General features: G+C 44.8%; 2 protein-coding genes and 1 long non-coding RNA gene across 8 annotated transcripts; 1 reads left to right on the forward strand and 2 right to left on the reverse strand.

Moving 5' to 3' along the window:
* Window positions 1-14,770: 14,770 nt before the first annotated feature.
* On the reverse strand, window positions 14,771-27,249 carry LOC146354555 (uncharacterized). Of its 2 annotated transcripts, none has more exons than XR_014788432.1 (5): window positions 27,164-27,249; window positions 25,520-25,660; window positions 24,549-24,655; window positions 17,447-17,503; window positions 14,771-15,409 (listed from the first exon to the last, which is right to left on the reverse strand). It is a non-coding gene; the product is annotated as an uncharacterized LOC146354555 (long non-coding RNA). The 2 variants fall into 2 exon arrangements; XR_014788433.1 differs by having other exon boundaries at window positions 15,194-15,409; window positions 25,520-25,606.
* Window positions 27,250-29,185: 1,936 nt separating this feature from the next.
* On the reverse strand, window positions 29,186-60,488 carry FAM114A2 (family with sequence similarity 114 member A2). Of its 2 annotated transcripts, none has more exons than XM_084839212.1 (14): window positions 60,296-60,488; window positions 54,996-55,178; window positions 51,296-51,395; window positions 50,787-50,882; window positions 46,546-46,658; window positions 45,138-45,272; window positions 44,801-44,959; window positions 44,202-44,325; window positions 39,242-39,321; window positions 37,586-37,714; window positions 37,238-37,377; window positions 34,810-34,882; window positions 34,013-34,066; window positions 29,186-33,412 (listed from the first exon to the last, which is right to left on the reverse strand). In XM_084839212.1, the coding sequence occupies exons 2-14, from the start codon at window positions 55,068-55,070 to the stop codon at window positions 33,311-33,313; spliced, it is 1,380 nt and encodes a 459-aa protein (XP_084695338.1). In that variant the 5' UTR covers window positions 55,071-55,178; window positions 60,296-60,488; the 3' UTR covers window positions 29,186-33,310. The 2 variants fall into 2 exon arrangements, with proteins under 2 accessions (XP_084695338.1, XP_084695337.1); XM_084839211.1 differs by having other exon boundaries at window positions 54,996-55,204.
* Window positions 60,489-60,575: 87 nt separating this feature from the next.
* Window positions 60,576-76,592, forward strand: MFAP3 (microfibril associated protein 3). Of its 4 annotated transcripts, XM_084839216.1 has the most exons (5): window positions 60,576-60,709; window positions 61,299-61,350; window positions 69,393-69,422; window positions 71,182-71,622; window positions 74,518-76,592. In XM_084839216.1, the coding sequence occupies exons 4-5, from the start codon at window positions 71,340-71,342 to the stop codon at window positions 75,267-75,269; spliced, it is 1,035 nt and encodes a 344-aa protein (XP_084695342.1). In that variant the 5' UTR covers window positions 60,576-60,709; window positions 61,299-61,350; window positions 69,393-69,422; window positions 71,182-71,339; the 3' UTR covers window positions 75,270-76,592. The 4 variants fall into 4 exon arrangements, with proteins under 4 accessions (XP_084695342.1, XP_084695341.1, XP_084695343.1 ...); XM_084839215.1 differs by lacking the exon at window positions 69,393-69,422; XM_084839217.1 differs by lacking the exon at window positions 61,299-61,350.
* The last annotated feature ends 67,587 nt before the right edge of the window (window positions 76,593-144,179 follow it).

Raw genomic sequence — 144,179 nt, forward strand, 5'->3', positions numbered from 1 at the left:
ACCACAGTTCAAAAGCATCTATCTTCCTTCGCTCAGCCTTCCTTATGGTCCAGCTCTCGCAGCCATAGGTTACTACGGGGAATACCATTGCTTGCAGTGTAAGCTTGATTGTGTATGTCTAGAGATGTTTGCAGAAGTCTATATCCCCCTTTTTAAAAACGTTATCTTTTTGTATCCCATTTTAGACACATACACACACACACACAGAGAGAGAGAGAGAGAGAGAGAGAGATCTTAGCTATTCAGGCTGTGCCTGATGTATGATATTCTTGTAATTAAGCTTCTTTGCATGGCGTTTACAGAGCAAACTTAAGGTATCACAGAATCAAGCCTGATGTAAATCAAGTTGCTGTGGGATTTTCTGCCCAGAGCCAGTAATATGTATTACTCCTAATGATAACCTCGGTGTGATAATACTGTTACATAAATATGACTAGATGCATGTAAACAAGGTACCTCTTAATTAATTATTGCAGGGATTGGTTCTCTTGCCTGTGTCTCTTTTTTTTTCTAGTCCATATTTAGTGCCTTATATAACGTAGACATGTGGTTTATATATTGATTCTTTTCTGCAAAGGTTGTATTGTCACCTTGCTCTGGGGGAGAATAAAATATGTTCAAGTGTTATTTGATCTCACTTGCATATTAGGCAATAAGCTATCTTCAGATCCTGGAGGGAATCAGCCCTGTTTCCAAAGCAGGAACTGATATGATTCATAATATGAATGAATCCTACGCACTAACAGTGAACTCATTCTCCTAGTGACAATCTTTCTGTAGTCAAAACAGCACCACCCAGACACAAGAGAGTGATGTCAACAGACTTGTGGGAACCCCAAGGTTTGCAAAAGTACAGAGAAAGCAAGCAAGCAAGCTGGGGGGAACCTCCAGAATAACCCAATGAGAGCATGCTTGGTAGCCACAGAATATTGGCTGACTGTTGGAATAGGGAGAAATGAAATCTGGGGGTGGGGAAATGGGATGTGGTAGACTGGAAGAGGGCGTGGCCGACTAGTGGGCACCCTGAACGGGAGCACTCCGCATTGCAACAGGTCCTACTTGTATTCTGTATAAAGAGGCTTGGGACCGCTCACTTGAATATCAAAAATGTTAAAGAACTTTCACAGTAGGCCTTACGCAGGCCTTTCAAGAACACATGTGGTCATAAAGGGTGGGGAGGGTAGAGCATGGGTAAAAAAATGTTGCTTTATTCTACCCATCGAAAGGGGAGCAGTTTGCAGCATGTGCAATGAATCTGAAGTGGTTTGCTTTGGCATAGTGGTTATGAGCATGAGCAGCGTATGTGGCATTCTTATGGTGCACGGTTACCTCAACTGGGCAGGGAAGATTGCTTGCTGGGAGATGAAATCTGACAGGGAAGGGAGAACAAGAATTGGGAAGCAGACGGAGGGTGTGTGAACCAGGATTTTTAAAAATGGAGAAAAATCTCCCTTGGGATATGGACATGTAATAGGGCATGGACAAGAGGGGCTTTTTTGTTTTAAAGGGGTGAAATAAAAAGGTACATTTCCTGGGAAATAAGCAGATAGCAATCTAGAGTTGACTGTTTCTAGATAGCTGTACTTCCTGGTCCCTGTGCTCATAATACAAGACATCCTGACCCACAGTCACACTCTGTTCAAGCACATGGCTTATGTGGCCATTTGCAGAACCAAGGCAAACTATGCCATCTGCACGAGGTGAGGTGGAGTGAAGTAGACTGCAGGGAACTGGAGAAAAGAGGTACTTGCATTTCAGTCCCAAACAACATCATTGCATTCCCTTGCTCATTCTCACAAGGACCCTGTGTGGGCTGGGTCTTGTATCACTCCTATTTTACCAATGGGGAAGAGTGTCTGAAAACACAGGGACAAAATAGACCTTACTTTAAATGTGTAACTTTCACTTGTGTCTTCTTTTCATTTTTATTATACAGTAGTTGCAAGGGTCCCAATCCAAATCTTAAATGCCACCCTGACCCCCATGCTAGGGTTCTGATCCAGACGGTGACCCTGTGCCTAGTCTAAAAGAAAAAAGAAAAAGAAAAGACATAGCTGCTAGACACACATTTAAAGAAAGTCCAAATATGAGCAGGAAATGGAACCCAGTTCTTCCCAATCCCAATCCATCACTATCCATATTTTGAATGCGAGAAATCCACCACAAACTCCTTCACCTCCGCTGGATCTACACTTACTGCCTTTTTTTGCTTCTAATGAGGTTTCACCGCCCGCCTTTCATACTATTCAGTAGCCGCCTCGAATTGGAACCGGAATTTCCCACTTCTGTGCTCCCGCTTTCAATACCCTAATATCCCGGTATTTCCCCTTAATGTGCTCTGATTTTCCGCCTTCGCTACCATATCCAGTCGTAGTCCCCTCCCCCGCCTGTCCATATGCGGCGGTGTTTGTATTTCCCTCCTGTCCAATCACAGCTCTCGACGGCCCCATGTCTTCTTACGGCTACCAATCGCATAGCTTCCTCCCCCGTTTCCTCAGCAACAAGCGAAGGGGGGGATGTGCGTGTGCTTGTCTGATCTCGGAAGCTAAGCAGGGTTGGTCCTGGTCAGTGCTTAGATGGGAGACCACCTGGGAATCAGGCTTCCTGCACTGAGCAGGGGGTTGTTGTATCCCTTCAAATGAGATTAAGTTTTACCCCCTCCTATCCCCCACTCTCCCCTTCATGGATCACTGCCTTGTTGTGGCGAAGGGGCTTGCGTAACTCAGTGAAGCCATAAGCTATGCCGTGCAGGGCCACCCAAGATGGACAGGTCATGGCAGAGGGTTCTGACAAAATGTGGTCCACTGGAGAAGGAAATGGCAACCCACTCCAGTATTCTTGCCAAGAAAACCCCATGGAACGTATCACAAGGCTAAAAGATATGACGCCGGAAGATGAGCCCCTCAGGTCGGAAGGTGTCCAATATGCTACTGGGGAAGAGCAGAGGGTATTTCCAAGTAGCGCCAGAAAGAGTGAAGCAGCTGGGCCAAACCCGAAAGGACACTCAGCTGTGGATGTGTCTGGCGGTGAAAAGAAAATCCGATGCTGTAAAGAACAATATTGTTTAGGAACCTGGAATGTCAGATCAATGAATCAAGGTAAGCTGGAGGTGGTCAAACATGAGATGGCAAGATTGAACATCGACATCTTGGGAATCAGCGAACTAAAATGGACAGGCATGGGCGAATTTAATTCAGGTGACCATCATATCTACTATTGTGGGCAAGAATCCCTTAGAAGAAATGGAGTAGCACTCATAGTCAACAAAAGGGTGGGAAAAGCAGTACTGGGGTACAATCTTAAAAATGATAGAATGATCTCAGTACGAATCCAAGGCAAACCATTCAACATCACAGTAATTCAAGTCTATGCCCCAACCACTGAGGCCGAAGAAGCTGAGGTTGATCGGTTCTATGAAGACCTACAACACCTTCTAGAACTAACACCAAAAAAAGATGTCCTCTTCATCATAGGGGATTGGAATGCTAAAGTAGGAAGTCAAGAAATCACCGGGATAACAGGCAGGCATGGCCTTGGTGTACAAAATGAAGCAGGACAAAAGCTAATAGAGTTTTGCCAAGAGAACATGCTGATCATAGCAAACACTCTTTTCCAACAGCACAAGAGGCGACTCTACACATGGACGTCACCAGATGGTCAATATCGAAATCAGATTGATTATGTCCTTTGCAGCCAAAGATGGAGAAGCTCCATACAGTCAGTAAAAACAAGACCTGGAGCTGACTGTGGCTCAGATCATGAGCTGCTTCTTGCAAAATTTTGGCTTAAATTGAAGAACGTCGGGAAAACCACTAAACCGTTCAGGTATGACCTCAGTCATATCCCTTCTGAATATACAGTGGAGGTGAGGAATAGATTTCAGGGATTAGACCTGACAGACAGAGTGCCTGAGGAACTATGGACGGAGGTCCGTAACATTGTTCAGGAGGCAGCAACAAAATCCGTCCCAAAGAAAAAGAAATGCAAGAAAGCCAAGTGGCTGTCTGATGAGGCTTTACAAGTAGCTCACGGAAGAAGGGAAGCGAAAAGCAAGGGAGAAAGGGGAAGATATACCCAACTGAATGCAGAGTTCCAGAGAATAGCAAGGAGAGACAAGAAGGCCTTCTTAAATGAACAATGCAAAGAAATCGAGGAAAACAACAGAATGGGAAAGACTAGAGATCTCTTCAAGAAAATTGGAGATCTCAAGGGAACGTTTTGTGCAAAGACGGGCATGATAAAGGACAAAGAAGGCAGGGACCTAACAGAAGCAGATGAGATTAAGAAGAGGTGGCAAGAATACACAGAAGAACTATACAGGAAAGATCTGAATGTCCCTGATAGCCATGATAGTGCGGTCACTGAACTTGAGCCGGACATCCTAGAGAGTGAAGTCAAGTGGGCCTTAGGAAGCATTAGTAACAACAAAGCTAGCGGAGATGACAGTATTCCAGCCGAGCTATTTAAAATCCTAAAAGATGATGCTGTTAAAGTGCTGCATTCAATATGCCAACAAATCTGGAACACTCAACAGTGGCCACAAGACTGGAAAAGGTCAGTTTACATTCCAATTCCAAAGAAGGGCAACGCCAAAGAGTGTTCAAACTACCGCACAATTGCGCTCATTTCACATGCCAGCAAGGTGATGCTCAAAATCCTACAAGCTAGGCTTCAGCAGTATGCGAACCGAGAACTACCGGAAGTACAAGCTGGGTTTCGAAGAGGCAGAGGAACTAGAGATCAAATCGCCAACATTCGCTGCATCATGGAGAAAGCAAGAGAATTCCAGAAAAACGTCTATTTCTGCTTCATTGACTACGCTAAAGCCTTTGATTGTGTGGATCACAACAAACTGTGGCAAATTCTGAAAGTGATGGGAGTACCAGACCACCTTACCCGTCTCCTGAGAAACCTGAAGCAACAGTAAGAACCAGACATGGAACAACCGATTGGTTCAAAATTGGGAAAGGAGTACGACAAGGCTGCATATTGTCACCCTGCTTATTTAACTTATATGCAGAGTACATCATGAGAAATGCCGGGTTGGATGAATCACAGGTCGGAATTAAGATTGCCGGGAGAATTATCAACAACCTCCGATATGCAGATGATACCACCCTAATGGCAGAAAGCGAAGAGGATCTCAAGAGCCTCTTGTTGAGGGTGAAAGAGGAGAGTGCAAAAGCTGGTTTGAAACTCAACATTAAAAAAACTAAGATCATGTCATCTGGCCCTATCATTTCCTGGCATATAGAAGGGGAAGAAATGGAAGCAGTGACAGATTTATTTTCTTGGGCTCCAAGATCACCGCAGACGGTGACTGTAGCCATGAAATTAAAAGACGCTTGCTCCTTGGGAGGAAAGCTATGGCCAACCTAGACAGCATAGTAAGAAGCAGAGACATCACCTTGCCGACAAAGGTCCGTCTAATCAAAGCTATGGTTTTCCCAGTAGTAATGTATGGCTGTGAGAGCTGGACTATAAGGAAGGCTGAGCGCCGAAGAATTGATGCTTTCGAACTGTGGTGCTGGAGAAGACTCTTATGAGTCCCCTGGACTGCAAGGAGGTCAAATCAGTCCATCCTAAAGGAAATCAACCCTGAGTGCTCATTGGAAGGACAGATAATGAAGCTGAAGCTCCAATATTTTGGCCACCTAATGCGAAGAGAAAACTCCCTGGAAAAGACCCTGATGCTGGGAAAGACTGAAGGCAAAAGGAGAAGGGGACGGCAGAGGATGAGATGGCTAGATAGCATCACTGATGCAATGAATATGAACTTGAGCACGCTCCGGGAGAGAGCGCAGGACAGGAAGGCCTGGCGTGCTATGGTCCATGGGGTCCCGAAGAGTCGGACACGACTGAACGACTAAACAACAACATCCCCCACTCTGGAAGTTGTTGTTTTTAATTAAGGTGTTATCCTCACAGAATCGAGGCTTCTCTGCATGTTTTTTTTTTCTAATTGAGGCATGATCTTCAAAGCTGTGAAGCTTCACAATTTTGAAGCTTCCAAGATCATGCCTGAATTAGAAAAAAAACCATCGCGGAGAAGCCCCAATTCTGCGAGGATAACGCCTTAATTAAAAACACACATCCAGAGCGGGGGATAGGAGGGGGTAAAACTTAGTCTCATTTGAAGGGATACAACAACCCCCTGCTCAGTGCAGGAAGCCTGATACCCAGGTGGTCGCCCATCCAACTACTGACCGGGGCTGACCCCGCTTAGCATCCGAGATCAGACAAGCGCGCGCAGGAAAACAGCACAGCGCTCGAGTGTAAACTGAGCTTGCGCATTCGATGAAGCACTGCAACGGGGAAAATGGGTGAGTGTGAATAACCACGTTTTAATGCGAGAGCATTTAACCCGACGGGACACCGAATTCATTGCAATGGCGGGCGCAATGTAGATCGGCCCCTCTTTTGTATTATAAGCTTCATTTATTTCACATACTTCCTGCTCTATTTTTCCATCCTCCCCGCAAAATAATTTTTGATGAGGTCCAAAACCCATACATAATTTTTGCTTTGTTATGAATCAAACAACTACATCTGAATGCCGGTTCACCCATTCATGATTAAGGGAGCAATCCTATGGCCACCAGACACTGTGTAGAGGGCCATAGGATATGCTCTATTCCGGGAACTGACCTCAGAGCCTGTGCTCCGAGGTCGGTTCCTGGAAATCTGACCTCCCCCTTCGTCTCTGCTGCCTCGGAGGCAGCGCGCTCAGAAGACAAACGGGGAGCGACTGAAAAGAGCTTCGGCTATTGGGCGGTATAGAAATAAATAAATAAATAAATAAATAAATAAAAGGGGCCTTCTGGGGGGCCTTCTAGGGCAGGGAGAGAGGAGCTGTGTGTACAACACATCTTATGTGTTGGCCCCCCACCGCTAGCCAGCTGAAAACAGCTGTCTAGCGAAAAAGAGCAAGGCAGGAGAGGTGCGGAGGGAATGATCCCCCCATGCCTCTCCTGCCTTGCTTTGGATAGGCAGTCGCCTCCGAGGTCAGAGGCAGCTGCCTCTCTAGTTAGGATTGTGCCCTAAGATTGCCTCTTCTAATGTGCCGCTCCAGCACAGCTCTGTGACAGGATTCTCACTTTTGCACAGCAAAACAAACGAACAAAAATCAGTAGGCATCATTATTAATCAGGAGCTAAAAGCAAGGTCGTTCAAACACGTTCGGCTGCATGTTTGGCAAGTATGAGAAGGAACCTCACCTGCTTACTGATACATATGCATAGAGTTCCTCCTCACAAGGAGGCAGAGATATCAATTGGCCTACAATCCTTTCTTGTATCGCAAAGCTCTACACTTGTAAGAAGGCATCAGCGGTGTGGTGGTAAAAATAAATAAATGTGACTTTCTTTTTATATCATGTTTTTCAGTACAACGAACATGGACTAAACATAGCCTGAAAAAGCTTAAAGAAAACAATCAGGCCCAATCCAATTTAGTTGGGATGCACTGAGTACAGAACTGCAAAACCTTCAAGCTGGTAGCGGTCAGTTTTTAAGTACAGGTAATCATCATAACAGACCCCGTCGCCACTCCCCCATGGAGGCGAGGCATGGTCAACGTGGACACACCATTTCTAGCAGCTTTCGTCACCAGGAGCAGGACTTTTGTAAAGCTACTGGGTAGTAATTGCCCATTCAAGACCAAGTCGCCCCAACATATTTTGCATTACAACAAAGAACAATAGATAGTTGCTGGGGAATTTCATTTCCCACCCCCACCTCCACCTCAGCTACTGTGAGGATTGCAGCTAAGTTTAGAGGGAACAGGGCAGGCTGAGGGGGCGGGTTGGTGGCAGATGAAGCGGTTTTGTTAGCGTTCCTGCTAATAAAGCAGTGCCAGTCCTGAGATTGCTATGAGCCCTGGCTCTAGTTCACCACTGGAAGGCACAGAGCCCCTTCTCACACTCACCAAGCGTGCAGGGGGCAGAGGGGCGTGGCTGGGGGTGGGGCTAAGCTCATGCGGCCCCATGGCTCCCTCACGTATGCTTTGAATACATATAGGGGGGATGTCTGACCACTGCCGCCAATGTGTCTTCCATGTTGCCTCCTTTCCTTGTCCCCAACAAACCTGGCTCCTAGGACAGGAGCACTGGAAACATAGGCGGTGGTGGAGGGGCATTGCCTCCCCATGGAGTCCCTTATCAAGGGTGATGCGACTGGTTTCCATACTACCACCACCACCCGCCACTACTGCATTCTTTTTTTCTCCATAAGAATGAATGGCAGTCATCTCAAGCAGTAAGTAAAGGTGTGGGAGCTGATTATGTGGCTAAGCAGCTGCCCCCCACCTCCCCTTAGCAAAACGGTGTCTCGCAGCCACCAAGAGCCATGCCAGCCCCTGTCTGTAGAGCTCTGCCGTCAGGCCCGTGTCTTGGTCACGCTACAATGCGGTGGAATGTTGGGAAATGTGTACAATGTGCAGAGATGAATGATAAAAATGCATACAGAGATGAATGATAAAAACGTAGCCAGCCATTGTTTCACCCCTGATCATATAACTGCTGCAATAAAAAAAATACTTAAGCAATGCCAGAAGCTTAACCTATCAAATGGATTTTTATTGTGCATTCATGTGGTTTGCTGTGGGGCAGCGGGGCGGGGAGGGGGGGAGAGAGCTTTATAAAACAGCCACCAGATGGAACATTTAGATAAGCTGCAGCACATTAGTGGGACCAGCAGGGGGCAGTGCTGTCTCAGTTTTATGAATACTGCTTCAATCAGAGGTGCTTAAAGCCATTTTTGGATTAAAAGGTCCTGTGTGCAGAGAAAAGTTTCCCCTTCGTGCAACTCTGTATTCCACAATACCGCAATAACAATCATTAATTACTGTAGACTTTTGCAAAGGCTTGGTGAAGATAGCAACATTTCCATATTCGTTCTTATTGCAACACTGAAATGCTAACAGTGTGCAATCAGTAACAGTGAACATGGCACCCAGAACGCAGGTAGGAAACCTTGGGGAAGGGCCATAGCTGAGCGGTGGAGCACATCTTTTGCTTGCAGACCGTCCCAGGTTCAATCCCTGACATCTCCAGGGCTGGGAAAACTGTCTGAATGTAGACCAGGCTGGGCTTGATGGACCACGGCTCTGACTCACTATAAGCCACGTGAGGCCATGATGTTCACTCAGCAAGGGACACATTGGAATCCATGAATCAAGTGGAATCCAAAGCAAGGCCCAACTCCAACATCCTGCAAATGCCTAACCTAAACACACAGACATATTACTGTATATATGCATATGTAACCCTTGTGTCAGTCAGTGCCCAGGACCGGGTGGAGCATCTATGGCTGATCTATTTTTCCTTCTTCTATATTTGGTTCTGGCTCAAACCTGGACAGTTCTTGCTCAGCTTTGATGGGTTTAAGAGGAGATTAGACAAATTCCTAGAGGATAAGGCTATTGATGACTGCTACACATGATGGATGGCTCTATATTCCCTCTGGTATCCAAGGCAGTACCCCTGCTGGGGAACACAAGGGCGAGGGTGCTCTAACTGTGCTCATGTCCCGCTTGCGGGCTTCCAGTGGGCATCTGGTTGGCCACTATCCTGCAAAGAGAATGTTGGACTGCATGGGCCTTTGGCAGCAAATGCCAGATTCTCTGTGATGGATTCACATAATCACTGGGCCTGAGTTACATGGAAACACTGCCCCATTCAGGATTGAGATTTTTTTTTTTTTTTTTACACACTACCGCAAACTATCCACATTTTCTTTAAGGTCCAAGTCAGAGGTCCTGCTGCCTTCAGAGGTGAAGGAGAAGGCAACCTGAGATGTCCCCTTTTGATAGTGGCACTCTGGCCATGGAATATTCATCCCAGAGACACCTGACTAGCACCTATGTCTTTTTTTTTTAATGTTTATTTCTAGCCACCTTGGAAGCTTCTGCTGAAAGGAGGGTAGAAATATTTTAAATAAACTGTTATAGGAGATACAGATATATGGGAAAGAAGGGAAGAACTCAACACAAGGATGCCATTTTCAGCAGCTATGTTGAATGTCATATTTAATTTTGCCTTTAGGTTGACTAGGTCTTTCAGCACATAAGATTAGTTTCCATTAATGATGCCAAACAGCACAAATGTATACTTTACCGGGACAGCCGTGGGCATCCACTCATAGGGGCAAGCAACTTCCAATGCCGCCCTCCAGATTCAGTCACAATGTCATTCTGAGAGCAGCAACAGGGCCGCTGTGCTGTGCCTGCCTCATGTGTTTCTACTTTCAGTTTCCAGCCACACGGGCAAGGCTCAGGGCAGGACAGCTGGAGTTTTAGGGAAATGCAGATGGGGCTGTGAAATTGATTGTGGCAGCAGTGCAATTCATTAAGGTTTAGAATGGGTTGTGCTACACACACACACACACACAGCTTTAAGAGCACCAGTTTCAGGAGGCCCAGGTAGAACCTCTTCCCATCTCTCTCTTAGTGTTGGCCTTGGAGTTGAGCAGTGTATCATGCAGCTCCACAGAACTTAGGGTTTTCTCATGTATTGTAGAAATAAAGAATCCTCTCGTGAAGGTACTGAATTTATTGCGTGTTGACTGTAGAGCAGAAGGGCCATTACAGGGGTGAAGGGAGTCATGGAAAGAACTGAGGGTTTCAGCTATGGGTGGAAAGACATTGTCTGGACACCAGTTCTACCCAGTGAGAAACAACACAGGGATAGAACTGATATACAAATTTCTCAGAGGCTCTGTCTACCCATCTTGGTAGACCAGGTGCTCAGGCCTTATCGCTGCTATGTCACCAGATGTACCAGAAATGGTAGACCTGTTCTCTGATGCTATTAGGGCTTTTTAAAAATGTGCAACCAGACACAAAATGTACAGTTGGAGGAAAAGTATGCAGTTCCAAAAGAACTTTGCTGTAGTTCAAAACTGAAGCCATGCAAAAGTTGTATTGTTAGCTGATGTAAAAAGTGGCTGATAACAATGTGAATAGAGTGAGTAGTGCAGGCTCCTCTAGAGCTCTAAAACTTGATCAAGCACACTCATTCCCCTTCCGCTGATAAAGACACTCCCCACAGACATCACTGCTACAGAGCTGCCTACCCCAACCTGGTGCCCTTCAGATGCTTTGGGCTTCAACTCCAATCAGCCCCAGCCGGCATGGCCAATGGTCAGGAATACTACAGGTTGCAGTCCAAAGCATCTGAAGGGCCCCAAATTGGGGGAGACTGTTCTAGAGAGTGTGCATCAATGCTTCCAAGATGAAGGAAATAATTCCAGAACGAGTCATGTGAGGTTGTCAATGTTATAAGGCCAGTGAGGCCATAAAATATACATTCCGATATTCCAAGACAGCTGTACTGTGTTTGCGCATCTGGGTTTCTCTCTCGCGCTCTCTTGCTTCTGTGTGTGTGTTTTTATTCTCTCACTCCAAATAAAGTTTTGTTGGAGTTCATGATGCTTCTTGAATATAACACTTTTCTGCATTAGTTCTGTTCAGTTCCTAGGATCTTCTACTAGTCTGTGTAGGCTTCTAGATGTCATGGAATGTGTCACAAAGCAACAAAGAGCACTCACAAGAAAGTGCACAGGTAGTGTGCGCTATGCATGCGAATTACAACCACAAACTTCTGTGAAGCTCTATCCTCCCCTGGAAAAATTTCAGCGGATGCCCATGGACCCTGGACTTAATGAAAATAATGAGCATACTGTGGAAGGAAAGGAGGCAGTCTCCTCTCCAGTTTTAAGGCTGCTGCCTTCATGCTACATACCCTACTAGTCTGCTAAGGGAGTGAGTCCTGAGGTCTCCTAGCAACTGCAAGGCTACTGAGTTCAGAGGGAAGAAGCAGGCTTGTATTAAGGCAGATGACGGCAATTGGGACAGCTCAGAAGATCCATGCACAGGTGGCTGTCAGTTATACCGGCCACGCCCCGAAGTGTTTTCAGATAACAAATGCTGTAATTTGGCCTCATGTAGAGACATAAAATCATAGCTGTTGACCTCATGGACTAGAAAGAACTCATCACAAAGATCAAATGGGATATCACCAATGAATGCCCCCCTCTTCCCCAAGTAATTTGGGGGAAGGGCAGGGTACACATTTAATAAATTAATAGGACAGAGAGATGGATGCAGGGATAAAAGTGGCTAGTATTTTAGTCTAAAAAGAGACACAAAAGCAATCAGAAGAAACTACTTTTGATATACATTTGCATCTCATGACATTAAAAGCACCCCCAAAACATGCTCATCTTCATTATAAAAGAAGGGCAGTTCTGTTTAAAAATACATGGCTAGATCTGCTTAACTTGAATTACAAATTGTCTGACAGAATACATACATACATACATACATATATACATGACAGTGTCACCGCCCTTCAGAAAAAAAACTTCCCCTAAATGGGGATTTTCCCTAAATTTCAGAACTCAGTTGTTGTTAACAATGACTCAGTCTATAGCTACCGGGGCGGGGCGGGGCGGGGCGGGGCGGGGCGGGGGGGGCAGTCATTGCACTAACCATTATAGTTTCCATTAAAAAAGGCATTTAACATTAGCTGAAGACAGCCATCCTGGAGAAAGACCAAAACTGCCTCCCACCACAGCCTCTGATAGATAAAGCTAGAGCATCTATTGTCCTATATCTTGATGCTCCCAGAAAGTATATGGAGAAACAGCTAGGGATGGCGGAGAATTTCTCCCCGAAACTTCGGGGGACCGAGCGCCAACGTGTTCGACCCCCCGAACAAGTTTCGGGGAGAAATCCTCCGCACCCCCCCCCGCACCCCCCCCGGGACGGGACTTACCTTCCCTGAATGTCCCTCCCAGCGGCGGGTCCGGCTGGCGGTTCGTCCGGTGTTCGAGCGGGGCGGGAGCGGCAGCCGGTCTTTCGACCGGCTGCCGCCCCCGCCACTGCAATCAAAGAAAAAAAAAAAAAGTCCCCTGATAGGCTACGTGACGATTCACGTAGCCTATCATGGCTAGATCTGGAAAGTCAGCCGTGATAGGCTACGTGAATCGTCACGTAGCCTATCACGGGTGACTTTAAAAAAAAAAGAAAAAAAAAAGGCACGTACGCCCATAGGGAGCCGCCATTCGCGTTCCTTATTTGGTCGCTGTAGTCTACGTAAATGTTTACATAGACTATGGCGAAAATAAGGGCAACGCTATTAACGCTATTAACCCTATGGGGGCCGCCATTCGCGTACGCGCTTTTTTTTTTTTTTAAGTCACCCGTGATAGGCTACGTGACGATTCACGTAGCCTATCATGGCTGACTTTCCAGATCTAGCCATGATAGGCTACGTGAATCGTCACGTAGCCTATCAGGGGACTTTTTTTTTTTTTTTACTTTCGTGTTCGCGGCCGGGCGAGGCGGGAAGCCTCCTCCCCGGCCTGAATTTCGGCCAGGCGAGGCGGGAAGCTTCCCCCCCCCCGGCCTGAACTTCGCGGGGGGAGCAGCGAAGCGCTCCCCCCCACCGTGAACAAGCTGCGAGAAAAGGTAAGTGACTTTCGTCCACCCCTAGAAACAGCCAAATAAATTGAAACACCAGGACAAAATTAAGGCAAATAAATACTGAGAACCATTCTTGGATATATATATATATATATATATTTTCAACCTGGCCCATGCCTTGTGGCATCCATATATATGTGTGTATATCAACTTTTGGCGAGGACTTCCATTTGAAGTAGCTGCAGTTTGACATTTGCCTGGATTTGGTGCTACAGTCGTCAATACTGTAAAATTGCAGAATTGCATACAAAAAAAGAACAAGGAGGTCTTGATTTCCAACTGCCCTCATTGTAGAAATTTTTGCTGCCCCCGCCCCCAAATGTATTAACCCACATACTTCAACCAACCCACAGTATAGTTAAACTATGGAATTCACTTCCACAAGATGTAGTCATGGCCACCAATTTGGATGGCTTTAAAGGAGGATTCATGGATGAGAAGGCTATCAATGGATACTCATCTGATGGCTATATGCGACCTCCAGGATCAGAGGCAGTTGCTGGGGAACATGGGTGGGAGGATCCTGTTGCACACATGTCCTGCTTGTGGGCTTTCTGTGGGCAGCTGATTGGCTGCTGTGTGCTGGACTAGATGGACCCTTAGGCCCTGCTTCCACAACAATGAAAGGAGAAGGGGGGAGTGGCTCACCCGCATTTTTGTAGGAGCAGCTTTTGGTCCGGGCAGGGCTCCACAACGGTGTACATTGCACCATTCTCAGTGGCTTCACATAATTTACTTCCGGCGGGGGGAGGGTGTTGGAGTGAACCTTATCTGAGTGACAGGGGCTGCTCAACCAATAAGAGAGGCTTCTCCCCTCCCCCCAGACTCCATAAGGAAGGTGTGAAGTACTTACTTCCCCTTGTGTGCAGTTGTAAGACAAGCCTCCCAACAAGCCCCAAGCCTCATTGAACACAATGGGTGCTACTTCTGAGTAGACACACATATGCTTGTGCTGGGAAAGGTGGGGGGGAGAACACAAGGATGGGAAACCAGCCCCCTTTCTAACCAAACTGATACTGCACAGGATCTCTATAACAAAGCTGTGAAGTAGTTACTTCCTAAGGCAATAAACAAAACAATGGAGAATCAGAGCCTCGAGATCATGCTAAACCGCACTTAGGGAATTGGGCTTTGAACTGTGCCATTTCAATTGAGGAGGATCTCTCTAAATACTAATGTGGGCATAGAGAGGGCAAGCCGAATTCAGCAGAATGGGAGTTACTTCTGAGGAGACAGTAATGGGTTATGGGAAAGAGAGCAGTAAACACAAAGACGGAAACCAGCCCCCATTTTAACCTGCAGGATCTCTATTCAGGGAAGAAGCTTCATTGCCCACAATGGGGGTTTCTTCTGAGTAGACACTAATTGGGGAGGGGGCACACAGCAACTATACTGGGGAGAACCCGACCTAAGGAAAAGAGTCAGACTTAAGCAGTCTCAGGAAATCCGGTTTTTCCCTGATAAGTTCCAGTGTGGCTGTTGGATAGCCAGAACTTCATGTATCCCTAATGACCTCCATATGCAGCCAGTTCAGAGTAAATTGCTCGTGGAAACAGGCCCAGGGTCTGATCCAGCATAGCTCTTCTTATGTTCTTATGACATGGCACCATAGACAGGAGAACTCTTTTTAGAAGGTGCGGGACATATCACAACATTTTCTTGCAGGTAATGCTGAACTTAAAGCATCAGTGGAAGAAGCAAGACTGATTGCTTATGAAGAAAAAAAGTAAACAAATACTACGATTTAATGTAAAACAAAATAAAGATACTTTGTTCTGGAAGAACTAAACCCAGACACTCCCCCCCCCCCTCCAAATGCCCTGAAGATGTTCTGATGGAGCTCAGCTGATATTGCTGTGCTAGTTTGCAGGCTGCCCCAGAGTTAATCCTTTTCCTTCTTTTTCTTCTTGTCACCACTGTGAGCCTGTGTGAGGAGGAGAGAAAGACAGAGAATGTGACTGGAGCTGAGGAGCATCTTCTCCTCTCAGTAGGAATACCATATTTCTCCGAAAAGAAAAGAAAAATGGCTTTTGTCTTTTAAAGCAGGAGAACATTCCTCATCAGGTGAAGTTTTTACCATCACTTGTTTTTTTCATAAGCAGAAGCTCTAAGGCAGCCTTCCCCAACATGGTGCCCTCTGGACATTTTGGACTGCAGCTCCCATCGGCTCCAGCCAGCATGCTCAACAAAGAGGGGTGGATGCCCCCCTTGCAATATTCATGTTGTACTACGTCAGAGGGTATCATTAGATGGGGCAGCTTTAGGGAGAGACTGGGATGGACTCTGTTCCTGTCCAGGTAGATTAAGTGAGAAATGGAATGTACTTGAGGGTGGCCGCCTTCCCCGACATGGTGTTCTCCAGATGTTTCGGACTACAATCCCTCACTGGCAGTTGGTGGCCACTGTTGCCAGTGGGGCGGAGCCAAGGGGTCACCGAGGGGCGGGGCCATCTCACAGGGGAAAGGCTTGGTGCACATGTAATGTGACAAATGACGCTCAGGCGCTGGGAGTTCCTTCCTGGTCTGCAGCGGCAGCACACCAGCAGCCGTGTGGTGGAAGAATCCAGTTTTAAAATCTTTACACTGGCTGCCAATTTGTTTCCAAGCAAAATATAAAGTGCTGGTTCCTTCCTTTAAAGCCTGACATGGTCTAGATAGGGATGTACGAATCCCTTACCTGGCTCCACGCAGGGGCATCCGTGGTGGGGGGAGGCGCTCCGTCCCTCCCCCTGGAATCCTGCCTGGCTGGCTCCACTCCGCGGCCAAGCCGCGGAGCTGCTGGCCAGCTCCGGCTGCCCGCAACCGGACTTCCAGCCGCTGGGCAGCCCTGCAGGGGCACAAATGGCAGCTGTCATTGCCGCAGCCATTTGCATCCCTGTATTGAGCTATGATAGGCTACGTAAATATTTACGTAGCCTATCACGGCGGGGGGGGGGAACCCCAGCGTACGCAGATGGCGGTAGCCGCCGCCATTTGCGTACACTGGGGTTCCCCTCCCCCCGCCATGATAGGCTACGTAAATACTTACGTAGGCTATCACAGCCTCCACAGGGACGCAAATGGCGTCCCTGCATTAGCCGTGATAGGCTATGTAAGTATTTACGTAGCCTATCACGGCTATGAAGAGGAAGAAGCGAATGGCGGCCACAGGACAGCCGCCATTCGCAAAGCAGCACGGACGGGAGCAGGTAAGTGCTCCGTTTTGCACACCTTTCGTGGGGTGGGGGCGGCGGGGACTTCGTCCCGCGCGCCTTTCATGGGGTGGGGGCTTCGTTCCACGACGGATTTCGGGGGGCCGAATGAACTGGCATTTGGCCTCACCGAGTTCCGTCACGGAATGCTCTGACATCCCTAGGTCTAGGTCCAAGGTACCTCAGGGAGCGCCTTCTCCCCTCCGTCCCAGTCTGCCATCTAAGGTCCTCTGAGGGCTCTCTGCTGCGGCTGCCTAACGTGAGACCAGCAGCCACATGCAAGAGGACCTTCTCCTTTGCCACTTTCGGTTGTGGAGCGACCTGCCGTTTGAAATGCGCCTGCTGACCTCACTGAAGGTTTTCAAGCAGGCATTAAAGGCTCTGTTATTCCAGCAGCCCTTTCTTTTTTAGAATTCTCACTCCTTTTGCTAACTCTTGTATACTGTTTTTAAGCTGTGATGTTTTCATTGTTGGATTTTGTGTTAAATTTTTAACTTTGTATGCCACCTAGAGTATTTGTATATAGGTGGGTCATAAATTGGATAAATAATAAATAAAATAATAATAATAATAATAAGCCGGTGTGCAGAAGACATATCTTTTCCCTTTAAAGCTTTGGCTAGGGGAGGGGAGGTTGGCTGGGGGTGTGCTCAACACCCTTTCCTCTGATAGGCACCACACCTGCCTGAAAAGAGCAGGTGACCCTAACTACCAGCCAGAAAGAGAACACCTCCCCATCCAACCTACCAAGAACCATCAAACTCATATTACCTTTTCAGAATCACTGTCAGAGCTGCTACTGCTGCTGTCATCATCTTTCCCATCATGCTAGGGAGAAAAAACCAAGAGATGATTCCAGTGATAGCACAGAACATAGAGCTTGCCAGGCCATTTTGGGGGGAAGGTCGGTGGCTCAGTGGTAGAGCACCTGCTTTGCATGCAGAAAGTCCCAAGTTCAATCCCAGGCATCTCCAGGTAGGGCTGGAAAACCTCTTGTCTGAAACCCTGCAGAGCGGCTGCCACTCTGGGCAGACAGTACTGAGCTAGACAGGTCAATGGTCTGACTCGGTAGAAGGCAACATCCTAGGTTCCTGGATCTCAATCTAAAGTAGCCACTACATGCTCACTGAAGCTTTCTTTCCCAGAACTTCCTCTTACTAGTGACCCCTCCACCTGGCAACCAGTTTTCCTATCCCTCTCAAGTTTCTTGTAACCCATCTATCATGTACAGCCAATTGTAAGAGCTTCTCTACACAAAGCTTATATTGTGTGGTCATGATTCCTCAATCACAGTAGTTTGTGGGACATTGTCATCCTCCAGGGCTTCTCCCGTTCTTTACAACCTTCATCGCATTTCTTTTCCCTAACGAGGAAATGGTGAAATGAGAGTGTCATGTAATTGCATAATTCCGCTATACCACAGCGCCATCTAGTGGTTGTATAATGAAACACATAGAAAGGCAGAGAAACACACACACACACCTCGGAAAAAAGCATGCGTAAAGAAGCTGATCTTAATCCTGCAAAGATTCCGGAAGCAAAAGCATCGGTAAAGCTGTGGGATAAAAGCCTCATGTAGAAATGGCCCAAGCCATTCTAGCAGAGACCTGTCGATTTTATTCTTTGTGCACCACTTAGTTAAATTTTAGCACAATAAATATTTTGTCATAATGATCAGGCAAGAAGGATAGGGGGACAACCCCTTGCTTCTTTCATGGCTAGTTCTCTACAGTGGTGTAGCAGAGGGGGAATGTGCAGTGTGAAAGTGTGGTCGGGGGAGGAAGCACAGCTCCATGATTTTTTTCAGAGCGGGAGCAGTGCCGTCATCTCTCAGAACACCAGGGAAATACACTGACCTGGCAAGAATTTTTCCTATGTCATTTTAAAATACACAAAGTTATCTGTTCTTTACATCAAGGTATGTTAGAACATAACAACAGTGGTCCTGCGGTCTGTTGTCAACCATTCAAAATGAACTGCAGCAGCAACATGAAATGGTAGGTGGTGCACTAGATGGCACTTTAACATTGCTCACATTTCTGCCCCACGTGTCTTTCACTGAGTTCAGGGTGGCATACCTGGCTGTGATTACCCCCACTTTAATCTTCATAATAACCCTGTGAGGTAGGCTAGACTCAGACAGTGACTTGCCCATGGCAAGTCAGCCAGTAAACATCATGGCTGGGCAGGACTGTGAATCCACATCTCCCAAGCCCAAGTTCAACACGCTACACCGCTCTTTGCAAGGGGTGATGAACCTCATTCCTGTGGGCCAAATCTGGACTGCCTGAGGTGCCGATCTGTCCTTCAGGAGCTCCCCAGATGGCCATTTCCCCTTCCCTTGGCCTCAGAACCTTTTCCCTGACTACAAATTGTTCAAGTAGTTTCCTGGCTTGTGTGCAGGTTCCCCTCCCCCCATTCTAACAGGTTAAAATGCCTCTCCTAAGGCTTAGTTACCAGCTGTAAGAGCTTCAAGCTAAAATATTCTGGCATTGGGGGGCATTGGGGGGCATTGGGGGGCATTGGGGGGCATTTTGTCTTTGCCTCCCTTTGCCTTTGGCTGCACCCACTACTGGAATGCCCTCCCACTGAGAACTTTTCCAGAATGGCAAGTGGCCTTCAGACTGAAAGAGGTTTGTCACCCCTATTTTAGAGCCGATCTACACTTACGGGGGGTTTTTTTTGCTTCCAATGAGGTTTCACCACCCGTCTTTCATGCTACACAGTACCTGCCTCGAATTGGAACCAGAATTTCCTGCTTCCGTGCTCCTGCTTTCAATACCCTGATATCCCGCTATTTCCCCTTAATGTGCTCCAATTTTCCACCTTCGCTACCGTATCTGGTCGTAGTCCCCTCCCCTGCCTGTCCATATACGGCGGTGTTTGTATTTCCCTCCTGTCCAATCACAGCTCTCAACGGCCCCATGTTGTCTTCCGCCTACTGATCGCATAGCTTCCTCAGCACTCAGTGTTTCCTCAGCAACAAGCAAAGGGCAGGATGCGCGTGCGCTTGTCTGATCTCAGAAGCTAAAATTCAAAAATTCGAAGATTTGAAGCTCCAAATCATCAAATTTTCGAATCTTCAAAGATCATGCCTGAATTAGAAAAAAAAAAACATCGCGGAGAAGCCATGATTCTTTGAAGATAACGCCTTAATTAAAGAAAAAAAATCCAAAGCGGGGGAGAGGAGGGGGTGAAACTTAGTCTCTATTGAAGGGATAGAACAACACCCTGCTCAATGCAGGAAGCCTGATTCCCAGGCGGGCACCCATCCAACTACTGACCAGGACCAACCCTGCTTAGCTTCCAAGATCAGACAAGCGCGCGCACATCCAGCCCTTTGCTTGTCGCTGAGGAAACACTGAATGCTGAGGAAGCTATGTGATCAGTAGCCGGACCAGTAACCACATGAGGCCGTCGAGACCTGTGGGCGTGGAATCAGTGGAAACAGGAAGAGTTTCTGATCCTCCAGTGAGAGCCTCCATCTTTAAGAGCAGGAAAACAGCACAGTGCTCGAGTGTGAACCGAGCTCATGCATTCGATGAAGCACCGCAATGGGGAAAATGGGTGAGTGTGGATAATCATGTTTTAATGTGAGAGCGTTTAACCCGACGGGACACTGAATTCATTACGATGGCAGGCACAATGTAGATCGGCCCTCAGACTCTCCTCGTGGGCGTGGCTATCGGGTCTGCCACGATGAGCTCCCTCCAAAATGTACTATAACCCTTCTGGTTTTCTAACAGATGCTTCTTCCTTCTAGCAGCAGGTTGCTACCCAACCACTTTGGTATCAGCAGGAAGAGAACCTAAGGATCACACAACACATGTGGCAGATTTGGCACATGTTCTCCGATCTGGCTGATAAATGAAGGATAAGAATCACTTGAAATTCTAAATCCCCAGCTGTTTGCCACAGCTTGCATAAAGGAACAGCACTGGCCACACCTTACAGGAGGAGAAAGTTACTGAAACAAGGCAGCTGGGGCTGAATGAGCATCTCACCTTCACACCTTCAGTGCACGTTGACTCACACTATGCTAGTTATATGCCGTGATGTGGGGCCAGGGAAGTGAATTCTGAGACCAACCATGTCATCGCACCCTTATGCTCATTTGGAGGCTCATTCATAATGTGCCCTTTGGAAAGACGTTCCACACCCATGCCTCTGGCTTCCTCTACGTTTCCCAAGAGAGTCTCATTCCACTTCCCTGTTTCATGCCCTGTTCTGTATACATCTTCCTGATTAAAGGTTTTGCTCTAGTTAACCAAGCCAGGCCCAGGTTGACTCATACACAGAACTGGGAGGAAACAGCCAACTGAACTTGGCTGCTTTTTAAAAAGGTTTTCAGAACACAAGTGCTGAATCATGCCCACATAGTAATTGTTCCATGCAATGTCTTGTAGACCCATGGGGTGTGTGACCATCAGCATACATAAATGGGACTCATGATTAGATAAATGAGTACCTCTTCTCCACCCAAACCCTGGTGTGATCCTAACTTATGAGGACTGCTCCTCATCCTCTCTTCAATCATTGCTACCATCTGCTTTTTGGCCAGGCAGAGAGCCAGGGAGCAAGCAGGCAGTGACATCTACTGCTCTTCCTTACCACCACTGTTGCCTGGGCCAGAGTAAGAAGCAGGTGAACAAACAGGATGCAGTGGCGAAGAGGAGGAGCGAGTCCAGGGGGCTCTTGTCAGTGGGCCCCTGCTGAGGGGTGGGCCCTTGGCAGGCGCCCAACCACGCCTACACTTGACTCTGGCTCTGTTTGCACCTTTGGAGCCTTTTCATGAGCCAAGACATTGTTGCATGCCAAAACCCACATTTTTGTGAGCTTTTTGATGCAGCTCAACTCAGGAAAAATGCACACAAAAATGTGGATGTTAGGGGGAAGTGTTCACAAAATGCATGTATTTGTGGGGAGTGGGGAAGGACAAGCAAAACTGTAGTTCAGCAGTGTAAATTACCTGGAAAAATTGTGCACATTTAAAAATGTGCACAAAAATGCATACATTAGGGCAAATGTGCACACAAAGCTGTATGAATGGACTAAAAAAATTATAATTGCAAGCTCATGGGGAAACAGGTCAGAATACATTTGACCTTAAAAATCCAATGATCTTGTTGAGACCGAGGTTCAGAAATCTATCCATTCCTACTATCCACACACTTTCAGTTGCTGTGTGGTCCTACTGTACCTGGCTACTTTAGTACATTCTTTTATGTGACCTGTCTCCTTTGTTTTACTTTCCCCAGTGCCTCAAGCATATTTCATGTCCCCTCAAAAGAGATTATATTGGGTGACATCCAAATGTGTATGTCTGCTGAAAGAATGGCCTTCGCCAGAGGGGTGGGTTCCCTCTCCCCCTATACTCCCAAAATCTGCTCCAGGGAGTTGGACAAGATTTGGGGTGTGTGTGCGGGGGATAAGACAACAGGAAAGCTCTGTTGTGTAAGCAGAAGTTCGCTCGTGCAGTGTTGGATGAAACCCATGGTACATATTGGTCTAACAAAATAATCAGTTTGTCTTGTATGCTCTCTTCCATAGTCAGTATGTTGGGGTTAATGTGAGTTGGCTGGTGAGCGTGCACCAATACTAGCGGTTGTGCGCATTCACATGAAAGCTTAGAGAATGTGGACAAATGAACATGTGGACAATATGCACAAACTTCACATGGAGAATACGACTGGCCAATGTACATGCTGCCTGACAGAACTGGTGCACCTGCACACATTCTCCCACATGACTTGGATGGTGGCGGGCGGAGGTCTGTATCTCACATGGCTTGAAAACATGTAGACAATGTCTGTAAGGGTGGGGCTTCTGGCTATTTTAGGGATGGGAAGATTCCCTACCTTCCAGTCCATGGGGAATCTGCCCGCAGGGGGGAAGGCAATCCTTTCCTCTCCCCAGAATCCTCTTCGGCCGGCTCTGCTCCATGGCGATTCCATGGAGCCACCAGCCAGCTCCAAAGCACCAGCGATATGGCTGCCATGCTGTATCGCTGGCTAAAGGGACTGACTGCGGCCACAAATGGCGTCCAGGATGCCATTTGTGGCCATAAAGGCCTTAGTTTAAGGTAAATGCAGCCATAATGGCTGCATTTAGCTTAAACTAAGACCTTTACGGCCGCAAATGGCGTCCTGGACACCATTTGTGTCCGTGCTTTTCATTCACGCGATAGGCTACGCAAATATTTGCATAGCCTACCATGTGAAAAAACAGGGCCGCAAATGGCAACCTGGATGCCATTTGCAGCTGTAAAGTTCTTAGTTTAAGCTTAGTTTAAGCCATTTGCATCCCTGTTTTACATGATAGGCTAATCAAATATTTGCGTAGCCTATCGCGTGAATGAAAAGTATGGATGCAAATGGCATTTACCTTAAACTAAGGCCTTTACGGCTGCAAATGGCATCCTGGACACCATTTGCATCCGCAGTCAGTCCCTTCAGCCAACGATATGGCATGGCGGCCATATCACTGGAAATCCGGAGCCAGAGGATCCGGCCGAAGAGGATTCCGCAGGGAGGCAGAGGCAAGTGTTCCGTTCTGCCACGGACTCCGGGGGGCCGGATTCTTTAGAAATCCGGTCTCATTGGAGTCTGTGGCGGAATTCTCCGCCATCCCTTGGCTATTTACCCTTCTTTCATGGCCCCTAGTCACGTCCCTCTTGTCCCAAACCTTCACTACCCTTCATGTGCCAATAGATTTCTTCTTTGCCACCCAGACCCACCTTGGCACAGAGGAGTTAAGCCACGCTCTGCTATGAAACATAAGCACATTTCTTAGAGCTTTTCTCCACGAGGCTGTTAATTGGCTGTTAATCCACTGTATCCACTTTTGGTGTCATCATAGAATTGAGATCCAAGCACTATACAAAGAGCGTTTCCTTTCCAGGTTTTCTGCTACTTAACTTCTAGGTGGCACTGTGGCATAGGGGCATAGTGCAAATACACAAGTGCAAAAAGCTTTTTTTTTGCTTTCACATGGAATACCGCATTTTCCCTGCTCTAAAAAACTTGCTGAACGTGCTCTTTAGATACAGAAGCAAAACTGGAGGGTCATGACATCAGCTAAAGAACCCGTAAACAACCATGACTAGGGAATGACAAGTGCACAATAAATGCCTCATGTAGAAATGCCCTTGGTCTGTATCAATAGACTCTTTTTGGTAGAACACAGTCAATCCTTTAAAGCCCAGTGGCAGATGGTATCATTTGAACTCCCACTAAAGGCCATGGTCTCTCCAACAGCAATACCATACAATGGTATTAGCTGCTTTAGACTGAGAAGTAGTCCTGACATCTGAACTGAAGAAATGAGGTTCAGTGTGATGCGGCAAGGATTTAAATGAGTGATTAAAGAGCTCTATGCCACTTAAACAGAAGTTTAATAAGAAAACCATTTATTGTATTGGTTTCTGGATGCTTGTGAATTAGGATATGCAAAAACTGATCATCATCCTGTCTTGGGCATTTGGAAAATTTTTATGCAGGACACACTGCACTGCTGCACTTAATTGCATGACCTGGAAGAACCAACTGTCTCACCAGTGGGAAGAGACTGACAGAAGTCAGTCTCATGGGCTTACTGCTAATGGGTTTACTCCCTTGTAAGTGTGTTTAAGATTGGCAGCAAGTACAATGAGGAACGGGACAGTGATTCTGCAAATTTGACATTCACCTTTGAATGAATACTATTGTCAGTTTTGTTCCTTTGATTGCTATGGTGCTACAGTGCCCTGTTATTAATCTCAGATTGTAGATTTTAAATGGATATTTATTATATTTTATTTTTTAAAAATTGGCTATCTGAGGAAGCCACCTCACCTCGTAGGAAGGGCACTTCTAATTCTCTATCCTCTTCTTACCTTTTTCTCCTTTTTCTTCTTCTTGTCTTTTTTGTCTCTATCTTTATCACCTTTTCCCTTCTCTTTCTCCTCCTTCTTCTCCTTCTCCTTCTCGTCTCTCCCAAACACTAAGAATGGCAACAAGAAGTCAGAAGGCACAGAATTAGAAGCAGGTATACCGTGAGATTTACACAGCAGGGTGGGAGATCTATCAGCTTCACTGGCTTTTCCCAACTAAGCAACCTTTGAAGTTCTATTGCAATGGTGGCCAACCTTTTCTGTCAAGTGTACCACCTAGAATTGCACTGCATGACAGGACTTTTTAGCCAAGACTTGATTTTTGATGGAAGACCATTCTCAAGACCAGATGTTCATTTCTTCCCCTTCCTCACTTGAGATTTAATAGTAGGGTGACAAATACTTAATCTTACTCATATTAAGTATTGAGGACTAGTCTAATGATTAACTTTGTTTCAATCCCAAAGGAATGTAGTATCCTTATTTTGGAAGTGCAGCACCCTCATTTGGGGAGACTAACCTTCTACGAGAAGTAGCATTTATGGCAAATAATTCAGGAAGAATGTACAAACTAGAGTACCAAGAGGAAAACAGGGAGACGATGCTGTTTAATGCACAAGCAATGTGGAATGCAGGAGGATTTATGACTGCAAAGGTGAATGGGAGGTTTGGTATAAAGTAGGACTTTGAGTAACTGAGGAATTCGGTATTGTAACTCCCACTGAATTTCAAGACCATTTCTGCTGTTGAGAGGTATGTGATCAGATGCATGTTTGTTTCAGAATGCCCAGACACCAGGGATACATCCATACACAGTTAGATGTGCATAATGCTGCATAATGCTGCATAGTTAGATGGAAGGAAGTGCAATTTGGTGTTGATGATATGAGAGAAAGAGATTTTCCTATGTCAACATTTTATTTGAAACAAAAAGACTGGGAGGGGGGTGGAGATGCAAAGCAAAAGTGACTTACCTTTTAAGATTGAAGACATCCTTCAGTCGTGACACAGCTCTTGCCAGGAAATTTAGAAGGTGTTGTTACTATTTGGATCTGAGATTCCTGGGCCAATACAATGAAAGTTAGCTGTATGTAAGCAGAAACGGTAGCAGCTACCTGAGGTAGAATGTAGAAAAAGAACGTTCGGCATTATTTTTCTGCACAGAAGATGGAAAGACAGAAGGTTCCTGATGTGATTCCTGAGCCACTGTATTTGGAACAAGATGTCTTCATGGGATTTGCTTTGGGAGGGTAGATCATGAGACTCGCTGATTTCCAAACCCATGCAAAAGAATCTGGTTTTGCCTGTTGTAATTTGGCCTCACCCACCTTCTGCACTATAGCAAACAACACAGGCAGGATTTACAGCTCTGGGCAAGCAAATAACAGAAGGGTGAAGCAGGACCAATTGGCTTTGCTGATTCGGTACCTTAAAAGTAAAAGTTCCGGTTCCACCCCTACCCTTCAAGGCTGAATGAACCAGAAGGCAGCGGCCACCAACAAAACCACTGCAGAGCAAATCAAGCATGTAAAGCAGGCAACGATGCAGCTAGATAATTTTAGACCCTTACAGCTGCTGGCCCTGGCCCACCTTTAGGCAGCCATTTGTATGCCTTCTATTGTGACGCACACAACTCACCTATCTCTTCTCCCCTGCCACCCCTCTCCTATTCCATGCTTTACAACCACTCCTACATTCCTGCTATGCCTGAGCAAACAACAGTTTGCCAACCCTGACCAAACAGAAACAAAATACTCTGAGCCTGTGCAGTTTTGCATTTTAAACTCACTTAACCCATGGCACTGTCGTGACTGCAGCAACAGAACGGAGTTTGCTTCTGCTGGCTTGATGCTAAGCGTATTGACTTGGGAATAAGCCCCATTTGGGGACAGAAAAGAGTAGCATTTTTAAAGTGAAAAAGAATAAAGTTAGTATCTGTAACCGTGTGAATGCCCAGCCAGCCAGCCCTGACTATACAACGCTGTCGGTTTTTTGAAAGAAGAATGATGCTACGGTGAGTAGCGCAGGCCCCCGTGGGCCCCTGCATGCATGCGATGGCTACCCCCCCCCTCCGCCCAATCACCTGCCTATCTCCAGGTTGTCATTTGGAAAACTGTGGGGCCTGGACTTTAGCCCTAGCAGCACCACTGGAAGCTGGGATGGGGAACATGTAGTCCAACAACATCTCGAGGGGCATGACACCCATCATTCATGACCACTGGTTATTCTGGCCAGGGCTGTTGGGAGCTGCAGAACAGCAACATCTGGGGGGCCACACGTTTTCCACCCCTGCCCTAAAGCCAGTGCAAATCCACAATTCCTCCCCTGATGATTTGCCTCATGCAAAGCTGACACCCCCTAACATTGAATCCTCTGGGGGGGCCCCCCCTCTGGTGAAATCTTAATCCATTGCTCAAACAGCACCACTTTCCCCTGCTTAAGTCAAAGCAAAATGTCCAAATCCCAGTCATGTAAATCATATGTAATGCAATTAGCCCAGAATCCCAGGTCCGAGACTATCCTCCAAACTGCCCATCTAGATAAGATAATGTCCTCTACAGACTGTAGTATGTTAAATTCTCTTGAAGGGAAAAAGTGGTAAAGGAAAGCAACCTCACCTGGAGGGGGAAGACACACAAGCGGCCTTCCAAGTGCTCTCTTGACAGAAAGAAATGCCGCTCCTGGCTACTGCCTTGTCAGTTGTGCTGTCTCCTCCCCGGTTACACCCTGGAAGAGAAGAAAAACTGGTTCCATGCAGCACCCGGCTGAAGGAGTGTGCCTTGGGTATGCACAATCCTTGCTCAGGCAGACTTTGTTCCTAAATCCTTACTATCTCTGCCAGGAAGGTCTGGTTCAGAGCAGTTAGGCCAGGGCTGTGTCACAGCTGGGACATCTCTCCCTCTCCTTCTTTCCCCACAGTGGGAACCAAGCCATGGGTGACCAAGGCCTCATGTCAAGATGCACAGTACCCAAGGCTGGCTGAGTTTTGTTGGCACCTGAGGCAGGAAACCCCACAAACGCCTCTCCCTGAGAGTAAAAATATAGGGCAGTATTCGTGGCACCACTCCACTTAAATCATTGACGCAGCGCTACCATAAGCAACTGCTAGCATAATGCCAATAGCATATGCTGGTGCGAGGGGTTTCTCATAAGTAGAGCAGTAGCACTGGATATTGCTCATAATAATACATCAACAATGTACTGCTCTTTCATGACACCCCAAATCAGCTATTTGAGGTGACGTCCTCATTCTGCCTAATGGTAAGTCCAGCCCTTATCTTGACTCAAAATTGGCTCTGTGTTTACCAGGTAATACTTCGTAAGCCACGTGCGAACCACATCATAATGTCCCTTTCTTTTCTTGAGCAGTCACTGGAACAACAAGGCATTGCCTTCTTTCTGTCTCACCCTCTTCACATCTGATCATAGAATCTTAGAATTTGAGATAATTGACTCGAACTGCTCGCTTAATGCAGGGAACTTGCAACTCCAGCAGCCTCCCCCGACTTGGTGCCCTCTACACGTTGTGGACTCCAACATGCAATAGCCCCAGCCACGATGGCCAATGGTCAGGAATGATAGGAGTTGTAGTCTCAAGCATTTGGACAGCACCAGGTTGGAAACAGCCAAACTAAAGCATCTCTGACAGGTGGCCACCCAGCTCAGCTTAAATGCTTCCATCCAAGGAGGAGGTACTCCAACCTTGCATGACAGGTATTTTCAATCCACTAGATAGTAAGGTTCTCTCTCAACCTCCCCCTGACACCTTATTTTATGTAACCCAAATTTAACTTAGTGCTATCTGCAGAACCACATAACCGTGTCATCATTTCTCCCCTCATCCCCCCCTTCTAAACTAACCAACAAATTGCCGGAACAGACATATACTGTGTTGCGAAATTCCAGATCATCAACATTCCCTCAAGCCTTGTACCTTAAGGATTTGCTCTGTGATTTCAGACAATGAACAGTAAGGACTGCTAATGAAAGGACAAAATGCAAATTAGGCTGTGCTAAGTGGTAACCCAGTTTGCATGATTAAAACCACTGTGGCTTATTTAAATTGGTGGTGTGTGCTGGGTGCCATTAGCCTAATTACCTGCCCAGCCGTGGCTTGTCGTGTTGTCCAAACCTGGGCAGAATGGCTTATTTGAAGGGGAAACAACCCTCAAATAACCCATGACCTTGTTTGATCCTGCAAATTGGCTCAGTGTGTGGTGAAGGATTTGGTCCATTACACTCTACATAAAGGCACTAGGAGAGACCCCAGCTTATCCAGAATGTCATGTCTCCTTATCTAAAACTTGATACATTTTTCCTGAAAGGAAAGGCACTATATAGAAGGTTGCTTGGGTTCAGGTCACTGCTGCAAAACAATGGGGGAGGCGAAGGCTGGGATTTATTAAAGCCTATGTTGTGGACTCCGATTCTTTTATGTAATCACAGCATTTTATGATATGTATTGCTTATAATTATAACCCTATGCAATTGAGTGTTGTGGCCTACAGCAGAGATAAACCCAGCATTTATTAAGAACTCCTAGAGGGAACACTAATGCAAACACACCTTTGTATACTGAATTTCACACCTACCTGAACACTCAGAAGACAGCTATAATAAGAGATCCAATAGTCATCTGTCTCATAAAAAGATATTTAATCTGAACAGACACACATTACAGTCGAAGAATTCTTATTTTTTTATGGGGTAACCATGTGTCCCACTTTACAGAGAGGACAGTCCTCTGTCAGAAGGCATCTAATACCTGACTGTTCAGCCCAAATGTGCCTCCAGGCTTTTATTGTGCAATCACCATGCTTCATGCTTGGAACTACATAAGGGGTCCAGATGCCATCGTCTTCTATTTGTAACCCTCGTGTGTTTTCCCACTGCTGCTTCCATCTTTTCTCTTACCAGAAAAAAAAATCCATTAAGGAGTAAAAGATGGAACAGCAGCACAATGCCCTTTGATTGGTCATGCTAGGAGCCCTTTATCTAGAAGTAGCTCATGTTCATTTCAAAGATAAAGAACCATAACAAGGGATGGAAAGCAGGGGCCTTGAAGTTACCCATCAACACTTAGCATCTGGAGAGCAGTCAGAGCAGGGTACGCAGGTCATTTGATCACAGCCTTCCCCACTGTGGTGAGATGTATTGAATTTTATTTAAATTAAAATTATAGTAATTCCTTCCATATTTGCACATATGCAATTTTTATGCTAATCCATATCCTCTCGACCTGATATTTGGCGATGCATTTCCTCTTTTGTGCAAGTACCTCCCCCATCCCTATTCAGGACTAGGACATCGCAAGCATACTGTGAAGAACCCCCAAAGGATCTCTTCTCCACATGGAGTGAATGGAAAAGAAAATGGCAGATGAGTCAATTTAAGTGAAAAATGATGCAGTGGAACAAAAATATATAACCATATATCAAGTCCGATGGTGTCTAAATTGGCTCACTGAACATCAGCTCAGCGTGGTTGGTCAGTTTAAAAGGGCTGATTCAGCATTAGGCATCATTACAAAACGGACTGGAAATAAAAACAGCAATTCTCAGTTTCCATCATATAACTTTATGGCCTGGCCAAATTTAGAATACTCCATACAATCCTGGGCATCCCATTTCAAAATGGCTATGACAGGGACACAAGGGTAGCAAAGATTTTTTAAAAACATGATAAAGTATCATTGCCTATAATCTCTAGTTCAGAAGAGTTTTACTCCATTAGGAAATACGAGGTCTAGAGACATGCCATTGCACATCTATCCTTAGAATTTCTTGAAAACCCAGCAAGGTTCAAAACACTTTGGACACTGGATGTTGCTTGCAGATTTTTCTATTAAAAATTATTTAAACCTCTTATTTAAACTCCTTCCCCCATCCCTTTTTTGTAATTTAACGGTAGGTACAGCTCTCTTGAGTTTTGTTTACAGTGCTAACCATCGTCAATAAGGACTTCTGTAGAAGCCCACATTTTCTAAAAAAACAAATGCTCTGATCATAGAATCAATTTGTGGTGCATATGTATAGTGTCATCTCTCTCTATATGCCTTTATATCAAATGCATTATTGCCTGACTATAATACATAACATTGTTAGGCTGCAATCCTATGGCCCCTGGGAAGGCATCCTAAGAGCCTTAGGATATTGCAGAGGCCCCTGAGGCCTTTGCATTGTGGCAGCTGAAACCTCCACCACCAACCACTCCTCCACCAGTGATAGGGTGGTAGGGAGAAAAAGAGCCATGTCAGGGATGGACTGAGGGATGCCATGAATCCTCCAGATCCAAAGCTCCCTCATTCACACAGCATGCCCACCAAAAGGGGAGAAACTATGCCAGTCCTGGAGCCCGTGTGGTGATTTTCTCTCCGATAAGAATCCATGGGAAGAGGGAGGGAAAGCTGACAAGTGAATGAGGAAAAGGACACCCACCCCCACCCTCACTTTTGCCCTGGCTGGTGCAAACCCAGCAGGACTAAACAGTAGCCATTCCTTTGCAACAAACTCTCCCCCTGCCCAAACTCCATAGCACTCATTCTGCCTATCGGTATTTCTTTGTGGGGAGCAAGCTTAGACCACTGCTGAGAAGGGTGATTAATCTTTTGCTCAACCATCCTGGATTAAGCAGAATTATCCTGCAGACCAAGTGGGTCGAACCTCTTCCAGTCCAAGGGCCAAATTCAGTTTCAGAGAACTCTTGGGGGTGGCATCCCAGCAATGGGCAGAGCCAAAAATACCAGCATATTTTATCTTACAGTTCTTCCTGGCAGTAAGTAAGCCTTAGGTTCAATGTTTTAGAGCAGAAAAAAATGTTTGGCGGTTTCCTGGCTTTTGCACAGCTGGCGGTCGGTGGAAAGGGCATGAAAATGAGGGGAGCCCTGGACGGCTGGATTGGGACCCCAGGAGGGCCAGATTTGACCCACAGGGCTGAGGTTCGACACTCCTGCTACAAACAGCGGGTGGGTAGCCTAGTTGTTAATTGGAAACCTTTTCTTTGTTACATCACTGAACATTTATTCTCATTATATAATATAGTGCAGATTTCACAAATGCCATACATATTCAAAATATAGATTCTTTGCTAGAAAAAGAATCTGTCCAAAAAAGTAGACTATATATCTAAAGCCAACAAAAGAATTTTCATCCTGATGGGGAAGACTGAATGCGTTGTTACCGCATTTTGAGTGTGTTGCTCTAACACAGTTTGCCAGTAAAGAGACTGAGCAGTTACAAGACTTACAAACAAAAGAGTTTGAAGGCTGGAACCAATGCTAAAACATTACAACAAACCCATCCTGATAAAGACAGCTGCAAGTTCACTCTTTATAAAACATGAAAGCTGCAATCTGCCGCCATACAAGCTTTTTTACCCTACTGCTCTAGCATTCGTTTCATTCTCCAGTTGGGTGGAAAAAGCAATGAAGAGATGCACATGATGAAGAGAAGCAGGATTCACCACGACCATGGCAAGTGGCTTGGTTGTGAAAAAAAAAAAAATCATAGTATAATTCCTCCTGAAGAAAATTAAGATCTTAACGACAAGGGGAGAAAAAAAATAAAAACCACAGCTGACCAATAGTGGTACAAGGTAAAAATGTAAAGTAACAATTCCATAAAAAGGAAAAGAGTAATCGTGTCCTGAAAGCTTTGGGGTATGTCCATATGAAGAAGCAAGTCTAAATCTAACAGTCCAGTCACAGATCCCCACATTCCTGAATAGTCCCCTCCACAGAATAGAGCAAGAGTTTTCAACCACTTTGAATAGGGCTAAGAGGAACAAAACACTGCATCCGCTCTGTGCACCTCCCCGATGTTAGCTTCCTATATCAAAGCACTCTAAATTAGTTATTCAAATGGAGCCAAAACTCTTTTGACTGCTTTTCATGAATTGCTAGAGAGCTAGGGCACAGAAAATGTGTTGGCCAAGTTTCCGCTCTATCCACACAAATGTGTCCACAGGAATTTGTTCATGTGGGAAATATTCTCATTTGAAAGGGTTTTGTTTTGTTTTTGAATTCCTAATGTATCTCTAATCACCAAGCTTTCACTGACAGATAGACAAGGCCAGGACAACTGGAATGTCAGGCAGGCCTTTAATTTAATCTTTTTTTAAAAAAAGCACACACTTCCAGTGTATCCCTAGGTATCTCTACTTGGAAGCAAGTCACATTGTGTCTAACAGGGCTTATTCCCATGCAACTGCACATAGGAGTGCAACTTTAGCAATCCCCTGACTGAAATATCTTCCCTTGGATCTCCAGGTCATTGAAGGAAACTCAACAGGAAAATTGTTCCAAGAAACTGTCATGTATCTTCTTTTTGCAGTAACTTCATTCTAGTTTGGTAGATAACTTGAGGTAACCAGTCAAAGTGTATATGGTACATTTAGCTACACAGTTACTAATTCCAATAATTTCTCTAAGCTCTGATTCCATCAGTGCAGCTGTACAACCCCACCCACTTTCTCTTATTCAATAATCTTCTCATCTCAAAGAGTTTGACACCATACTTTCTTACGAAAGCATCAGGAGCAGAAGTTGACCCAGCACAGCAACAAAGCCACCCTACGCTTTGAACTCGCTACGTTGTCTATTTTTATCCTCTTCGCTTTGGCAACTAAGCCATGGCCATTCCGTGTCTTATTACTGGTCAGTGAACAACTAGAAGTCAAAACGTTTCGCTTTATTACATGCTCCTATTGTTTTGAGGAACCAGGGAACTATCATTCAGGTAGACCGCCCTTGTACAGTCAAATTTGATTTATTGCTGTGTTAACTCTGTCCGAGCCTGGATGTGAGAGATCTGCAGAACTGGCAGAAGCAACTGGAGGGCATCTTGGATATAAGAGGCGCTGTTTGAAGCCTATAAACAAGAAGAAGGTCAGTCACACTTTGCATATAGAGTACCTATTAATCCTAGAGGGGTGCATTTGCTCGGCATCTCACAATCAGCCTCCAAATTGATCACTTGAATGGACTAGTGGGACATGATGCAGCAATAAGTGTGTAAGAAGAAGAAATGGAGCACAGCCATATTGCATGCAAGAACCCACATCCCATTTTCACTGAAAGCTGTATCCATCTACCCCTTTGTTTATTTTTTAAACAAATTGTCCAACTTTTTTGTGCAATCCAGAGAAGTACCTTAAAAGTTTGTGAGATTTTGTGCCAAGTTTATAACATTTTAGATCACAACCTCATATAGTCCAAATTATGAAAATTTCTTAACATCCTTTCCTCCAACCAACATGATTGCATCCCAGTATTACTCTTCAGAAATACGTTTTCAATTATGAAATATGAATCAGGTGCTATAGCATCATAACAATAGCCACACCACATCCCTCAGTGTATAATTATCTCTGCACTTGCAGTCACCAGCCAGTCACTTCAGACAAAGTCACAGGCAGTAAAGATCCACTTCCCATCACTACCTAAAATTTGTAAGTCTATTACAACTGACCTCCAAAAATACTCCAGTGATTAAAGGGTTAAGGACATCTGCCTTCTCTTCCACCTATGAATAACAGAAATTTTAGGTTGCATTTTAAAATGGAGCACAAAGATGTCTTGAAAGGAATCTGACCTCCAGTCATAAAACTGATTTAATATAGTTCCATTGATTATAGTTGAGAATCCATCTCATACTTTTTGACCATGGAATTCTGAAGAAGCATTCCATGTCAAGAGCATGCTACATACACACTGGAGTCAGATCCTCAGTTGAGATGGGGGGGGGGGGTTAAAAAAGAAAGAAAATCAGCTGTAACACTGGAATGCCAACTTACATGTGAAAGAGAAAGAAAAGGACAATATGAACCAAAAGACTATTGAGGGAACTACTAGGGAAAAACTGTCTTGAGAATAATACCCATAATACGCAATCAGTGTGAGCTTCTAAAGGAGGTGTGGGGGAAACCTCACCAAGAAGGTACCTCTAAGCAGGTAAAGTGTAAAATGCTCAAGCCTAGTGGTCACTTCCCACAGATATGCCAAACATCAGCCTGCTAAAAAATACTTCTTTCCACTTTTCTGTTTAAATAGAAAACTCCAATAAGGGAAGAGAAAAGTGAAGTATAATATTATATTGATTGCTGAGGCCACAGGGGACCATAGGATGCCCTCCTTTAAAATAAACAAGTAAAAACAGAGCAATACACCAAGTAGCATAAAGGGAAGGCCACCTTTTCAGGTCATTGCAATACACTGCAGTTGTATCGTTGTTTTCACAAAACAAGCCTTTCAAACTTGACATCTTACCCCTGTAGCTGTTAAGCACATAGCAAAGTCTTTAGAAAGAGATGACAGTTCTTTACACAGGACAATAGTCATTCTAAAAAAGAACAAAGCATAGTAAATAAAATTTGTTAGAGAAATTTTCCTCCTTTTTTCAATGCTGTTCAGTAATTATTCATAAAAACAAAAGTGAGTTGTTGTAAAATTTATTTTTCTTTTGGTAAAAAGAAATTAAGGGAACAATCAACTGCAAGTTGACAAAAAGTATGTAAACAAAGGATAGGAATATCTTGAATAATTTGCATGTATTGTGCCCAGGATCACAGCCTTACCTCCCTCAGGGGGTCGACCCAAAGGTCACTTGCCCATCTCATCCACCCACCATTTGGGGTGAGGAGGAAAATAAAAGCCCCCAATGGGGCGAAAACATGTCCATGGCCCCTTTATGGAGCCTTGCGATCCCTCTGGAGCTATGAGCAAGCAGCAGAATGAACCATAGCCCAAGTCATCATGGCAATAGGGCCAAGGCTTCACCTGCAGGAAGTACTGGAAGCCTTATGAGAGACTGGGAAACTCTTGCAAGACTATGTTGGTCGCAGCACCATGTATGGCCAATGTAGATGGGAGGCCAAAGAGACAACAACTTAAGAAAACAAGGCTGGATAAGAGGAGAAAGAACCGGGTGCTTTTTAACACCCTTCCCCCTCATTGTCTGAGGTGAAGGGAAAGAAATCCAGAATGGTCAAAGGGAAAGCCAGGCCACAGTGTCTACACCTTCCCATTGCGCTAGGAGAAGCCCCCAGAGGCTACATACTCGATGAAATAAGTTCAAGATAGGTATTTCACACAGGTACCAATGTTCTCTTTACACACACAAATGGGTTTCTGAAACATTCGCATTTTCAAACTTTCTCCATTCAGGGAACCCCTTCCCCACCAACCGTTGCTCAGCTGCCACAGAAGCTCGGCACGCAGCAGAATATTCTGGGGAATGTTTTAAGGACAAATCTTTGACTCATGTGGCACACCGACTATGCCTCTTGGACCTCACCATTACCACATGTGAACTGAGGGGCAAATCAGACATTAAATGCAGACACATGTAACATTACTCCGTGTCCTTTTTTCATAACTGGAAAAGCTATATAGGTCTTCAGAGGGGCACCTGGGACCTGAAAAATGGCAGTGGCTGCTTGGACACTCCCCTGACCACCAGTCCTCTACTCCAAACTGTCCCCCGCCCTCCCAGGGGTGTTTACTTCTGCGTGGTTTCAATTATGTATTTGAACCCGGGGGGGGGGGGGGTATTGGAAAACCTGTTTCTGGAGGGGTAATCAGGAGCAGAAAAGGAAGTAGTGCTGGGTTTACTCAAGAAGAAAAGCAGTTGGGGTGGGGTGCGCTGGTGGGATTTTAGCAACCCACTCTGCAGATTGGGGGTGCTGAACTCCTTTCGGCCGAAGGGCTGAATTCCATTTTGGAGCAGCTCTCAGGAGGCCACGTTTCAGTGATGGGTAGAGCTGAAGGCAAACGGGGTGGGGCCAAACTACCAAAAATGCCAGCCTATTTTAGCTCAAAGCTCTTACTACCACCAGTAGCTAAGCCTTAGAAGAGGCATTTCAACCTTTCAGAATGGGAGAAAAACCATGCAAAAGCTGGGAAGCTACCAAACAACTGATGATCGGGGGAGAGGCAGGGGAGGACCAGGGGATGGGACAGGGTCATCTGCGGAACCCTGGTACTCCAGATTTGACCCACAGGACTATAAGGAAGGCTGAGCGCCGAAGAATTGATGCTTTCGAACTGTGGTGCTGGAGAAGACTCTGACGAGTCCCCTGGACTGCAAGGAGGTCAAATCAGTCCATCCTAAAGGAAATCAACCCTGAGTGCTCCTTGGAAGGACAGATACCGAAGCTGAAGCTCCAATATTTTGGCCACCTAATGCGAAGAGAAAACTCTCTGGAAAAGACCCTGATGCTGGGAAAGACTGAAGGCAAAAGGAGAAGGGGACGGCAGAGGATGAGATGGCTAGATAGCATCACCGATGCAATGAATATGAACTTGAGCACGCTCCGGGAGAGAGCGCAGGACAGGAAGGCCTGGCGTGCTATGGTCCATGGGGTCACGAAGAGTCGGACACGACTGAACGACTGAACAACAACCTGAGGTTCAACACCACTGCTGTAGATGGAAGTATTAAGCAGCCTGTGTCCAACCCTGCCCCACTGACTCCAACCCGGCCTTCTGCGCCAGATTGTCACCTCCAAGGCTGCATTTGACTGGGTGGGAAAAGGAGAATAGTGATCCATAATTAAGTGTCAGATATAGTATGGTTTAATATGTCCCCAGTTAATTTCAGAATTGGTAAGTGAAATTGCATAGCTGCATCAAAGCCAATAAGAATTATATAATCCTAACTGTACACGACAGAGTAGTCAGGAGTGATCGGTCTTACTGTGAAAGGGCTTTGGCTCGGTCTATAGCCAACACCTCTTCTTTCTGACCATGAAGAACCAATGCTGCAGTTTTGTGGAATACTTCAATGGAATAGGCTGTCAACTCAGCCAGGCTTCTGATTGCAAGTGTGTGAATATCCTGCAGAGGTTAGAAAAGAGATGTCAGTCTACTGGCTAAAAAAAAAAAGAAATCATCATATCAGTTTCCCATCCAATTCCATCCCAAAGGCTTCATGCAGAGATTAACTGCAAGGACAAAGCAATGTACTGCCAATTGCCAGCACAGATTATTTAAGCACATCCACAGTTAGGTTGCATTGCAACTTTCTTTTGGTTACAATTACTACCTCTACTGATTTTTTATCCTCTTGTTCAGCATCGCCTGAGCCTGCTTGCTGGTCTCCTTCGTTCGGCCTTTCCTCTTTTGCAGTTTGCACACTGAGACTTGTGGCCAATTCACGAGCAGAGTTCCTTGCCTGTCCAAGAGGAAGCAGAGAGACATCAGCACAAGACTGAAGTGATAGGGAGGATGCTCCCAGTCATGCGGTATATGGAAGACGTGCAAGTGCATTTGGAATAAAGGATACTGTACCCATTTGGTGAAGAGGACCAGAACTAGAGTCGGAAGCCTGCTGAACTTCACAATGATTTACAAAGAAGGCAGTTTCAGTGTATAAACCATTCTCTTCCCCTAGAGATTTGATCGAAGCCGGAGTGGAAATCTTTCAGAAGCAGTAAGCAGTAAGTAACACCAAGCAAAACCCATGCCCATGAGGACAGGGCAGGCAGGCAACTGTGTCCATATTGTCCCCATAGGACAATGAGGACTCCTCATTATGAAGAAGTAAAGGGGTGCTCTCTTGGGTACCAACCTGCTCCCTCCCCCTCATAACTCCAGCACATCGAAACTCAGGCCTGGTTCTTTTGACACAGCCCCATCACAGATTGTTGGTCATGCTGGAGTGGGATAGAATGTTGGAAAATAAGCTTGTACAACCGGGGCCTGCAATAAAATATTGCAGTGTATAGTGCTGCCTGGTCAGGATTCATGCCACACTATTCCATTACTCATTCCCCCAGTTTGCTGCCACCCTCTCCCAATAATCAGTGGCCAATGAGCACACTCAGTCTTAACTGGGCTGTTTTGGGGTTCCCACCCACTCCAGGGAGGGGGTTCCCTAAAGATGTTTTGTACTTCAGCAAACCTGGGAGTCCAAGGCTGCTGATGTCTCCCTCTCTCATGAGTGGGTGGCGCCGTTTTGGCTACATAACCTGCAGTCACGGCCTGAACACTGGAAATGGGGGGAAATTATTGGTTAGGAAATTGTTTATTTTCATTGGCCAAAGGAAAGCTGATGAGTAGTTGGGTGTCAGGGATTATTTATTCTCTGTGTGCATACACATATATGCACACATGCACTGTGAATTACTGTCGTTTGACCCAATGGGTTGGGCGACAACATTCAATACGTAAATCCCTTAACAACATTTCCCCCTTTAACAGCAAATAACATTATATGCAGTGCAATAAGAACTGGTCCATAAATAAGAGGCTTTTTAATCCTATTTGGAATACAGTGCCACTCAGTTGTTCTGCAAATAACTGCAAGAGAATGTAGGAACAATATTAAACTATTACTTTGAAGCAGAAGAAACCACCTCTAACTGGGGATTGCATTAAGTGTATTTACTAGAGATTGCATGCTTTCAAAATTTTACCATATAAAACCTATGAGGCGATAAGCCAGTATCTACAGACTCTCACTCTTTTGAAGAGCAGCAATAGAACATTAGCACAGAAAAAGCCTGAAGAATTTGCACTGTTAAAAGATAGGTTTACAATACCTGATGTCCCAAAATTTCTCTTGTTTTCATATACCATTAGTAGAGAAGTTCACCTAAAGAATGCCATCCCTCACATTTCAGGGCCTGAAGACACTGCAAGAACAACTCCAAAGACAACCCCAACAGCCAAAAAGAGGACAAAACAAAGGCTTACTCACTTGGGTCAGTTTGGCTGGCTTTGTAGAGACCCGTAGTTGTGAAAAGAGATCTGTTACTTCCTTTAAGAAGTCTTCCTCTTCTGAAAGCAACAGGAGACAGATGTTGAATGCTCTGTGTAATCATGCACCTAAAACCCTGGTCTTACTTCTGCGAATATCACACGAATAGTTGCAGAGCAATCACACACTTGCTTCTTTCTGTTCTTCATAAGAATATAGGAAGCAGCCTTACACTGAACAGTGGTGCAGCTACGGCTGGGCTTCAGAACCAAAGTGCAAGGCACCCCCATTCTCCCTGGCAAATTATGATGGGGCAAAGGCAATTGAGCAACATCAGCACCTTGGCCATCAAGGACATGCTGGGGCCCATCAGGGCAGACAGTGGTCACCATAGGATCCTTCCTTCCTTCCTTCCTTCCTTCCTTCCTTCCTTCCTTCCTTCCTTTTAATTTATAGTCCGGGGATAGCAGCCCAGGCAGTGACAGATGTTCATTTTATTATTTTTACTTAAAAATGCATTATCCTTCCCTACAGCAAAATGGTGCTTATTCCCAGTACACATGTCTAACACTGGAGCAGCAATGCAAGCTCCTTTGCATTCCTGCAGCCATGACGGTTCCGTGATTCAAATGAGTATAAAATGTGAAACTGCACATGGCCAGAGCATTTATTTTCTTTTTAAAAAAAAAATCTGATTTGGATGGCATGCTGTCTTTTTTTTTTTTTTTGCTCTCACATATAAAGAACAGAGAAGCAGTTGTAAAGCATGGAACGCATTGTGAGGGATGCGGGGGAAGGTAAATTTGAATTGTGTCTTCATGACTGAAAACACATGGCTTGTCTAAAAGGGACAAGAAGTCCAGGGTCTAAAGCTACTAAGCTGCTCCACTGATACAGACTATTTGGTCCACCTAGCTCTACTGTCCATACTGGCTGGCAGGATTTCAGGCAGGGTCATTCCCAGGCCTAACTAAAGAAACCAGAGATTGAATCTGGGACCTTTTGCACACAAAGCATGCGCTCTACCAACTGAGCTATGACCCCTGCCATCCCTCGTCCCAGCCGACTTCTGGCTCAGTCCTTACTAGCTCAGACAGCAAAAGAGTGACTTAGGAAGTATGCGGCTCCTGTTGCTACGCCTTGATTTAAAATGGCAGTGACAGCAGGTCAGACGGAAGTGAAGAGAGCATCACTCCCAACTTCTCCAGCGCAGGAGCAGCTTTGGTGGTGGCACTGCTGCCACCTAGCCCTTGGGGAGGTGTGGGGAAAGTATGGGTGTGCGGGTGGCCCGTCCACTACTGGCTGTCGGCACTGGATTGGTTGGCTCACCAAAAGAGCTGCCAAACTCTACTTTGTGGAGACCCTTCAAAACACCGTAGCTAAGAATACTGGAAACAGTAACAAATGTACCATCAGCTTTGAAACAGACAGTGCAAGCTTGGGCCCTTGTTTCACAAGTCTTAGGGGTGATCTGCAAGGTCTGAGAGTCCCTTGGCTCAGGCGGAGTTGGATGTAAGGGGTGGTGGCTGCCTACGTTGCTGGGTTGGCGTTCAGTCTGAGCAACCTTTTGTCCCTGCTTACGCTGCTGGGAGTTAGGGTATCCCCCTTCCTCCCTTCACATAGTGATGTAAAGGTGATCTTTAGAGTGGTGATCTGAAAGTGAGGGAATTACCATCCATCCCCTTGTCATGGCTGGATCACTTCCTATTGAGATTTAGACTCTTCACAGCCTTTCCCCTCTGCAAGGGTGAGGGACCCATTAAAATGGTCTGCCCTTGGAGGCTAATGGATTCCGATGGATTCCAGAGGTAGGGCTGGTGGTCCTGTAGAAGCCCTGGTTACCCTGCTGGGTGCAGAGATGACTAGGGCAGTTGACACGATCACTCTCAAGTGCCCTCTCCCTTTGGGCAGAATATACATCTGAGCTGAGGGCAATGAAGCAACAGGGAAGAAGGGGGGGTGCGGGTAGAAGGAGACTTGTGCTGAGTCCGACCAAACACACGTTAGAGCTCATTAACAAGCCTACTCTGTGGCAGTGAGGGTGGCAAGGAGGGAGTTATTTTCCACCAGCGTTGCATCTTCTCAGTGTCCTCCAGTGGAGCTTCTCCGAGTGGTTCATGGCCTTTTGCAATCTGGGCCAGGGAGAGAGATGGTGGAAAGCTTGGTAGCACACTGTGACGAGTTTGCACGACACTTTGAAGATAAAGATGCTCACATTCTTCATGTCTTGGACACAACAGTTAATGCAGTTCCATTAGTAGAGGTGTACAGAGCATCATTTGGTTCAGTGTTATTGGATGGGTTTCATTTGTTAAGGCTCCAGGATGTGGACAAGGTGCTTGGCTAAATCTGGTCGAACGCCTGTGTGCTTGATCCTTGCCCTTCAGGGCTTATTACATCTAATAAAATAATAAATAATAATAATAGAATAAGGAGGGGAAGTCCAGCTGGGTCCAGGAGGTTGTTAACTCCTCCTTGAGAGAGGGAGTGGTGCTGGCCACTTTAAAGGAGGCAGTTATTAGGCCACTCCTGAAAAAACCTAACTTGGACCCAGAAGATTTAACAACTATAGGCCAGTTACTAATACCGCCTTCCTAGGCAAGGAGCTTGAGCAGGTGATTGCCAGCCAACTCCAAGCACTCTTGAATGAAACCAATTATCTAGATCCATTTCAACTGGGCTTCAGGCCTGGTTTTGGAATGGAAACTGCCTTAGTCACCATGTGGGATGACCTTTGCCAGGAGAGGAACAAGGGACATGCAACCCTGTTGATTCTCTTGGACCTCTCCATGACTTTTTATACTATCAACCATGATATCCTTCTGGACAGGCTATCGGGGCTGGGAGTTGGAGGTACTGCACTGCAGGGTGGTTCCACTCCTACTTGGATGACCAATTCCAGAACGTGGTGCTGGGGTTATTGCTGCTGGGGGATTATTGCTCTTTCTCTTGGCAGTTATTCTATGGGGTGCCACAGGGCTCTATTTTATCACCCATGGTGTTCAACATCTACACAAAAGTGCTGGGGAAGGTTATCTGGAGATATGGACTGAGATATCACCAATACGCAGATGATATCCAGCTTTATGTCTCCTTTTCATCAAATCCAGGTGAGACAGTGGGAGTTCCGAACCAGTGGCTAGATGAGATAACGGACTGTAACGGAGCCAAGAACCTGAGACTCAATCCAGACAAGACAGAGGTACTGTTTAGCGGGTGGTTTGTCTGCCTAGCTAAGTGATGTTCAGCCTGTTCTGGAGAGGGGTGCACTTCCCCTAAAGGATCAGGTTCATAGTTTGGGGGTGCTCTTGGATCCAACATTGTCACTAGAGGCACAGGTGGACTTGGTGGCACGGAGCACCTTTTATCAGCTTAGGATGATATACAAACCATGCCCTTATCTGGACAGAGATAGCCTAGCTACAGTTATCCATGCTCTGATAACCTCTCATCTGGATTACTGCAGTGCACTATACCTGGGGCTGCCTTTGAAAACAGTCTGGAAACTTCAGCTGGTCCAAAACAGGGCAGCGAGATTCTTAACAGGGACTGGCCATTGTAATCATGTTATACCAGTACTTTTCCATCTGCGCTGGCTGGCAATAACACATTTCTACACCCAATTCAAAGTGCTGCTATTAACATTCAAAGCCATAAATGGCTTGGAGTCAGGTTACCTGAAGGATTGTCTCCTCCCATACACACCCACCCAGACCCTAAGATCATCTCCAGTGGTCCTTCTCCGGGAGCCCCCATCAAAGGAAGTGAGGTAGGCTGCTACTAAGAGGGCCTTTTCTATTGTGGCAACCCAGTTGTGCAGCAAGCTTTCCAGAGAGGCTCGCCTGGCGCCTACGTTGTGCTCTTTTCAGTGCCAGGCGAAGACCTTTTTATTTTCCCAGGCATTTCAGTTTTTCAGTTTCTGTTTTAAAACTGGTACTGTATTTTAAATCTTTGTGCTGCTGATAGATTCAAATCAGTTATTATTTTTATTTTTTATACTGTAATGGTAAATTTCATATTGTATTTTTATCAACTTGTATTTTATGGTTTTAATTGTTGTGAACCATCCAGAGAGCTTTGACTATTGCGCAGTATAGAAATGTAACAAATAAAAAATATCTCTTAGTTTTTAACATAAAATCTACCATAGTTGACTTTCTTCCACTGAAGAACTTGGAAGGCTCTTCTTCCTTTCAAGATAGGAATGCTGGATGGGACTCCCTTGTGGAGCTACCCAGTGCTTCTCTGTACAAGTCAGAGAACCCCCTGCTATTGTCCTCACTTTTCCATTCATGGACTGCATCATCATCCATTTAAGCTTAGATAACAGACTCACAGGTACTTCTAGAGACTCACGCAGTGGTCAACAAAGGGAAAGTAACCAAAGAACTGGACAAAGCCATGGGACCCCATGAGATATAGCGGCTGGATTGTTGGGCTTGGGTTAAGGAGACCAGAGCTCAAACTCCTGAGTGAACTCCCAGTTCATGGGTCACGTCAGATGAGTCACTCTCACTGAACCCTAACCTACTTCACAGGGTTGATGTGAAGAAGAAAAAAATAGGATAATACAATGTGCTCTACCCCTAAGCTTCTTGGAGGAAGGGTAGGACACAAATATAACAAAAAATGGAAGTTAAGAATACCAGTGACCAAGATGTTGATGGCATGATAATCTTGCCAAGACCATTCACCTGAAAAAGTCAGAAGTGCACAGAATACTCAATTAATGTCCTGTGCTGCCCTAGACTTCCCACAAAGATTTCAGAGAACCGGCCACTGTCAGAAACGGAATAATGGCTAGATGGACAGTTGATATGACTCACTAGGCCTGCTCTTATGATCAGTCTCCTGTCCTTCATGTGACACTGCAGCATACTTATCGCAGAACAAATTAACTTGCCATTCAATTATTTAGAGGTCTGCTTTTACTTTTTTAAGTTGGAATTCTCATAATTACCTCTCTTCTCATCCTCTTCATCGTCACAAAATTCCGCTAACGAAAATGCTTCTTTGAGCTGTTCCAACTCTGCCTTTATAGTATCTAACTCCTCTCCAGAGAGGGCACTTATAACTGACTTCACCTGATTGAAAGAAAGCCACAGAGAATTGTAAACCCAGTAGCAAAAAGAAATGCTTTGTAATTGATGTGAAAAGTAAGGCAGCAGCACTAATGACAGGCTGACTAGTGAAAGCAATTCTCTCTTTTGAGAAGGGGATCACAGCGTTAGCATGCCCTTTCTCTCTCTCCTCCATGAGGGAATAAGAGTATTAAAGTCGCCATACCTCACAACGTCATTGATTTTTATTTATTTTACTATCAAGGGCCTAGTTGGTCAGAGCAACAAAGACCGAGAAAGCTCTAATTTAAAACGAACTACACAAAGGCAAAAGAAACAGCGGGGAAAGGTAGGAGGTCGTTTTTCCGGCTTTTACCGGTTTTCATTTACTTGTGCTCGTGTGGAATCTATAAAAGGTCTCATCCCCCAGAGTTTATATAGATACCTATGCTTATTCCAATTCAACTGTTAAAAAAAGGAAATTGCTCAAGGCCATTACCTTTGATTCACTCTCTCTGGAAAGCATCTCTAAGGCTTCCAAATGAGAAAGACCCTGAAACTCATCAAAGAGTAGCCCATAATGAGCTTTCTTCTCTGTAGCCATGGAAACCTCAGTAGCTGTCCGCTGTTCTTCTCTCTCCTTTGCCTCTCGCAAGATCTACAAATGGAAAAGCTAACGCATTAGAACTCCTGCATAAAAAAAATAGACAAAGAGAAAGTTCATGTCTGGAATATTTGGCATTCTACTATGAACCATTCTATGGACGGTTCAATTGTTACTGAGAGCCCAGAAGAAACCGTTCTCGTTGTTATGGGAGCTTGAAGGGAACCAGTACCTGAGAAAGTGTGGAATTTCTGTTCATCAGACTTTTTGTTTTCTTAAATCCAGGGTCACCTTCAGCTATTACATTCATAGTCTTCTTACCAATGAATTCTAAGGCGTCCAAGCTTCCAGTAATAACAGTTTTTCCCTAGAAAACAGGTTTGCACATTTTAAGAAAGGGGAGTGGTGATTTGGCCTTGAAGGTATACACTTATTACAGAAACACGAGCACACGCTGGAAGCTCTCAGAGCCAAGTGTTCAAAGTGCAGGATGGGCTTTTATCACTATCTCCAGGAAGTAAGATATAGATAAAGGTTACGAGAAAGAGCACAGCTTTTATTCTAATGGTGGAACAATCCCAAGACTTTTTCAAAAGCATATCATTATATGCTGTAAGAAGCCAATAAACCTGAGTGTACTGTGTTTCTCATTTTGTATTAGGAACATGGCAAGGTCCGAGTTTAGTCTGGTTTCACATCAGAATAGGATAGGTAAAGAATGCTTTCCCAATGAACAGAAAAAGAAGGAGCCACTCCAGGAGAGGGGAATTTCCTGGCTAAAGAGAGTATGCTGGGCTGGGGAAAACCTATTGGGAAAAGAGGCATAAGCTAGTTCTGTGGGGGCCTCACATGTTTGGCCTGCCAAGAAGTACATATGACCGCCCCGCCTTGTTGGCTTTTGGGTAAATTCTAAAGACTCTGCATTTGGTTAATTACAGTATACTGTGCTTTAACTAAGGTTTTATCTGTTGCTGCTACCTCGTTTGTTAGATCTCATTTTTATTTTAATGATTTATGTACTGAATATTGTTTTTCGGATATGACTATGTATTTTGTATTTTAAAGTAAGTTATAATCCAGATCATGAGGGTTGTTATCCTGAGAAGGGTGAAATATATCTGAATACATCCAGAATACATCCTGAAATGCATTTATTAAATAACAACAACAACACTCAAAATACCTGGACATAAAGCTGCATTCTGAACCTGGTTATTACAAAGTTCAACAGCATCACCAACTCTTAGCAAAGTCCACAAACTACTAGACAACATGTCTTTTGCTACTGTATGCACATACTTTCAGGTGCTTTGACTCCACCCCAATTAAACATCAAATCTAGATTGAGGAATTCACAGTTTGGTGCCCAGCATTTAAAACACAGCAGGAAATCCTCTTCTATAAAGGAATGCCATCATACATTTCAAATTTCAGATCTAGACATGTCACATGTTTCTCACTCATAACCCACACCTCAGTTATTAATGGTCAAAAAATAGGACATGGGGCTCCATAGCTGAATGACCACTTGATGAACCATCATGTAGCAACTTCAGTATGAATAGAGAGCAAAACAAAGACTACCCAGGACTCAAAATAAAACAAGTCTGTGTTCACGTATTCCTTTCAGTCTCACTCACTGTGCTCTGAACAGCAGCCGAGATGGTAGAAAACATTCCAAAGGCACCACTAATAGATGAGGGGTTTTCAATTTCTCCTTTGCCATCGTTGCCTTCTTCAAAGTTTTGGCTTTCTGAAATGAAGGGGGCAATGTAATTTAAGTGTTATAAAATGTCAGCTTTCCAACCAAAACTTTCCATTGTAAACAGAAACTGGATGCCATGTGGTTTAAAATGTGCAGCTTAGAGCTATACTCTATAGTGTTCCAAGTTGCCCTGGGAGCTGCTGTTTCAAACAAGTCCAAATCCCCTTTGAGCACATAAATGAGTATTATTTTATTTCTAAGATGTTTTAGTTGCCCTATAGTTAATGCCTCTTGACATACAAATAAAATCCATGTGTCAAACCAAAACATCACAACCAATTAAAAACAATCAGTTAAAACAGTAATGAAAAGTAGAAGAGACTAAAACTGACATCAGAAAAAGATCTGGAAAAATATAATGGAGATAAAACTACTTAAAAATACAACATAGCAGCAGAAACATATTGAGGATTAAAAGGCCTGAGAGTATTCCATTGTTGTTGTTCAGTCGTTCAGTCGTGTCCGACTCTTCGTGACCCCATGGACCATAGCACGCCAGGCCTTCCTGTCCTGCGCTCTCTCCCGGAGTGTGCTCAAGTTCATATTCATTGCATCCGTGATGCTATCTAGCCATCTCATCCTCTGCCGTCCCCTTCTCCTTTGGCCTTCAGTCTTTCCCAGCATCAGGGTCTTTTCCAGGGAGTTTTCTCTTCGCATTAGGTGGCCAAAATATTGGAGCTTCAGCTTCATTATCTGTCCTTCCAATGAGCACTCAGGGTTGATTTCCTTTAGGATGGACTGATTTGACCTCCTTGCAGTCCAGGGGACTCGTAAGAGTCTTCTCCAGCACCACAGTTCGAAAGCATCAATTCTTCGGCGCTCAGCCTTCCTTATAGTCCAGCTCTCACAGCCATACATTACTACTGGGAAAACCATAGCTTTGATTAGACGGACCTTTGTCAGCAAGGTGATGTCTCTGCTTCTTACTATGCTGTCTAGGTTGGCCATAGCTTTCCTCCCAAGGAGCAAGCGTCTTTTAATTTCATGGCTACAGTCACCGTCTGCGGTGATCTTGGAGCCCAAGAAAGTAAAATCTGTCACTGCTTCCATTTCTTCCCCTTCTATATGCCAGGAAGTGATGGGGCCAGATGCCATGATCTTAGTTTTTTTAATGTTGAGTTTCAAACCAGCTTTTGCACTCTCCTCTTTCACCCTCAACAAGAGGCTCTTTAGATCCTCTTCGCTTTCTGCCATTAGGGTGGTATCGTCTGCATATCGGAGGTTGTTGATAATTCTACCAGCAATCTTAATTCCGACCTGTGATTCATCCAACCCGGCATTTCTCATGATGTACTCTGCATATAAGTTAAATAAGCAGGGTGACAATATGCAGCCTTGTCGTACTCCTTTCCCTATTTTGAACCACTCGGTTGTTCCATGTCTGGTTCTGACTGTTGCTTCTTGACCCTCGTACAGGTTTCTCAGGAGACAGGTAAGGTGGTCTGGTACTCCCATCACTTTCAGAATTTGCCACAGTTTGTTGTGATCCACACAATCAAAGGCTTTAGCGTAGTCAATGAAGCAGAAATAGACGTTTTTCTGGAATTCTCTTGCTTTCTCCATGATGCAGCGAATGTTGGCGATTTGATCTCTAGTTCCTCTGCCTCTTCTAAACCCAGCTTGTACTTCTGGTAGTTCTCGGTTCGCATACTGCTGAAGCCTAGCTTGTAGGATTTTGAGCATCACCTTGCTGGCATGTGAAATGAGCGCAATTGTGCGGTAGTTTGAACACTCTTTGGCGTTGCCCTTCTTTGGAATTGGAATGTAAACTGACCTTTTCCAGTCTTGTGGCCACTGTTGAGTGTTCCAGATTTGTTGGCATATTGAATGCAGCACTTTAACAGCATCATCTTTTAGGATTTTAAATAGCTCGGCTGGAATACTGTCATCTCCGCTAGCTTTGTTGTTACTAATGCTTCCTAAGGCCCACTTGACTTCACTCTCTAGGATGTCCGGCTCAAGTTCAGTGACCGCACTATCATGGCTATCAGGGACATTCAGATCTTTCCTGTATAGTTCTTCTGTGTATTCTTGCCACCTCTTCTTAATCTCATCTGCTTCTGTTAGGTCCCTGCCTTCTTTGTCCTTTATCATGCCCGTCTTTGCACAAAACGTTCCCTTGAGATCTCTGATTTTCTTGAAGAGATCTCTAGTCTTTCCCATTCTGTTGTTTTCCTCGATTTCTTTGCATTGTTCATTTAAGAAGGCCTTCTTGTCTCTCCTTGCTATTCTCTGGAACTCTGCATTCAGTTGGGTATATCTTCCCCTTTCTCCCTTGCTTTTCACTTCCCTTCTTTCCTCAGCTACTTGTAATGCCTCATCGGACAGCCACTTTGCTTTCTTGCATTTCTTTTTCTTTGGGATGGATTTCGTTGCTGCCTCCTGAACAATGTTACGGACCTCCGTCCATAGTTCTTCAGGCACTCTGTCTATCAGGTCTAATCCCTTAAATCTATTCCTCACCTCCACTGTATATTCATCAGGGATATGATTTAGGTCATACCTGAACGGTTTAGTGGTTTTCCCGACGTTCTTCAATTTAAGCCAAAATTTTGCAAGAAGCAGCTCATGATCTGAGCCACAGTCAGCTCCAGGTCTTGTTTTTACTGACTGTATGGAGCTTCTCCATCTTTGGCTGCAAAGGACATAATCAATCTGATTTCGATATTGACCATCTGGTGACGTCCATGTGTAGAGTCGCCTCTTGTGCTGTTGGAAAAGAGTGTTTGCTATGATCAACATGTTCTCTCGGCAAAACTCTATTAGCTTTTGTCCTGCTTCATTTTGTACACCAAGGCCATGCCTGCCTGTTATCCCGGTGATTTCTTGACTTCCTACTTTAGCATTCCAATCCCCTATGATGAAGAGGACATCTTTTTTTGGTGTTAGTTCTAGAAGGCGTTGTAGGTCTTCATAGAACCGATCAACCTCAGCTTCTTCGGCCTCAGTGGTTGGGGCATAGACTTGAATTACTGTGATGTTGAATGGTTTGCCTTGGATTCGTACTGAGATCATTCTATCATTTTTAAGATTGTACCCCAGTACTGCTTTTCCCACCCTTTTGTTGACTATGAGTGCTACTCCATTTCTTCTAAGGGATTCTTGCCCACAATAGTAGATATGATGGTCACCTGAATTAAATTCGCCCATGCCTGTCCATTTTAGTTCACTGATTCCCAAGATGTCGATGTTCAATCTTGCCATCTCATGTTTGACCACCTCCAGCTTACTTTGATTCATTGATCTTACATTCCAGGTTCCTAAACAATATTGTTCTTTACAGCATCGGATTTTCTTTTCACCACCAGACACATCCACAGCTGAGTGTCCTTTCGGCTTTGGCCCAGCCGCTTCACTCCTTCTGGCGCTACTTGGAAATACCCTCTGCTCTTCCCCAGTAGCATATTGGACACCTTCCAACCTGAGGGGCTCATCTTCCGGCGTCATCTCTTTTAGCCTTGTGATACGTTCCATGGGGTTTTCCATGGGGTTTTCCATGGAGTATTCCATACCTACTACTGAAAAGGCCTGCTCCTGAGTAGCCACGCACTGTAATCCCCCCACCACACACACACACACTCCCCATTGCAAGGGCACTCAGAGCATTTCCTCCAATAGCTATCTCAGGGCTGGGTAGGAATATAACAGGGCATTTTTCTGGATCCCTTCCACTGTAACCAACTAGTGGCACAGCCAAAAACTCTATAGAGATCTGTATTCTCATCTGTATTGGCACCAATAGCCATTGGCAGCACAGAGCAGAGGCTGTCCATGTGCAGAGACACCCCCTACCCCAAGCCACACAGCAGGAGCCAGTGCGGGTTTCCATGCATGCATGAGCCTCATTGCCGGGTCAGGGCAACAGTGTGTTTTGCAGCGGCCATTCTTCTGGAAGAGCGATGTGTATGAATCTCAGATAAGAGGAGGAGGCAGGAGCAACACTTATGAGAAGACTCACAGTTTCTAAGTAACGCAATGACAGTGGGACGGCCAGCTTCTCTGGCAATATACAACAGATTCCCCCGAGTAAGAAGTAATACTGTTAACACAGCGCCATCCTCCACAGTACCACGGGTGGCCAACTTCAAGTTGCTTTTATCTTTAATAAGAACTGACCTTCCATAGCATCTTTGGTCTCAGAAGAAAATCCACTAGGGCTAGGGATCCCAAGGGACGTCTCTGCTTTCTCAATGACATTTGAGATTCCATGACCTAAAGAAAGCAGGGATATTGCTTTAGTCCTAAGGAAAAATGAATTACTCCACCAAGCAAAAAGAGGCCAAGTCAATACAGTGGAGCTACTTGAGGCTGTATGCTGAATTTGGAAAATGTACAAATAAACCTACAAGCCCAGGCCAGCCATTAGCTTAATATTCATTTTACATAAAATGTCTCTCTCTTTCCCCTCATTTTGTAAGAGTCTGTAAACTGTCTACGTGTGTTTATACCACATTTTTAAACTATTTGTTAATCAGTCCGATACTTTTTCTTTTGTATTTTTCTTAAAGCATTCTGCATTTGTCACTGTTCAGTTTTAAAAGCAAAAAAAGAAGCAATCTTGAGTAGAGAGTTTATTTCATTTGGATTGCAAGATCTATTACATAGATAGGTTTAGCAAGCCTTACCTACAGTAGCCACTGTAGCAGAAGCAGTTGAGAGGAAAGATTTTCCCCAGCTTCCCCAGTACCCCCATCCTGTTTGTAATTCCTCAATGAAACCGGAGGCCTTTTAAGAGAAAAAGAAAAGGAAGTGACTAACCTCTCCGTGACAACCCTGAGATTTGATGCCCTCATTTACTAAAGGGGCAATCCTACATGTGTTTAGACAAAAAAAGTCCTACAACTCCCAGCATTCCCCAACCAGCCACGCTAGGAGTTATAAGACTTCTGTCTGTCTAAACATGCATACGATTGCACCCTAAAACTCAACCACGAGAATCAAGATAGAAATATTTATTTATTTTATTTATTACATTTATATCCCGCCTTTTTTCCTCCAAGGAACTCAAGGTGGCTTACATTATCCTCCTCCTCCTCCATTTTATCCTCACAACAACAACCCTGTGAGGTAGGTTGGGCTGAGAGTATGTGACTGGCCCAAAGTCACCCAATGAGCTTCCATGGACGAGTGGGGACTAGAACCCGGATCTCCCGACTCCCAGTCCAGCACTCTAGCCACCACACCATGCTGGCTCTCAAATAAAAAGAATATATTTCTAATCCTATCTTATAATTGTTTAACGCTATGTTATTCCTATTTATTGCATTTATATCCTGCCTTTTTTCCTCTTGCAAGGAACTATTTTAATATATTATAATATTATACTGCCTTGGGTGCTTAGCATGGAAAGAGTGGATAAAAATTGAAATAATAAATCAAATTATAATATAGGAAATGAAAACCAAAATTATAACATAGGAACCAAACCATACAATCATATTTGTTTACACACAAAAAAGACCGCATATAACCGTCAAATTGATCATTACAGTATGCTATAAGTTAATTCCATTTTCAACTATTCTGTTTGGGTACAGCTCTTCTCTTGTTTCCTTATGTGTCAATTTGCTTAAGAATGCCACATTCCAAATATATCTATACCAGCCAATATACAGTGGGGGTATTGGAGAGTTCTGATATAAAGCAGCACATATTTTTGTAGTTATTAAACTAACAGTCACTACCAAGTAATCACTTGAAACAGTATTCTTTAAATATCCAAAAGAATTGAGAACTATTTTTAAAAATCAAACGGGATTTTGTAACACATTATTTTTTCAGTTATTCCTGAAATCTGATTCAAGAAAGACACAGAGGATGGCTATATAGAAATGATCACTTTAACTGCAACATCAGTAAGACAAAAAATCAAAATAAAACGTATTAAGAACAGATTTGAGCACAAACAAGGTGCTATTTTACCGCTATTCGAAAACATTCGGACTCACAGCTTTGAGTCTCCAGGGAGGACCAAGTGCTATCTCTGGGCAGTATCCAATGGGACACTACACCCCTGCCAATTCAGTTCCACAAGTGGTCCTTTCCTGCCAATTCCATTGTGCTACACTAGTTTCTGGATTAGGACAGGTCAACGGGACTCCCTCATTTGAGCTCCACTGACCTGCCCCATTCCAGAAACAAGCATTTCCACTTGCTCCCAGAGGCACTAAATCTCCACTGTGCAAGCAGTGGGTACCGCTTAGGGAATGGAATCACAGTGTGGGTAGTGCCCCGTTGGATGCTACTGCCTTCTGTGGGGCAGACACAAAGACCGCCTCTTTACAAGCCCTTGCTGTTTGGGTTTTATCACTGACTGTGTGCCACAATTTCTGCCAGACGTTGCTCAAAGTGATATACACAAATTAAAAGCATAACATGGATAGAAGAGTGATGGGCTTAGCAGACAGATAGCAAAGTTAAGACAGTGCACAATGGAACACATTGACCCGGTTCGCATGTAATGGCGGCAAATACTGTTCTGCGGCCATTATGAATGTTCAACCACCAACTGGGCCAATCAGGGGTTGCTATGTGATGTCCGAACCTGGACACTATAGGTTAATTGAGGGTTAAACAACCCACAGTTAACCTACAATTAGTAATTAGGTTAAGATTAACCTATAGTGTCGGGATCTAGATGTCATGTAGCAACCCCTGATTGGAGGTTGAATATTAAAAAAGGCTGTGGAACATGTCCAGCACATGCGGTGGCAAATCATGGGTTAATTATCTCATCATTTGCTGCCCTTGTGTGTGAGCAGGCCCGAAGTGTGCTACCACCAAATGAGGTGAGGTGGTTGGCTGCTAAGACAAGGGCCTTTTCAGTGATGACACCCCAGTTGTGGAATAAGCTTCCCAGAGAGGCTTGCCTGGTGCCTACATTGTGCTCTTTTTGGAGCTAGGTGAAAACCTTATTTCCCCAGGTGGTTTAGTCCTTCAGTTTTGTTTTTTAATGTGCTGTTGTGTTTTTCGATCTTTACACTGCTGCTAGCTTTTACTGTGGTTATATTGTTTTAATCTTCTATAGGTTTTATATTTTATCACATGGCATTTTGGGGGTTTCTCTTTCGTGAACTGCCCAGAGAGCTTTGGCTATTAAGCAGTATAGAAACATAGTAAATAAAAATAAATAAATAAACACACACACTCAAAGGAAGGTAGGTAGAGTAGAGATTTTATGGTGCAGCAACATCAAATGCGAGAAAGCATTTTCAGGCTGCAATCATATACACATACATACACAGAAGTTAGTCACTTCTGTGATACTTCTGAGAAGACATGTACAGGAGTGCACTGTTAAGGTAGGTAGTATCCACATTTTTAAGTCTTTTTAGGTGAAAGCAAGTGCTTTGAAATGCACAAGGAAGATAATGGTGAACCCCTGGAGCACAGATGTACGTATTCTCAGTGTTCCACTTCCAACAGAGTTGGATGAGGGTGTTCTGCACTAGCTGGTATCTTCAGGACCATCTTTAAAACAGCTCCACTTAGAGCATATTGCAGCAACAGTATACATGCTGCATTTTCCAGCTCTTGCTCTTTCTGAGTACAGAAGACAATGTCCATCCAAAATGATGTAGGTCACCGAACAGATTATGCGAGCAGTTCCCATTCAGTGGACTGGATATGTAACTGCTCGTTCAGGCCAGGAAACAAAGCACTGCCCACCCACCATGGTTCAGCTGATGTTTCCTCAAACATGAATGCAGACCGTTCCAAACAAAGAACTGGCCACCTCTGGAGCACAGCCAAAATGAGTTCTGTCCTCTGCCCCAGAAAGAGGGGTTGCCTTGTGAGGGTTCTCACTGAAAAGCAGGATATACGTTTATTAAATAAATAAAATCAACAATGCAATACGCGACAAATGCTAAGTCACTGCTGCTATTCTTTTCAGATTCCTCAGAGTACTCAATTTGTGTTAACCTTTATAGACTTCTAGAGTTCCAAGAAATCAAACAAGCAAGCACTAGCTTCCTTTTTTTTTTTTACATAAGTATCCAGCAGGAGGCAGCAGCCATGCTCTCCACAGCTGTATCCCCACCACGTTTACATGGAGAAAGTTGCCTGGTTTGACTCTTGCTTCTCCACGACTCAAATAGGTCCACGATTAGGAATATTAGTGGTGCATTATATGTTTCCATGTACAGAATAGTTGTACAACACAGATATACCTGGATCTTACAGTTCCATGATGGTATGTCAAATATCGCTACATTTAAAGGGACTTTCTCAGTCTCCAAGCCTTGCTATGAAGGGTACAATGATGAAGGTGTGAACACTGGGAGGTAAGCTACAATGTACTGATGACAGGTTTAGCACAAATACCTGTACATTCTGGCCCAGTGGCTCTGGCGAAATAGTGGGCTCAGTGGTTTTGGCTTCAGGTCTTTTCCGTGTCATAGCCACAGGCTCAGCTTCTACTCCATTAGTCTCAGTTGGTACAGCCTCCTCTGTCTTCTGATCATTTTCTTCGGGTTCACATGTATCTTCTTTCAAGGGTTCACTATCCTTTTGGGACATGACCAGAGCATATCCTAGATTTATTTAAAAAATTGTTAAAATGCAGCCTAAGCCCATATAGTTCCAGGCTTATATCCCTACAGTTCCAAGAATAACTGGGTTTAGAATCGATTAGATAGAGTGCTATTTTAATTAACCTTGGAAACACAAATAGCAGACATTTTAAGACGATATCTAGCCATTATTTTAATTCCCCTGGGAACGTCTCATGGTGTTACTGAGCCCTTCTGAATTCATCACTCCCAACTACCTCTCTATCCACATTTAGCCAGCATGCAGGGCGATAATAATGGTATAACTTTTGCTCAGTGTACACATATATTAATAATCAGAGTGGCTTTGAAATTGATTGCAAAGCAATTAGATAAAGTAACAGCATGTTAATTGTGCATTTATGGCAGATGTGTTTTTATCACAACACAAATAATCTCAAAGGAAACATAAATAAAACCATCCATTATGGCATCCATATGGCAGTGATTCCTGAACTCTGTGATGCAAAAGCCGAAGAGCACCATGAAAAGCCTGGGACCTTAATGTGGTGCCCATGCATACCTCCCTTGGTGGGCACCAGGCTCCCTGCCTGTCCTAAATTTTGTTTTGTTTTTTAATTATTTAACTGAGAAGCCGGCATGCTGCAAAGCGAAAGCACCAGCCTCTAGTGTCATCTTTATTTCCTAGAATGCTATTAGGCCCCAAAGGCACTCTTAGAAAATAAAAATGGTGGGCGGCTGCAGCCTGCACTTTGTTCTTAAGCATGCCCAGCTACGGAGAAAAAAGATAAAGGAAAACTGGGGGTGCCAGCGAGTGAGGTGTGTGTTTTGCCTAGGTTTTTGGTGTGTGTGTGTGGGGGGGGGTTGTTTCTTTGTTTTGGTATGGTGTGCGTGTCCTGGTTTCTTTGGGTGTGGTGTGAGTTTTACCTGGGTTGTATGTGTGTGTGTTTTGCATAGGGGTTTTTTTGGTGTGGGTGTTTCTCTGAGTATCACCAGTTTGCCTTTTATGAAATGGATATATTGTGCTTTGTAAGGGCAAATATGAGATTTGGCATTTGTGACTCAGACTCAGACCCCCCACCTCTGCCTTGTACTCAGTTTCTTGGTCAAGCTACTTATCCCTGAGCCTCCTCAGTACGTTTTCTGTGAAATGGGTGTTGGAGCAAAAACTGATGAGTTCAAAAGAGTGGTTTTGTTTTGGAACTTAGATTCCACCTCTGCCTTGTACTTAGGTTCTTGGGCAAGTTACTTTTCTTTTAGCCTCACCAGTTTGCCTTCTGGTTACTGGGTGTTTTGTGACTGGACACGGCCACCATGGTAGTCATTTTGTGAGACTGCACACAACACTCTAAAAATTCCAAATGCGCCCTCTGGCCCCAAAAGGTTGGGGACTCCTGTGTTAAGCCATGCTGGATGCATCTTCTGGCCCTCACTTTGACCCTGGAGGCCCAGGTACAGCTATGGCTAAAGATGCCTTTGCCCAGTTTAGGCTGCTGCATCAGCTATGCCCATTTTTGGAGAAGGCAGACCTGGCCATGATATATGCCTTAGTTACATCATGGCTGGGCCTCTACAATGCACTGTACATGGGGCTGCCTTTGAAAAGTGCCAGAAGCTTCAGGGAGCAGCAGCCAGTTTAACTGGAGCAGGGTGCAGGAAGCACGACATCCCATTGTTGAAACAACTGCATTGTCTCCCTATTTGTTTCCAGAACCAAGTTAAAGTGCTCATTATGACCTCTAAAGCCCTGTACAGTTTAGGCCCAGAGTATCTGACAGGCTACCTTTTTCCATATGGGACTGCCTGCTTATTAAGATCACCTAAGGAAGCCTTCATATTGGTTCGTTTGTTTGAAATAAGGCTTTGCCTTTTGCTGCATCCAGATTTTAGTTGTTCCTACATAGGGAGGTTTATCTTTCCCCCTCCTGGTTGGCCTTCCACTATTTTTAAATTGTTATATTGTTGGCATCATTACATGAGTTTTCTGGAAGTCTGAACTGGAAAATTTTCCAATGAACATCAGGCTAATTTGCTTAGGGTCGTTTCCATTGGAAAATGTTGTTTGCACTGGAAAATGTTCTGTCTGCATCGGAAAATCCCTAGAGAGTGATCTAATTTAGCATGTTTACTAAATACAAGTAAAATAAACAACGAAGCTAAATAAGTACTCCATGTTAATTTTTTGTCCTATACTCCATAACCTGGAATGTTTGAGGGGAGAAATTAAAGCACGCTTAATGTGATTAAAATGTTTTATTATGCAGACATATTTACTGGAATCCTTGTAAAAAAAATTAAAGACAATAGCATGTTTAAATGAAAGAAAGAAGCAAAGGTACTGAAAACTGTTGATACTTGGTGCCCTCCAGATATGTTGGACTACAACCCCCAACATCCTTCAGCCAGCATGGCTGGCTGGGGATGCTGAGAGCTGTAGTCCAACACATCTGGAGAGCATCAGGTTGGGGAAGGCTGCACTAATTTATTTTAGCCCCAAAGAAATGTGCATGATATGCTGACAACCACTCATCTAGTTCAAGAGAATTCAACTCTTTTCCACCAAGGTTGTTGGGGCACCTCCAGTTTGGCTGTCACTACTTATTAGTTCCATTTCACGCTGAGACAGATATGTATTTTAATGACATATATGTATTCTCGCACATACTTGCTACTAGGGATAATCACCTGAAAAACGTTAGTTACAACTCTGAAACTGCCAGCCTTGCATAGCCTTGTATTTGCAATTGGCATCCTTTCATTGTTTCTCATGAACTTATGAAATGGAAAATTTCCCATGAAAAAATAAAAGACTGGAAAATTTTCTGCCCCACATCACTGACTAGCATGTATTGCTGTTTGTTCCGCCTTTATTGCATTTTATCCTTCTTGTAAGCCACTTTGAACTATATGAGGAAAGGAAGGCTATAAATGTTTTCAATAAATAAAGAGTAAATCTACTACTCTATGACCCTTGGAGCATCAAGGCCCTGTGCAGCTTTGATCCTTCCTTTCCATGCCAGTATGTGAGGAGTAACATCATCCCAAGGGACAGCCACACCAAGATTCCCTGATGTGACCCATGCTACACATGGCAAGCATGGGGGAATGCCAGCATTGCCCACTCACCATCAGAAGCAACACCTAGAAGCAATATTAGTGGTGCTATATTGCCACTGAAGGAAGATGCCAGCTCACTGCTCTGATCAAGACGATGGGCCTGCTCGCATGATCACGGAGGGGAAAATAACCCATGGTGGCTTATTTCCCCTGCCGCACATGCCGGTTGTGTGCTGGGGGGATCTGCATAATTATCTCTGCAAGCATGGCTTGCCATGTTATGTGAAGCTGGCAAGCGTGGCTTGTTGCTGTGGTTAACAAGCTACTCCAGAACCCCACAACAACCACCGTGGCTTATTTCCCCCCTGTGATTGTGCAAACCTGGCCAACGTCTGTGTATCTTTTTGAGTCCTAAGAATGAGGTGTCCCCCAAGTTTATTCCAGAAAAATATCGTGCCTCCAGAATACTAAAGGTCTGGGAAAACCTTAGTCTACAGAAGCACTGTCAATGGACTGAGGCTTTCATGTGGAATTCATTAATGAGATTCCCCCACCACCACACCAGTTTGCATGCTCTATGCTTGAGGACATATCTGTATGGGAAAAGGTGCGGAGGAGAAGGATGCTAACTACAGTTGTCATACAAATGGAGTTCCACTTACTGTGGTTTTGATATGGTGAGTATTGTTGCCATAACCTTTCACACGCACAAGCTTGTGGAACTCTGTTCCAATTGAAATCCACCAGGTCCCATCATTCCAGGCCTTCAAGCAGGTCCGAAAGACTTACCTTTCATCTTAGCCTATAACTGAGCTAGTTTGTTGGGTGTTGTTGCGTAGACAGTGCTGCTATCTGGTTTTGTCACGTTTTGATTTTTTTTAATCATTTTACAATTGTTTTATTGTGTTTTCAGTTTTGAGTTTTGTCAACCACCTTGAGAGGGCTTCCCCCTGAAAGGCGGCCTATAAATCTCTTTAAAATAATAATAAACATTTACTTCATGGTGCCTTTTGCAGCCAGCATTCAGGGATCAGCTTAGAATATACTTTTTTTTCTTCTATTAAAATCTGGGATAACAAATGAACCTGACTGCCCCTCAACTGTCCCTTACTTTTCTTCTGTCTTTCCTTCCAGCACTCCTACCTGGCAGAAAACACCACAGCTATCCCATTTCCCAGACCTTTGCTCTTCCATTGTAATCTCACTTATCCAAGTGATCTTTCAGCCTACGGTTACTGTTTAATGTTATTGCATGGCATCGGTGTGCTGTTCACTGGGGAAAACATTGGAGAGATGCACTCTCGGCTCAGAGAACTTACAGAGAGAAGGTGGAGGGAGAAGAAATTGCCCAATGCATGGGGGGGGGGGGTGAGCTTCTAGTGAAGTGACTATTAAAATACTACTTTTAAAGAAGTATACAACTAGGGTTTCGATAAACTCCAGTACTCTGAATCCAGATCTGTGCCTCCTTTCTTCCCATACTCAATGACTGTACTCCTGGATAAACACCAGTTTAGTTTATCCAGGAGTACAGTCATTGAGTATGGGAAGAAAGGAGACACAGATCTGGATTCAGAGTACTAGAGTTCTGTCCAAGTTTAAATACCAGGCCAAGTTGGGCTACGGCTGCCAACGGACCAACATGCTACTTTCCCCGTAATAAGAAACATCCATTGCGGCTGCGTTTTATAGAGCAGCTTGAGGGCGGCGGGAGGGAGAGACCAAGACCTAAATGCAAGAGCCATCTGGAGATCCGTAAACGGGGGCAGCGACTGACTAGTACCCGCGCTCTCCGCTGCTCCCTCCCATTAGATGCTCAGTCAGTGCCCCAGTTCACAGCCTCCAGAGCAGGGCAGCCTGGGTGGGGCACCGGGGATGCACCTCAACAGAGCGACTGACCATCCTGAAAGGGAGGCTGTAACCCACCCCTTGGCATACATTGTAACTTTGGAGGCGGGGGTGACACGCGCACCCCATGTTCTGAAGATTTTGAGCAACTATCACTGTCCAGAGCAATGAAGCACAAACAGAAAAAGTAGCAGGAGTGTAACTTACATATAAATCAAGTAACTGCACACAGCTCGGGGTCCAGCCGCCCTCCTCTTCTCACCGGCAGGGCGGGCTCCAGCCAGGCCTCCTCCTTCCCACGCCAGCCTCAAGTCACGAAGGGCCACGGCCACGTCTCAGCCGCCGTAAACACGCCCGCCCCCTGCGAGCACAGCTGGCCGTTCCTCCACACCATAGAGACGGCCGGAAAGAGCGGAATCAACCCGGAAGAACGCCCCTGATAGCGGAAGCCGCGTCGCTTCTCCCTTCCCCTCGGCGGGCGCCGCGCATGCGTAAGGGGCCCACCGACGGGCTGGGACGGGAAGAAGGGAGGAAGTCGCCAGTGTGGCTGTCTTCTCTTTAGCGGAGGGGGCTGCCGGGGGGGAGACGGGCTGAGCGACTTAGGAGCAGGACGCCGCCACGGTGAGTCGCCATAGGTGGTGGAGCGACACGAGGGTGCTCGAGAAGGGAGAACGACGTCATGGCGCGCAGTCGTGACGTCATGTCGTGATTACACGCTGTATCCCGCAGGGTGCTACCGTAGATCAGCCTTCCCCGGCCTGGAGCCTTCCAGGTGTGCTCGACTGCTACTCCTGCCATGGCCATGAGCTGGCTAGGAGCGATGAGAGTTCCCGCGCAACACCTCCGGAGGGTACCAGGCTGGGGAAGGTTGTCTTGGGGATGTTGAGAGTGCTCTGCAATGCAATGGAGATTACTCTGCCGAGGTAAACGGGGGGGACATTGCCCCCAGTTTTATGTTGCAGGATGAATATACGCGATAGGCCCCCTTTAGTAGGGTCAGGGGATGGCGCTTGCACAGGCTCAGGGGGCAGTGTGGAGCCACAGTAGGAGGATAGAACTTGATGGGTGAAGGCAGAACCTGATGCCATCTGATGGGCTGGCTAGAGCCTTAGAATCTACGGGGCTAGGGAGGCTCAGATTAAAACCTGCTGGGTCAAGGTGGAGATAGTGGAATTGATTTATTTTAAAACACTTCTATCCCAACTTCTAGAAGTTCTCCTAGGAGGATCTTCCGGATCAAGAGCAGACCCTGCTGGCTCCAGGTGTGTGGGGGTGGGGAGTCTTTGACCAGACACCCATGAAGCTTCACTGGTTTTTCAGGCTGTACTGTTTGGCTCTCCGTCAGAACATGTTTTTACTAGTTGGACTGGCGAAACAACAGCTGCTTGATTATCTCTGTCTGCCATAAATGGAACTAGCTAAGCAGTGCTGTTCTGCTGTCTTGACAAACAAGTTACACTGGGGAAGGGGGATGTATAGCCCAAAGAGTCTTAGTCCTTGGGATTTGTTTTAAACAAAATTTTAGCACAATCGGCATACTGTTGGAAGAGACATAAAAACACTCAGAGTATTTTACATGTACTAGATGCCAGGTTCACCTCTGGCATCTCTGTTTGAATAGTAAATCTTCAGGTGGCAGGGCTAGAAAAGACCCCTCTTTGAACTAGGGTTGCCAAGAACATGTGTTGGCCTTGGAGGGAGCGATCCTATCTGGATCGATGGTCGCCTCCAGTCCTGGGGGTGACCACCTATCCAGTGCAGGGCAGGAGGAGTGGTGAGGAGTGGATGTCCTCCACACTCCCACCACCCTGCTTTCACAGCTGGACAGGTGGCTAGACAGGCTGTCTAACCGCAGGACCTTGGAGCGCTGGAAGGGGCAGCCGGACAACACATAGGAAGTGTCATACCGGCATGTCCAACCTCCTCAGCCTGCCCCCAGGAGCGCCCTGTTTTCTCTGCTCCGGGCTGCTGTCACGAGCGTGGGGCCAGTCCACACTGCCTACGAGGCAGCAGGGGAGGGGTTGGAGGTCGCTTCTCTGGGAACCGACCAATCCTATGGCCATCTAGCCGCTGACTAACAGCCATAGGATTGCACCCTAAATGCTTTAATGAAGCAGAAGCTGAGGCAGTATGGGGCACCATGTTTCCCCTGCTGCAGGTGTGGGAGGGGTTAAGGGGGGAGGAAAGGACCAGGAGATCAGGTAGGAGCAGTCATGCCTATCTCCTCTCCAGTGTTATCACTGTTTTCAGTGCATTTAAAGATAAATGTATATTCTTTTGGTGGCAACCTGGCAATCCTACTCTGAACCCTTGGAGAGTCAAAACAGATAGGCAGAATAAACCAAAACACTATTTCTTGGCAGTCATATGAATCCTTGCTTACCTGTGTTACTCTCATCTTCTCAGTATCATATTCCTGTGATGTGTCATGGTTATAGTAAGGTAGATTAAAATTGTACGATTACTCTTTAGCATTATGTGGTATAATTGGACCAGCGTCTAGCTCATTGTAACTATTTTTATAACTTTACATTTATTAACTTCAGTTGCTATCTGGAAATTGGGGCTTGAGAAGTGTTTAAAATGCTTCCATATAAGCATCGCATTTTTAAATGTCAGTGTTGGATTTGGCTGAAATGTATTACAGGTATGTAGGGTCCACAGCACATTTTAGATTCCCATGCGTAACTGTTTGGGGATTTTTGTCAGGGCTTTTATAAATGAAGGAAGACATTCTCCATGTTACATGCAACTTTATTTCTATAAGATCTATGTTTTATCTAATGAAAACGTAAAGAGAGCCATGCTAGCTCAGATCACGCTAGCATTTTGTGTGCATAGCGGCCAACCAAACGCCTATGAGAAGCCCACAAGTAGGGCAGGAGTCCAACAGCACCCTCCTGCGATGTTTTACAGCAAGCAATATTCAGAGGCATATATAGCCATCATAACTGGTAGCTGTCGATAACTTTATCCTCCATGAATATGTCTAAGCCCCTTTTTAAGCCATCCAGGTTTGTGATCGTCATTGCATCTTGTGGTAGCAAATTCCACAGATTAACTATGTGCTGGGCAAAGAAGTACCTTTTATCTGTCCAGAATCTCCCACCATTCAGTTTCACGGGATGATCATGGGTTCTAGTATTATGGGAGAGGGAGAAAAACGTCTCCCTATCCACTTTCTCCACACCATGCATAATGCTATATATCTCTGTCATGTCTCCCCTTACTTGCTTTTTTTCTAAGCTAAACAGCCCCAAATGTTTGACCTTCGTAGGGAAGCTGGTCCAGTCCTTTGATCATTTTGGCTGCCCTTTTCTGCACATTTTAATAAATGATGAGTGTAGTAAGAATAATAACTTATATATGTTTAGGGAGCAATCCTGTGGCCACTAGACACTGTATAGAGGGTACAGGATTTTTCAGTTTCTGGGAACCAAGGTCAGAGCCAGGGCTCTGAATGCAGTTCCCAGAAACTGCACTCCCTGTCCCCTCATAGCTGGCACACTTCTCTCCACATCTCTGTGCTTGGAAATGGAATGCGGAGATGAGGAGAAGGGGGCGGCCCCGGGGGCAGGGAGGGGAGGAAGCTGCATTATCCAGCTTCCTATGCACCACACGGCCTCCTTCCCTCCCCCAAGCCTTGGCTAGATAGCCAAAATCGTCCATCCAGCCAAGAATCACTTCTGTGCGCTGACCGCCCTGCATTGGATACCCGGCAACCTTCAACTTCAGAGGCTGCCGACTATCTCAATAGGATTATGCCCTAAATTGGTCATAGAACATGAGTATGCATCTTCCTGTTATTATGTGTCAGGGGTCTCAAACCTTTTGGGGTTGCTGGGCAGATTTGGAATGTTGTGAGAGTGTTCTCTGCACTCTTACAAAATGGCCACAGAAAGGGGTTTGTCCATTCATAAAATGGTTGCCAGAGTGGCATGGCCGATCACAGAATACTCATTTATGAGAAGGCAAACTGGTAAGACTAAAAGAAAAGTAACTTGTCCAGAAATCAAACTAGGAGGTGGGATCTGGGTTCCAAAACACAAAACCACAGTTTTGAACCCATCATTTTTTGTTCCAACACTCATTTTGAAGAAGGCAAACTGATGAGGCTCAGGGACAAGTAGCTTGGATGAAAACTGTGTATAAGGCAGAGGTGGGGGGGTCTGAGCCCAAATGCCAAATCACATATTTGCCCACACAAAGCACAACAAAATCTCAATTTCACAAAAGGCAAACTGGTGATACGCAGAGAAACAGTCAGACAAGCACACGCACTCACAAACCAGGCAAAACACACACAAACCAGGCAAAACACACACAAACCAGGCAATATATGTGCACATATGCAAACCAGGCAAAACACACACTGCAGTGCAACAAACCAACCAGCTAATACACACATGCCCCACACAAAAAGGCAAAATGCACAAACAACGTAGCGGAAACACCCCTGCTTGTTCCTCCACCCCTCTCTAGTCCCCCAGGGTGCTTTGCTATTGAGCAGGTGCTTTGCTATTCATAGGAATATTAGGAACAGATCTGATCTGGCAGTAGGAAATTGTGTGCAGAGATAATCATGTTTAAGAGAAATTCCAGCTCTTTAAAAATTTCTGTGTATACTGGAGTTGCTGCAGTGAAACCAATTATAAAGGAAACTTCCAATCGATCAAACACATTACAATATTTATCTCCCGTTCCCTTGGGATCACACTCTAATCTGCTGTACATTTGTTTTTTGCCTCCCCATGGTCTATTTATGCAGTAATATTTTAGACTTCAAAAAAATATACTGAAACTACTGCAGAAATGTGAGCATATGCTTTCTTCTATATTCTGATAGTCCTGATGATCTTGTGCTGCATAAAATTGGGCGTATCTTAACTTTAAAGTATGCAGATCAGAATAAAAGACCTATATTCTACTGCTGGATACATATACTCTGGATTGTGCAGGTATAATCTTGATATTCAATAAAGATTAAATGTGTTGTTTCTGTGTGAATATTCAGTATTAACAGCGTCAGTGGCTTTGTTTTTCTTGGATTTAGGACATCATGTTATTTTATATTCCTTGGGTCTAATTGGCTGCAGCAGCTGTTTTGTATAAATATGATGGCTTTTTTGTAAAAAAAAAATGTAGCATCTCCCCCCCCCCCAAAAAAAAAAAAAATCTAAGCAGTGAAAGATCTTTGCTTAACAGTAATGGGTTTTCATAAAAGAAAATGGGATAAACAATTTAATAGATCAAACACTGAAGGATTAAATGGAAAAAGCCAATGACCCATTGTAACTACTGCTGTGCATTATGCAAGCTCTGTACAATTTACTAGGGAGCATATGCAATTATTGTAGATAATTATCTCAGGCTTTTGAAGGACAATGTAGCTGGATATTTTCCAGTTATAAATATCAGACTTAGATGTTAGTATCACTCCATAAAGGACACCAGAAAAGTTTGATGAACAAATTTCTTAAGTAAAATATAAGCTGGAAGGATAAACCTTTTGAAATGAATGAAAGTACAGGAATTATATTTAATTAAATTGACATGCAAATTGTAGATGCAAATACATTATGTACATACATAAAAATACCCTGATCATAAGAACATAAGAGCTATGCTGGCTCAGACCAAGGGTCCATCTAGTCCAGCATTCTGGTCACACTGTGGCCAACCTGGTGTTGACCAGGAACCCACAAGCAGAACAAGAGTGCAACAGCACCTCCCACTCATGTTCCCAGCAATAGTGTACATAGGCTTACTGCCTCTGGTACTGGAGGTAGCAACATAGCCATCAAGACTAGTAGCTAGTGATAGCTTTTTCCTCCAGGAATTTGTCCAACCCCAGGCGTCTTATGGATCCAAATGGATTCCTGAACGCGCTTGGGGATTCTCTGGGGCATGCCAACGGCCACTCGGTCGAGACCCTGGTGGGTGGCTGGAATGCTGCAATCACTGGGGCATTAGATCGGGTGACTCCGAAACGCCCTCTCCCCCTGAACAGGGCTCGGACTGCACCATGGTTCAATCCGCGGTTACGAGCTCTGAAACAGGAGGTGAGACGGCTAGAGCGCCGGTGGCGGAAGTCTTGCTCCAAAGACGATCAGACACGGGCTAGAGCTGTATCTTCAGCCTATCACGTGGCGGTAAAGGCAGCAAAAAAGGAATATTATGCTGCCTCCATCGCGTCTGCAGAGTGCTGCCCCAGGAGGCTGTTCCAAGTGGTCCGGAGCCTGGTCGGTCCTGTGGCTCCGGAACCACTGGAGCATTCTAAGGCCTCCTGTGAGGCTTTGGCAAGGCACTTTGCAGATAAAATTGATCAGATTAGGTGTGTTACTCTGCACGCTGTGGATACAGTTAGTGAGCAAGAGGCGGCCTGTGGCAAACCGGTTTTGTGGGATCGGTTCCAGCTTCTTCCTCCTGATGAAGTGGACAAGGTGCTTTCATCTGTAAGGCCGACCACCTGCTTACTTGATCCTTGCCCATCTTGGCTCATTATGAGCTGCAGAGAGAGACTGGGTGAGGGGATCAGGGCGGTGGTGAACGCCTCCCTTGAGGAGGGAGTGATGCCATCAGCCCTCAAGGAGGCAGTGATAAGACCGCTCTTAAAGAAGCCCACCTTGGATCCTCAAGTTCTGAACAACTTTCGCCCAGTCTCAAATCTGCCATTTTTGGGCAAGGTGATTGAGCGGGTGGTGGCGGTGCAGTTGAAGGCACATATGGAAGAAACTGATTATCTAGACCCATTTCAGTCGGGCTTCAGGTCTGGGCATGGGACAGAAACGGCCTTGGTCGCCTTGGTGGATGATATGAGGAGGGCTCTGGATAGGGGTGAATGCTCCTTCCTTGTTCTCCTCGACCTCTCAGCGGCTTTTGATACCGTTGACCATGGTATCTTCCTGGACCGCCTGGAGGGGTTGGGCATTGGAGACACTATTGCGGTGGTTCCGGTCCTTCCTCTCCGGCAGGTACCAGAGGGTACCACTGGGAGAGGAGGTTTCGGACCCATGGCCACTTACTTGTGGGGTGCCACAGGGTTCCATCCTCTCCCCAATGCTATTTAACATCTATGTGAAGCCGCTGGGGGCTATCATCAGGAGGTTTGGGATGCAGTGTCATCAATATGCGGATGACATGCAGCTCTACCTCTCATTCAAATCTTCACCAAGGTTCGCCGTAGAATCCCTGTCCAAATGTCTGGAGATGGTGAGTGGCTGGATGGGGAGGAATAAGCTGAAGCTGAACCCTGACAAGACCGAGGTACTTTTGGTGGGAGACAAGAGGAGGCTGGGGGATGTTGACCTGGTGTTGAATGGGGTACGGCTACCCTTGAAAGACCAGGTCTGCAGCCTGGGGGTCATTTTGGACTCCCAGCTGTCCATGGAGGCTCAGGTGTCAGCTGTGAGCCGGACAGCGCTGTATCAACTCCATCTGATACGGCGGCTGCGCCCCTTCCTTCCCGACCATCTGCTCCCATCGGTAGTACATGCCTTGGTCTCCTCTCGTTTAGACTACTGTAATGCGCTCTACGTGGGGTTACCCTTGAAGACGGTTCGGAAACTGCAGCTGGTACAGAACGCGGCGGCTCGCCTGATTAAAGGCAGCCGCCGGCGAGATCACATCACTCCAGTGCTGAAGGAGTTGCACTGGTTACCAGTTGTTTTCCGAGCCAAATTCAAGGTGTTGGTTTTGACCTTTAAAACCCTATATGGTTCTGGCCCAGCCTATCTTAAGGAGTGCCTCCAGCAACACCAGACAGGCCGCTTAACAAGATCAGCCTCAGATGGCCTTCTCTCTGTCCCATCAGCCAGGACAGCTAGACTGGTGGGGACGAGGGAGAGGGCCTTTTCTGTGGTGGCCCCCACTCTGTGGAACTCCCTCCCTAGGAACTCCGCCATGCCCCCTCTTTAATGAGCTTCCGTCGTGCATTAAAAACGTGGTTGTTCAGGCAGGCATTTGGGGTGGGTTAGGGTATTTTAAAAAAAAAATTATGGTAGAATTTTATTGTTTTAAATTGTTTTATGGTATGTTGTACATCGCCCAGAGTGGCTGGGTGACCAGCCAGATGGGCGATTAATAAATTTAATAATAAATAAAATAAAATTAAAAAACCCCTTTTAAAGCCATCCACATTGGTCGCCATTGCTACGTCCTGTGGTAGCCAGTTCCCTAGTTTAACTATGCAGCTGTGTGAAGAAGTACTTCCTTTTATCTGTGCTGAATCTCCCACCAATCCGCTTCATAGGTTCAAGATCTAAATAAAAATATGGAAGGGATGCAAAATTGGAAGGAAAATTGAAGGGGGAAAGGAAACTGTACTTGCTGATTGAAGTTGAAAGGAACCATAAAAAGTTACAAGAAAAGCTCCTAGAATTAGCCTAAAAATTAAGAAAGAATTGGAATAGAGCCTCATCAAGAGGGTAATGTAAGAGAAAAGAGGTGGGTTTTAACAGTGTCTTTAAAAGGGCAAAGAAGATGCCTGACTAGGGTCTAAAGTGATAAGAGTTCACAGTATAAAAAGCTACAAGAGAGAAAGCACATGGACATGAAATAGACCGGGGAGAGAGAAGGTTTAATAAGAACTGCCAAATCCAAAAGCCCTGCTGGGCTCACCTCAGCAGGGTGAAAGGTGGGAGCATCTTTCCCTTTTTTTCTCCTTTCAGTAGCACAGATTTTTTTCTTGGAGCCCTCATGCCCACCCTGGAATAATGGGAGGGAAAATCTTAGCCCACCCCAGGTCTGGTGTCCTTCCCTCCCACCCCCACCACATCCCCTTTTTATCCTCTTCAGGTCAGACTACCAATGGCACAGAAGCAATAGGCAGTGGACCATTCCATGGTGGTTGGGATGAGGCTCTTGGGACACACCTTCCCAGGGACCATAGCATTGCACCCTAAAGGCACATAATTATGAGAGCTGTTATTTCAGCATCTGTTGTGATTAATCAACTCCCCAGCACTGTGTTTTGCATTAGAAATATTAAAATGGATAAACATCAGTAAGTGTTCCTAAATAGAACAATTATTTGCTGCTTTGTTAAAATCAGGTGCCACAAGTTGACATAGAATTAGCTATGCTTAAGACCACATATTTCAGTGGACTTCAGCACTCCTAATGCTGTGTTACACTGTGGCCGGACATTCATTTTGACATTGGTAAAAAGCACTGATGGTAGTTTGAAGCTGATTATACAGCAGGTATCTTTTTCACTCATAAGTAGGACTATTATGTTAGGGTTCTTGGATAACATCCTTGGGGAAATGTTGGAAACTTACCTGATTGCATTTTTATTACATAGGAAACTTCCAGCCCATATCCTTACTCAGAAGTAAGTCCCACTGATTTTCATATGTTTTCTGTTCCATGATAATATTCTTCAAATGGAAGCTTTCAGATGTTGCTGCTGAGGGTGTACTTTTAGCGTTCAAAATGCTTTAGGAGAAGTGTCAAATCCAGAAAGAGCTAAAGTTCTTGGAGAGAGATATACATCAAAAGGGCTTTTAAAAAATCACACTATTAGGCATTTCCATTAAAACAAATTATCTTAATGTAGTTTCAGAGACATATATGTTTTTCAGTGCAGAATTAGTCCATTGTTGGTTTTAAGAGCATTTTGAAGATAAAAGAGAACGCGCTGCTGTGTACTAGATATTTCGTGTCTAAATTACTAGGGGAAATGCAGAAAGGGGGTTAGGTGGGAAGGAAGCAGGCTAGAGAAAGACATAAACGCATAAATGGCTCATTTTAGAGAGGTGGCCTTCTATTTTATATCAGGAAATTGGAGCAAATGCAGTTTTATATATGCAAATAAAATGGATGTGTTTTCAAATACATAGTGAAAACTGAGAATGTAGAAATTGGACATGCAGATAAAATAGTTATAGTTCTTGAAAATAGACGCCTGGAATGCTCTATGTGCAAATTGAGGGCTGATAACCTATGAAAGGTTATTCTCAAGTTATGTTTCATCTCTCTTTCTTCTCTCTACTGAGATACCTCTGTAATTTTTCTGCATGGTTCAGAAGCTTGTTTGGTCTGCCTTCTTCAGTTTTAACCTAATAGAGAAAAAAATCTTTTTGAATGTGACAGACAGTGGAACTACTTATTTTGGTTCAGTTTATAAAGAGGGCCCACTAAAGAAGGAAATAGTCTTTGTAGGATCTGCTGATAGGTCCCATTTCTTTAATGGAAAGTTAACTATGCTCAGCATTGCATTATTCTCACTTCCCGCAATGTTAGCAGTTCAGAGTTACCTACAGAGTTACAATCTCAGCCTCAGCTTTTCTTAGCTGGCCTGGCATATCTTGGACTTGGTGCAAGTACCTAGAGACTAATTCATAGATTCATACATTGCACAGAAGTATGGGAAGAAGTAATGCCAGTGGCTTGTGCTGCTGCTTTTCTTTCCTACACCATGGCTTAGATCCAGAGTTTTAGGGCACAATCCTATGCATGTTTAGACGGAGAAAAGGCCTACAACTCCCAGGATTCCCCAGCCAGCACTGGCTGGGGAACCCTGGGAGTTGTAGGCCTTTTCTCCATCTAATCATGCATAGGATTGTGCAGTTAGTGAGCAGAACTCTTCACAGGATGCTCCTCCTGGAGGAAGAGAGATGGGTGATTTTTACTAATTTCTCCTTCCCCCAGCATTTCCCTGAAAAGCTGGTCCTAAGGGTTTGGGGGGCCCCCATAACAGTGTTGGGAATCTGCAAAAATCACTCCATTCCCCCTCCCCCACTGCCCTTCCTCCAGCAGGAGCTTTCACTGGATGTTGGTCCCTTCTGGATCCAACCTCATAGCATGGAAGTGAGATCAGCAAATCTCACCACTATGAGGCCCACTTGCCACTGTACAACAGAAGAGGGAAGAAGCATGAGATGCTTGCATTCCTTTTCCCATATCTATTGTGCAGGCTAACTCTCAGTTGAGATTATGCTAATACCTGCTTGCCTTAAGCATATTTCAAGTCCAGACCACTGACATCTTATATTTCACTCTGGAATCTGTTTGCTAAGTATTTAAGTTTAAAAACCATAAAGCTTTGCATTGTTAATAACCCTTACTCGTGTTTTTTTTTTAATTTTCAGTTGGATATTCCATTTATTTATTTTAAAATCTTCAGAGTTCTCTGTGATGAATCAATCAAGCTCTTTCATGGTGACTGGCCTAATGCAGACTACTTCACTTCTAACAACTTGCTTCAGCTGTTAAATTCAGTGAGAGAAACACCTTACTTAAAGCTTTCATGAAGCTCAGCTACTGCCTTTTGACTCTGATTCTCAATACTAGTGTTTTTGCACTAGAAAATGTGGCCTCCAACCTGACAACTACATCGGGGTCAAGGTCCCAGCCTCTCAATGCATCACTTCTTCCTATCTTACAAGCCGTGACAAAATCAGCAGTACCTCAAGATATCATAGAGAAGGAGGGAAACTGTGCTTTCATTGAATGTATGCTGAACATTAGCCAGCATGACACCGTCCTTTGGTACAACTCCAAAGGGCATCTGCTGGAGCAAGACAGAGGAGGTAAGAGATACCTGTTTGACTAGGTATCAACATGCCTGGTCCATTGCATAGTGATTGATGAGGTTCTCTTCTGTGGCATGCTTTTTAGGTGACATGAAGAGAAAAGTATTCTCCCCAGATGCTTTATCCCTCTACCCAAAGTTGCACACATTAAAACACAATACAAATGTATTTTAAATTAAAATACTAAGTGTTGACATCAGCAAAAACATGATTCAGTTTAGGATCCCAGTTGTCCATTGGTTAGCGCAAAAGACTGAGGCTAAATGACCTATAGTTTACACAATTGACAATCTAATTACTCTAATTAATTAATTAATTAATTGCCTCTTGCAGCAATTCAGTTAGTTGCTTTAGGACTATAAATCCTTTATATTTTAATCCATGTGCTGATTGCGTGATTTTTCTCAGGGGGCCATGTTCAAACCCAGGTGGACATTTAAACTTAATAGAAGTAAATGAATTAGTGTAGCACTTCACCATGGGTAAGATCATCTGAATGAATGCAGTCCTGAAAAGTTTTGTCAGCATCATACAAACAAGTGACGTGTAAAAGCGTGTTAGAAAAACCCATTGGTTTTTCTGCCACTCCTTCTATCCAATTGAAACATGCTGTGCTTTTTCTTGGGCTGAAAAGAGCATTGCAGAACTTTTTTGAATGCCTTTCCCAGCCCTTTAAAGACTGGCAGAGGTAACCATAATAGCAACATGGTTCTTTTTTTCATTTGTACTGCCCTGTCCTCTGTAGCTTCCTGCTGTCAAAAATGCTCCCCTTTTAAATGGCTTGGGAAAGACAACCAGTGTACCACTGCATTGTTCGGTCCAGCTTAGCGGGAAGAAAAGTTTGCAGCAACAGTGTTCTTTCTTCAGGAAACTGTGTGTGGTGCTAACCCTGATCAAAACAGAGACCTGTCCTAGTTATTTTTACCCCTGTCTTTAAAATTTAAATAGAATTCATGGGAAAAGCAGGACCAAATCTTAAGGTGCTTCCATGATCGAATGCAGCCTTACCCAATGCCTGCTATCCAGATGTTTTGGACTACAGCTCCCACAATTCCTTTTCACTGGTCATGCTGGCTGGGGCTGATGGGATTTGGAGTTAAAAACTTCTAGACGGTACCAGGTTAAGGAAGGCTGATCTGATGTATCTCTTAAGAATCATAGGCATGAAGCTGTTCTGGCTATTACTGAGTTCTGCATGTCGATCTCATGCACACCAATGTTTATGAAAAGGTAGAGGCCCACTGTATGCAGGTGCTGAATTGTTTTGTTCGGTTTTTTTATGGTCCACCAATTTTTTTAAGTACATAACTGTCTGCTCTCATGAGGAATCTAACTGCATTTGTTGATGAAAGTATTTGCAGTTTAACAATATTATTTTCAAAAGGATAAAAAAAGAAATACACACACACACACACACACACACACACATACAAATATTGCTCCAGAAAGAAAGTTGCAGCTGAAAAAACCTACCATACAGCATTTAGTATTTCTTGGCGTAGTCCTTCATAAGATTTAATTTTATTCCTATACATCTAGAAGGGTCACCATGTTAATATAGGTGAAAATATTAGTCTCTGTACTTCCTACCTTCAGAATGTTAACAGGTGCTATTAAATGTGTGTGTGTTTTCACTTTGAGACACTGGAGGGAGGTATGAATTCCTTACACAGTGTGTTAATTTTTACTTGGGGTTTCATAATTGGGGGTATTGGAGAGAAGGCAGTATTGGATTCCCGCTCCACCTTTCCTCTTATTTAATATTGATTACTGTGGGTTGGATCCAGACTAACTGTGATAAAACTCCACCCACGGGATTCTCCGTGCTGTGCTGGAAGAAAAGAAAAGGCCATTTTTGCTGATTCCCCCTTCCCTCTACAGCCCCCTGTGTCCCCCAAAGCTTTTTCAGAGGGTCACAGGATGCTTTGAACAGCATGGGAGGGAGCACTGCAGGGGAAACAGGCAAAATTAATCTCCCCCTCCCCACCCCTTCCTCCAGTAGGACCTTCCACTATATCTGAACATATCAGCATTAAAATGTAAATCACTGCCTAAAACAGGAAATTAGTTGAATATTTTCTTGGCTAGGTAAAGATATTCAACCCTGTTTAATTAGTAGGCTGGGAAATGACCAATCAGATGTTGTTAGGGTACAGTCCTGTGGCCGCTAGTCCGCAGCTAGACAGCCATAGAATAGGTCGGTTCCCAGGAACTGACCTTGGAGCCCACGCTCTGAGGTCAGTTCCCTGAGAATCGAACTTCATCCCCTCCTGCGCTGCCTCGCAATTACCTATCTAGATGCAAATGCAGGGCGGCTGAAGCACGGAGGGGACAATCCCCTCCGCGCTTCTCCTGCCCTGCACTGGATAGGCGGTCGCCTCCAAGTTTGGAGGCGGCCCCCTTTCCCGGTAGGATTGCTCCCTTAGTTGACCATCTTCCCAATCCTGTATCGCCTTCTGCTTATTCATTCAGTTCATGGGGTATTCCTATATTTACTCAAGTATATCTACCCCACTTTCCAGGCAAATAGGTTCCACGAAGTAGTTTTATAATACAAGTTTAATGTAAAAGACATAAAACGTAAGACAGCAGCATTACAACGTCCCTATCCAGAACAGCAAAGATAAAACATAGAGAAGTAGCAATTTTTAAACTCCAGACCACATTAGCAGTTAAAAGCAGATTAAAATAAATAGATCCTTAAGGCCCATTGCAAAGCAACGAAAGAGGGGATCAAAAGCACATCCTTTAGGAGGGAGTTTCCCAAAGGAGGGAGCCACCACAGAAATGCCCAGACAGAAATAACCCTGTCTCTTGTGCCTGCCAATCTTAGTAAAGGTGTTAGTATAATCTGTTAAGACACTGACATCTCTTTTGTATTTGTATCTTTAGATGGAAGATGGTTGATCTCTGACCGTGTCCTTAATATCACAAGTGTAACTTTTGGAGACCGGGGGCGATACACTTGTGTTGCTACTAATGAAAATGGCACTTCCTATTACTCAGTCACCCTCAGGGTGGTCTCCACATCTGGGGACATGGGCATTTACTACATGATTGTCTGCCTGGTTGCCTTTACTATCATCATGATCTTAAATATAACACGTCTGTGCATGATGAGCAGCCACCTCCGCAAGACAGAGAAGGCCATCAATGAGTTCTTCAGGACAGAAGGGGCTGAGAAATTGCAGAAGGCCTTTGAAATTGCCAAGCGCATTCCTATCATTACCTCTGCCAAAACCTTAGAGTTGGCCAAAGTCACCCAGTTTAAGACTATGGAATTTGCTCGGTATATTGAAGAGCTTGCCAGAAGTATCCCTCTTCCACCACTAATCCTTAACTGTAGGGCCTTTATGGAAGAGATCTTTGAAGCGGTGCACGTTGATGATCCTGATGAAGTTCGAGTCAAACAGACCCAGGCCTTAGGTGCCCAAGAGGGACTCTATCCCTTAAACCCAGAAATCAAGCGCAGTAATTCACCAGCAGGGGATTCGGATGATGGTTCTGTGAATGACCATGGCAAAGAAATAGCTGTTGAGGTATCTGTCCACCTTCAGTCAGAAGCACAAAGCATTGACACTGTGTCCCGTGACAGCATCCCTTCCATACCTTCTGAAGATGATGCATGTGCTGAATCCAAATAGAGCAGCAAAGGCAGATGTGTGAAAGTTGCATCAGATTTCATGAAAGCTTCGAGAGAAAGAAAAGCAAAAATGCAACCATAGTCGCAAATGCACAAAACCCTGTTGGTTTGTTGCATTTAAAACTCCTCTAGAGGCCATAAGGTGCCAAAACAGTTGGCAAAGATGTGAATGTTTGTTCTGTTCTGTAATGTATATCAGTGTTCACAAATGGATGTGGAAATTGGCTTAGAAGCTGTTTTAAAATTCTCCTTAGCAGGAATTTTATTACACATACTATGGGGGTATTCTACAGATAGGATACTTCCTTTCAGTTGTTGGTGATCTCCAGTTACAGCAACAAAACAAAAAGAATACACTGACGTGAGCTGTTTTTGTCATGTCTATATAAATTCCTGAATGTGCCCAGTGATGATTTCATGATGTGTATGTCATAGTTCACCAGACCATGAGAGATTTCAGCATATCTGAATTTGTATGATATATGATATAATCATGTTAGAACAAGAACGTGGGATTATTAGTTTTTAAACTATGTCAATAAATTACTAAATAACCAGAGCTGTCAGTTTTCCAAAAGTTGCCTTCAAATGCAATACTTCAGTCAGAAAATGGAAACCTAAATACAAATTTTGGCATCTTTAATCTTGTGCTGGACCCAAAAACTGGTCATTTAAACTTGCTGCCAGTTGCCAGTCACTTTAATAAAAGGCCCTTTTTGTTTGTTTTTCAAGTAAAGCTCAAAGTGTCAGCATTATGGGTATTCTCTGTCCTCTGGAATTAGTGCTGAAATGCCAAAGTATTCTGGTGCCATCAATATTGCTGTGACAAAGGTAACAGCAGCTTAAATAAAACTTAAGATCTCAAAGAGCCTGCAGTAAATTCACACATTGAAAAAGCAAAGGGTTTTCTTCTTTTAGGCAGTGTGTTTCTGAACACTATTAACAAAAGAGGCAAATGTCTCGGGTCAGAGTTGCTAGTCCTAACACTACAGATGTGCAGAACAGTCTCCCCATATATATGTTGTGTGTGTTTAATGAAAATCAGCTGCAGGAGGTAGAAAACTACTGGAGTGGAGGAGATGGGCAACTAGAAAAGGAGGCTGTTACATGCATATCTGGTTTGGCCCTTAGCTAGAATCCAGGGACTGCTGCAAAAGGGAAGAGCTTACCACACTGAACAACTTCTCTCTGATGCTCGGTTAGTAGTACATGTGCATCAAATGGTACAGTGGAGTGTGCCACTTCAAACTACAGGTTGGAAATACTACATTTGAATGCTCACTGACATTAAAAAAAAAAACACCTTGCAAATAGAAAACTAAAAGAGCAGGTGGGTTGTAGCTTCACCTGTTGTTGGCAATTCTTTTTTTTCTATTTGAAAAAAAAACCTCCAAATGAAACCCCCTCATTTGCAGGCTTCATTCTGCTACACGTGTAGACTAATCCATAGTCTGCACAATGTAGCAGACTGCATGTTACCACACATGTAGCAGTAAGGATGTTACTGCCACATGACAATATGCAGATCTGTTCCTTCCCATGTCCATGAAGTTGTAAGGGCCCTGGGCGAATTCATATTATGTGGAATTAGAAAATAGGCTGAATAATTGAAAGATAACAAAATTCACTCGTGGTTTCCTTCCTTACTCAGATGAATGTGGCTGTCTGTCTACCGACTTGGCCCATGACCCTTTTCCTTCCATGTGGCCAAAGGTTAGGGAAGTTTGTAGGCCCAATTTTTGTGCCTCAGCTAGATGTACCCAAGAGTGCTGGGCAAACAAAACAGACTCTTGATTTCTCGCGATTTGATGCTTTTTCCCCCTTTCATACTTTAAAAGTATCACTTTAATAGCATTTATATTTGCTTTAGAGTAAATATAGGGCTTGTCTGCACTCCAAAAATTAGTTATTTTAAATTACTAAAACAACATCATAACTTGGCAACAAAAGCCCCCACTTAGTATCCCACAACTTTACTTCTGCCATTTTATTCATGAAATCTCATTTGACCTAGCAGTTGCTGAAGCACAATAAGCACAACTTTGAAGAGGATTTAATGTTACATTTATAGCATTAGAAGTGGATGACAAACAGCAATGCTATCTTGAAGATCGGCAGTAATGCCCGGATGTGTAACAGATAATTTGAGTAAATATTATTCAGCTGACAGAATTTAATTTGAATTTCTTTCCATAAAAATGTCTAAAGCAAAGTAGATATGGTGTAAGCATTAACGTGGAGGGATATTGTTCTATAAGAATATGTCCTATGCTGTATATTTCTTAGGAACAGAATTTGCCTTACTTTCTGAAAGCGTTCTTCGAAGTGGGGTTGCCAGCTTCTGAACCAGACATGTTGGCTTTTGCTTTAACTGTTTTGAGGCATTCTGCAAGAACAGCAGTTCATGGCCTAATGCTCCAGTGGCCCATTTTCCTACACTTCAGAGCCGCGTGCTGTGAAACATAGGTGCGGTCCTGCTTCGGAATGTGGCCTGCTGCAAAAACAAATCAGGATTTGTTGTTCCTGCATAATGTCTTGCTAGCCCAAAAAATTTAAAATAATAGGCATGGTCGCTGGGTCAGGAGCTGGCACTTCTACTCTCCACCCAGTATTCGCCTAGATCAGAGATGGGCAACTTGTGGCCCTCCAGATGTTTTGGCCTGCAACTCTCATCAACCTTAGTCAGCATACCCAGTGGTGAGGGATCATGGGAGTTGTAGGCCAAAATGACTAGAGGGCCATGAGTTGCCCACCCCTGGCCTACGACTCCTCACACCCCTGGGCTTCCCACAGTGTTTGCTGCACCACCTGTCCCTATGATAAAGGTAGAAACTATGTACTGATGCATAGTAGCTTCACTTACATAATCTGGCAGCATTGACATTGAGTGAGAGACAGTTACTTTGGTGGGTTTGGCTGATAAATATATTAAGCTGGGATTCCGCTCTATCCTGGCTCATAAGGGCAAGCTAATTCATTATAACAACCTTATTCTGGTAATGGCCAATGTGTCTGCTAGATGAAACAATTCTGCAGCAAAGCATTGGTGTGTAACCCCTACTTTGTGCTGAATGCCGTGATCTCGATTCTGCACAGTAAACATAAATCAGCAGCCCCATTGAGTTAATTGTTTTAATGTTTAATCATGCACTTTACAGTTTTGCACTGAAAGGAGATTGTGCTTAATATGTTGCAAGTGCATAGGCTGTTCTAATGCTGGAAATGAGCAAATTGAAAGTTTTGAGTTCCATGAATTTATGTCCTCAGTTATACTTTACAGGAGTGAATTCTACAGGTCAATTAACACTAATGCCTGGCATAGCAACAATGATAATGCAATGACTGAGAGTGAATTTGTAGGCCAAATCAGATCAGATGATCCTAATTGTCCTTCTGCACATCTGTGTATCTGCAAAAGATAGTGTTCTGTGTATAATATGGAGACACAACTAGCACATTCAGGTTTCTTTTATAGTGCTTCCAACCTAGCAGTCGTATGATAGTAGTACATGGCATCTCCATAGAAAAACAGCTGGGCAGTTTTCAGATGATCAGATGGCACTTGAAATGGGTATAAGATCTGTACAAGGCATTCTGCTTTTTAATTTGTGTGCAGTCTGTGTATGAAAAAGATTCTGTAAATTCCAGTTCGGCTTCCTGTGCTTCTGAAATATTTTGATTAGACACAGTATAATGAATAGAATGCTTACCAGAAATCGATACTGAAAATAAAGGCAGTGTCCTCTGGAGCCTGCTACCAAGCTTCCCCTGCCCCCTCCAGTTGTAGTAGACAGTCCATATGTTTGTTTTGAGAATAGGAAATATGCAGTTTTATTACTTTTAGATCCTTCTGTAAATAACTTGCATTTATGGCATGGGAAGGTATAGGACCTTGTCTTGTCTCTAGTCATTGCAACAAAGGCACAGCTGAGAGATAAAATGTGTTTTTAAGGAGGTAGATTTTTTTAAAAAAAATCTTACTAAGGCCAAATGCATGGTGAATATATTGTGGAGTGTGAATAGTTTTCTAACAGACACTTTAACAAAATATTGATGTACTACTATTAATGTATGTAGGGAAGACCGATAGTATTTCAGCAAACAAAATATATGTAAGTTTACTCAGACGGCCAACATCCTTTTATTTCTTTAAAGGACAAAGAGCAAGAGTCCCACTGTAGAGATGTTCACTGACCCACTGGGTATAAAATTCTACCTGCTTGCATTTCTAATGTCATTTGTCAATCATGAGATTGTTGTCTAGTTTCCTTAGCCTCTGACTTTTGTAGATAACATAGCACTGTACCCTGTAAACTGAATACCACCTAAAACAATATCAAAGTCAGTTGTGTTCTGGAGGTGCAATGTCAGCTTTATGTAACAGCATAGCATTTCATAGTTTCTTATTAAAATAAGATGGTGCTTTTTCCAGAATAAAATCCATTATTAAAGGTCTGGAGTGTTTTTCTGGTTTTTCATTTCCTCCTGGCAAAGAACACCGACTTTAGCCGATGCCAAGAAATCTTTCATACAATTGGAGAAAGTTTGGTAGTTGAGTGTCAGTCCATATCATGTCATCTTTTATTCTCTTTTTAATGTCTTAAAGCCTTGTAGCCATCTGTAATCACTCATCCCAGATCCAGAAACAAATGGTTGTGGAATAATTAAGGTTGTTTTACAGCAGTATGGGGAACCTCTGGCCCATGGAGATTCTGTATCCAGCCTGCAGGGCCTCCTTGGGTTCTTCACGGAGTCAGGCTTGGCCCAGAGGTATCCCTGCTGTTATCGCCGGTCTGAAATCAGAGACAACAGTGGGCGGCCTGGGACTTGAGCAACATTGGGCACTAGGAGAAGCCATGGTGATGTATTTAAATCGCAGTTAAATTCTGAGTTAATATAGTGCGCAAAAATCCTTTGTTCCTCCCCACTGCCACCCCACCCCCACCCCCTGTGGTTGCACCTGTAACAGAAATTAAAATCGTAATGCAAAATTTAATGGAAATCAGGGCAGAGGTGAACAAGTCAAAGCCCTGGATTGGCTCTTGACAGCCTATTTGCTCCATTTCTACTGAGATCAAGGAACAGAGATCACTCAAAGGGCCAATCCAATATCTGGAATTGGCTCTTGGTTACATATAGATTCTTTAACACCTTCCTTACTGTTATAATTTCCTTCTCATTTGCCACCTGCTGTACAGTAAGGTAGCCTCAAAGTGTAGGCATGTTCCTTAAATTTTGCAATATTTTAAGCACTAAAAGCAAATATAGTGCACAGGTCATTAAGAGGGGGGCACATCAACCTCTTGATCCATAGGTTCCATAAAAGTCATGGAGCTCAAGATGAATTTAAATGCAACTTTTAAATTTAAGATTCAGCCTAGTTACAGCACTGGCTTTATATTCCTTCAATATGTATGGAGTATTTTGTTCTCACCTTCTCTGGAACACAACAGTAATTGGAGAATAGGATGCCCTTTGGATTCTACGCCTAAAGAGATGAGGCTCTTCCCTTGAGGGTTCATCTCTTTGAATCAAACCATAAGTAATTAACTCTCCTGAAGCTTGTCCTGGTGTTTCTCTCTAGAAGCAGGTCTCTTCCCACCATCTCCGCTATTGTCTGTAGAGGCTTGGGGGCTTAAGGTCAGGGCTTTCCCAGCAGGCCTGTCTCCCTTCTGATTGGGTTGCTTGTTCCTCCACCAAGGAATCATCCAGACTAGGCTCCCACAAAGCCCCTGACTTCCCTTCCCCCAGACTGCCAAGGGTTATAGGTAAGTGTAGGGGAAGTGGTTTGCCACCAGATAAGTGAACTTCTTCCCTCCTCCTTTCCGCTTGGCTTCTCTCCACACTGTCTCTCCCCTACTTCCTTTTCCTTTTTGCTGCCTCTTCCAGGTTATCCAGTTGCTTTGTCTTTTACTTTTTCCATTTCTCCCTCTGGCTATCTTTCTTGCCTCTTTCACCCTCTCCCCCAGTCTCTCCAGCTCTCTCCCTTTTATCTTTGCCTTGTCTGCTTGCCACTCCCAGCTGTCTCCACACCCTCCCAACCATAACTCTTCAAGGCGGTCAGAATGAATGGCAGAAGAGTGATGGCCCTCTGGTTTATCTGATCTGGCTGTCACCATCCCCAGCTGCCTTGACTGGGCTGATCTCACTGCCATGGGAGTCTGGGAGGAGGCGGTGTATGGATACACACACACACACAAATCAGTAGTCAACCAATATGCCAAAATAGTAACTAAAAAAGCAGAGAAATCTCCAAAGTAAAAATAGGCGAAGAAATCATAGCAGCAAAGTTCATATTTGTTCAGTATACTCCACTCTAAACACCTTCATACATCATCAGAAGACAGGGGCCAAGCAAGCTTCCCAGCTGAGAGAGTTCCAGAACCAAGGTTCTGTGGCCAGGAAGGCCATGTCCTCTGAGATGGTGAGAAACACAGACCAGCCTAACACCTGATAGATTGATCTGGTTCGGACAACACAACAGCCCATCAAGGGTTAATTTAGCATTGAGGAGCTACACCACATGCCAGCCACCATTATGAATATGCAAGCCCCAACTGGGGATTGTCGTGTCATGTGAACCTGGCTGGCAGGGGTTATTTGCGGGCTAAACAACCCATGCATTACCCACCGTCTATTATAGGGTTATGGTAGGATTGTTTAACCCTCAACCCCTTCTGGCCAAGTTCACATGACACGACAGCCCCCAGTTAGGGGTTGCATATTCATAAGGGTGGCTGGCATATGCCACAGCTCCTTTACGGTAAATTAACCCTCGATGGGCTGTCGTGTCATCTGAACCAGGTCAATCTATCAGGTGTTAGGCTGGGAACCTGTCTAAACATGCATATGATTGCACCCTAAACCTCTTATGTAATTTCCATCTTGGGTACTTGCAGCACAAATTGGGCTGGATCCAGACTAAGTCAGTTATACTTACTTGCCATTGATTTCAATGGGACTTAAGTTCAACTAAGTTAGCGGGGATCGAACCCACTGTATTATGAAGTGTGATGGAACGTTATACTTTGCTGGTGATTTGTGTTATCCAAACGCTAGCAAACACATCTTGATCTTCAGTTCAGCTTCCCTAAAGCCAAAAACTTGAAATTTTTCAAACCGTAGTTGTATGCATTTAACACTAGAGGCAGCTGTTGCTTTGAACATGGAGGGGATTACTTACCACAGGGACTGGTATAAAAAAAATGAGGAGACTTGAACAGGCTCTGCTTGGCCTGGCGTGAAAGATATTCGAGGCTACCATATGTTGAAAAGCTTCTGATTTGGGGTCCATAATAGCCTGAGATTTCCTGACCTATTTTTCATTTCAGTTTTTAATGGATTATAATCCTTGGATTTCTCAGTATTTGCAGCTGAACCACAGGCACCTTTTCAAACCATTCTGTAAAGACACAAGGGAAAATAATGTACTTTACTGAAAACTGCAGTCCTTGCATGGTTATTAGCCCCACCCCACCCCGCCCCCCACTGGCACAATCCAACCAACTGTGAAACAGATTAAAATTCTTTAAACCGGGAGCTGCTGTGATTAGGATTAAACATAATATGCCACTAGAGAGAGACTGCCTCATTATTACAGTTAGTGACTGCCCTGGTTATTAATTTTAAGTCAATAAACTTATTGATAACCAATGTATATCCCCCCCCCCATGTGCCAAAAACAAGAGATTAAGAATAATTGGTTAAAATTAGAAGAGTACATCTCTGAATTAACAGCTCTATATCCTGGATCTTGTATTATCATGGCAGGAGATTTTAACGCCAGAATAGGACAAACGGATTCCATGCTATACTCTCATTTTCACAAAAATCCACCTGAACAAGAGCAGGCCTATGCTATACCAGTTAGGCAGCCAAAAGGCAAGGGCTGCAACCGTGCTGGTAAACAGATAAACGGATTTGATTTTGTGGTTCTAAATGGGAGTATTGAAGGTGATAGAAATGGTGAATTTACTTTCCTTTCAGGAGTGGGAGCCTCCACAACTGATTACTTCATTGCTTGGTTGTTGTTGTTCAGTCGTTCAATCGTGTCCGACTCTTCGTGACCCCATGGACCATAGCACGCCAGGCCTTCCTGTCCTGCGCTCTCTCCCGGAGTGTGCTCAAGTTCATATTCATTGCATCCGTGATGCTATCTAGCCATCTCATCCTCTGCCGTCCCCTTCTCCTTTTGCCTTCAATCTTTCCCAGCATCAGGGTCTTTTCCAGAGAGTTTTCTCTTCGCATTAGGTGGCCAAAATATTGGAGCTGCAGTATCTGTCCTTCCAATGAGCACTCAGGTTTGATTTCCTTTAGGATGGACTGATTTGACCTCCTTGCAGTCCAGGGGACTTGTAAGAGTCTTCTCCAGCACCACAGTTCGAAAGCATCAATTCTTTGGCGCTCAGCCTTCCTTATAGTCCAGCTCTCACAGCCATACATTACTACTGGGAAAACCATAGCTTTGATTAGACGGACGTTTGTCGGCAAGGTGATGTCTCTGCTTCTTACTATGCTGTCTAGGTTTGCCATAGCTTTCCTCCCAAGGAGCAAGCATCTTTTAATTTCATGGCTACAGTCACCGTCTGCGGTGATCTTGGAGCCCAAGAAAGTAAAATCTGTCACTGCTTCCATTTCTTCCCCTTCTTTTAGCCTTGTGATACGTTCCATGGGGTTTTCTTGGCAAGAATACTGGAGTGGGTTGCCATTTCCTTCTCCAGTGGACCACATTTTGTCAGAACTCTCTGCCATGACCTGTCCGTCTTGGGTGGCCCTGCACGGCATAGCTTATGGCTTCACTGAGTTACGCAAGCCCCTTCGCCACAACAAGGCAGTGATCCATGAAGGGGTCATTGCTTGGTATATAACCTGGTAAATGCTATATCCAGTTGCAGAGTGAGTAAACGCCTTGAGAGCGACCATCTACCTTTAGTTTTGACTCTAAAACTTGATGCTCAGGATGCCCATACAGACTGCATATGGATGTTAAACTTAGGGGCTGAGAAGAGATTTACACAAGTAAAATGGACAAATCCATTAAGCCAAATATTACAGAGATATTATACTCTGAAGGTAACCATCAGTGCAGAGAAGCGCTGTTAAATGCAGATACTCCATCAACAGTTTTTTCCTTGTTTCAGGAAATAACTTTGCTTCTGCAAAACCATCTAAAACCAAATGTTCCACTAAAACTGTATACAAAAAAATCTAACTACTGGTTTGACCATGAATGTATTGCAATGAAAAAATTCTTACTGGAAAAATATCGGCTGTACAGAGAGCAAAATTTGTCAACATTACCTCCTGAATGGTTTATAATGAAGAGATCTTATAAAGCCTTAATTAAAACAAAAAAGAGGCAGGCTATGAAAATTACATGGCAAAGTCTGGTAAATGCAGCAAGAGAAAAAGAGACTGCAACCTTTTGGCAAGCAGTTTCGAGTGCTTGGCCAAAAGCAACAGTAAACATAGACTAATGCATCTCTTCAAACTCTTTGGAAGCATATTTCAGTGCCATCTTTGCACCCAGACAAAATTACCAACCATCACCTAAGATTAACATAAATAACTTACCAAAATGGCCCCAGGTTACTTCTCATGAAATTTGACATCTTATTTCTAAATTAAAACTGGGCAAAGCACCCGGGTGCGATAACATTCCTCCTGAATTAATATAAGAAAATATAGATTGGTGGGGTCCTATATTAGCAACTTTGTTTACATGTATTGATGATACAACATACATCCCTCAGGATTGGGGCCTAGCTATAATTATCCCAATCTATAAAAAAGGCGAAAGATCCGATCCAGCAAATTATAGGCCGATTAGTCTACTGAGTATAATCAGCAAATTGTATGCCTCGCATCTACAGGAGAAACTGTTAGACTGGCTAGAACAAGAAAACATCTTTGAAGATGAGCAAGCAGGATTCAGAACAGGGTGATCCACAGTCGACCAAGGATTAGTCCTTCAGCATATTGCCGAAAAGTATGTATCAACAACTAAAGAGGGGCTGCATGTTGCATTTATTGATTTTAAATCTGCCTTTGACTCCCTAGAAACAAGCTATGGGAAAAGTTTGAGGCTACTAACATTGATAGGAGGCTGCTATACTTATGCAGAGTCTCTATGAAAATACTTATCTGAAATACTTATCCCAGAGTGCAGGACACAGAATAATGGGCTCAAGTGATAGGAAGCCAGATTCCGGCTGAACATCAGGAAAAACCTCTTGACTGTTAGAACAATACGGCAATGGAACCAATTACCTAGGGAGGTGGTGGGCTCTCCCACACCGGAGGCGTTCAAGATGAAGCTGGACTGCCAGCTGTCAGGGATGCTCTGACCTGGATTCCTGCAATGAGCAGGGGGTTGGACTCGATGGCCTTGTAGGCCCCTTCCAACCCTACTGTTCTATGATTCTATTCTATGAAGGTCAGATGTAGCCGAGTCGGCCATTTAACAGGATTAATACCCACTCATAATGGAGTAAGACAGGGGTGTATCTTGGCCCCCATTTTGTTTAATTTTTATATTAATTCATTGGTTCAGACTCCGAAAAGGAAAATTCACATCCCCACAAACTGGCAAACAGATATAATAAGATCCCCATTCAAGAGCGAGTATGTCGATGTGATTTAGAAAGTGTGGAAACAGAAGCTCATGTGCTGTTTCATTGCCCTTTTTATCGTGACCTCCGAGAAGATCTCATTAATCCGATTCTTTTCAAAAAACCTGGAAGGTCTGAAGCATTTTATTTAAAATATTTATTATCAGACTGGAATTCTCAGGACACTCATGATGTAGCACATTTTTGTGCATCTGCTATTGATGCGCAGAAATGTGCTGATGATAAATGTGCTGATGATGATAAATTAAGTGATAGTTATGATAAATTAAGGATAGCAAATTCTTGCAGAGGTTATATTATAATATTATGTTATTTTATGAGATTTTGTGCTTTAGATATGAGATTCTGTCTTTCGTTTAAACATTGTACCTGAGGCTATTTTAACTTGTGTTTTGTTTTTGTTTTTTAGTGATATTTCTTCTTTTGATTTTTAATTGGGGCCGATCTACACTTATAGGTTTTTTTGCTTCCAATGAGGTTTCACCACCCATCTTTCACACTACACAGTACTTGCCTCGAATTGGAACTGGAATTTCCCGCTTCCGTGCTCCTGCTTTCAATACCCTGATATCCCGGTATTTCCCCTTAATGTGCTCTGATTTTCCGCCTTCGCTACCATATCCGGTCATAGTCCCCGCCCCTGCCTGTCCATATACGGCGGTGTTTGTATTTCCCTCCTGTCCAATCACAGCTCTCGACGGCCCCATGTCGTCTTCCGGCTACTGATCACATAGCTTCCTCAGCAGTCCCCGTTTCCTCAGCAACGAGCAAAGGGCTGGATGTGTGCACTCTTGTCTGATCTCGGAAGCTAAGCAGGGTCGGCCCCAGTCAGTAGTTGGACGGTCAGCGACTGCCTGGGAATCAGACTTCAAGCATTGAGCAGGGGGTTGTTCCATCCCATCAAATCAGACTAAGTATTGCCCCCTTCTATCCCCTGCTTTGGTGTTGTTGTTGTTTTAAATTAAGGCATTATCTTCAAAGAATCGTGGCTTCTCCATGATGTTTTTTTTTTTCTAATTCAAGCATGATCTTAGAAGATTCAAAAAATCGAAGAAATATAAATGTCCCACTGGGGCAGGGAGGAACATCAGTGCTGATGGGTGCTGATGGGCCCTCAGCAGCTGCCCCCAAATGTGAAGTGTTGACACCAGGCCTCTTTCCGTGGACATCTTAGGTCAGATTGCCCTTCCTCCCCCTCCCCCCGGCAGGACTTCTATGTTGTTTTGAAAGGGCAAGGTTTAACAAGGGAAGCTTTTCCCATTGCTCCATCTCCATTCTGTGAAATTGCAACTGTTACGTTTCTGTCATGATACAGCTGATGTAGGCAATGCCTTTGGGCATAAGCTAACAATCCTAACCATGGATAAGTAGTGTGAGTTCTGCAGTGGTGTAGTTTCTGGAAAGATGAGTACCACCAGAAGAGTAGCTTAAGTTTGTGGAATTCTGGCTTGGGGACAATTACTTGGTAGCATTTGCCAACTTTTTTTCTGGCAAGGCTCCTGGTTTGAGGAGCAGCATGACATGTACAAAATCAGAAGCTAATTGTTTTCCTGAGAAGTGATTATTTCTGCATGTCAGACAGCTGCTCAAAGCACAGAAGCCTTGCCAGAAAAAGGTTGGCAACTCTACTGGAACTCCTTTATTGGCTCAGTTTCCAGCAGTTGGGTAGAGCTGAAAATATCGTGTTATGACAAAAATTAGAGGCTCACATCATTGTTATCTGGACCCATAAGAACGAGGCTCTTGAGAAATTCCACTGGGACGTCAACAATTTCCACCCCACCATCATCCTACGTCTGGATGATTCCATGCAGCAGATTCATTTTCTGGATGCAACAGTGCAACTGTACAATACACAGTGGGTTGTATCCAACGTTAGTCTAACTTAAGTCCCATTCATTTCAATGGGTCTAAGTAGAATAAACCCACTATATACATACTTCTAACTACTGCCCAAAACAAGCCAATAGGATCGGTCATCCACAGCCAAATCCCTATGGTACATCACATCCATTCCAGTTCCTCAGTCAGAGACTTACACCTGAGGGATTTGCATTAGCCATTCTTTCAAACAACTAATTCAATGAAATAAAAAACAAGGCCAAGAGTTGCCAATTACAAGCCAGGCCCAGAAGAGAAAATGACAGAATGCCACTTGTCACCTCTAGCTAAAACTGCTAGAACATATCATCAGTAATCTGCAGCCCATCCTGGATAATTATTTTCTCTCACATGGGTCTTGGATAGCAGGCCTTTTGTTGCCTATAGACAGACGCTTGATCTAAAATGGCTACTCGCCAACATCAACAGATCACCCAGTGGTGTAGCTAGAGCTGGATCTTGGGCATGTTTGGAGAGATAAAACCAATGTCCCACAGCACTGCGGTCTTGCATGTGTGTGATCCATCCAAAGTTATAGATTTTTGGTTGCCAGACATGAATGTTGATGTTAACTGGCTATCCTGATTCACACCCCAGAAGAGCCCCATCATGTTTTTCTGTTCGCAAATATGGTAACACCCAGCAAATATGCATCACTGTTTCCAACAAAAGGCAACTTGAGAGGGCCAATTAACACCCATCTTCGGATTCAGTACCCATCTATCCAACGAATTGGGCCATGAAACTTCACATGCTGGCGATGCCTCTGTAAGGATTTCCTCCAGATACATTTGTTCCATTTAGCCCAGTCATTTGATGAACACAACCTCCCCCTGTCCCCAAGTCACTCTTATTATAACATGCTAAATCAAGTCAGTGGGCTTCTCTTTCCTTTTTACAATGTTCCACCTTCAAGAGTGAAACTCCTGTATGGATCATTCACAGGCCGGCCCAATGAATCACTGGGGAGCTTCAATACTAGCTCAGTGCTTTCTCCCCTTCGCTGCTTTTGTTGCGTGTGATATATCCCTTTATGTACCACAGAGTGGCTTTGTCTGTGTGCTACTCCTCTTTAATTTGATCACAGGGCACGGCTGGGAGATGTGATTTGACTGACTAAAATGATCTGAAGAACGATTCTGGTTGGCATTTCCTTTTGTAATCTTCAGTTCGTGCCTTTGAATTAATTAGCTGTGAAAACACACAGGCGCGCACACACACACACACACACACACTGGAAAGGATCGGACGAGACAGATATAGATAGATGATGATAGATGATAGATATGCCTGTAAAGAGATTGCGTTGCATTTCTCGAAGTGTCATTCTGCAGAGATGCTATTGACAAAGGACTATATCCTGTTGTTGTTCTAAATGGATTTGGGCACCAACAGGCTCCTGGCTCATACTACTAGTCTGTCTTGTAGTTGGTGATTTCATCTTCTTCTGTATATATAAATAGAAATATTTGTTTGTATGTCCTCAGTGGATCCAAAAACCATACATCCGAGTGTTATGAAACTTCTAGGATTTGTTTTACCTCTATCTGGGATGGTTTTAGGCATAGTGAAAATTTTGTCCTCCGCCTTGAAACAAAATGGCAGTCAATCAAAATTTTTAAAGATTTACCATATGATCGATTTCAGCCAAACTTGGCATGATAATTCAGCACTGCAGCAAGCAAATTTTAACCATACATTTTTACCATATGATTACCTATATAATTACAGTTATAAGCCTGACCCCTCCCCCTGCTGTGGGGCAGCCCCCCTCAGGGATTGAGCCCCTCTCTCAATGGGCTATAGGGGTGCACCATGGCAGGGGCCATGCCTAGGGGTGTCAGTGGGTGTGGCTTCACTCAGATGGGGCGAGGACAATGTGTCCGACTCTGACAGGTGTGTAAGTTTGCTTAAAGGCTTCAATGTATCAACCTAAGGGCTATTCCCACCCGCACGAAGCCAGGTCTGTTTGCCAGTCAATATATAAACCTAGAGTAGGAAGGCCATATGGAGAGAGAAGCAAGACTCCCACCCTTTTTTCCAGTCTTGGAGGGAACTTTGTAGGCCATCTAGTCCAACCCCTGCTCCAAATAAAGACCTAGAGAATCCCCAGTTGATGGCTGTTTACAGTAGCGTAGTGGACCCAGGGCTCACAGGGATGCAGCACCAGCATTTTTTTATGAGCACGGATGCTGATGTCATCTGCCATCCCGCTCAGATTTCCCTGTTTCCTCTGAGGTTACCTGCAATGCTCACAGTAGTCAGGTGGGGGCGGAATTAATTTCCCCAGCAACTTCCCTGTTGTAAAGCAAAGTATATTGGGGTGGCTTGGTCTTGAATGGGCGATTAAGACCCATTAGCTTTACAAAAGACCTGCTCCTGGTGGAGTTGAAAACTCCTGGAACTGGTTTGTTGATATGGATCAATACAGCAGTCTGAACTTTTGGACTGACTTTGGGGATGTGGCTATCATGATGAGAGCCAGCACTTCAAAATGCTCAACACACCACTGGCTGTCTAGACTCTTTCATACCGTATGTGATCATGCATCAGAGGCACTTGTAATCTTCTGCCTGCCCTGTATCTGCATTCTGAGTGCATTTGGGGGGCAACCACTGAATGAACACTAACATGTATTTTAAATATCAGATTTTACCTTTGCTTATTATACTGTTCTTGGTGGAAATGGGGCTTTCAAGTGACTTGTCCCATGGATGGATACCCCTAAGGTACCCTTAGTATGCATGCCAAGTTTCATATGTCTAGGTTTCATGGTCTTAGAGTTATGGTGTCGATGGATGGACAGACAGACACATATCCTCTTTTATTGTTATAGATTATTGGGTTTGCCAGGGAAATCCAGTACCAAAACAGCAACTCAGGGTTGGAGTCTGGTGCACCATGGAGCAGAGCGCACAGGCAATGTTCTGCCCTTTAAATGCACAGCCATTCCATGTACTTACATATCCCCTGCAACACCATCCACACATGATTTCAGGCCACCACAGATCAATCTAACAGGGGGTGGCTCCAGAAAACAAGCTTGGGAGAGTGGAAGGGTAGCCAAGACCACTATTAGGGGAGCAAAGATTAAAATGCTATATACTATAGCATATACTGTGACTGAAAGCTATGGGAGCAAATGGGATAGTGAGAAATGGCCTCCCCCTTGCTACCCCTCAGAGTCATCCCTGACCTAACACAGTCCAAACTGTGTGTCTCAAAAGTAGAAAGCAAGGACTAAAAGTGCAAGCACAGCAAACCACTCAAGCAGGTGAGGCCAGCCACGTGCTACATGTAAGTCACATGTATAATCTGTCTATATCAGAAGTGCAGAACCTCAGGCCTGGGGTCAAATCTGGCCCTCTGAGGATCCCCATCCAGCTTTCTGGGGTTCCCCAGATGACCATGCCTACTTTCCCTGGCCCCATCCCCTTTCCCCCAACTGCCAATCATTTAGTGGTTTCCCATCGTAAGGCTTAGTTACTGGCGAGAAGAGCTCTGAGTTGAAATATGCTGGTGTTTTGGCCCCACCTCATTGTTTTTGGCCCCACCCACCACTGGAATGCAGCCCCAAAAACTTTTCTTATGGCCACTAGTGTTGATGGCTATGTGTTACCTCCAGTACCAGAGGCAGTGAGCCTATGTACACCAGTTGCTGGGGAACATGGTGTCAAGGGCTCCTTGGTGGCCTCTTTCAGTCTAATCCAGTAGCCAAGTCCAGACACAGACAAAGGGATTCTTTTCAAAGCTTTATTCCTCTTTTACAACTTAACAACTCTACTGTTAGCAACTAGCTATGAGCAGCAGAGTACCTATGCCCTCAGTGGGAACAGTTGGTCCCCGTTTGAAGGAGAATCACTGGCAGACCCTGAACTTATGGGCTAGGGAGAGTCCCTCCCCTTTTCCCTTGGATCCTCTGGGCGCAGCCGTTGTTTGCGCGCCAACCGGGCACTACGCCTCCTTTCCGCGCCTTCCATTTGGCGCCGCTCCCTGCGTCGGCGTTGCGCGTCCAGCAAGTCTTCTTCCCTTGCTCTCTCACTCCCGGGACCGCTATCTATGTCAGGAATGCCAGTGGGAGGAATCTCTGCCAGCTGTTGGCCCTGGGAAGGATGAGCGCACTCCTCTCCCAGGAGCAGCTGCTCCACCTCAGAATCAGAACTACTCTGGGATTCTGTGGGCTCAGTGTCCACCCTGACATCATCCCCGCTCCCATGAGGCCCCCCCCTTGTGCTCCTCCCCTGGGGCCCCGGGTTTGTGGGGGTACAGCTGGTGAAAGCACCTCAGAGCAATGGAAAGCACCTCAGAAAGCAATGGAGCATGCACATTTTCCATGGGTTCCCGGGATTGCTCATCAGGCCCATACCCCTTCCAGTCCACCAGATATTGCAGGCGGCCGCGAGAAAGGCGGGAGTCCAGAATCTCCGCGACCTCAAACTCCTCCTCCCCCTCCACCAGCACTGGCGGCAGGGGGGAGCCGACTGAGCAACGAGGGTCGCCAGAAACCAGGGGGAACAGCAAGGACCAATGAAAAACAGGATGGATCTTCATGGAGGGGGGGAGAGCCAGGCGAAAAGCAACAGGGTTAATCTGGGCCATAATCTGGAAAGGCCCCGTGCAGCGAGGCGTGAGCTTCCTTGTGGCGAGTGAGAGGGGAGGTATTGGGTGGACAACCAAACCCAGTCCCCCGGTTGCAGAGACGGACCCAGCTGGCGCCGCCAGTCCGCAGAGGCCTTGTAGGCTGTCTTGGCTTGCTCGAGGGAGTCCCGTAAGAGGTGGTGTACTGCTCTCAACTCCTCTAAAAAGTCATGGGCCACCAGCACCAAAGAGGGAGCTAGGGTGGATGAGAAAGCCTTGGGGTGGTAACCAAAATTGGCAAAAAATGGAGTTTGGCGGGTGGAAGCATGGCAGGCATTGTTATAAGCAAATTTTGCAAGAGGCAGCAAGGAAAACCAGTCATCTTGCTGGTAATTGACATAACAGCGCAAATACTGCTCCAGAGTCGCATTGGTGCGCTCGGTCTGACCGTCCGTCTGTGGATGGTGGGCGGAGGAAAGACGGAGCGTCTCATGGAGCAACCCAAGTAACTCCCTCCAGAAATGGGCAGTGAATTGGGCCCCCCTATCCGAAATGAGACCCTCGGGCCATCCGTGGAGGCAGAAATCATGTGCCAAGAACAGCTCTGCCGTCTCCCTGGCTGTGGGCAACCCAGAGCAGGGGATGAAATGGGCCATCTTAGAAAACAAATCCACCACCACCAGAATGGTGGTCTTACCATGTGAGCGAGGCAAGTCAGTGATGAAGTCAAGGGAGAGCAGTTTCCAAGATCCTGAGGGGGTAGGCAGGGGGTGAAGCAAGCCTGTGGGCTTGCCTGAGGGGGCCTTCACCCGCTGGCAGGTTGGGCAGGAGGTGACATAGGTCTTGACGTCCTGACACACACAAGGCCACCAAAAATCCCTCGTCACTCCATGCAGGGTCTTGGCGACGCCAAAATGCCCAGCTGTGGGGAAGTCATGGCACTGATGGAGGACCTTCTTGTGGAGGGTTCTAGAAGGCACATAGACCCAGCCAGAATGGTAAAGCAGGCCACCTCACAAAGAGAAGGGGGTAGAGTGGGGGGGGCAGAGGCTAGCCCCAATTCCTCCACCCTTGTGCGAACAAAAGCATCCTGAGCCTGTGCAGAGAGGAGCTCCTCCCAAGAACAAGGTACCACAGCTGCCGCCAGGCCTTGGGGGGGAAGAATCAGAGGGGGGGGGATTTTCCTCACTCCCTGGCTGGAGGTCAGGCTTACGAGAAAGAGCATCCGCTTGTACATTGTTGGAGGCCTTCACATGGCAAATCTTAAAATGGAACCGAGAAAAAAAAAGCGACCACCTAATCTGCCTCTGGTTCAGGCACAGGCTGTCTGAAAATGTTTGAGGTTGTGATGGTCTGTTCTAACTTCGACTGGGTGCTGTGCCCCCTCCAGGAGATGACGCCAGGTCTCCAAAGCGGACTTGATGGCCAACAGTTCCTTCTCCCAGATGGTATAATTCCTCTCAGACATGTTCAGCTTCCTGGAGTGGTAGGCGCAGGGTTGCAACCCGCCGCCCTCCCAATCTGGCTGAAAGAGCACTGCCCCCACCACAAAGTCAGAGGCATCAGTTTGCACTACAAAAGGCTTCCTGGGGTTGGGATGTAACAGGATCGGCTCAGAACTGAAAAGCCTCTTAAGTTCCTCGAAAGCCTGTTGGGCCGATGCCGTCCAATGAAATGGAGATTTCTTGCCCTTAAGGAGGTCGGTGAGAGGAGAAGTCAGCCGAGCAAAACTGGGCAGGAACTTTCTGTAAAAATTACCAAAGCCCAGAATATGTTGCAAGTCCTTCTTGGTGGATGGCGCCTGCCAGGAGAGGACAGCCTGGACCTTTGCAGGATCCATCCTGATACCGTCAGGTGAGATAATGTAGCCAAGAAAGTCCAAAGAGGTTAGATCAAACTCACATTTCTCCAGCTTGGCATAAAGATGGTTCTCGCGGAGGCGCTGGAGGACGGTGGAGACATGACGCTGATGGGCGTGGGGGTCCTCAGAAAATATAAGTAAATCATCGAGATACACAATGAGGAAAGTGTCCAAATAGTCCCGGAAGATGGCATTCATAAAACGTGAAAACGTGGTTTCTGCATGGCAGCCGTCAGTTGAGCCATTTGATCACGGAGCATCTGGTTCTCTTGCGCCAGAGCTTGCACCGCCGGGTCCCCGGCACCCTCCATATGGCAATAAGAGAAGAGAGAGAGAGAGAAAAAAAAAGACGAACAGGGACCAAGGTGTCAAAGGCTCCTTGGCGGCCTCTTTCAGTCTAATCCAGTAGCCAAGTCCAGACCCTGAACTTATGGGCTAGGGAGAGTCCCTCCCCTTTTCCCTTGGATCCTCTGGGCGCAACCGTTGTTTGCACACCAACTGGGCACTATGCCTCCTTTCCGCGCCCTCCATTTGGCGCCGCTCCCTGCATCGGCGTCGCGTGTCCAGCAAGCCCTCTTCCCGCGCTCTCTCACTCCCGGGACCGCTATCTATGTCAGGAATGCCAGTGGGAGGAATCTCTGCCAACTGTTGGCCCTGGGAAGGATGAGCGCGCTTCTCTCCCAGGAGCGGCTGCTCTACCTCAGAATCAGAACTACTCTGGGATTCTATGGGCTCCGTGTCCACCCTGACACATGGGTGGGAGGGTGCTGTTGTGCTTATGCCCTACTTGAGGGTTCCTGGTTGAAAGCTGGTTGGCCACTGTGTGAACAGAATGCTGGACTAGGGGGGCCCTTGGTCTGACCCAGCAGGGCTCTTCTCATGTTCTTATGTTCTAATGTTTCTAACATGGAATTTGGCCCATGGGCTGAAAGAGGTTCCAACTCCCCGATAAATTTAAAGCATAATATTAAGGAATTAAGCATTTAAATATATTTGGGAAAATAGTGCCCATTTTACATAGGGGGAACATGAGGCTGTGACTAGTTCCAAGGATAACTGGTAAAAATGTGGTGGAGAATTCAGACACATGCACAGCAGAAAGTGAGATATGCTACAGACTACAGGTCAAGTCACATATATTATATATATATATATATATATATATATAGTGTCAAGGAATTAAGGATGTAGGAAGTGCCCTAAACAGAAAATATCTGTCCATTTTACAGATGGGAAGTAGTGAGATTGAGAAATGACTTGCCATTGTAAGCCAGTAAATTCATGACAGAGCACTGCCATGAACATATGACAGCCAAATCAAAAAGCCAGTCAGGGGCTTGCATGCAGAAACCTCATTCAGATATAATGTTAAATCCTAGCTTAGCACTATGAGAACAGGCTCTTGGGTGAGCCATAGGCTCTTGGGTGAGCCGCAGGCTCGTGAGCTCCCCCTCCCCTCTGCTCCACCAGCTCATCCACAAGGAGGAGATGAGAAGCTGTGGCTTCCTGTTGTAAACTAACCATATTTTGCCATTTTGTCCAAACTGGGATGAACTGGTTACTTTTAACTACAGTTTGCCTGAACAAACTATCTTCAAACCACGGTTTACGATCCCGGCTTGGTGAAGTATACCACACTTCAAACTAACTGCAGCTCCCTGTCGGGACATAACAACAAACCAAGGTTAGTTGAAAATGGAAGTCAGTGCTTCTTCCCATAGCACTAAATGATGGTTCAGCATAATGTCCAAGTGTGCTGCCAAAGAGTCACAGAGAAGATCCCTCACACACACATACCCTGCAGGGCATGGAGATCACAACCAACTCACCATTACTGGCTTGAAGGCTCAAGCCTCATGTATTGCTACTCTGTGCTAAAGCACCAGGCCCACCACCCTGCTGACACCTCAGTCAGCGCCAGTTCTGGAGGGACCTTGGGCAAGACAGCCACAATGGGCGCCCTTCCCTCAGCGAGTCCACCTTCTTACCAGCTGCTCTTGCGCCTCATCCTCTTTCTCACCATTGCTGCCACTTGCTTGCTTGGCAGGCAGAGAGCCAGGGCGCAAGCAGGCCATGGCAGCTCCTGCTCCTCCTCCTCACCGCCACCGTTGTCTGGGCCAGAGCAAGAAGCAGGTGGACAAGCCAGTTGCCATGGTGAAGAGGGGAAGCAACTCCAGGGAGCTCTTCTCAGTGGGCCCCTGCTGGGGTGTGGGCCCTCAGCAAGTGCTCGACCATGCCTACCTTGATGCCAGCCCTGACCTCAGTGGAGAGCCCTGCAGCCTGGTCCGGTGCTTCGTAGTGCTGCATTGGGCCGGCCTCTCTGCACTGTTAAGCCATCCCTGTTGCTTTCACCCCTGCCAGAGGCCTGATAGACCAGACAACAGAAGCCAGGTAGTGCAGCAATGGCCATGTTGCATTTCGTCTGCATTACGTGAGCCCCAGGCCTCCTGCTGCTCAACCTCCATCAAGTGCTCCAAGTAGCAAGGGGGAAAGTGATGCCTTAAGAATAAGTGCTTGAAGCCCTTGGGTGGCCATGATTGGAGCCACAGGTAGTCAGGATGGTCACAACTAGCCTGAAACCACCCCACAATCCATCAGTCACTTGCGATCAGTGTTCTGTCCGGCCCAAACATACCCGCCCTGTGATTGCTCTTCCTATTTCTCCCTTCAACCAGGGAGTCGAATCATTATATTTCCTAGTTCAGTTCAGCTTGTGATGAATGTTGCTTTGGCTCGGTTCTGGTTCAGAAGCAATACATGTGCTGTGACCAGGCAAACTACCAGGTACTGCCAAGGATAGAGCGGAGCAGACAGGGCAAGCTGGGTACAAGGTTAGAAGCACCGAAATGTTACCACTTCTCTGTGTTCAACATTACTGCTGCTCAACTGCATTTCAAAATATCCCCCTACCCACCCCTAGTCTGTTTTACAACAGCAAACATTAAAACACTGCACAAAAATAAAAAGCAGCAACAACAATAGCCACCGGCACATCAGACATTCAAACACACAGCCAAGCCAACAAGCCAGATAAACATACAAAGGTAAAACCTCTGCAGGAAAGACTGAAAACCCTCCTTAGCCGAAAGAGACTCAAAATAAAAATGAAAAAAAGTCTTCAGGGTGCAATCCTATGCATGTTTAGACCAAAATCAAAGTCCTACAACTCCCAGCCAGAGTATTAGGATTGCACTCTTAAGGGCTTGCCTGAAAATTAACAGGGAAGGGTCCAGCCATATATATCCTGGGGCAGGGAGTTCCACAAATGAGGGACCACTACTGCATCCAGAATTCCTCTTATTATCAATGTCCGGGCACAAGCGGCATTGCATATGTAGCCAAAATGGCACCACCCGCACACAAGAGGGAGGTATCAGCAGGTTTGGTTTTGCAAAAGATGTACAAAACAGCTTTAGGGAGAAAAAAAGTGGACCCCCCCAAAAAAAAACAGCCCAGTGAGGACCGAGTGTGTTCAGCGGCCACAGAATGCTGCCTGCCTGTTGTGTGTGGGGTGGGGGCCAGGGAGGGAAAATGGAATGGAATGGCTGGAATCCTGAGCACCAATACTCCACCAGTATGATACTTTGGTGCAGTTCCCACTTGTGAATGTCTCAACCAGCTGTCTGGTTGCCTTAAAGAGGGACGCATTTGTTCTTGCTGCTTTGTTGTTCAGAAAAGGGTATGAATGACAGCCATTCTGATTTTAGCTTCCCCAGATGGCCTATGTAAAGCCAATCTATGACATACAGCAAGTGGTGCCCATTTAGGGGATATGATGCAGGAAGGAAGGTGTCAGGAGGGTAGAGCTTCTTCAAGGTCCACACTCTGTTCTGGACCATTTTCAGAGGATGGGGTCTCAACCATCATGGGGCTTAGGTCCCACCAGGATTGGAACTTCAGTGGAGATAGTGGGTGGCATGTGGCAAATTGTCCCTCGGAAGGAAGGCATGGGAGTGGATTGGGGAGGGGGAGGTGATGCATGTTTAGCCTTGAGAAGAGAAGACTGAGGGGAGATATGATAGCACTCTTCAAGCACTTGAAAGGTTGTCACAGAGAGGAAGGCCAGGTTCTCTTCTCGATCATCCCAGAGCACAGGACATGGAATAATGGGCTCAAGTTACAGGAAGCCAGACTCTGGCTGAACATCAGGAAAACCTTCCTGACTGTTAGAGCAATACGACAATGGAACCAGTTACCTAGGGAGGTGGTGGGCTCTCCCACACTGGAGGCGTTCAAGATGAGGCTGGACAGCCACTTGTCAGGGATGCTCTGACCTGGATTCCTGCACTGAGCAGGGGTTTGGACTCGATGGTCTTATAGGCCCCTTCCAACCCTACTATTCTATGATTCTATGCAAGAAAGTAGATTTCTGGCATTAGAATGATTAGCGATGCATAAGGCTGGATGCTGAAGTCTATATGGGGACATGCCACTGTGGCACTATCACAAGCTGAGAGTGGCAGTACTGGTAGGCATCTGCTGTGTGTGGAGATGTATATGGCACAGTAAGATTATCAGAGTGGTTTGGAGATGGGGCAGGGCAGCTGGGGTGTGTGGGCCTTGCATCACCCCCTCAGAAGGAGAGGACACAGATTTGCATATGCTAATTTATATGTATAGATGTAAATTTAGAAACAATTGCTATAATTTAAATTTTAAAAATACATCTGACCACAGTGGAGAAGACTGTGACCAAGTGACCTGTGTGCCTGCCTGTTCAGTCTTCTGTTCAGACGCTATCTATGGGCAAGTTTGCTCCTTCCCTTTGCAGTGCTCTGCATCTTTAATTGGGCCTTGGACATTCAAATACAGGATGGTTCTCTGACAACCCTTCAAGTCGAGGACTTGAAAAATGTCAGATTTTTCAAGTCGAGGACTTGAAAAATGTCAGATTTTTCAAGTCCTCTGTAAAAGAGAACATAGAGTGGGGAATGGGGAAAAGAAGTGGGGAAGTAACTCCATCCTTCAGCAGTATTTTTAGCTGTCATCTACTCCCCTCCTGCCCTTGCACACATGGAAAAAAGTTTCAAGAGGCTTAGAGTGGACTGAAACTCCTACTCCTGGGACCAGAGTGCTCTTACATAACAGGCAGGAAATGCTGAGCAGCATCCCAAACTCCCATCTCATATAAGCTGGAGGCAGAAGTGGTGGGACCCCTTTCAAAAAGTGAAAGAGGTTCCTGGCAAGGGCCTCTTTGCACCCCCCCCCCTTCTGCTGCTCATTTTAGACAGCTCTATTTCTTCTTCTTTTTGAGACACTGATACACTGCTGACGTCTTTTAAAAAAAAAAGATGCTAGAAGAGATGAAAAAGTTAAAACGACAGAAATGTACTCAGAACAAATGCCGATGTCAAGAAAAACACTGGCAAGGAATATAAATGTGTGCAGTACAGTCAGCAATTCTGAAAATACCATCAGAGCATAGAGCTTTTGACAGCATTAAAAATGCTTTGGATTTAATCAGCCATCCATGCAAGATGTCAGCCAGAAATAACCCTGCACCAAAACTGTCATTAGCTCTGTAGTATCATGGCAGGCCAATGGAATGACCGAACAACCCCACCATTTCAGCATTCTTACATCATGTGTCATTTCCCTAGGAGCAACTGAGGTTGTTTTGTTAGCTAAAACAACATTATTATGATGATTATTTGCAATGGCCCCTTGTTTCCTACTAGAGTCTTGGTTTACAGTTCTCGAAAGTGCAGTCTTTAGATTCCTCTGTGCGGGTCTTTGGCCAAACAGTCTTCACGGAATGAGTGGGATGTGCAAAACATTAGGATTAATGTATTCACTTTGGCTGTGATCCCGTGCCCAGTCATGCGCTCTTATACTTTCATTAGTTGTTTAAAGTGGGCATAACATGGGCAGCTGAATTAGGAATCAGTAGTATCATTTCACACATTACACACAGGGAAATACAGAGTTTCCACTGAGTGTGTGCTCAAGAGAGAGCTGCAGCCATTCATGGCTCTCTGACAAATATGCATGTATGATATACAACAGGGGATGGGAACTTCCCCCTACCCCTGGAGGGTCACATTCCCTTGGGGGAAATTAGTTGGGAACCGGATGCTGGTGGTGGGTGGGGCCAAGACAAAAGGGGTGTGGCAAAATGTATTTTCTCTCTCTCTCTTTCACACATGCATAGACATACACACACCCCTACACAGATCATCTCACATGACACATTCTCTTTTGTGCACTTACACACACACAGCTCTACACAAAGCATCTCACACACCACATTTTCTTTCTTTCTCTCCCTCTCACTAACACACACACACACACACACACACACACGGCTTCTGTGCTGTGAGAAGGGAGTTCCCCTCCTCACCACAAAGCACTGGCCATGCAGAAAGAGATTGCTCTCTTTCTCCATGGTGAGATGACCTGGCTTCTGTGATGAGCAGCAAAAAGGCAAGGTTCTGGGATTCGGTGGTGGACTGCTTACTGTGTGCAATTTATTAAGGCTGAAATCTGATACATGCTTACTGCAGTCTGATACACACAGCTCTTACTTCTGAGTAGACGTGCATAATATTGTGCTGCATGGCTGCAATCCTAAATTCACTTTAAGGCGTATTGAACTCAGTAGGGTTTAAACCTGGGTAAACGAGTTTAAGATTATATTACATAACGTGTTATTTGCATCCAGTCTTTATTCGAGTAGATTGGCTCACTGTGGCCTGGTCAGATCTGGAATCACAGGTGCACTTTTCTTTCTGACCATAACATCCCTTCCATATAAAACGTGTAACTGATAGGATAAGCCAAACAGAATGGATGGCATCCCTGCTAAAGGTAGCTTTCCAAGTAACTGGGGCCCTTGTCAATCTCCCTAATTGTTTTACAGCTATGGGCATTTGCAGTGCCTTGTTTGAAACGTTTGCCTTGTGATTCATCTGACATTAAGCACTTGTCCTGCAGTAAGAGGAGTGATGAAATCCAATTTTAGAACCGCCCATGGGATCCGAGTTGGGGAGCACTCAAACGTGAACAGACACCCATTTCTCAAGCTCAGGGAGACATATTGAGGCAGGAAATTAAAGGCTAAACATTTGCTTTCTTGTGACAGTTTCCTACGTGCAAAATCTGAATCAGGGATCAAAGCTGCTTTTTATAGCAGCAATCTACAGCTGATGACATTTAGAGAGGAAATAAGTGTTCTCTTTCAATTTGTTTGCTTTTGGTTGATTGTTGTTATAGCCTGGAAATGTGCATGAATCCTCCTCCTCCTGACACAATTCCACAAGGCCCTCTTGGTGTACCACTATTGGTCTGTGTCAGGGTTGGATCGGAGCCCATAGAGCCCCAAAGCAGTTCTGATTCTGAGGAGGATATAGAAACCGTGGGAAAGGAACCCACGCATTGTTCAGAGGTGCCGCCAGCGGGAGAGTCCCTCCCTGCTCACATTCCTAAGGGTGGTAGTGACCCTGGCAGGCAGGGGGAGGGACAGCTGGAGCTTCAGGATGCTAGGTGCCGGCACAGGGACAAGTGGGAGATGGAAGGTGCCGAGAGGAGGCGCTCAGACCGCTTGGTGTGACGTCAACAGCTGCGTCCCGATGCCCCATGGGAAAGGGGTGGACTTTCGTCCCCTAGCCCTTAAGTTCAGAGGTTTCCCGCCTTTACCCTCCAAATGGAGATCAACTGATTCACTAAGGCTAGAAACCCCTACTAGGTAGCTCTCTTAAGTTTCCCTCATTAGGCTCATGCAATTAGCATCTGTAAGTGTCATTAGGTTGAATGAAAATAAAGCCTTGGAAAAGAGCCCTATCATCTGCATGTTGATTCTGGCTACCTGAGGATTTCAGAAGGCAGCAAGGGCACTTCTGACAGTCTGTAGCTTTTATCATTGCATTGCATAATAATTTAGGTAATCCCTGGAACAAGCACAGAGCTCCTTCTTTAGATGTAACCTTTCAAAGCAAGGGTGTCAAACCTCTTTCAGCCTGAGGGCCAAATTCCATTTCGGAAAAGCTCTTGGGGGCCACATTCCAATGGTGGGCAGGACCAAAGGCAAAAAGGGTGGAGCCAAAATCCCAAATACACCAGCATATTATACTTTAAAGCCCGTACTGCCAGTAACTAAGCTTTAGGAGAGGCATTTCAACCTTTCAGAATGTGTGTGTGTGTGGGAGCATGCAAAAGCTAAGAAACCACCACATGATTGGCAATTGAGGGAAAGGGGGTGGTGCCAGGTCAAGAGGGTGTGGCCACCTGAGCCTGCAGTTCAACACACCTGTTGTAAAGCAAACAGAATGATGGCATTGAAACTATTGCCCCCAAGTCAGAGCTACCTCTGCTGTTCCCACAGTTTAACACAAAACTATGGTATATTAACTAATGAAGGGCACAATCCTATGCATGTTTAGACAGAAAAAAAAGTCCTGCAAGTCCCAGCATTCCCCAGCCAGCACAACTGGCTCAGGAATGCTGGGACTTGCAGGACTTTTTTCTGTCTAAATATGCATAGGATTGCACCCTAAAACACCTTACAAACAACCCTCAAAGCATAAGAGGCATTAGGGCTGCTAGATGCCTCATCATTTGGAGAGTGTAAAAGCTGGTTTGTAACTCAACATTAAAAAAACTAAGATCATGGCATCTGGCCCCATCACTTCCTGGCATATAGAAGGGGAAGAAATGGAAGCAGTGACAGATTTTATTTTCTTGGGCTCCAAGATCACCGCAGACGGTGACTGTGGCCATGAAATTAAAAGACGCTTGCTCCTTGGGAGGAAAGCTATGACAAACCTAGACAGCATAGTAAGAAGCAGAGATATCACCTTGCTGACAAAGGTTTGTATAATCAAAGCTATTGTTTTCCCAGTAGCATCGTATGGCTGTGAGAGCTGGACTATAAGGAAGGCTGAGTGCCGAAGAATTCATGCTTTCGAACTCTTACGAGTCCCCTGGACTGCAAGGAAATCAACGCTGACTGCTCATTGGAAGGACAGATACTGAAGCTGAAGCTCAAATATTTTGGCCACCTAATGCGAAGAGAAAAGTCCCTGGAAAAGACCCTGATGCTGGGAAAGATTGAAGGCAAAAGGAGAAGGGGATGGCAGAGGATGAGATAGCTAGATAGCATCACCGCTGCAATGAATATGAACTTGAGCACAATCCAGGAGAGAGCGGAGGACAGGAAGGCCTGGCATGCTATGGTCCATGGGGTCACAAAGAGTCAGACACGACTGAACGACTGAACAACAACAACAACCATTGCTCCAGAATAGCACAGCTCTACTGAAGATGAAGAAAAGACTAATCCTTATTTCATCCTACTACAGCTCTGGCACCTCGTTCCATTCTGAAGCTTTAAGAAAGCTGACATCTGTCCTAGCCAAAAGTGCAGCTTGCACTTCTCCAGCCATGCTCAGTGAGCAGTCTTGCCAGACAACAAAAAAGCCCTGTGGCAAGGGAAAGATCGATTAAAGCACAGCACCTGCACAAAGCCAGGTATTCCAAGGATTACCTCCAAGTTCTCATCCAAAGGGGAATTGGGAAGACAAATGTGGAATGGGTGGATTGTGACAGCATGACAAGATGAGCATGAAAGCACATAGATATCAAACACCAAGTTTTAAGCATTCATTGTCTTCGCGCCGTCATCTTGTTGACAGAGGTTGACTCTCTGCTACTCCACCACTAGGCATGACTCTTAGTGCAGCAGGTTTTTCAGACTGGTAAGACGTTTATGTGGCTCATATCTGTGTGACTGATGAATCAATATATAGGAACAGCCAACGACCAAGCATTTCACAGAGGTATAGTACAGAGATGATGACACTCGGCCGGGCCTCCTAAATTAAGGAATGTAGAAATGAAGACTTTCATGAAGTTGTCCTGTGAACGATAGGTAGATGTGAACTGCTATGTAGAAAGTAGGAAATTGAGCAAGGACAGCACGTCATTGGACACATACAGAGGGCCAGTGTGGTGTAGTGGTTAGAGTGCTGGACTGGGACTTGGGATATCCGGTTTCTAGTCCCAACTCAGGCATGAAGCTCCCTGGGTGACTTTGGGCCAGACACCGACTCTCAGCCTAACCTACCTCACAGGGTTGTTGGGAGGATAACCATGTAAGCCACCTTGGGTACCTTGCAAGAGGAAAGGGGGCAGGATATAGATGTAATAATAATAAATACTAAGAATAAATGTAAATTTTTACTAATATGCAGATTGTTTTACTGGCCAGACACAATAATATTTAATTATTGTAATTAACTTTCCTAGAACAGCTGACCCCCTCTCTGAGAATGGGCTCTTTTAATGTTTTGGGCCTTGCTAAGATTAACAGTGGTAAGCAAGGGCAATTCCACTACCAACAGAGATAGGGTCATGTGGCTCTCCAGATGTTGTTGGACTGCAGCTCCCATCATCCCTCACTATTGGCTATGCGGGCTAGGGCTGAAGAGAGTTGCAGATCAAGCACATTTAGAGGGCCACACGTTCTGCAGACCTACTTTAAACCATATTGCAAGCTGAATGTGTGTTTTCAGCTGCCATCCATGAGAAATATTGCATCCCTAAGTTGGCTTTGATGAAGCATTGAAACAAGGTATGAACTGGAAATCTCATCATCAGCAACAATTTGACTATACTTTCATCTCAGAGTCCACTTTACAATTGCATATGTTCAGACTATATAGTGATGTTTGGCTACAATGTATATAATTTTTATCTGTATTTCTCATGTATTATGGTTGTAACATATTGTATTTCCATTTTCTATTAGTAATATTTCCCACTTTACATTTTTCATGGGTTCCATTGACTTCTCTGTGTTTTTTTCTGTATTCAGCAGCATTTAGTAAATGATGTACCTACCCATGGATGCTCTTTAAAATGCTTCGCTTGGATTAGACTAGACTAGACAGTATTTTCAGTGGTACAGTAAGGCAATTTTAGAATCTGGACTCAAGGATCTTACCAGAGGCCCTCTTTAGATGGTAATGCGTATTCCTTTGCTCACATCATGCTCACAACTTTATTAAAATCGGGCATGTCATTTTTTTTCTGGCTCCCCTTTTCATGAACCCAGCAGTGCAATGACTCATAGAAACAACACTGAGGTGGCTTGGATCATATCACCTAACATGGTGCTTCTCTGTTCTCCCATTACCCTGCTAACATCTCAGGACAGACTTTGAACTCTCTGTAATCTGGATTTGAAAAACATCCCCCAGATTAGCTATGTCATACAAAACTGCATTGGCATGGCCAAATTTACTCATAATCTCTGGTTCTGCTTTGTCACCTTGGACTTAACCAAAGGAGAAGGGTCGGGGGGGGGGGTGTTAAGTCCAAGGTGTTAAGGGAGGACAGAGACCACCCTTCTTAATTTCTCTACTCCTAGCTTGCCTCCCACTCCAAATATACAAGATGTTCCAAGGGATTTTTTACTTTCCCCTCTAAGCTGCAAGACTTTGTGGTGCACTTGGAACACAGCCAAGCTGGTGGTGTGCTTTAAAAATGGCAGCACAAGCACCCTTGGGAGTGTTTGCACCATTGCCCGCAGGGTCCCAGACTTCCACCCCAGAGTCCATACATAGTGGCACTACTGACCAAACCATCTTATCAACCAAGCCTTCAAATAACAAGGCCATAATATTTAGAATTAGAACACTGTTTGTATTCTAAAGGTGCATTAACTTCTATATGCCAGCAATTTTGGATATTGAAACAGAACAACAAAGTTAATTATTTATCCCAGGGGTGGCTAACACATGGGCTGCATGCTGCAGACTGCATGCGGTCCCCAATGGCTCTTTAGAATGCCTTTGCTTCTGCCTATGAATTTGGTGGCAGCAAAAAATGGGATACAGCATGAGATATGGCATAGATGGCTGTAGAAATAGTGCAGATTGAGGAAAATTAAATTTCCTGCCTTGCCCAAGCATGACCACTTTCTGCTAGTGCAGAGCTATGATTAGAATCATATAGAATAATAGAATAGTAGGGTTGGAAGGGGCCTATAAGACCATCAAGTCCAACCCCCTGCTCAATGCAGGAATCCAAGTCCGAGCATCCCTGACAGAGGGCTGCACAGCCTCGTCTTGAATGCCTCCAGTGTGGGAGAGCCCACCACCTCCCTAGGTCATTGGTTCCATTGTTGTATTGCTCTCACAGTCAGGATGTTTCTCCTGATGTTCAACTGGAATCTGGCTTTCTGTTAGATACAACCCACAGGATACTCAGACCACTGGTCCATCAAGCTCAACACTAACTGGCAGCGGCTCTCCAGAGTTCCAGTCAGAGGCCTTTCCATGCCCTACCTGGAAATGCCAGGGGTTAAACTTGTGACTTCTTCATGCAAAGCAGGTGTTCTACCTCTATGTCCCTTCCTTTGCACCCATTTTCAGTGGAGGGAGCAAAGACACAAAATAAAGTGTCATGGGAGATCAAAGTGGAAGCTTCTCAAACACTGTGCATTACTAATTTGTGCCTTCAACTGCGCCTGAACTGGGAGACTTTCCAAGACCTCAGAATAGGCAAAGTATATCCCCCCCACCCCCCATGTCTGTCACGATTCTACATATATGGCATTTGGCAAATAAGACTATGCTGGCTTTTCCTACAATGTCGTGCTGTGTTTGTGTTGGCAAGCCTTTACCCAACTTGAGTAAAACTACCCAAGAAATAAAACAGGAGTTAAGACCACCAATATGTAATAGGGATTAAAAATGGGAAAGATTTAAAAGGCCTGGAAGAACAAAAAAAAGGCTTAACCCGGCAACAGAAACAAAACAACATTGGTGCCCAGCAAATTTCCCTGGGGTGAACATTCCAGAACTGGGAAGCCACTACTGAGAAGGTGCATTAGTATTCCCTGATTTCTCCACTTGCATTTGTAGAGTCTAGTAGCCACAATGATGCACTTGAATACTGCCCCGCACAGGCAAAACTCTTTTGACCCAATATTTATTTATAAATGTATATCCCATTTCCCTGCCAACAAAGATTTATTTATTTATTTATTTATTTATTAAATTTCTTAATCGCCCATCTGGCCGGTCACCCGGCCACTCTGGGCGGCTGGCGACTCTCAACGTCCCTCAAAACAGCTCTGAGCATAGCATCAATAAACAGCAAGAGCATCCAAATAAAGTGTAAACAAGACGACAGTAATCCAATCAAACAGTAAAAATGGGAGGTATTTTCTACAGTACCACAAAAGCATTGTTTTCATTTTTCCAGGACCTGGTGGAATGGATTGCTTCCAGTACCGATCACTGCCAATTACATATAGGGAAGCCTCAAAAACCTCATGCCTCTTAGCATCCATTTCTGCTGTGATTAAAAACAAGGATCCCTCTTGAAGTATGCTAATTGTTGTTCATGGTAGCTAAATACAAGTTTGAATATGTCAAAGTAATTTGAAACAGTGCAGAGGAAGCCATTTTTGCTGCATAAGCCGAGGGAGCGACATTTATTTTTAGCACCAAAAAGGTGAATTGGGAGTTTTATGGTAAACTATGAGCAGCCTGTCATTCCAGGGAACGAAACAGACCCACGGAGTGAAATGGCAGTGAAAATAAATAGATAGCAAATCCCTGAAGCATATGGCATGCACACTCTATCTTTCCACGAGAGGCAGCAGCCCAATAAAAGTTTAAGATGGAAAAGGCAAATAAAACTGATAATCTGTCCAAGGAGAGTGATTCAAATAAAGCTGGCATGTTACAAGTGGAGGCCTGATTTACAGTTTCCTTCTCTTTGCCGTTTTATGACCGCTTGAGTTATTCCTGGGCATGCCATTCATTATGTTGCTATTAATTCCCGGGAGCCCCAAAATCAAGAGTTTATCAGCCAGTAGCAGAAGCAGTGAAATGCTGCCCTGGCCTGCAGCTTTGATGGGAAAATCTAAGTCAGCACTACGCTACAGCCCAAGCTGCTAGATCAGGGCACCTTGCAGCCACCAGATGTTTTGGCCTACAATTCCTATCAGCCTGCTCTTATACAGCTGCAAGATACCACTCACAGAATATGATTGTTGGAGAGCCCGAAGTTTCTCACCCCTGTGCTCTGTTGATAAATGGGGTTGCACTCCCTCTGAAGGACCAGGTATGTGCTTTGGGGGTGCTCCTGGATCCATCTTTGTCACTGGAGGCCCAGGTGATGTCAGTGGCACAGAGCAGCCATTACCAACTTTGGTTGGTACAACAACTGCACCCATTCCTGGATAGGGATAGTTTAGCCACAACGATTCATGCACTGGTAACCTCACAATTAGACTACTGCAACATGCTCTACGTGGGGCTGCCCTTGTGCATGGTTCAGAAGCTGTGCTTAGTGAAGAATGCAGCCGCTAGGGTGTTCACTGGGATACCTAGCTTTGCTCACATAACCTCTGTGCTAAAAGGACTACACTGGCTGCCTATAAGCCACCTAGTTCAAGGGTATACTATTGTCATACAAAGCCCTAAACAACTTGGGACCAGGATACCTGTCAGGGTGGAAACTGAGCTCAGAGAGCCTCAGAGCAGTTCGGATTCTGAGGAGGAACAGCTATCCATGGGAGGGGGGCCAGCTCATCCCTCCCAGGCTCAGCACCTGGCAGAGATTCCTCCTGCCAACATTCCTAAGATAGATAGCAACCCTGGCAGTGAGGGAATGCGGGAGGGGGGCTTCTTAGATGCTCGATGCAGACGCAAAGAGCGACGAGCAATGGAGGGCGCGGGAAGGAGGCGTAGCGCCCATTTGGCGCACAAGCAACGGCCGCCTCCCATGGACTCAAGGGAAAGAGGGAGGATCTCTCCCTAGCCCATAAGTTCTGGGTCTTCAAGTGACTCTCTTTCAAACCGGGATCAACTGACTACTTGAAGCTTAGGCCACCCTGCTGTTCCTTGCTGGTGATTAGCATCTGAAAGAGTCATTAAGTTGTAAAAGGATTAAAGCTTTGAAAAGAAATCCTTTCGTCTGTGTCTTGAGTTGGCTATTGGAATCTACTGGGAGAGGCCGCCAGAGCGCTCCTGACAATATCTAGCAGACTGCTTTCTCTTATATATACCCAGCCAACCTTTAAGATCATCAGAGGAGACCTTGCTGGTCATTCTGAAATTGATGGAATATTGCCATGCAATACCTTGACAGAGGGCCTTCTCGGTAGTGGCACCCACCCTCCCCCCATGTAGTTCAGGAGGCAGAAAAACCCTCCCCCATGCAGTTAGGGAGGCAGAAAATGTGGCATCCTTCAAATGCTCCCAGAAAACACACTTGTTCTCCCAGGCTTTCCCCGGGTTGTAATTAAATTAATCCTGCTGCTCCATCTTACTGCTCCTTGTATTGTTTTCATTGTACTTGGAATTGTTCTTAATGCTGTGGTTTGTTAATACTGTATTTTAAAGATGATTGTAATATGTATATCTGAACCACTTAGGGTTTTATTACATTTAGCAGTAAATAAATATCACAAATAAATAAATATATTTGAAAGCATTTTAAGGTGGTGCAAAAGGAGTGACTTTTTTCCTTTGAGCATGAGGGATCTGAGGCATGGTTGAATTAGGATGAGTCCCCTTGATATCCCGCTCTTCCTCCAAGGAGCTCAAGGCAGTGTACCTGAGCTTGACCTTTATGTTATCTTTCCAGCAACCCTGAGAGGTGGGTTAGCTTGAGAGCGGCTGGCCCAAGGTCCCCTACAAGCAATCCTATGTTCCTTGCGAGTATGGCTGAAAGGCTGTAGTGTGCTTTGGGACTCCCTCTCCAACAGGGAGTCCCAAAGGGAGGGCTATGGGCAGAGGCCTCCCCCATTGGGCAGCAGAAAGCTTCACCGCTGTTGCTGAACTGACATGAGATGGGGGCCCAAACAGGCTATGCTCAGGGGTGTCAGGGGTATGTCAGGGTGGCTGTGGATCCTCAGGACCCTAAGCTTACTCTTTCCCTGACACACCCTGGAGCTGATGTAGTTAGTTCCCCTTCATTGGTTTCAACAGCCAAATCCTCCTCGCTTACTCTCTGTCAGTAGTCCAAGATTACACTACGTTACTACATGTCAGCTGCACTCAAATACTAACATCATTGTATGGCATCTGTCAATTGCTGTCAGAAAATAAGTGTCTATTAGTTAAAACAATCAAATACTGACATTAAAAACCAAGTTTTCTCAGATGCTAAATGTCAAGTATCACATTCTGCCATTGAGAATTTACATCATCAGAGAATACAATGTTCCTGTACTGGTGGAAGTCCTTTACCAAGGGAAATTTGTTATGTAGGAACAAAGGAAAGGGCCTCCTCAGTGGTGGTGCCCCATGTTTGGAATTCCCTCCCCACAGAAGCTTGATTGTCACCAATGTTACTATCATTCCAGCATCAGATTAAAACTTATTTGCTTGCCTAAGCAGTTTAAAGTCTTAGAAAGCAATCCTATAGCCTGTAGATACATCCCAGGGGCCACTGCACTGTGGGGGGAAATTCCTCCGAGGCCATAGACAGAGTTCCGAACTTGGAAGGGCTCCTTCATTTTGGCTCCACTTCGCCACCACTGATGTTTCCATAGTATCACCATCTACAAGATCAGGACTCTGACCTTATAAAGTGGGAGCGGGGGGCGGGGATGGCTCTGTCTTTTGTCGCTCTTTTAAAGCTGGTTTGTGCTTAGACTGTTTTACTATTTATATGCCCCGATTTGGTCTTTATTATGTTGTTTTACATGATAAATTTTTTGTTTTATTGTACTGTAGTTGTGGCCTGTTTTTAGTTTTTTTTCATAGCTGTTATGGTATCTGTTAGGATGAACGGTGTTTTAAATACATACATACATAAAACCTGGAGAATATTCAACAGCAATATTTAACACATTATTTCTTGGCCACTGTGAAGAGAATCACAAATTCAAAAAAAGTGAAGATCAAATCAAATTGAAATCTATATGCACAGAGGGGAAAAAATGAAATAGAGAATTCTGAGGACAATTTTGTTTCAGTTCTAGCAGAAACAAGAGACCAGTTTAGCTTTGTTTTCATCTCTACCAGTGAATCACTGAAGAACTAATGCTTCATTCAGTTTGTTATAACTTGACCATTTGATCATTGCTTGCATTCCAAATAAATGTCAGGCATAAAGTGGTATTTATAGCCAGTCCCCAACATGTGCAAGAACAAGTGTCTGTTCTTTGAACATTTGATCCTGATTATGCCACATGGCTCTTCTTCCTGTGTAATATTTGTCTGTGTCCCCCACCCCACTGCTTGCGTTAATGCTATCTAGTGTAAATGGGGTGGCTATCTTTCATTTAGATGCAACAGAAAGGATGCTTCCAGATGGGGCTTTTATTGTGCAATCGCCTGGCCTCCCTCATTCATAGAATTTTACAGGGGGTCCAGACATTGTTGTTTTCCATTTGAACCCTCCTGTGTTTTTCTACAATCTTTTTTCTTTCCACACAACATTGATTAAGGAGGGAAAGGTGGTATAGCTGTACAGTGCCTTTGGCTTGGTAGCACTATAAGCCCACCATCTGGAAGCGTTACATTGGCCATTCTCCAGTCCTTTGGTACAGAGGCTCATCTTAGGGACATGTTCCTTTCCCCCCCTTTTTTTAGAAGATCAAATTTGAGTTCTTTAAGAACTCTAGTGTGGATGCCACCTGGGCCCACTGATTTATCAACTTTCAGTTTTTCAATAAGGCTGAGAACTTCATCTTTTTCTTCCTTTTTGCCTCAGTTCCTCAGGCTCCCTTCCTGAAAACATCAGTTCAGGCACATGTATCTGTCCTACATCTTCTGCAGTGAAGACCAATGAAAAGAAGTCATTCAGCTTCTCTGCAATCTCCTTATCCTCCTTTAGTATTCCTGTAACTCCACTGTCATCCAGCGGTCCAACTGCCTCCTTAGCTGGTTCCTGCTTCTGATATATTTAAAGAATTCTTTATTTTTGGCTTTGATGTTGTTAGCGATATGCTCCTCAAAATGCTATTTTGCATCTCTTATTGTCTGCTTGCATCTCTGTTATGCAAGTTTGTGCTTCCTTTTGTCCTCATTTGGGCAAGACTTCAATTTTCTGAAGAAAGCCTTCTTTTCTCTGATAGCTTCCTTGACACCTCTAGTTAACCACGCTGGTGATTTCTTGGGCTTGATGTTACCTTTCCTAACCTGTGGTATACATTCTAGCTGAGCTTCTAGCTGAGCTTCTATAAAATGAAGCCTCATATGCAAGTGCAAAAGTATCAGGACTCCATTGTGTTAGATGTGTGTAACAGCCACATGTACTTGCACCAAAAATCTGAAAGAGGATCATGTTATGAAACTCCAGCCAAATCAGAACATGTAGGAGTTTCGGTGCACTGAAGTTCTCCTTAAGGGGCCTGTAATGGAACAGTCCAGTTTCCTCTCTAATACCTGCTTCATATGGTTCAGTCCCACTGGTGGGTCTGGTTTTGTTTCATCTCTCGATTGGATTGAAGGTCCCAGATGGAGGCCTCCTAGTTCTACCTAGTAGAAGGCACAGTGCAGCAATTCTGTCTTTTTTCCTTAATGGATTTTCTGCAGGAAGAAAAAAGACAGAAGTGGTGGGAAAACAAGGGAGGGTTATGGGCGGAAGACAACATCATCTGGACCTCACTGCCCCCCCCTAAAATTCTGTGAATGAGGAAGGGTGATGGTGTGATAAAAGCCACATCTGGAAGCACCTGGAGTGTAAAGCTGTATATGCTGCTCTGCCTCACTACCTGATAGTTGTATTTCCATGGGCTCCTAATAAAAAGGAAGCTGTTTATAACCCAGCCATCTCTGCTGAGTGCTGAACTGAAAGTAGAACCTATTGGATCATGGAAGCCTGAGTAAGTACTCCACCCCAGAAACCCGCAGGCAAAGAGGAACTATTATAGGATTTCCAGACTCGCATAAGGATGGGGTGGGAGGAGAATCATGGATCACCTATTTTTAAAAAAAGAAAAATGGAAATATAACCAGAATGGAAGGCAGCCACTTTCATCTATACCTCTGTCCAGTTCCAACCATGTTAGCATACGCTGAGGTGGCTGTGTATATCTACTGACAAGCTGAGGGCTACTTTGTTGCAGGCAAACAAGGCTGGAACTAGGGATGGCTGAGTGTGTTTGTCCAATTAATTGGTTTGCTGAAGAAGCCTGGATCTGACACACTACCACAAATTACACCAAATATGGGTTAGCAGCACTGCAGCTATGTGCCAAAAGCTGGATTTTGAGTGTGCTGATGGATTCTCATAAAATACCTGAAGGTCACCCACAGACTATTTTTTACCCATGACTGTGGGTGAGATGGTTATGGGAACAGGCCCTATTGATTTCAGTCATCTGAAATCCAAATAAATGTTCTTAGGATCACAGCCTCACTGGACCATTGCAAAACTTCATCTTGGAAGTAAAAAAAAAAGTCATAGAAGTCAATCTTCTCTTCTGTATGTGAACCAAAGCAGGGATAAGTCCTCCAGATCTTTTGGACTACAAACCATCAGCCCCAGTCAGCATGGCCAATGGTTAGGGATTGTGGGAGTTGTAGTCCAAAACACCTGGAGGGAACCAGGTTGCCTACACCTGGCCTAAAGGATGGTGTTCTTTGGTGAGCTGTCATGTGACAATGTAAGTGAGACAACCAGAATGACCAGTTCCATTTCTTGTGGTTGCACTTACATCACAATCAAGAAGATTTTCACAGTAGATGGATTAGGAGGCTGACAAAGCAAGATAGTTTTATCAAGATATGGTTTCTATTTTTTAACGTTTGTTAACAAAAAAAGAAAATGACTTCAGACCTCCAGTTGCACTGTGGTCATTTTGGAGAGATGTAATGTCTTAAGATTTGAATATATACCTTGTGCAACTCTTTATATCTGGTGTAACTTTGGAACTACAAAACTGAATGTGGATGTTGATATGATATCATAAGCACTTGTACTCTAAATTATTGTTTAAAGTTTTGTTTATCTGTTTAAAGGAAAAATAATACCAAATATACTTTAAAAAATCAAGAAGGGTTTAGCTGTTTGCCTTGCTGATGAGGACTGTGATGCAGGATCACAGTCTTACATATTATTTTGCAGCAAAGAGAAATGACTCACAAAGAAAGACCAGACCTATTTATGGCAACACTGGAGGGCTTCTGATATTTCAGATTGTGAAATATCAGCCAGCAGCACCAGTCACGGAGGTGTTGCAAATGATACCTGACTCTAGGGCAGCCCCAAGATATTTTGCTGCCTGAAGCAGGGCAACAAATGGTGTTTCACCAACCCACCTGCCAATTCCTCATCTTCTGATTTCTCCAGTCTATCCTTGTGGCCAGTGCATTGCATGCTACAAATACCCAGTTGGCAGACAGTACCATCTACATGGTTACAGAGTGCAGACCACTGGCGGGTGGTGGCTCTGATGTCCATGGGGTGGTGAATCCACTCTGGGTTTCAGTCAGAACCAGTCAGAACTATGGATAGCTCCTCTAGAGTTCTGACTGGTTCTGACTGAAACCCAGAGCAGATTCACCGCCCCACTGACATCAGAGCCACCAGTCTCCACTGTTGCAGACCTTAAACTTGGCCAATCTCAAAAGTGCAAATCATGAATTAAGTTGCCGATCACACCAGAGTCAGCAATTCCAGATGACCCAGGCAGGTGAGTCAAGCCAGGCAGGATGCTTCCAGATGGAGCGCTAACAGGCAAAAGGCATTGTGCAGCTATTCCATCTTTCCTTTCTAAACAGATTGTTTTCTGGGAAGAAAAAAGATGGGGAAAGCAGTGGGAGGGAAATGAGAGGGCTACAAATTGAAGACGATGTTGCCTGGACCCCCATAATGTTCTGGAATGGGCCAGTGCAATTGCACAATAAAAGCCCCATCTGGAAGTGCCCCCCAATGCATAGACCATTTAGTAACATTAAAATCATGTTAACAGGCCACAAAATGTGCATAAATCAGTCATTGTGTTTATACCAAGGATTCCCAACTACTTCCATTGGATAGACTGGCAGTGGGCTCATATGGTCAAGGATGGACAATCAGTGAGCCTGGCAATGACTCAGGCAGACTTGGACAGCCATTAGGCTGGCAGCATGCTTGGTCATCATGAGAACAGCTCAGGTGGGCACTGGCAGGCCAGGAACTGTATTAAGAGGTGGTATGGGGAAGCCTGAAGCCCACGATCTTACCTCCACTAGAGTACATTGCGCAGCAGGACACCCCCAATCAGCAGCTCCCAACACTGGCTGTGCTCTGAGCTTCCTCTAGTCCCCCCTGGGACTAGGGATGGGCAAATATTGCAGTTTTGGTTTCTCTCAGTTCCTCATTTTTCCAATATTAATTTTGGTTTGTACCAAACTTTGAAACTTTTCCCAATCTTATGTTCAGATTATCCCAAACTTTGAGGGGAAAAGTGTGCATGAAAATGTGTAGACATTTTTTCCTGCATTTCTCCTCATACATGCATTTTTGCACACCGTTTTGGCTAATATACAGGTTTTTTTGCAAGTCATTTTCCTAATCTAATGTATTTTGATGTTATTTTTCACAAATATATGCATTTTGTGTGTATTTTTCCCTAATATACAATTCTTTGTATGCACTTTTTATAAGAGAATTTGAAAAATTTGGAAAAGTACAGATTTCAAAGGATAACTTGAGTTTCAGCCTGCATATTGGCCCCAAATGCAAAATTAGGTAAATTCACATTAAAATGTGACCTGAATGGATTTCCCTCCCATTCCTGCCTTTGTCAAGGGCAATTGGGAGAAAGATGAAAGCCCAAACTAAAAGATGGAAGTAGGCTGGCTGGCAGGCCCAAGTGGCTGTTCAAACTGCTTAGGTTTGCACATTGTCTGCGGCCAGAGACCTCCTACACCATAGCTGCAGGGTGCATGTGTGCATTTGCATGCACATGCATGCAATATTTTTTTCTAAAAACAACAACATTAACATGCATTTAAAAATTAAACTCTAGCCCAGGGCTGAACAACACACAGCCTGCCGCCCCGGAAATGGCCATGCTAGTACTACGGAGTGCTAAATGGGTGGATTTGTTTTTGTGCTAATTTTGACCCATATAGATCTCTGTAACCACTTATTATTTATTATTATTTATTATTGCATTTATGTCCCACCTTTTTTCTTCTTGCAAGGTACCTAAGGTGGCTTACATTATCCTCCTCCTCTCCATTTTATCCTCACAACAACAACCCTGTGAGGTAGGTTGGGCTGAGAGTGTGTGACTGGCCCAAAGTCACCCAGTGAGCTTCCATGGCTGAGTGGGGACTAGAACCTGGATCTCCCAGCTCCCAGTCCAACACTCTTGCCACTACACCACACTGGCTTATGTAGCACTAATGTGGTCATTTTTTTGTACTAAAAATAATCAGGTGCCACATGGCACCCCAAAGAGTACAGTCCTCAGGGGAGCTTGGGAGGGGGGAATGCCCTCCAGATCCCACAAAGCTGCCCACCCTTGCTCTAGGCCCTGCTGCTTCCCTCCATCTGCCATTTGAAGCAGTCTGCTTCACACTGCTTCAGGGCAGAGCTGGCCCATGTCTAACTCTCCTGGTGCCCAGCTGGTAGAATGGCAAACTTCCAGCTGCTCTGCATCTATGCTTCTCATTTGACTCACATGGCTCATTTAATACACGCCCATTAGAGAGCAGGATTCTTGCCAGGTAAGGAACCCCAGTGGACGTAAATCCTGATAGTGGCAAACTGTGCAAAGCCAGGTTGCATCCTCGGCTGTAGCAATAATCATGTCCTTTTTTACTCCAGGAAGATGAAGCGTAGCTTATGAAAGACCTGGATGTGCACTGTGTGCATGCATTATGGTGAGCCAAACTGATCTAATGAAACATGTGCACTCATGTGTCTCCAGCATCATGGTTAATTACGATACACAGTAAAATTCCAGGCTGTATGGGAAGGTCCCCAGGCTCTGCCAGTTTGTCTTGGCCCTTTCCATGTAGAATGCAAAAGGATTAATCAAACCAGTTCTAGTATATGTGAGCTAGACAGTTTTGTTGTATTTATTTGTTTAATGTATTATCCACTTTTCATTATAAAGTAGTCCCAAAATGGGGTGCAAATGGGCTGAGAAAGTTCACCATGAACTAATGTACTTTTACAGTATCCATTAGGCCATGTGCACAATCATCATGATGCTGGAAAGGCTCCAGAAAAGTGCTTCTTCGAAGTGAATCCAGTGAAAACTGGATAAGATTCCCTTAATATTTATTCCAATAGAGTTCTGAGTTGTTTACGTGTGTGGTCCAGTAGTGGTGAAACCACTTCATTTTGCTTGTGGAGCCAACCAGGATGCTACATACTGCACCTCCAAACACAAGCAAAGGGCTGCGCTCCAGTACTCTAAGGTCTCTGTGTCCTCCCTGTCATGAGCCATGGCCTTTGGACCTTGCAGTGTGAAGCAGAGGATTCTGGTGAGGACAAGACACAAGCGTCTTCCCTGAGTGTAGGACAATCAGTGCCTTATTCAGGGCCCTCCTGGCTCTGACACTGGCTCAGAGGCCAACAGAAGCTCCATCTCCCTGCCTCGCAGAAGCCCAAGGCTACAAAATCAGATGGGGCCCTTTAACAGTCCAGTCAGTAATTCCAGGAGGGCTGAAGCTGTGCACGTTACAGGTTTCATCAGTCAGCCTACACAAGGCTTCAGCTGCCTTCTGTTCCCTGTTGAGACAGCATCTTCCTTAGGAGAGGGTTCCAGCCAGCAGGAACCACGTGGAGCTATCCAAGGTCCTACTTTCTTCATGCCTTGATCTTGCTACCAGCCTTCTCAGCCAAGGCACTGTGACCCACTTTCTCCCCTGCCCCCAGTTCCCCCGGCTGTTTGAGTCTGCAATCTCAGTTATTTCCTTTTCTAATAAATTAAGGACATTGCAGCACCATCAGCAAAAATGACAGGACAACTAAGGCTTCTGTAAGTAAAGATGAAGGTTCATTGAAATACAATCAATGAGGTAGTAGCAGTAACATGAGGTAGTAGCAGTCTGGGAAGGTGTGGCTCAAGCATACACCCTAGTAGTAGTGTTTAGTATGTATTCAGTGACAACAGTTTGGGAGATAGGCAGGCACTGAACAAAAGTGGCATGGCTCCAGTCCAAAGAGGCTGGAATCTAAGTAAGAGCATTATGTCTAAGTAGACAAGGAGATAAGAGAGCCTTGCTGAGGTCCATCTAGTTCTGCATTCTCTTTGTTTCAGTGGCCACAGCCAGGTGCCCCTGGCATTTTCTGAGTAGGACATGAAGACCACAGCTCTCCCCTGTTTGTCCAGAGAACAAATGAATAGTGAATATGGAACAGGAGAAGATTGGATAGTAGCAAACATGTCAGGGAAGGTGAGGGTTGGTGGCCCAGAAAAGAATGCAGAAGAAATGGGCTTTAAGAAAGGGTTTTGAGGAGAAGAGGGAGTTGGCTTGGCTGACAGACAGGGTCAAAGTGCTTCAGCCATCAGGTGGATGGATAGCAAAAGGTACCAAGCTTAGGGCAAAGGAGGTCCAGCAGCAGATAAACCTCCATAAAACACAGACAACAAAATGGAGCAACCACAAAGGTGAAAGGAAGAATATAGTCAGAAACAGAGATGTGGTGACTTAACACTTGAAACTGATGCAGAAGGTGACAAGGAGACAAAGACTTCCAGTTGCATCTGTACTGACAAGTGTTGCAGGGAGCAGGATCACATGGATGTATTTGGGAGCACATTGCATGTATATACTCTAAGACACCTTTGGACCACATGGATATACTCTGATTACTTGCACTGTGCTCCATGCCCAATCCACATGTATCTGCATCATCCAAACAAATCTGATCACCCTACCAACACAGTTGCATGTTGGCACATGAGCGATGTACAAAATCTGCACTGTGCCCCCACATGCCTGGTGCATCATTTGCACAACTGAGCCTCCCAACCAGCTCTGCAGATTGGTACTACTGTGGACACAGTGTCAATGTCTGCCCTGAGCTGAGGAGCAGTGATGGGAATGGCTTTGTGCCATAAGGTTGCACTTTAAGGAGTCAGTTGTGTCTCAGCGTGATTCATATACAGCCACAGCACTGGGGCCATTCAGCATTCCAATCACCTTGCATGCCTCTTCACACCAAGTATCCCTACTCAATTTTTAATTTTCTCAGTTTTAGAAGAAAGATCTAATTATGTTGTGCAGTGTGTCACTGCTCTCTTCTACAGGAAGCAAGGAAAGATGACAACATCTCCACAATATTTACAGCTTTTGCTTTACAGCTGTAAAGGTGACACCTTTGATTCCTCATCTCAGCCAGGACATCAGTAAGAACAGATTATTCTTTGCAAATTAGTTTCAATTCTGCTAATGAAGCCAAGGCAGGGAAAGGGTGTGTTTACTTGCTCTAACCTACAAAAGCATAGCATATAAGATAGAGAGTGAGTTCTCATGATTACCACAGCCCACTGTGACTTCTTTAAACCACAGTGGGTTGTGGTGTGAATCAGTAGCCATTTTGAACATTCAACCCCTGTGTGGGGGTTGCCATGGTTTGTCATCTGAACCTGGGTAGCAGGGATTGTTTGATGGTTAAACAACCTTCAAATAACCCTACAACAGACTATGAGTTATTTGTGGGTTGTTTAACCATCGAACAACCCCTGCCGCCAGGGTTTGGACAACATGATAAACCATGGCAACCCCCTACCAGGGACAGAATATTCAAAATGACCACAGGCATACACCACAACCCATCATGGCTTAAATAAGCCACAGCGGGTGGCAGTGCATGGCAGCAGCCATTTTGAATAAGCCATGGTGAGCTGCAGTGATCATGCAAACCAACCCAGGAAGGTGATGCTTTTTCTCTACACCTTGGAGTGCAGATGAATGAGACTGAGCAATGTTTATTTTATTTAGTGCAGTTTCAAACCACCCAATAACCACAGTTCTTTGGGCAGTGTACAATAAATTAAAAGCATAAAATGCAAACATTACAACAAAGAATAAAAACAATGCAGAATAAAACCATGATAAAACCAGCAGCAGAATAAAGCACTAAAAGCCCCCCAAAAAAATTCTTGAAATGCCTGGGAGGATAAGAGGGTCTTGACCTGGCACTGAAAAGACAATAACATAGGTATCAGGCATGACTTTCTGGAGAAAGTGTGCCACAAACGGTGCACCACCACTGAAAAGGCCCTTTCTCTTATAGCCACCTGCCTCTCCTCATTTGATGAGGGCCACTGGAGTAGGCTCTCAGATGGTTATCTTAGGGTGCAATCCTATTCAGATAGGTGGCTGCCTCCGAACTCAGAGATGACTGCCTATCCAATTCAGGGCAGGAGAAGCATAGAGTGGATCATTCCCTCCATGCTTCTCCTGCCCTGCATTTTTGGCTAGACAGCCAATTGCAGCTGGATGTACAACACAATGTGTTGTACAGGCATTTCCTCCCTCCCCACCCCAGAATGCCCCCCAGAATGCCCCCTTTCAGCCACTCCACACTCCTCTTGCTAGTGTGGAGCACAGGGCTGTTCCACACTACCTCCAAGGCAGCGTGGAACTGGGGGGAGGTCAATTCTCCGGTAACCGACCTCGGAGCACAGGCTCTGAGGTCAGCTCCTGGAAAATCAGATATCCTAGAGCTGTCTAGCGGCCATAGGGTTCCCCCCTTAATATCTGTGTAGGTAAATATGGGAAACATGGAAGAATGTTGATAGTATGCCTGAACAAGCATGCATCCTCAATGGAAATTCATGCAACAACACAAATGGAGGGAAATTAGGAGCATGCATGGACACAATCATGCTATTAATGTAGCACAGCTTTCCCCAATCCAGAGCCCTCCAGATGAGTTGGACTACAACTCCCAGCACCCCCCAACCAGCCATGCTGGGGGTTGTAGTCCAACTCATCTGGACAGTACCGGGTTGGGGAAAGCTGATGTAACATGTCGTTAGATCCTTAAAACAACCTTAATTACCATATTGTAGCTGTAGTGGACAATGTGACTGGCTTGCCAGTTGACTGGAAAATTAAATCCAAGGCTATTTATTAGGCAATTACAAGGGTCAGTGAAAGCATGGAAAACAATGGAAGTGGGAGTGGATATGCTTTTATTTCTGGCCATGGTAAATATTTAATGAGGCTTCTTTTTATGGGCACTAAATACCGTCTATTTTAAAAGTTATTTAGATCCACATTCTCCTCTGCGAAGTCGGGGAAGCAGGTAACTGAATTTTGTTAGGAAAGAGCACCCTGGGTTTAGCAACAATTTGGTTCCTTATAGCATCCAACTTCTTTCAGACCTTTAACATGCTAAGAGAGTTTATACTCCAAGGCCAGAAGAACTCTAGTACAAATCGGCTGCAATCTTAAACCCAGTTAGTGGGACCTAAGCCTACTTGTATTCAATGAAGCTTACTTCTGAGTAAGCATGTTTAGCATTGCACTGCACATCCTTATTCTGTGAAGTGGTACCATTTAAGCTTGACCTTTGATGCGTGCAAAGAGAACAATCCTATGCTTGACACATCAGTAGTCGCACACATAGACATAACTTTTGTTTACATAGCAAATGCTGATTGCTTTTTTGTTGTTGTTCTTAATCAGTTCACATTCAAATGGAACTAGTGACAAATGCTATTCAAGTGTGTGTGCAATTATTATGGTAATACTAATACTAAAGTTGTTATAAAGATTTGTTCTTTGCTTAACTGCTGTTTTCAAATGCTGCCTTGGGTGCCTCTAAACTGAAGCAGATAGATAGAGTATACATTATAATAACAACTAGAATAACAAATACATCAATTATTGTTCTTTGAGTAGGTTTTCTCCATCATGAAGCGCCTGTGTATTTTCATATTAATCGCTCCCATAAGCAAAAGCCTCTGTTAGCTCATATAAAATGAAGAATCTTCCAGATGTTCTCTCTCGCTATTTCTTGTGACTGGATACAGCTATGATCATTGTGATCACGTTAGCCTCAGCTGCTTGCCTCATTGGTATATATAGTGTCTACCTCTCCAAACCATTCCAGCTGAGAGCATACTTCTTTTCTCATTTGGCTCCCTGTTAGGACTTCCCATTTGAGATTGTTTTATCTATTTATTTGTTACATTTATATCCCACCTTTCCTCCAAAGACCCCAAGGCAGTGCACATGATCCTCCCCCTCTCCATTTTATCTTCACAACAACCCTGTGTGGTAGGTTAGGCCGAGAGTCAGTGACTTACCCAAAGTCACCCAGGGAGCTTCATGGCGAAGTGTGGATTAGAACCTGGGTCTCCCATGTCCCAGTCCAACACTCTAACCATGATACCGCTGGCTCTCTTTCCCTAGAAAGAGGCAACAGTCACCCTGCAAACTGACTGCAAATGGTTGGCATGTATAACTGCAGTTACGGTACCCACCGGACTTAGGGATCAATAGCCGAAAATAGGATTGCAAACATGGCTAAACTGAGCACAAACTGATTAGTAGGGGTGTACGGAACTCACCTTTCCGAGTCCACTGAGGGGTCCGCGGGTGGGGGGAGGCAATCCGTTCTTCCCCCTGGAATCTTCCCCGGCTGGCTCCGCTCTGCGGCAAGTCCGCAGAGCCGCCGGCCGGGTCCGTCCACTGCTGGACTGCTGGTCTTCGGACGCAAATGGCATCCGGCATAGCAGATGCCATTTGCGTCCCTGCCTTTTGCCATGATAGGTTATGTAAAGATTTACGTAGCCTATCACAGCAAAGAGCAGGGACGCAAATATGTTTTTAAAAAATATCTTTTTTTTAGGGATGTACAAAAGTCACTTACCTTTTCGAAGGGTGACATTTGCGGTGGGGGGGAGGCGCTCCATTCCTTCCCCCCAAAATTCTCTCTGGCCGGCTCCGCTCCGCAGAGATTCTGTGGAGCCGCCAGCCGGGGCCGCCCACAGCCGGACATCCAGCCGCTGGGCAGTCTGCAGGGACGCAAATGGCGGCTGCCGTAGCCGCTGCCATTTGCATCCCTGTATTTTGCTGTGATAGGCTACGTAAATATTTACGTAGCCTTTCACAGCAAAAAAAAAAAACAGCGAACGCAAATGGCGGCAGCTACAGCGGCCACCATTTACGTTCCCTTTTTTTTTTTTTGCCGTGATAGGTTACGTAAATATTTACGTAGCCTATTACGGGGGCGGGGGGGAGGAACGCATATGGCGGCCACGGCACCATTTGTGCCCCTCTCTTTTGCCATAATAGCCTACGTAAATATTTACATAGACTATGACGGCCTAAAAAAAAGAGGGGACGCAAATGGTGGCCGCCATAGGCGCTGCCATTTGCGTTCCCTTTTTTTTTGCCGTGATAGGCTACATAAATACTTACGCAGCCTATCACAGCTTCCGCAGGGATGTAAATGGCATCCCTGCGTAAATACGTAAGTATTTACATAGCCTATCACAGCTATAGTGATGAAGTGAATGGCAGCCGCTGATGCAGCCACCATTCACAAGTCAGCACGAACGGCAGCAGGTAGGTGTCCCGTTTCGCGTGCCTTTTGCAGGGTGGGGGGGCAGGGGGGCTTCATTCCGCCACAGATTTTGGGGGGCCAAATGCACTGGCATTCGGCCTCACCAAGATCCATGGCGGAATTCTCTGACATCCCTACCTTTTTTAGGTGTGGTGACCAGAAATGTACACAGTATTCTAAGTGTGGCCACACCATAGATTTGTATAGGAGCAGTATGATATTGGTAGTTTTCTTCTCAATTCCTTTCCTAATTATGCTTTTCTAATTATGCTTTTTTTTTTTTTTTTTACAGTGGCTGCATACTGGGTTGACATCTTCACTGAGCTGTCCACCAGAACCCCAAGATCTCTTTTCTGGTTGGTCACCGCTAGCTCAGATCCCATCAGACCATATTTGAAGTTGAGATTTTTTGCCCCAACATGCATCACTTTACACTTGCTTACACTGAACTGCATTTTGCATTTAGATGCCCATTCTCCCAGTTTGGAGAGATCCTTCTGGAGCGCTTCACAATACCCTTTTGTTTTAACCACCCTAAATAATTTGGTGTCATGCGCAAACTTGGCCACTTCACTGCTCACTCCTAATTCCAGATCATTCATGAACAGGCTGAAAAGCATTGGTCCTAATACAGATTCCTGTGGGACCCCACTATTTACTTCCCTCCACTGGGAGAATTTACCATTTATGCCTACTCTCTGATTTCTGTTCTTTAACCAGTTACTGATCCATAAGAGGACCTGTCCTCTGATTCCATGACTGTTAAGTTTCATGGAAGATCCCTCCACCTAATTTCTGGGGATCCCCCTCCCCATATGCATCACAGCTCACCCCATTCAGCAGGTTTTCCTGACTTTCTATGTGTAGTATTTTCAGGGGGCTGGCAAGGCCACTATGGGAAGGAGGAAATGGAAGTCCACTTCTGCCAATGCAGTTCATCCAGCTGGAATCTGAATCCAACCCCTCGTGTCCTCCAGTAGTAGCACCATTACCACAGGCCATTTTCGTTCTCCGCTCTTTCAGTCTCTTTCTTGTGTTAGACACGTACAGACAGATGTCTTGGTGAGCTTGATTCAGTTCACCAAGAAGTACCATAATAACTTACTGAAATTCAGACCAAGGTTGCATGCATAGAACGTTGTTTTCCCACTTCGTTCATTTGTGCCTCATTATTGATCACCTCTAATAACTTTCTGAGGATTCTATTGTGTGCCATCAGACATGAATTATGAGATCATCAGTATCTTCCTGAAGTAAACAATGTACCCAGAGGAACAATTTTCTCCAGCTTTGCTTTTTCCAAGAAGAGCCTTATCTGCATGCTGTGGTGGAGGTCTCCCCCTCCCTCCCCCCCAGCTTCATTGTGTTTCAGTCAGTTGGGAACATGATCTGGTTATGTTTGATCAAATCATCTGATCTTTTGTTCAAGTCATATTTGTCTGCTCTAACCTGGGAGCCTTTTCTGAGAATGACCGCAGCATGAAACAGCAGGAAGAGTTGTAACTTATTTATGTATTTTCAGAAAGGCTTTGCATGAGATCACTCACCAGGGACTATTAAGAAAACTTAATCCAACTCACAGCTAAAACATCCTGGAGTGTTAGGAATTTTAGGCTGATCTAGGCATTTGGCGACATTATATGGTAGTATCCCTCTTGGACTGAACCACATTAGTCTGCAGGTCATGATTGCATTTTTTTTAATGCTTCCACATGTTTGAAAAATATTTCCCTATATGATACATAGAAAACTAGCACATGAGGGAGAGGGCCTGGCTACAACATTCATCTCCACTGTGCTGGTTTTCTATATGCATGGGAATATGTTATATGCAGGAAAGCCTTCGAAGATGTGATTCCCCTGCTGTTTAAGGTGGTCAAGCTACTATGTCATTTTGCAGAATATGTAGCTCAGCTTTTTGTCAGTGCATTCAAGAGTTCAAACAGAATGAGCTCAGGGCCTCACTCTTTCTCATCAGGCCAGAAAACACAAAGGACAGTCTGCAGTAAGGCAGAGAACAAGTTTGGCATCAAGACACTGTTTGGAGATAAATCATGATCCAGAAGGACATCATGTATATACTAAGAGTGAATTCAATTCTCTGAGTGCCAATACTTATGGAGCCAAAAGTGGCACCATCATCTATTCACAAGAGGGTGGTCTCAGTGCGGGGGGCGGGGATGGGCTGCCAAGGTTTGCAGAACTGCAAAAAATAAAAACCTAAAAGAGGACTCACAAACACCCCAATGAGAATTGAATGTGCTCACGTACCATAGAATGCTCACAGACCTTGGGGTGGGGGCAGAAAAACAGGGGAGGGGGGATAGAATGGAGTCACATTTGTTTGAATCCCACTTGAAGCTATATATACATTTTTGCATATTCTCCTGAATTAGGGAGATGCCAGGCCACAGTTGAGCATCGTCTTACACTTGGGCCCAATCTACACTCACGGTTTGCCACGCTCCCAAAGAGTTTCTGCCCCCCTCGGTGCACATGAGGTTCACGCTGTATCGTTTCTGAGATGCAAATTTTCCTTGACCTGTTATTGTATTCATTTTCCTGAAATACCGCAATATACAAGTAGATTTCCATTCATGTGGTCCAATTCTTCGCTTCGGGTACCGCATATAGCCATGGTGTGCTCCTAAACCTGTCCTTATATGGTTGATCTCGTATTTCCCTGCTGGCCAATCACAGCTCTCAACCCCTCCATCTGCTCTTTGGGCAGCTTCTAGCATCGGTAGCTCACTTCCCTGTGTGTTCACCCATGGTTCTCTCTCCTCTCCGAGCTAATTTTTTTTATATATGACTTCATTCTCTTCGGATCTTCAAAGAATCGGGGAGTGTCTAGGGACAATCTAACTTCATTCCAGGCAGGCAGCACCGGTCCCTAGGGATGTACAGATCCCCCACTGTCCACTCCGGTGGGGAATCTGCCTGGGGGGGAGGCGATCTGTTCCTCCCCCCCGCCAGAATCCTCCGGAGTGGCTCCGCTCAGCAAGGATTCTGCGGAGCGACCCAGCTTGAGGACCGCTTACCTGGACCCGTTCACCTCTGCGCTGATCGCCATGTTGCTTTAAAAAATGGCGATCGGCAGGATGTTCCCATAGACTTATACACAAAATATAGCCATGAATCTTGCATATAAGTCTTTAAAAAATGGCGATCGGCAGGATGTGCCCATAGACTTATACACAAAATATAGCCATGAATCTTGCATATAAGTCTTTAAAAAACGGCGATCGGCAGGATGTGCCCATTGACTTATACATATAGCCATGAATCTTGCATATAAGTCTTTAAAAAATGGCGATCGGCAGGATGTGCCCATAGACTTATACACAAAATATAGCCATGAATCTTGCATATAAGTCTTTAAAAAACGGCGATCGGCAGGATGTGCCCATAGACTTATACACAAAATATAGCCATGAATCTTGCATATAAGTCTTTAAAAAATGGCGATCGGCAGGATGTGCCCATTGACTTATACATATAGCCATGAATCTTGCATATAAGTCTTTAAAAAATGGCGATCGGCAGGATGTGCCCATAGACTTATACACAAAATATAGCCATGAATCTTGCATATAAGTCTTTAAAAAATGGCGATCGGCAGGATGTGCCCATAGACTTATACACAAAATATAGCCATGAATCTTGCATATAAGTCTTTAAAAAATGGCGATCGGCAGGATGTGCCCATAGACTTATACACAAAATATAGCCATGAATCTTGCATATAAGTCTTTAAAAAACGGCGATCGGCAGGATGTGCCCATTGACTTATACATATAGCCATGAATCTTGCATATAAGTCTTTAAAAAATGGCGATCGGCAGGATGTGCCCATAGACTTATACACAAAATATAGCCATGAATCTTGCATATAAGTCTTTAAAAAACGGCGATCGGCAGGATGTGCCCATAGACTTATACACAAAATATAGCCATGAATCTTGCATATAAGTCTTTAAAAAACGGCGATCGGCAGGATGTGCCCATTGACTTATACATATAGCCATGAATCTTGCATATAAGTCTTTAAAAAATGGCGATCGGCAGGATGTGCCCATAGACTTATACACAAAATATAGCCATGAATCTTGCATATAAGTCTTTAAAAAATGGCGATCGGCAGGATGTGCCCATTGACTTATACATATAGCCATGAATCTTGCATATAAGTCTTTAAAAAATGGCGATCGGCAGGATGTGCCCATAGACTTATACACAAAATATAGCCATGAATCTTTCATATAAGTCTTTAAAAAATGGCGATCGGCAGGATGTGCCCATAGACTTATACACAAAATATAGCCATGAATCTTGCATATAAGTCTTTAAAAAATGGCGATCGGCAGGATGTGCCCATAGACTTATACACAAAATATAGCCATGAATCTTGCATATAAGTCTTTAAAAAACGGCGATCGGCAGGATGTGCCCATAGACTTATACACAAAATATAGCCATGAATCTTGCATATAAGTCTTTAAAAAACGGCGATCGGCAGGATGTGCCCATAGACTTATACACAAAATATAGCCATGAATCTTGCATATAAGTCTTTAAAAAACGGCGATCGGCAGGATGTGCCCATTGACTTATACATATAGCCATGAATCTTGCATATAAGTCTTTAAAAAACGGCGATCGGCAGGATGTGCCCATAGACTTATACACAAAATATAGCCATGAATCTTGCATATAAGTCTTTAAAAAATGGCGATCGGCAGGATGTGCCCATAGACTTATACACAAAATATAGCCATGAATCTTGCATATAAGTCTTTAAAAAACGGCGATCGGCAGGATGTGCCCATAGACTTATACACAAAATATAGCCATGAATCTTGCATATAAGTCTTTAAAAAACGGCGATCGGCAGGATGTGCCCATAGACTTATACACAAAATATAGCCATGAATCTTGCATATAAGTCTTTAAAAAATGGCGATCGGCAGGATGTGCCCATAGACTTATACACAAAATATAGCCATGAATCTTGCATATAAGTCTTTAAAAAATGGCGATCGGCAGGATGTGCCCATAGACTTATACACAAAATATAGCCATGAATCTTGCATATAAGTCTTTAAAAAATGGCGATTGGCAGGATGTGCCCATAGACCTATACCCAAGATTCACGGCTCTATTTTGCATATAGGTCTATGGGCACATCCTGCTGATCGCCATTTTTTTAAGCAACATGGTGATCGGTGCGGAGGCGAACGGGTCCGGTTAAGCATAAAGCCAAGTGCCGTTCTGCAGGGAATCCCCCTGGAGCAGAGGTAAGTGGGGTCGTTCCGCAGCAGATTCTGGAGGACGGATTCCAAAGAATCCAGCCTCATTTGAATCCGCAGCGGATTTCTCTGACATCCCTACCTGTCCCGCTTGCACAGATACATGCACACACAGAGAAACACACACACACACACAGGAAAAAGGGAAGATGACAGCTTAAAATATAGCTGTGTACAGATTCTGATCTTCATATTATTCAAAAAATACAGCACACAGAAGGAGCAGTCTCTCTGAAGCTTCAAAGTTTCAGAGAATCAAGCTGACAGGAAAAAGAAAAGGTAGCTTGAAAAACGTCCTGGGATCTCAATCCATATTTCCTTGCTCCATTGTCATCCAAATGCTCATATTCAGCTAAAAAAGGAGTGGATCTACAGATGTGTTTAAATCCATTCTGTCTCTGTTTTGTGGCTTGTTAGGCATTTTTAATCCACCGCTATTTGCAAACTCCAGGAGGTGCATTTGTCTGTGCCTGCATCTTTTCAAGGAGGGAGGGAAAACCCATTGAAAGCAAATTCCCTTCAAGGAGCCTTTCTGATCTGGAGGTGACAGAGACTGCCTTTCCCACCTGAAAAAGGAGACACACACCCCCGCCCCCATCAAAGCACAGAACTCATCTTTGTCCAAGCATGCACACTAAGAATCCCAGATCTGGTGCTTCACCTCAAATAGTGTGAAAAATCATATGAAATCAAAAGGATCCTTGCCCTGGATCCCTGATTTTGCACCGTGGCTGCACCCATGAGTGGCACATCTGTGGTTTTCCTGCCATGGAGGCAGATGTGCTCTGTGATATGATGGTGTTTGGGGGTATGTGTCTTGTAAAAATCATGAGGATCACTGCGGATCCCTGCCTCAGATCCCTGCTCTGGGGCTGTGGCTGCACACATAGTGGTTTGGGGGGTCTCCCCTTTAGAAATCATATGAAATAATGAGGATCCCATTTTGATTTCATGGATCCTTGTTTTACTTTCTTCCCAGTGTGTTTACTCAATGCGCTTACAGCCAATGTGTTTACTCAGAACTAAGCATTGCTGTGTTCAGTGGGATCTCAGAGAAAGCTTGTGGAATTTATAGCTTAAGCCTGTGCATGTCTACTCAAAAGTGAGTCCTATTGATTTCAATGAGAGTTACTCTCAGGTAAGTGTGTATTAGACTGAAGGCAAGAATGCTATCAATAGGTGTTTTTCCTCTGCGCAGGCAACCTCCCAGCAAACAACCTTTCTGGAATGCCCATGAAAGGAACTGGAGCCCTTTTATGAAATTCCAGGAACTGCACCTTCTCCACCACCTCGGCCAGGGTAACCCAAAGCAGAAGCAATATTGTCCAGTTTCATTCCAGAGAGGCTTCACTGGGTCCCACGTACACAGGCACATGCGCGCGCACACACACACACACACACACACAGGAACACACACACACACGTGCAAAAAAAGGGAAGACTGACAGCTAAAAATACAGCCATGTACAGATTCTGATCTTCATATCATGCAAAAAATGCAGCACACGGAAGGAGCAGTCTCTCCAAAGCATTGAAGTTTCAAAGAGTTAAGCTGGCAGGGGGAAAAAAATCAGTGTGGCCAGATGCCAAAACAGTTAATGTTGAGGTCCTTAGAACAAGGAAAAAGGTAAAGAGGACGGGGAATTGGGAGAACCAGGAAGAAGGGACTGGTCCTCTACTGTGAACTGCCCACTTCTACCGCATTAAAGACCCTCCTATTGAACAGTATGAATCAAGGTTATGGTTTCAAGGAAGTACTCAAGCTGGGAAGTGGACTGAGTGTGAATTATCACTTTTTCATACAATTAGATTAACAGCGATATTCTCCCGGCTTCGTTACGATTAAATACTGAATGTAGATTGCCCCTTGTTCTGTGAGACTAGGGATGTACGAAAGTCACTTACCTTTTGCGGATTATGTTGATGGGGGGGAGGTGCTCCGTTCCTCCCCCCGGAATCCTCCACGGCCAGCTCTGCTCCGCAGCAGCTCCGCGGAGCAGCCGGCCAGGCCCAGCCAGGCCAGACCTGTCCACAGCCGGATTTCCGGCCGCGGAGGGCTCTGGGGTAAAGAAGAAAAAAAAACTCACATACGCAAATGGCGGTAGCTACGGCCGCTGCCATTTGCGTTCCTTATTTTTGCCATCTTAATCTACGTAAATATTTACATAGACTAAGACAGCGAAAATAATAGCGTAGCGGACGCTATTTGCGTTTCCCTTATTTTCGCCGTCTTAGTCTACATAAATATTTACATAGACTAAGACAGCCCAAAATAAGGAACACAAATGGCAGCAGCCATAGCCGCCGCCATTTGCGTACACCTTTTTTTTTTTTTTACCCAGACATTTTAGGCTACGTAAAAACTTACGTAGCCTATCACATCTCTGTACAAAAAAAAAAAAAAAAACTGCCTCCCAGCTGAGCAGAGCAGAGGAAGCTGCTCCAGCTGGTCCAGGGACTACAGAAGCAAGCAAGCTCCCAGAGAGCGAGCGACCAGAGCGAGCGAACAGGGGGACCAAACAGGTATCGGCCAGGGGAGTTGCAGTGGTAGAAGAGACAAAGGAGACAGAGGCAAAGAGGTAAGTGGGCTGCAGGAAGCCCAGGGGGCTGCCCTTTATCCTTCTGAGTGGCTGTGAGCTCACCAGGTGCTCCTGAGAGCTCCAACTGAATTAGGGGAGGGGTATGGCCTGAGTGCTCCCAGCAGCTGTATGGGCAGGAAGCTTCAGTCTGTTTCCTGCCTCCCAGCTGAGCAGAGCACAGGAAGCTGCTCCAGGGACTACAGAAGCAAGCAAGCTCCCAGAGAGCTAGCAACCAGGGGGAGCAAACAGGAGTTGGCCAGGGGAGTTCAGTAGGGGAGGTCAAGGGGGAGGCCCCTAACATTTTTTTCATTTATTTGTCTTGTAACACACACTTCCACACCAGTGGGATTCTGCTTTTAACCTCTACTGAGTAGAGGAGCAGGCACAGGCTAGTCTAGAACAATCACAAAGCTAGACACAAAAAGGGAAAAGAGGCTATGGAAAGACAAGACTCTCCAGTGGTGGTGACCTGCAAGGTGTGTGCAATGTTTGTTTTTTTTGCCTGAGAACAACATGGCCTACACCTGCAACAAGTGCAAGTTGATCACGCTGCTGGAAGAAAAAGTAAGAGGACTAGAGCAGCAACTATCGACCCTCCGGGGAATAAGAGAACACAAAAAGTTTTTGGACAGAATGTTGGAACTGCAGCAGCAAAGTGAAGACTAGAAGCTTGAAGAGCAACAACAAGCTGAGGCGGAAGTGGGAAATGCTGAGGTGAGGAAAAATGCCATAGAGGATACTCCTTGGAAAAGGGTGACAATTAGGACAAGAACTAGATGCCACTCTGCACCAGTGAAAGCAGTGGAGCTATGGGACCGATTCCAGGCACTTGAGGATGAGACTGGAGGACAGCCTGCAGAGGAAGAATTACTGGGGAACCTGCATGAGAGTGAGCAAGAGGCTGAAGGTCAGTCAAGCAGATGCAATGAAACCCAGGCCTACAACAAGAAGAAGAGAAGAGGAGGAGGAGTGGGAGACTCCGTGCTGCATGGGATGGAGACCCAAGTATGTCGCGAAGTCCTGTGGACTCTCCAGGTATGTTGTCTCCCGAGAGGATGGATTAGAGACATGACTGAAAGGCTGCCTGCACTCATAAAGCCCACTGACAGGTCTCCCTTTCTTCTCATCCATGTGGGAACAAATGATACCGCCAAGTGGAGCTACGAAGAAATCACGTCAGACTTTGAAGCTTTGGGAAGGAAACTCAAGAAACTTGGGGCCCAGATAGTTTTCTCATCCATCCTTCCAGCAGTTAGAAGAGGGATAGAAAGGGAAAGGAAAATACTCCAGGTGAATGACTGGCTACGAAGGTGGTGGCGACATGAGAGATTTGGATTCTGGGACCACGGGCTATACTTCCTGGAAGATGGGCTGTTGGCAAGGGACGGGTTGCACCTCACAAAGGCTGGGAAGAATGTGTTTGGCCACAGCATGAAGAACTTCATCAGTAGGGCTTTAAACTGAATCCTACGGGGAAGGGAGATGTAAAGTTGGGGGTAACAATGCACGAAGGCTCATGCACCGCAATGGAGAGAACAGCTCTAATAGCGCCCAATAATAGTCTTCACAAACATGTAGAAAGAAAGCCAGACCATGAAGCACATGATGTTCGATGTCTATATACTAACGCCCAGAGTATGGGAAACACACATAACGAACGCTTAATACAAGAGGGAAATTATGACTCGATAGGTATAACTGAGACTTGGTGGGATGACTCCCATGACTGGAATACAGCAATTGAAGGATGTAACTTGTTCAAAAAGAACAGGAGGAAAAGAAAGGGAGGTGGGGTTGCACTGTATGTGAAAAATACATATCTCTGCACAGAAATACAGGAGGATGAGCTTGGTAGCCCCATCGAGAGCATCTGGATCAAAATAAATGGTGCAAAGAATAAAAGGAACATGGTGGTTGGAGTCTACTACCGGCCACCCAACCAAGGAGAAGACAAGGATGAAACTTTTGAAAAGCAAATAGCCAATGTTTTAAGGAAGCATGATGTAGTAGTAATGGGGGACTTCAATTTCCCCGATATTTGTTGGGAAACAAATTCTGCAAAACGTGGCCCCTCCAGGAAATTCCTGACTTGTGTGGTGGATAACTTTCTCCTACAGAAAGTAGAGGAAGGAACTAGAGGATCAGCTATCCTTGACTTGATCCTAACCAACAGAGATGACTTAGTGGATAAAGTAGCAGTTACAGGAACTCTGGGGGAAAGCGACCATGTGCTTGAGTTCTTGGTTCTAAGGGAAGCAAAAGCTGAGTGTAGTCAAATGCGTACCCTGGATTTCAGGAAAGCTGATTTTAATAAACTCAGAACAATGATCAGTAAGGTCCCATGGCAAATGACTCTAATGAGAAAAGGAGTCCAAGATGGGTGGGAGCATTTAAAAAAGGAAATTCTCAAGGCACAATTATAAACAATTCCAACAAGAGGAAAAGGCAGAAGACAACAGAAGAAGCCAATGTGGCTTCACAAAAAGCTTAGGGATGACCTGAAAACAAAAAAGGACACATATAGGAAGTGGAAAGAAGGTCAAACAACTAAGGAAGAGTACAGGCAGGTAGCACAGAATTGCAGGGATGGCATCAGGAAGGCTAAAGCTGAGAACGAGCTGAAGTTAGCGAGGGATGCTAAAAGCAACAAAAAGACTTTCTTCAGCTACTTCATAGTAAAAGACAGAGGAAAGAAATGGTGGTTCAACTATTAAATAAGGATGGCAAAATGCTAATAGATGACAAAGAAAAGGCAGAGGTGCTCAATTCCTACTTTGCCTCAGTCTTCTCCCAAAAGAGGGTCTATGACCCCCTGGCAAAGGCGAAGTACAGGCTGAAGGGGCAGGCTGAAAGTACAGGCTGAAGGAAGTACAGGCTGAAGGATTGCAGCTTGAGATTGAGAGGCATATGGTCAAGGAACACCTAATTCCTTTGAATGAGTTCAAATCTCCAGGGCCAGATGAGCTGCATCCTAGAGTAATAAAGGAACTGGCAGAAGAACTCTCAGAACCACTGTCTATTCTCTTTGAGAAATCATGGAGGACAGGTGAAGTGCCAGATGACTGGAGGAGGGCTAATGTTGTCCCTATCTTCAAAAAGGGTAAAAAGGAGGAACCTGGGAACTACAGACCAGTCAGTCTGACATCAATCCCTGGGAAAATTATGGAGCAGATGATAAAGCAATCCATCTGTAAGCGCCTTGAAAACAATGCAGTGATTACTCAAAGCCAACATGGATTTATCAAGAACAAATCCTGCCAGACGAATCTGATCTCATTTTTGGATCAAGTAACCTCCCTTGTGGACATAATATACCTCAACTTCAGCAAAGCTTTCGACAAAGTGCCCCATGATATCCTGATGAGCAAACTAGCTCAAAGTGGGCTAGGTGAAACAACGAACCGGTGGATCCACAGTTGGCTACAGACTCGGACTCAAAGAGTGCTTCTCAATGGGATCTTCTCAAACTGGTGAGAGGTAACGAGTGGGGTACCACAGGGCTCAGTCCTGGGCCCAGTGCTCTTCCATATTTGTATTAATGACTTGGAGGAGGAGGTGCAGGGAATGCTGATCAGATTTGCAGATGACACAAAACTGGGCGGGATAGCTAATACCTTGGAAGACAGAAACAAAATTCAAAGTGATCTAGATAGACTGGAGCACTGGGCAGAAAACAACAGAATGACATTTAACAGGGATAAATGCCAAGTTCTGCACCTAGGAAAAAGAAACCAAATGCACAGTTACAACATGGGGGATACCTGGCTCAACAACACTGCAAGTGAGAAGGATCTTGGAATTGTTGTCGATCACAAGCTGAATATGAGCCAACAATGTGATGTGGCTGCAAAAAAGGCCAATGCTCTTTTGGGCTGCATTAATAGAAGTATAGCTTCCAAATCTCAGGAAGTATTCATTCCCTTCTACTCAGCACTGGTGAGGCCTCATCTGGAGTACTGTGTCCAGTTCTGGGCACCACATTTTAAGAAGGATGCAGACAAACTGGAGAGGGTTCAGATGATGGAAACAAAGATGATCAGGGGACTGGAAACAAAGCCCTATGAGGAAAGACTGAAAGAACTGGGCATGTTTAGCCTTGAGAAGAGAAGACTGAGCGGAGATATGACAGCCCTCTTCAGTAGGGATGTCAGAGAATTTCGCCATGAATCTTGGGGAGGCCGAATGCCAGCGTATTTGGCCCCCCGAAATCGGTGGCGAAATGGTCTGCCACCCCCCCACAGCCCCCCGGGACGGGACTTACCTTGGGCAAATCTCCCTGGCAGCAGCGGCTCCAGCGGCGGGGCGGCGGCGGGGGGGCGGCGGCGGCCGGTCTTCCGACTGGCTGCCACTGCCGCCATTCCCAGTAAAAAAAAAAGTGATAGGCTACGTAAAGATTTACGTAGCCTATCACAGCTAGATTTTTAAAAAATACCATGATAGGCTACGTAAATGTTTACATAGCCTATCAAGGCTGAGTAAAACAAAAACAAAAAAACCACGCGTACGCAAATGGCGGCGCCCATGGGGGCCGCCATTTGTGTTCCTTATTTTGGCACATCTAGTCTACGTAAACATTTATGTAGACTATGGCGAAAATAAGGGGAACGCAAATAGCGTAGACGCTACGCTATTTGCGTTCCCCTTATTTTCGCCGTAGTCTATGTAAATGTTTACGTAGACTAGACGTGCCAAAATAAGGAACACAAATGACGGCGCCCATGGGCGCTGCCATTTGCATATGCGCGGGTTTTTTTCTTTTTTTTTTACTCAGCCGTGATAGGCCAGGTAAACATTTACGTAGCCTATCACGGCTGACTGCAGGGACACAAACGTCGGCGGCTACGGCCACCGCCATTTGCGTTCCCGGCCGGCCAGGATTCGCGGCGGGATGGACGGGGTGCCTCCCCCCGGCCAGAATTTCAGGGGGGAGGGACGGGGTGCCTCCCCCCCGGCCAGAATTTCAGGGGGAGGGACGGAGCGCCTCCCCCACACCGCGAATCAATTTCATCATAAGGTAAGTATCCCTACGTCTTCAACTACTTGAAAGGTTGTCACAGAGAGGAAGGCCAGGATCTCTTCTCGATCATCCCAGAGTGCAGGACACGGAATAATGGGTCGATGTTACAGGAAGCCAGATTCTGGCTGAACATCAGGAAAAATGTCCTGACTGTTAGAGCATTACGACAATGGAGCCAATTACCCAGGGAGGTGGTGGGCTCTCCCACACTGGAGGCATTCAAGATGAGGCTGGACAGCCACCTGTCAGGGATGCTCTGACTTGGATTCCTGCATTGAGCAGGGGGTTGGGCTCGATGGCCTTGTAGGCCCCTCCCCTCCCAACCCTACTATTCTATGATTCTGTGACTCAGCAAAGTCCAGATAGGAAAATTAATCCAGGTACGAAGTGAAGGAAATGTTTTAAAATGGAAAAGGGTGCTGAAGTCTGAGCATCACCAGCGAGTAACATAAAATAGTTTGCGGGAGTGGGGGTGAAATTAACCTATTCCAAGTTACTCAGGAGCCAAACATCTAGCCCCCAAAGCTCGTTCAGAAACAATGGTCAGCTGTAGCCTTAAAAACTGAAGAAGGGACATGGTCAAAGTAAGGAATCCCCTGTTCTCTCAAAAAAAAGGCAAACATGCAAACCACGACCCAAACGGCCCCCAAATTAGCAAAAGTCTGTTAGCAAAAACCAAAGCTATGCAAAAAGAAAAGAAAGAAAAAGAAAGAAAAGAAAGAAGTGAACTAAGTTCCTCTCCTAGGCTGCAGTCGCTTTTTGATTTACTGACTCCCCTAAACTCTCCTGCCTTCTGATTGGCTTTTTTATTCCTTTCCAGTTGTCAACTTGAAAATTGGTTCTGGATGGGAGAAAGACATACTGGGTGGGCAGAAACCTGCAAAAACAGTCTTTTTCAATAGCTTTCGAGAGTTGATGTTACCCTAGGCCTTACCAGAGTACATGGGACTCATGGAGCTTCTAGCTGCAGGAAGGAACAAACATTGTAATTTCCTATATTGGTCTATTGTTCCAGGGCTTAACCACAGCTTTATCAGCATGGTTGCCTTTTTCTGCAACTCAGACTCCAGGCAGCAAGAATTTTCTGCCCTCCAGGAAAGACAGACCTGCTTGTGAAATTCCATTTCATGGCTCCCTTATAAGCCCTCTGTCCCAAACACCAGAATCCCACAAAAGGAAACTGAGTAACAATCCATTCCACCCCTTTAAAAAAAACCTTGAAATTGATTTGGAAATAATAACACTATATTGAAGTCAGATTCTTTTTATTCAGCCTCTTGTTTCTAAGCCTTCAGCATATGCTGTCACTGCATTTTCAAACTTACCTCTACCATCCTGAGGACTAGAAACTGCTGTTTCATTAACAAAACCAGCAGTATTCTCACATTTCTGAGGGACTGGATCTCATATGTTACATTGTAATAGCCTAGATAACTGGCAGGTCCCTCCTGTATCTGAAAACACTCTTTGGAAAAGATCAATATATGCTGCTGTCTTTGAGAAAGGCTCACGTACTGTCAAGAACTTGGAACCTTGGCAGATGTATCTTTCTTAGAGGCTGCAATTTGAATTAATTCACCGATTCCCATGTTACACTTTTAGATGCAGAAGTGATGTATAGGAGTGTTCCCATATGTCACAAAAATTATTCTGACCAATCCAACTTGGAGAATATGTGAGTGGAAATAAAAGAAAGTTTGGGTTATCGGTCTTCCTGTCTTGCACCTTAAATCTATTTTCTTTGTTCTCAACTCTCCCTTACTGTTTCTTCCTTTGTGCTTTAATTTTGTCACACCTGTTTCACTTTATGGGCTTCCTTTACTGTTTCAAATTGTTTAAACCTCTTCTCATGCCTTCTAAATTAGGTACATCTCCATCTCAATGGAGAACAAATTTAGTTTCTCATTTGGTTCCTTAGTGGAAATTAATATTCCCCCTAGAAAGAGGAAAGAGTTACTCTATCACAGGAAAGGATGTTAGGCTGTGCAGAGTGAAAAGACCCCATTCTCTGACCACTGAAGAGGCTAAGACCTCTTCGGTTTTTGAACCTATTCATATATTACTGGTGTTCCCCCTATCACCATAAGAACTAGAAACTTTACTTAAAATTATTTATTTTATTTTATTTATTTATTTCATTTCTATACCGCCCAATAGCTGAAGCTCTCTGGGCGGTTCACAAAAATTAAATTAAAAGACTCCCTAAGATTCTTAGTCAAATTCTATATCTGGCTTAGGATTCTATGCACTGTGGCACACACGCACCCTCAGATGCATCATATAATTCAGTCTTCCTCAACCTGGGTTTTGGACTTCAGCTCTCATCAGCCCCAGCCAGCATGGCTATTGTTCAGGAATTCTAGGAATTGTAGTTCAAAACATGGCACCAGGTTGGGGAAGGCTGATAAAATGCATTTAACAGCATTTGTTACACCCTTGCCTTTCCTTGATTACTGTCACTATTTTCATTGCTGATTTTGGATGGTATTCAGAAGTCCATCCTATTACTTTGACTAAGAATTCTGCTGTCGTACATTAAATAGGACAGAGAGTCAACTGAAGAATTCTCATTCCTCATATTCCAGGGCATAAGGCAATTGTCAGCTGGTATCAAAACGGAATGCCGCCTTTGGCACAGCACTGCAAAATTAGGCTCATTGAAGAATTTTTGTTTTGGTATTGGCTGCTATTGGAGACAGAGAAGGAGCACTGATCTCTTTGTGTGAAGCAGATCATAGCTCTGGCTAAAGCAATTTACTACAGCAATTAGAACACTGCCCCCCACCCTAGGACGAAACGAAGCTGAGGAAACCTAAAGGCCACTGAAGTCCAAAAGTTTCCATAACAAGTGGTAGATTTTAAAGGAGGCCAGCCTTTTAAGATGGAGTCTGGGTCGTCAGTGCTAAATAAAGTGCTAAATATCGCTTTAAACAGGCACCGAGAAGGGGGGAAGGGGAGGAAGTATAATATTAGGAGCATTGGGAAATGAAGCAAATGATTCATTCACAGCCCAGAAGCTGTGCTAAGCTTCCCTCAGTGATCTGTTACCACTTTGTGGCCAAGAATGTACTTGCCCAGGTCATGAAAGTCAACGGAGACATGTTTACATCATCCCAATAGGCTTTCAGTGGACTCCTCCCCAGTCAGCAATTGGATGGGGGAAAGGACAAAAATTAAGCCTCAGCATATCATGAGATTTATTCCTTACTCTTAGCTTTTGATTGACCCAGAGATGACCTTAATATGCCGCCCTTCCTTATTAATAAATAGATGGGGCCTACAAAACTGGTGAAATGAAGCGCGCTGATCACACAGCAAGGCATTGGCTGGCTGGTCGATGAAGTCAGCAGGATGTCAGCAGTGGGTCTCCTATATGTGGCAGGGGGAAAAAATGAAGCTCAGGCATGCTGAGAGACATATGGTTTACCAGAGCTGTTTCGCTGAGATTCTCTTCTCTGCCTCAGCTGTGATGCCTGGAAGGGGGAAACTGACTGCATCAGCTTGTAACCACCTTGTTCAGCTGTGAGAACATCAGGGAGTTTCAGTGAAATTTCACACATAAGTTGTCGGTGTTTTCCCTCTAGAGCTGCCACATGTTCATATTGGGGTTTGCCAAAGCAGACATGTGGGATGGGGGGGCAGAAGAGGAATTGAAATAAGAAGGAACTGCTTACTTCAGAGACTTGAAGGGGTAAAGATAGGGAGTACTGAGAAAGTGAAAGGAGAAACACCTTAATAACGAAATGCTCCTAATTCTACATCTGTAACAAAGAGCCAAACACTTTGTAATGGAGATCCCTTCAATAATCTTTCACATATCCAGTCTCTGATTCAGCAATATTTAACCAGGACTAGCATCAGATTTGAGCCCCCCGCCCCCGAAAAGGTGTCCCTCCAGCCCACCCAGGCACTTCCTCCCCCAGTCACCTCTGTCCCAGGTAATTATCTTCTGCCTCCATCCTGGGCAATTTGCCCCAGTACTGCAAGCTTAATGGATGGTGGGGGCAAGCCACCTAGGCCAGCGGTTCTCTTTTCTACCTTCATTGTGCAAATAGCAGCTCTGTGTGTGTGTGGGGGGGGGGATTTTCACTGGGACCATAACATGGGGAGAAAGAGTGAATCCCTCTCCATCCATGCCATGGCCCCAATCTGGATTGGGGGCCCCACAGCTGCAATTTCAAAATATATGCAAATGAAACATTCATTTAATGTAATGTGCAGTTTGCTTCGCTACATACAGGCCCAGTGTCAGCACTTGGCATGGTTGGGAAACTACTGGTCCCATCAGCCCCAAATAGCCCACTGGTGCTCATGTCAGAATCGTTTCTTTTTCTATTTAATGAAAGATTTGTTAAATTTGTTGTTATTGTTGTTGTTGTTGTTGTTGTTGCTAAGGCTGGCACAGAAAAGTCAAGCACTGGTCTAGGTGGCTGTAGCAGGCACCATCTTCCACCCCCTCACACACACACCCCATACCTCTGGGCCCTGCCCCCAGCATAGGGGGCCACTTATGAATTGGCAAAAAAGAGGAAATGCTTCACTAAAAAAGGGGCAAAAGGGGATGCCGATTTGCATAAAAGTTGCATATGCTAATTTATAAGTGTAGATGACAATTTGGAAATATTTACCATAACTTAAATAGAAACACAGTCCATTGTGTGGAAGACTGTGACCAGGTGACCTGGGTACCTTGCCCAGTCTGCTGTCCAGCTGCTGTTGATGGGCAACTTCATGGCCCGTTTTCCCTTTCTTCTCGTGGTTCTTTCATGTTAAACCAGAATTGCACTGGATAGCCCTTCAAATAGAGGATATCTTCAAATAGAGGACTGTTGTCTGACAGACCCTCAAATAGAGGACTTTCCTCTGTAAAAGATGACACATGGTCACCCCAGACTATGTTGAATGAAGGAAAATAGATAAAGCAGAGGGAGACTAGTACTAGTGGGTGGGAAATGAATCCACCCCCTCTACAGACTCCATTCTAGCCATTTTTAAATATGTGCTTACTTCTTCTTCTTTTCTTTCCTTTGTTTAATTCTTTATTTTTTCTCATTCATAAAGAGCTTTTACTGAAGCTTAGTTGATGCTTGCAAGAGGTTTTTCTTAAAAAAAAAAAAAAAAAAAACCCTATGGTATTGATTTTCCTGTCACAACAAGGTGAAATTCCCTTTCCATCATCCCCTAATTGGAAGTTCAAAACCCCCTTTTGAAAAATTATGGGTTGCATGTTTCTGTCAAACCTAGTGGCAGCTAGGGAGGGACATATATTGTGACATCATATCCCTAATGAAGTCAGTAGAAAATAAAAGGAATGAAAAGGCTCTCTGGTGTAATTTTTCAAGAACTGTTAACCTGAAGGTTTTGCTTTAAGTTTTAAAAGGCTGACTTTTCTTTTTGCTAACTAGGGTGGGCTTGGAAGTGTTTAAAGAAGAAAGCTACATACAACAAAGAAAGAGAGGAAATGAGAAGTCAGTTGTAATGAGAATGAGGAGAGGTCAATGTGGTAGCAGGAAGCCCAGCAAATAAAAACACCCTTTCCAGGTTGTCATTGTGAATGTTTGGACAATGGCTTCCCTCATATGTTGTGACTTCTTCCAATCCACGTTTTCCACACCATGCATAATTTTACACCTCTACCATGCCCCCACTAATTCATCTCTTTCTAAACTAAATAACCCCAAACATAACTTTTCCTCCAGTTGCTCCAGCCCCCTGATCATTTTTGTTGCCCTTTTCTTCCACGTCTATGATATCCTTTTTGAGGTGTGGTGACTAGAACTGTACACAGTATGCCAAGTATGGTTGCCCCATAGATTTGTATATGGACTTTAAAATATTGGTAGTTATATTTTCAGTCATTTTCCTAATGATCTCTAACAAAGAATTAACAATTGCCACACACTGGTGGCTTATCCACATGGGGCTTTTATCTTGTGATTGAGATTGGTTATTCATACAAGTCTGAGGGTCCTTTACATGATGTTGTCAAGCTCCAGGGCCTCTCCAGTGTTTTCTGACCTTTATCCTAGGTTTTTTAAGATCGTGGAAAATGAGCTATTTAAATATAGTGAGTTGAATTTCTCAGTGAAAAGAGGAAGTGGTGCTATAATGCAGTGCCATCTGGTGACTCTATAATGAAACATAGAGCTTGCAGATAAAGGAATTCCCTGGGAGCGGGGGAAGCAGAAGTGTGTGAAAAGGGGCATCCTTAATCCCGCAAAGAATACGGAAACTGAAGTCCTGGTAAAATTGTGGGATAAAAAGCCTCTGTGTAGAGAAGCCCTAGGTTAACATTTTCATTGAACTACTCACCACAACCCCAGGACCCCTTTGCCAGTCAGTCGCTACCAGCTCAATCCCATCTGTGTATATGTGAAATTGGGATTTTTTTTCTCCAATGTGTGTCATTTTACACTTGTTTATATTGAACTGCATTTTCCATTTTAATGCCCCTTACCCCAGTTTGGAGAAATTTTCTTGCAGCTTATAAAAGAACAGAACTGTTCTCCATTTTCTTTTATTTAGTTGGTTTTAGGATATTACGGGTAAATCTCTTTCGTGTGAGTGCTAGTCAGGTTTAAGCCAGATGTTTAATAGTTTAGAGGTCAAACATTTAGTTAGAATATAGAGTTCAGAGGAAGAGAGAAAAATAGTATTAACTAAGGAGATTATAAAGTTCAAGAGAAGGTCATAGGAAGGGGGGGAAGGTTTTAAACTTTCTTTCTTTCTTTCTTTCTTTCTTTCTTTCTTTCTTACATTTCCATTAGCCGAAGTTCTCTGGGTGTTTCCACAAAACAAACTTAAAAGCAAAATATACAATAACATAGTGAAATATAATATAAAAACCATAAGTTCAAAACAGAATAAAACCAAAGTAGGAACCAAGATAAAACTCAGCAGCAGTGCAAAGATCTAAAAAACACACACTAACACAGGAGTTGTCTCCAACAGCAATTTACTCTGAGCCGGCTACATTTGGAGGTCGTTAGAGATACATGACATCGTAGCCATCCAGCAGCCACCCCAGAGCTCATCAGGGAAAAAACAGATTTCCTGAGACTGCTTAAAGTCCGATGCTTATTTTTACTGGTCTGGAGAATGTGCTTGTGGAGCCCAGCTCACAGCAAGCTAATTCCTTTTAAAAAATCTGGTACTCTTCCATTAGCTTCTCCTTCTGTTGTTGTAGAAACATGGCCAGTTTTTAAAATGAGCTTAAAAGCATGGGAGAATAAAAAGGTCTTCACCTGGCACCAAAAAGCTGCCTGGTGAGCATCTCTGGAAGGGCATTCCACAACCAGGGTGCCACCACTGAAAACATCATCTCCTCACCTCACCTCATTTGGTGGGGCACCCAAGCCTTTGATGATGACCTTAGGGTCTGGACAGGTGTATATGGAAGGAGATGATCCTTCAGGTAAACAGAAACTTAGTTTGCAGAAATGAACAAGAAACCAGCCTCCTAATTGGTTGGAGCTGGGGAGATGGGAGGGAAACTAAATTTAAGCAGAGAGAGAGCAGGAAGAAAAGAAGTCCAGAGTCCTAGAGAAAAGAGTCAAAGCTGCTAGAGCTGGAGAACTGATTAAGAGACCTTGACCAATGATAGTAACATATTGCTT

The sequence above is a fragment of the Heloderma suspectum genome, chromosome 2, assembly GCF_057233095.1.
Source record: "Heloderma suspectum isolate Gila_16-S chromosome 2, 16-S_ref, whole genome shotgun sequence".
Classification (NCBI taxonomy): domain Eukaryota; kingdom Metazoa; phylum Chordata; class Lepidosauria; order Squamata; family Helodermatidae; genus Heloderma; species Heloderma suspectum.

Coding starts and splice junctions, on each gene's coding strand:
- FAM114A2 (XM_084839211.1), bottom strand. CDS start 55,190: ATGTCCCAAAAGGATAGTGAACCCTTGAAAGAAGATACATGTGAACCC. Junction 45,273..46,545: donor CGGCTGCTGTTCAGAGCACA/GTGAGTGAGACT, acceptor CCTGTTTTCTAG/GGAAAAACTGTTATTACTGG. Junction 39,322..44,201: donor TGAAGAGGATGAGAAGAGAG/GTAATTATGAGA, acceptor TGTTGCTTTCAG/AAGAGGAAGACTTCTTAAAG.
- MFAP3 (XM_084839216.1), top strand. CDS start 71,340: ATGAAGCTCAGCTACTGCCTTTTGACTCTGATTCTCAATACTAGTGTT. Junction 71,623..74,517: donor GCTGGAGCAAGACAGAGGAG/GTAAGAGATACC, acceptor TTGTATCTTTAG/ATGGAAGATGGTTGATCTCT.